At 34.0% G+C, this 144,179-nt stretch overlaps 1 protein-coding gene across 1 annotated transcript; it reads left to right on the top strand.

Moving 5' to 3' along the window:
- The first annotated feature begins 40,602 nt into the window (after nucleotides 1-40,602).
- LOC129809616 (uncharacterized) lies at nucleotides 40,603-97,354 on the top strand. The gene is made up of 5 exons (XM_055859574.1): nucleotides 40,603-41,291; nucleotides 70,694-70,847; nucleotides 82,416-82,627; nucleotides 93,686-93,819; nucleotides 94,037-97,354. Exons 1-5 carry the CDS (start codon nucleotides 41,225-41,227, stop codon nucleotides 94,373-94,375), a joined length of 906 nt encoding a protein of 301 aa, XP_055715549.1. The 5' UTR covers nucleotides 40,603-41,224; the 3' UTR covers nucleotides 94,376-97,354.
- Nucleotides 97,355-144,179: the final 46,825 nt, after the last annotated feature.

Here is a 144,179-nt window from a genome sequence, read left to right as displayed (position 1 = left end):
AGAATGGAAGCTCTACAGGGCTTTCGACAGAGCATGTCTTTAGCAAAAATCCTCTAGAGATAAGAAATAAATTTCTCGAGATTTAGAGCATAACTTCAACTCCATTACTGTGTGTCTTGATATTTTTCACTGGTTCTTGCTGGATGAAAACCACCATTGGCATATCTACACTAAAAGATAACACCATGAAAATTCTTTGTCTCACTTTGCCATAAACCATGAAAAATATCAAAATAATCTCAATCTAATTTTCCACAAATTTTCTTAATTATTGCAGCTTTTCTAAAAATAACACACCCTTTTCTAACTTGGCTCTCTATATGAAAATGTTACAAAGAATTTTACAATTTTTTTTTCCTCAAATTGCAAACAATACGATGGGTGTAATACTTCCATTGTTGATCTAAGCACATTACATATATTTTAGCAATAATAATTACTGTCGTCATCCACTTTAAGTATAACAACAGCGACTTCAAGCAATTAAAGAAACTTCCTCCTTTTCTTGTCCAAACACATTCTGCACGTAAGGTTGTTTAGAAAATCTGTAGACTTTTTACTGGAAAAAATACAGTGTAAAGGAAATTGATATAGATTTTTTCGTCAAGAAATAACTGGACTATCACGGAAATATAATACTTATTTTTCTTAATTCACATTATTAACAGGGAGGAAGTAAGCTACACATAAAAATAATTTTACATTACTACCTCTCTTTGAAGTATTATTTGTATATAAATGTTTTATTGAATAAAATAGAATTTCTATTAACTATTTCTCATTTCTATGTTTAATAAGCAAAGGGATATCGGCATGTTTGAGACTCTTTTCTATGTTTTAACTTTAAAACATTATTTCCAAAATTTCCAAACATCAAAAAAATTATATTAAAATTTTGTATAGCGCTTGGTATACCCGCCAGTATACACTTTGTTAATATAACTTCATTAGTATTTTTATCATATTTTTTTTTAAATGAATTTATTTATTTATTTCAATCAGGCTCTTCCCTACCGTTTACCAGTTCACAACCGATTTAAACCGATTTAAATCACTCAGGAGATCATTTATAGGAATTACTTAATTCAATTTCAGTTCGGAGAAACGTTGCTTATCTGCTCATAACCGATTCATTACCGACTAAAATATCGTTTCTTTTTTGTCAGAAATTACAAGATCTCTGTAACGAGCCCAAATATGATTCGGTTGAGAAATCTGCACTATTGGGAAATCCGAACGATTGAGTCACCGGTGACTCATATAGGGAAAATAATTTTTCCTGACTACCTAAAGTCATGTCTTTCTAATGTTTGTACGTAATTGTAAAGTAGAAGGTTCTAGAAATCCAGAATATTTTGTGTCAATCTGCAGCTATTTGCTGTATATAGTAAATATTTTGAAATACGAATTTTCACATTACCGCAATAAATGATTATTATTCATTTTTTTTTAAAGTAAAATCATTTAGAGAATAGAAAGTAAAATACTCATACAAGATACTTTTCATTGGGGTAGAATTTATCGTTCATTGGTATCGTCAGAAAAATAATTTAAATTTTTAAATCAATTTTTGTCCCTTATCATCTATAAAAGCAAAAAATACACCGAACTAGACTCTGTTTGGACTTCATAAAAAAAGGACGTTTAGGGTAAATGTGCCAAATTCCGGCCAGCTTGCAATTTCGGCCACCTTTTTTTTCCTCGAATTTCCATGAAATTTTAGATTTTACGTACTCTAGAGATTATACAATGCAAAAGAATAACAAAAAATGTAGCTTCGACAAACGAGATGACGTGAAAAAGATATTGGAAGAATTCCTGAAAGGGAAGGAACTATGTGAATGAAGGTGGCCGAAATAGGGCACTAAAGCTATGTCTATATTATTATTCATTTTAAAATGTATTAAGATTGATTTTACAGTAAATAAAGACGGTAATTTCTTTACAAAGTTCCAAGCAACACCCTTTCAGAAGAAAGAATAAAAATATCAATTTATATTCAAAAAAATTTCATTTCAAACTTGAGACTTTGACGCTTGTATGCAACTATGCCGAAATTTGGCACACTTACCCTAACTGATTTTGTTTATCGGCTCCATTTTTTTGTTTATTTCCGGTCAGTTAAAAGTGTAGCGTCCTTAAAGGGTTAACTTTTGCCATTGAAAAACCATTATTAGGAATTTATTAAACGGTTATTTTGTATACCGAAGAATTATTCACCTAGATAACTTCTAAAATATATTCAAAAATTAGAAAAAATCGTACGACCCTTTTTCGAGTAATCCAAGAAAAACTTGGATTTGGAGAGGAAGGTGAAAGGTTAGGACAAAATGATGGAGATGATGAAGATGTTAAAAATACATGCGTCAACTTATGGGGGTATCTTCCAAAGGACCTATGTCTCTGTCTCTAATCGTTTGGCCTGTAGACATGGTAATGGCCAGATGGACAGACAGACAAACAGCTTGTCATCATTTCATTTCTCAGAAATCATCTAAAACGCGAAGATGTGTTTAGAAAAGTGGTCAACGTGGGGTGGAAGGTAACAGTTTTGGGAAATGAAACAATCAAGTGATTATTATGTTCTGCTCTCTCTGTTCAAGCAGTAAAGTGTCAGTTGTTGTAGGCAAACCGTATAGAATTATTAGCGTTGATTCGACAACGAAGAGGGAACCAGAACGATTTATATCTTTCATCCAAAAGGAGAAAACTGGGAACTGTAGAGTTCATCAGGCACGAAGCTGCGCTATAAAATAACAAAGAACCATTGTCAGTAGGACCGATATTCCTCTATTCAAGTTCTAGCACAATCCAAAGGCTTTATTGATTGCAATAGCTGAGCCCATGTGACTTAGAATATGTGAGATTGACGAAGCTGATTAATCATCAATTTGGAACCTCAACTTACCAGAGAGGAAGGGTGCACAACTGAAAGCAATGGACAGTGTTGGCTACTGCCGCGCTTCAGAATGCTCTAATACCAATGGCTCAGGAAAGCGAATAATTAGTAACATGAGATCGAAATGCAATAAATCCCCATGGAGCTCGAGGAGATGAAATTGGGTATCAACACCAACGGTTCTTGTTCAATGAGCCGCCCAGGCAGACTCATTGATCATGAGCTGATTACTCCTCATTTTCTTGTTTCGCCTTCAATGAGCATCTTCGTCACTCATGGAAATATCGGTTGCTCGCATGAATTATATTCTTAAGCGTAAATAGCTCATTTTCTTACTCAAAAAATGATAGAAATAAATAGATAATAAATAAATATGATAGAAAAATATCGAAATATTTAAAGAGAAATTTCAATTTATTAGGGTTGGTATTAAATGAACCATAAAATTAAATGTATTCTATATCCTACTCAAACATAGGGTCAAGAAATTAAAAAGAAATTTCCTCCCTTAATAATATTTACAAACTTATAATAAGCTCTTTATATATTAAATAATAATAATAATTTCCAAGTAAACCGGATGTAAATTTAATTTTGAGTGGAGATTTTTTGGGACAACATGTACTTCATTCTTGTAAAATGTCATTATTAGAAACAATTTTGCTTTTTCGGAAAATTATTACTTCAGATAAAGCATGTTATAGGTGAGCTTTCCTGTTTCATTAAAAGTATTTTACAACATATATGAAAATTCGTTCTCGAATATTTTCACTGACCCTATCTGGAAGTGCTGTAAAGATGAATAGATGAGAGGGTGAAGGAATTGTCTGACGGAAAGCAAAAGGAAGGAAAATCTAACAAAAAGGGGATACAAAATTCATAACGAAGAAAATTTTAATCTGCGAAAATAGCGTGTTTTATGCCGAAATGTACTTGTTAACGTTCCTTTGCACCATGTCGCCGTAGAAATGTAAATACCCAAGAGACATTTATAATATCATGGAATAATTGCAGAAATGAAAAAGATAACAAATAATGTGTACCTTTAGGTAGAAATGACTCCATGGATGAAAATTATGAAATTGTGTAAAAACAGAACACTTGCACAATGCCACTCCCCATCATGTAATAAGACAACTTTAGTGTACTATTCACAATGTAAGTGAATTTGGTGGTATGTGGCGTAGAAACTGAGATATCAAATACATTTTGCATATAATATTGGAGAGAAATACATAAGATTTGCATTGCAAACGGTTGTGAGAAATTGGCAGAGAGTGTCCTCTTCTTGGTTATATCCCACCCTCAAGCAAATAAATACATTCTCGCCCACGGGGCCCATACAGAATGGAAATCACTACATTTCATAGTACACCAGGAAGATCAAATATTAAATTTGTGTCGTGTTATTGTATGGGGATGCCACATGTACAACTATAGGCGGATACTTATAGCCGTACTACACCATATGAAGTAGTAGTACAAACTGGGTTGTACAAAAGCAAATATAGCCAACATAAGCGGCAACTGTATAGTTGAAAACACAACTTTAGAGTGACAATATTTACAATTCGCATACAAACTTTGACCTAAATAGCGACAGTTTTCGAAGCTAAAAACTTTTTACACTCCTCGCCAACATATTCAAATTGCTTCCGACAGATGCTCGCGCGAAAGCTCCTGCATGCCGCACCTTTTGGCTTAAACACTCCACACGTCATGCCACTGCGAAAACACACGACAACAAAACCATCCCCTAACACAATCACCCCTTTTCCAAAACAATATCTAAACACCAAGCAGTTTTGTCTTGCTAGACACAAGCTCTCTCTAAATTACATTTATATAGAACATCGTCGTATCCAGTTTTAGGTGAACATGCCAAAATACTTTAGAGTCTATGGACTACCCATTCTCCCTTCTTCGAATTAATTCAAATTTCAGCATTATAATAAACTAGTTATATTCACACTTGAGATGATATTTAGATAGATCTTTGAGGGACATCTATAACGAACTCAGATAGTACTGCCTTAGTTTTCAATATGCAAACAGACCAAGGAACAGACTTAATTTAGTTCATGCACCCCTGCAATCCTTCTAGAGAAATGCTTCTTGAAATTGCAGAATTAAGACACGAATTTCGTGACTCTAATATTCTCAATATGACTGTTACAGAAGAGGACAATCTTGCAAGATTAATAAATTTCTCCGAGAGCAGAATGGAGAACCACAAACTTTGCATTCACATAGGTAGACTTTCATAATACGTGAGGTAGATAGAGAGATATGTTTTTGAAATTCTGAACAAAAATTCAAAAATACAAAGGGAACAGTGTAGCAGTCTATAAGGAAGGGACAATTTCAATTTTTTCATATTTTCTATTATTTCTTTGAATGAAATGGGATAAACCCTTTATGTTTCTAAAGCGGTGCTCAAGTCCCATGTTCACAAAAAATATTTATTTCTTAAGGCTTTTCGTTTAATCTCTGCAATTCAAAAGGGACAGGTAATCCTAACCGGCTTATGTAGGTGAGATTCTTAATGTGAGCTAACTCGGAATGCATGCAAATTCGATTTAGAGCTGAAGTTGGGAGACGCCATTCAGTTATGTTGAATCAAATTCGTGAAATTATACAAATTTTGTATTTAAACCAAAATATCAAAGATTTGGATAATGTTCTCTATAATTTTGCCGTAGAACTTGATCTCATCGATTAATCAGAAGCCGAGATAATCGAGGTTGTTTGTTTCCGAACTCGTTTTTTCGACCAGAGCGCCCCAAGTGTTCATTTAATGAACTTCAACTATATCAAAGAATTGTTGTATTTTGTGGGACTTTCCATTTAAAACCCTATTTTAAGTGTCTTGGTCGAGAAAAAGTAGTCAAATTGGCATCTGAGTGGTTTCAAAGCATTATCATGGGAAAAATCAATTTTTTCACACTTAAACGACAAAATCGGACAGATCGCATTATCTGATCGAAAAGTGATGTATGGACGAAATATAGAGACAAATGTTCTCTACAATTATGTCGAAGTAATCATCAAAATCGGTTCAGCGACAGTCGATATAATTGAGGTTATGTGATATTGAAATTGCTTTTTCGACTGTGGCGCCCCTGGTGTTGGTCACACGAAGTTCAAATGTTCTAGGAAGTTGTAGCATTTGGTGTGATCTTTCCTTTTTTAAGCCCTCACTTATTAACTGGTTTTATGTACTTGTGATATTAGAAGGGGAAGTGGCATTTCATGAGAGCTTTCCAAAAAGCCCTCACTTTTTAAATTCTGACAATTAGAACTGGAGTTACGGCCATATTAAGAAATTTTTTTTGGACCCTTATGGCTAGGGTCAGGGGGGTCGGGGGACCTTAAGTTTGATATTGATGGAAAGCCCTAAGGCCCAGCTATAACATACTAAAATTTGAGCCCGATCGCTGCCATAGGGGCTGAGCCATTGAGAAAACAAAAAAAGGGGGGTCTTCAAAATGGCGGAAGGAGGGGTGGGGGGTAGGGGGTCAATGCACTAAGTTGCAATTTTCACCCGATATATAACCTTTGCCGAAAACCGCAAGTCGATATCTCTTTTAGTTTAGGAGCTATTAAGCTCCAAAGAGCAGCCGGCCGGCCGGGAAAGTAAATTATCCACATATATATTCGTGATCAGGAAGTGCTGAAACACATTTTGGCCAAATTTGAGCTCGATCGGACGACATGAAATTTTGTTAGGATTATAGTAGGTGAGATTATTAAGAATCTCACCTAATACATCAAAATGAAGCGTTTTACACTGTTTTATTTTCTTCAATTTCTGAACCATTGCAACAATATGCAAATTATTTCTTAAAAATTTTAAAGTTTTCAATAATTTAATGAATTTTGACATGGTTCTGAAAATTTTGCTTCAAGTTGTGAAAGTACGAAAGAGGCAGTTTCACGCACGCTCATGTGAAAGTTATTCGTGGAAAATAAAGCGTGTCCACGATAAAATTTCATAAAACTAAAACACTTCCCATATAAAAACTAACTTTAAAGCACGTGTTATATATTTTTGAAAAGCTCATTTTATTAGTTTTTATTTGAACTCATTGCCTTTTTCAATCAAACTTTTATTTTCCAAATTCTCGGATTTTTTTTTCTTGAGACCCGCCATCATGGTTTGGACAAGGTAATTTCACGTGTCTTTCTTGACTATGCTTTTCCACTTCTGAGCAAAACTTTTAGTGTCATTGGCTGGTTTAGCATTCCTTCTCATGTAATCTCTTCAAAATATCCCAGTATTTCTCAATTGGTCGAACTTCTGAGCTATTTGGTGGGTTGCGGTCACGGGGCACATATTGGATGATGTTATTTTCGAAGCATCTTTTAGTGTCCTTGGCATGATGACAGGATGCTAGGTCTGGCCAGAACATTGGAGATATGTCTTGTTCACGATAGAGCGGCAGAAGAAGCTTTTGAAGACACTCCTTTATGTAAAGCACAAATATTTTGGAAATTTTGAGTAGTTATTTAATCTGTAGGTACTTCTTCGCTACACCCGTACGAGTTTTTTCAGTATAGAATTGCTGACCAAGAAGTTGCTTGAAGTCGGCTTTTACGATCGTTTCATCAGAATTCAGCTTTAAAGACCCTTTACAGTCATTCAACCTTCCGGGCCCTAGTTTTGGCAACTTGGCATTGCTCATCACTACGGGCTGCTCGTTGGGCTTAGTAAGTAATCAAAGCATTTTTGTTTTTGAGCTTTTGACAGGCTGGATGAGATACCCATTTTTGGCCACATCTCGTGTAGAAGCAGAGGGTGAATCTTGAAGTAAACAAGCACCTTTTTTTCATTTTGTTGTCAGAATTCCTCGATTTTTACCACATCTTGGTTTTCGAGAAATAATTTTGGTTTCCTTGAATCGTAAAATTACGTTCCGGACGGTCCCACATGAGTTCCTAGACCATCTTCCTATTTATGAATGCGTGAGATATATATTTTAAAAATATTTGTCAACTATATCTACACACCTTTTCTCCATTTCTGCTTAATTTCTTGAGTAATAAACATAATTAGATGATAATACCACTAAAGCAAAGCTAAATGCTTCAATGCGATCCAAATAATCATTCTGCACTGTCACCAACTTATGATATATTGATAAATAATTTGTTTAAATTTTATCGTGCACACGCTTTAATTAACTCTTTTAATTAAACATAATATGAAGAATTTATTGAGAAAAGGATTTGCTTATGTCTTAAATTTCCCTAAAAGGATTTGCCTTAAATATCCATACGGTCGAAAAACGGCTGAAGAAATAAATTGAAAAACAAAAAAATAGACCGAACTCCCACCTTGACTTGCCTTGAAAAGGATTTGCTTGCTATTTTACTCATTTAGGTTAGATTGTACTATTTCAAAATCATACTTCCTAAATATGCACATAAAAAAAATTTAAAAAAAAAACAAAAACGTGTTTTAAGGTTTGGTAACTGCTTTAAAATTGAGAATTTAATTGTATTAATAATATTTTGCAAAGTCTTCTATACTTTTGCTTGCATTAAGAGGAATCGTGATTTTAAAATTAATAAAAAATACTGTTATACTTAAAAGAGAAGGTTTAAAACATTGTAATGATCTTTCAATGTTGAAAAGTAGTATAATACTACGAAAGACTTCTTTATATATATTATATTCACAGGTAAAATTATCACAATTATTAGAAACAGAAATATGCTCATTTTAAAATTGAATTTTTGACCCCTTCCAGTTAGGGTCAAGGGGGTCGGGGGGGGGGGGGGCTTAAATTTTGTTTTAAATTGAAACCTCCTTGGGTCAGCTAAAGTAGCATACTAAAATTTAAGATCTATCAATGCCATAGGGGTTGAGGGGATTGAGTTATTGAGAAAACAAAATTTGGGTAAAGAACCGACGTAATAATTTTTGACAATAATCCGGTGATCGTCGGATGGAGAAGAGTTTTTTTATTCTGGGCTGAAATTTCCCATCCGACGATCACCGGATTATTGTCAAAATTTGGTGGTATTCAAAAATGGCGGTAGGGGGGGTGGTGGATCTGACATCACCAACTTCTACCGGCCCATCGACATTTAGCTTATGCTAAAAACCTCTTGTCGATATCTCTCTTCGTTCTCTCTCCAGAAGTGCGTATACGATTAAAGGAACGGGACGGAAGGTGAGGTCGGATTTCACCTCAGACCACAAAAGCTGACATTGCATTGTAAAGAATCTGAGCTAATTTAAATGGTATCGTCATGTTACAGGCAGGAAAAATTCTTCAGAGAAACTATACAAGCCAATGTGGTGGAGAGCCGATTTCAGACAGACCTTGGACAACGTGGCTGAAACAAATTCAGATTCTTGCTTTGGAACATTTTGAGATTGAGCCTCCTGTGGTGGTTATGAATAAAGAGTTGTGAAGGTATATACTTGGTGCTCTATCCCCGCGACCCCGTTAGGGATAAACTTTTGAAAATAAATTAATGAATGGACGACTAGGGGTCAATTCCCAATAACATGTGTTATGTGTTATCGTGTGTTATCTCGAGATAACACATAAATTGGTATTCCCGATAACACATGTTATAATCAAAATGGCGGATGTGTTAAAAAAAAGGTCTTCAAACATCTCGTCAGTTAAATCAGCATTGATCGTAACTTCATTTTTTTCGATTTTGAGATATATACATATTTGGAATTAGCGTAATTTTGTTTAAACGCACTTGAGAAAAGAAACTTTTATAAGCCTATTAAAAATTATTTTAAACAAAAATTATCGTATGTGCCCTTAATTAATAAAAATTTATCAGAATTTGTCGTAACTTCCATTTTTAGAATAATTACGACAAATTTCCATACAAAATTTTCAATAATCAGTATTTGCCGTAACTTCTTTTGGTCGTTTACGTGGCTTGTAATTTGCAGCAAAAATGTAATATTTTTCAATAAAATGTTCACAAACTCTTCCAAATATCCAAAGACAGTGTGAATAAAGCTGAACTGAAAATTTCGTCTCGATGAAAGTTGTCAAAAGGATGTTACGACAAATGCTCATTTAACTGCCGATCTGTTATGAAATATTGGTATTCTCCATAACACACATAACACATCAATTTGTTCTGCGGCATGTGTTATCTATAACACAACCTCTCGAGGAGCATTTATGATGAGTTAAGAAGTGATTCAAGGAAAAAAAAAACTGTTGAAATAATGCAAATCATCACGATTGTTGATGATTTTTTTCTGTTATTTAATAATAAGTCACATTTTTTTACTCCCAAAATTTCCACTTTCCAGTCCCTGAGAACTATTTTTTCAATATATCGTTGTGTTTCATTTTTAAAATGATGACTATTTTTCTAATTTAAAAATTATTGTTAATTTGTTATTTACAAAAATATTTCATATTTTTATGAAATATGCAGATTTATTGATTAAAGATTTTTTTTCAATATTTTATTTGAAAGTGTTTGTCAATATTTATTCAAATCCTAGATTTTTTTTTGTTTAAATACAAAATTTGAATGTGTCTCAGAAATTTTATAACAATATCATTGTATGATATCTCCCAACATCAGTTGCATATCAAATTAGAATGCAATCGAGTTTGCTCATGTTAAAAATCTCATCTATAATAAGCTGATATAGATTTATCTGTCAATTTTTCTCTTATACTCCAATACTGATTTTCTTTTGTATATGTATATTTTTTACTTGCTGATTTTCTAATAATTGGGCAACTAAATGCCACACCAATTCATCCCCAGTACAACATAGAGCATCTTGAGACAAATCTCGCTCCTAAACAGATCTCTTTTAATTAAAAATTACCATATTTTGGAAAAAATAAACAAAAAATAATTTCCAAATTGGGCTGTCAGAGGTCAAAACTTAGAATGGATGATGCTGATCGCGGGAAATGCTGTACATTAGATGGCACAGTCATCAAGTCTCCATGTGTTATCATAACACTCCATAAAATTCTCCAAAATCATTTATTGGGAATTGCTCGGATGTGTTATGAGCTTAACATATCGTCGGTTGTGTCTACTTCTGTCGTATCTGCATTTGTTTTGTATCTGCATTTGGTGCAAGCTACAATACAGACGTCCCCTCTTGCGTAAAATGCTGACACAAAAGAAATGCAGATACGACAGAGGTAGGCGCAACCGACGATATGTTAAGTGTTATAATAACATATGTTACCGTAACACATAACACATTTTATTGGGAATTGACCCCTAAATTTCGATAGTTTTAAAATAAATACGAAATGTTTGATATTTACAAACACACTAAAAATGTTCTATATAAATTATTTGAGTTTGGATTCGTTGTATACATCTGCCAGCCTTGCACCGAAAACCTATCGAAAGTTTTGCTTTTTCATTAATAGAGCTTATGAGGTAAAAGTGAACTAATTAACTGAGTTTATCGCTTTTGGATTTAATTTGTTGAAACTAAACACAATAATTTGCAGGAGTTTGCCTTTGAAATTCTAGTAAATTGTTGAGAATAAAGTTTTCAAGGATATTCGTCAAGGGGAAATGAAAAAAAAAAGTTTATACTTCAGCACACAGAATACTCATGAATGCTAATTATATCCTTAGTTTTATAAATCAAATAGAGGGTGATTCTTCACACTTGAAGTGGGTGAAAAAATACTGGGAAGTGAGAGAAAGGGTAAGTGAGATGAGGAAAACTTTTGAGCAAGATACGAGGATGGTCGAAGGAAGAAAAAAAGCAAAGTCTTTTGTGCAAATTTTCAGCACATTGAAAGAAGAGGTGTGTGCAGAATGTTCCTTGGAAGGATATGGAAACTTTTCCCTCTGGGATGCACATATAGCAAAGTCGAAAAAGTGGCTGTGAGCAAATTTCAACCCATTTTCGCTAGCAAGTTGGGTATTACATCAATTTCTCTTGGCACCCAGCCACTCTCTTACCCCTATTACATCTAACTCCATACCCTACCTCGCGGGCTATTCTCATTTTCACACGAAACATCTTTCGTCAATGCCACAAGATCCACCTCGTTTCCAAGCATCATCGCACCTTTTAGTACACATAATAATGTGGGGGGCTCTCTTAGATAGCGGAGTATAATTCTGTTTTATTTCGATACACATTGTATCTCTCCCTCCGAAAATTCTTTGGTGGAATCGCTAAAAATACCAAAAACGTGCCAAGAATGCTAAAGACCATGGCTGCCATGGTGCTTGCCATAATGATTCAGAAGTGGGATGCTGAAGAAAACTCTTCACCTTGTTACAACTAAGCATACACAAATACAAGAAGAAAGGCAGAGACAGGGTTCCAGGGAGAGTAAATATATATATTTCTTCTACTTAATTACATTTATAGCAGCAGGTTTTCTCTCCACACAGTTATATAGTCACTTAAGCCGTATTAATCACGCACAGTTGTATTAAATGTCTTCATATTTGTTATACCTGCAACTTACAGGTATATTTACGGGGTGAAGGATGGTCTAGTGAAGGATGATTCGTGTGTGACACAGGGCCGGAAATTAAAACTATCTTATGGCTTTACTTGAAATAAGCTTCAAGCTGAAAGATTAGTTTGGTGTCTCTGTGAGCTGAATTTTATGCCATTTGCCACAATATAAGAATGAGGTGTAGGAGGAAAAAAAAACTTTTCCTTTGCCACTTGCCCATTCCCATTCCCATTTCCACAGTTACTACTTCTTTGTTGTTTCTGTCTCTGTCTGAAAAAGTACTTTTAGTAGACAATTTAATTTCTGCACGAGTTTTCGTTATAACATGTTTTTCTCTTATTGCATAGCTGAGGTTAATTCTGATTGATACTGCTGAGTTTTCACCAACAATACATGTTATATTTCACGATTATACCACCAACTGAAACAGAGAAGCGATGAGAATAAATACAGAGGCAAAGAACTAACTATTAGGATGATTTACGCAAAACCAGCGATAAGCTAGATAAGCTTATGTTAGCTGAGATTCTTTACAGGCGACCTTGCAGTGTTTGCAATTTGGAATGCGTCCAAATTAGATTACGCGTGTATTTTAGGGGTCTATCACAATAGACGGGGGTGAATGTCCCTGGGAGATCGGGTCCCGGTCAAAATTCCGAAAGCCAAAATCCCGAAAGCCAAAATTCCGAATGGTCCAAAATTCCGTAAGCCAAAACTTCCGAATTCTTAAAAGTGTCATAACTACTCCCACGATTGCAACCGCGCTTGCTGGAGGCAAAGGGAAATCTTCTGTGTCTTGGGATATTATTCTAAACATTTTTCTCCATAAAATTTCATCCCTTTCAGAATTTTGAACATTCGGGATTTTGGCCTTCGGGATTTTGGCGTTCGGAATATTGGCCTTTTCGGGATTTTGGTTGCCACCGATTACTTATTGCAGCAAGTGTTTTCACGAAACAGTGTTAAGCATTTTACTACTATTTGATATTTCATGAGTTTTGCCAAATAAAAATCACCGTGACCGAAGTATATTTTTAAATTGAAAATATTTAAGTATGTAGTCTACACTTCAGTCGAGATGTCGAGATGAAATTTTACATGAAAAAAGAATATTAGGTACAAATATCCGTCAATTAATACTACAGTGCTGTCTCGCTATATGCACAGTTTGGGTATTTTTTTTGACAGTTCTCTCACTGAATATGCACAACTTTTTTTGAAATTCTCAACGGTTTTTTTCTTTCTTTTAATAAATTATCATTTTTTTATTGTTCTAGAATTTCCCGTGTTATTTTAAATATAATATGAGACAGAAAAAATAAAATTAAGAAAATTAAAAACAAGAAAAATTAGTTACGAAGAAAATAATTTTCTTTATTACTATGTCAAAATGTAAACAAATTGATTTTGAATGCAACCGACACAAAAGCTGTGCATATAGAGAGTGTGCATATAGAGAGACAGCACTGTACTCGCATGTAAAATTCTTTCCACTTTACAGATTTTTTCTTAGGGTAGGTTCAGTATTGGCAGTGGACCATGAAGTTAGGTTAGAGATAAGTGCGAGCCAGATAGTGAGAAGCAGATTAGGGGAATGTTGGTATGGTTCGCACAGAGTGAACCTTTAAACAACGCAAATTTTCTTTTTGGCTACAAAGAGCTAGTTCGTCATTTCTTAGCCATAGGATAGATAATTACTAAGCACATGAGACGAGATGAGAAATGGTAAGTCAGCTCTTTGCAAACGAAGAGAAAATTAACATCGTTTGAAGGTGCACTCTGTGCGAAGCAGGCCTACATTCCCCTATATTCCGCACATTCATAACATCAGTGCTTCTCTCTCGGAAGTTTTTTAACCATCGGAAACTTAAACTATAGCAGCAATGATCTACACAGAAGAGAAGGCGGTACAAATTATCGAAAGACGAATCCTACGTAGGATTTTCGGACCCATAAAAGATCTTTGAACGAGGGAATTCAGGATCAGAATTGACTTCGAATTGGAGCAATTGTTCGGTGAATCTAATAATTCGATCTCTATTCAGCTCGTCTCAGGGCTGAATCGGTCATGTATACCGAAAGCCGGACGAAAAAATGCCAAGAAAGCAACGGAATCTTGAAGCAGAGACGCAAAGATCAATTGGCCACCCCAGAAGGATTTAAAAAAGGCATAGTGGATGATCACCCCTCATACCCCAGATCATCCCTCATACAACTAAAGTAAAATTAAACGGATATGCAGATCTTTAATATTACCACTTGCTAACCTCTTGAAGGGTGTAGAATAACGAATTGAAGAAACGAAAGAAAAAGGGTGTGATTGTATTTGGTACGGAACGTGAAGAACACATGAAATTTATTAAATAATTATTTGGAATAATTGTGTACTCAGTGTGAAATTTCTGGGCAAATGATAAATCAGCCACGTTGCAATTGTTAAAACATCCGCCCAGCTATACTATCATTCCGGGTGTTTTTGGGGTGGCAAAGAAAGCTTGAGTAGCTAAATGGGGTCGCTTGGGTGTAAATATTGAAAGCTCACACTGTGTGTGGAGTTGTCTGGAGAAATTCAATTATTTCGTCGGTGTATAGCATTTATAGAATGTATTATGTATATATAGTAGGGTGTTGTCTACTATATATAGAGATGTATCGGGGACAGTTGGAAAGGATGAATTTTGAGCACAGCATGCAGCATCTACGCTACTTATTTGCGTATTTCCGAGAACCTAATTTGAACAATATGATGAAACCAACGCCCCATTTACTTTATACGAATGACTATGTGCTTTAATACTATCATCGTTGTACCCCCTGCGATCCCTCACTCGCCAATCTTTCCCATATATGAGTATTACATTTTCATCTACATTATGCGCATCATGGCCCACAAGCACCCCCGCACATATTGTGACTATGCTTGGATATGATGAAACATTTACGCTGAGCCCATGCTACTCTCTTTCACAATTCAATCCACTCGTGTATGAATACCGGGGAGTACGTCGCCCTGCGAAAAACATGTCCCTAGCAGCAAAGGCGAGCATGCAACAACATAAAACTGGCAATTATCACGAAATTCATAGTGGGAAGAATCGTTAATTCGCTTCAACGAAACCCTGCTTCATGTATATCCCATGGAGCCCACCGCACGAAAAATGGACTCGATGTAGACACACCGGGTTCCATTAGTTGTGGCTATGATTCGTTATCACCTGGAACTAAAATATGGTCTATTTGAGGAAACTACTCATAAGTTGATAAATTTAGAAAATTCCAGTATGTAGGGTGAGTTGATTTGAACATAGATTAGAGATCAGGGAATTAGTGATGATTTCGTCAGTTGTAACTGAATAACACCACCTAAATAAAACTTCTGATGGCGAAAAGTAATTTCGAGGTTATGGTCAGCTTCGTCTGATTTGAGTCAACCAATACAACTGATACCACCTTAACAGAGATTCATACGCGGTTACTAAAAGCCAAATCAGACCTATTTCAGGTCCTGAAGTATTAAACTAAAATCCAAGGTAAAATCTACTGCTTGACTTGCCCGTTCATTCATTCATTTTCAACCGCTTATCCCTATTAGGGTCGCGGGCCTATGACATCCAAATTAGCAGCCCATGCTTGTCGATCTTCCGCCACTTCATGAAGATGTTCGGGTTCGATCCCAAGGCGTTCCAAGGCAAGATTCTGAATTTGACTCAGCCACCTTGTCCTAGGTCTGCCTCGAGATCGACGCCTTCTCACAATGGCTTGCATAGCTTTTCTGGGGAATCTTTTTCTATCCATGAGCTGAACATGTCCATACCATCGAAGTTGTGATCTCTCAACCCGAAGAAGCAGCTCCTCGACTCTTAGTTCCTCTTGTCCGTAAATCTTTCATATCATGGCTATATGTCCTTCAAGAGCATGACGTTTATCTCGAAAAGAGATACTCTGTAATGGTTCGGCATATGATGAGCAACCGACAAGGTACGGTACGATATGAAAGTTCTGCAACCTTGATAGAATTTCCTCAAGGATAAAATCAATTCTTAATTTCTAGTTTTTCTTTTTTGATGACCTGTGCTTTTGTCATTATAATAACAGTGGCACAGCCGTTACATAGAGGAACTTAGGTATTCCTGCAAGGGGAGTTTGGATGATCCATTATTATTTTCCTTATACAGAGATAGGGTTTTCAGTTTCATGTCCCATGGAATCAAGTGCAGGGAAACTCACTGGATGCAGTTGTACACCTTTAACGCCAGAAAAATTCCCGGTGACCTAAAGGGGATTCAAACCCGCGACACTTGCATTATAGATCGTGTTCCCAATAAGTTATGTTTTTTCTGCTTAATATTAAGGACTCGCACTCAATACTTTAAGGGTGAGAACCTAACTTAACCCGAGAAATAAACTAATGATATACCGCCGTTGCGGGTAACTTTGACCTCGTGGTGTGACTACACTCTGCTGTCCGTAAGACTTTCATAAATTCTAGCACTTATTGATGGTCCTCGCTGATCCGGTCTACCATGTCAAAGAATATAGGAAACTTAAGATAAAATGACCGAGATCTACAAGATGGTATGGTCGCCATCTTGATTTGATGTTTCTGTCCGCAATTTTGAATAACTGTCAAAACAAAAACTCTCATAAGATTAAGCTAAAATTTTAGTATGTTCTAGCTGATGTCAAGGCCTTTTCAGAACATATATAAAATCCGACCTAGGTCAAGCGATTGTCTGGATATAGGGGCTCCAAGTTCAAAATTTTGACATTTTCATGAATACTGAACTACAGGTACAGGGAGCTTCTTTTATCGAAACTATCACAAAAAAAGACAGCGCTATCGTTAGAAGATGAGATCTAACAAACAAACAAAAAGAAAATAATATTTTTGTTTATAACAGCGTATTATTTGAGAATCTGAAAAACTGTTTTCGCAAAGATGAAAAATAAAAAAAAATAAATAAATGCACTTTTCGTTTATTTTTTTATTATTTTAGAATAAATAAATATATAAAATAAAAGTCTCAACCAGTTTTAATGGTTACTGAGGCATTTCGTTTATGTTTCAAATATTGAATATTAAAAAATAAAGACCGCCAAAATATGAGTATTACAAAATTTTAAACTTTAAGGCTCTGTATCTAGGTAGAGGCTTGATGTAGACTAGAACATAGATACATTCTGAAAAGGTCTTGACATCACCTACAACGTACTAAAGTTTTAGCCCAATAGGACAAGTTTTAGGTTTTGACAGTTACTCAAAATGGCGGACAGAAACGTCTAATCAAGATGGCGACCACGTCATCTTGCAAATCTCGTGCATCTTACCCTTAGAACTGAAGATCTTCATTCTCGTTTATTATCAGAAATTGTTGATTTTTTAGTATTTATTAAAAAGTGCAAAGTCACCTGCACCTTGCAAACCTTTTTTCTTGATTTTTTAACATAGTAAAATTTTATAAAATTAATGCTAGTGGCACAAAATCCATTTCTTAACAACTGAATACAAATAATTTTACCCATTCACCCCCCTCCCTTAACTTTAACTATCCACTTTCAGAGGGTAAATTTGAAAAACAGCGAAAAAACGTGCAGTCACCCGTAACAACGGTACTACATTCTATTAGAAATTTGGACTGTCGTGATTATAGTATATGATTAAAGATTTTCAATCATGATATACGTACGAAACTGTATGGTAGCTAAGATCCTTTAGAGGCGATTTCTACTAGCACTCTACCACTTCACCCACTGAATGCTGTTGTACTCATAGTCTTCCGATAATTATACACTGATATTGATCACTTTACTCCCGGTATTATTCGATTCGGAGGTTGCCGTTGCTGGATTATCCATTACACCTCCATGGTTCTGTGTGTCCAGTTCCGAGCCTCTCTTTCTCTGCAACTTTTTTTTAAAGCTATTATTATTCCCTGAAATATTCTCTTTGAAGAGCAGAAAAAAGGCAAACTTCTCAGATTTATCTTTGACACGCACTCGTTGTATATTCCACTTCCGGCTAATACCTTGTGTTGGGATTCTTTAAAGGCCTTTATAAATCTGCTTATAAAAATTGCGTTGTGGAAAGAACTCGTCTTTAAAAATGCAATTTTTGACGATTTGCTCCCAATATGTAAATGTTTTTATTTTATTGTATATTGAATAGTTTCGTTTTAGTTAATAAATTGAAAATTAGTTTAAAATAAAGTCAATGCAATATTTTAACCTTTTCTGAGAAAGTAATTTTTGCGGATAAAACATTAGTCAAACATTTAACATTAAAAGAGGTCCTAGAGGTTCCAAAATATATTTTATGAGATATACTCTGATTGAAAAGAGCTATTTTTATTGAGAACAAGAAGACATCAAATGAGCGTGAATATTTCTATAATGCTTAAATTAAAATTCAGAGGAATTTATGACAACTCTGTGCTACTAGAAATAGGTATATAGGGTATAAGTAAATTTCCTACAGTGCGCACAGTCCATTAATAATGTCCACAGAAGTGAATGTTATGTTGAAGAATTGAGTTAGGAATGGCTCTTGCACCATAGAGACTTGAATAGTTGAATTCATAAAAACTTAATAAATTCTGAGAACCAGAGACATTGTTTGGCAAAGAAGGAAAGTAATGAAATCCCATCCTGAAACGAGTGGAAAGTTTATGAAAGCGTCAGAGAAAGTTTTCCGTCAATGTTGGGGAGTGAAAGGTGAGTGATTCTCACACCCATAGAAATAACAATTACCCTGCAATTTACAAGCAAAGGTCGATGTTTTCCATCTCAAAGAAATAATATAGAGGATGGAAAGTCTTGGGGTATAATGAGAAACGAAATTGGTGCGCCCCAAAATTGACTTTAGAATGCAAAAGCGCTTGTTTTTCACATTTAACATTCATAGAAAATTCAAATCAATTCACATTTTCCCAACTCTATCGTTAATCTCGTATGCACGATGGAAGGGATATTTGTAAGGTAACTAGGCAATTATAATGTTGGGAGAAATCGTCCTAAAATCCAATTAATCCCACACATTACATTCCTTCCAATTTAAATGATGATTCTCCATTACAATCCTGAGTGCTTTCTCCAGAACGTTTCTCACAGAGTTAAAAGACATATAGAGATAGCACCACAGACAAGATCAGAAATGCAAGTTGGCAATTTTCATTTATACTATAGTCTTGAAACTCCTTCACGAACTACAATAAAACCTAAGACTTGTCTTGAGATTGCAACTTGCTGAAATCTCCACTTTCCACATCAAATTGTTTATACGGACACCACTGAAAATCCACTTTGAAAATTTGAAATAGCTTTTGCCGGATGGTGAACGATGCACAATTGAGCGCTCGCCACTTCATCATGCTCTTTTGAGATTCGCACTCTTGAGCATTAAATGCAAATTAAAGCACAACTGATGAAGAATTTCTCTGCCATATACAATTAATTACATTCTGCTGAATGTCACAAATGATGCAATTGCTGGATAATTTCACACTGCAACATGCCTAATAAATTAATATCACGTGTCACAATTACAACTATTTACCTCAAGCCTCAAAAGCATACTCATTGTAACTCAAAGCATAGTACTTTTGTTGGAAAATTTAATTTAATGAAAATTCAGAGGAATAGAATATTTTAATTAGGTACAGATTCCCTATTACAATGTACCTCAAACCATTTTATTTTACACGTGAATAAACAAAAGATCATAAATATTCAATCAATTTCTTGAAAATCATTAACCCGGACGATGTGCAAACATAATCTAATTTAACCCCTTAAGGACGTAATACATCTTGAGAGCCAATGAATTGCCTGAATCACAAAGGGGCAAATTAACGCTCCTCTCTTTCTCTATTTTCTGCATAGACATTGTTTTCATTGTCTTTCAAAGGCATATATGTTGTCCTCCCAAAGTATACGCTTAAGTGTAAAGATCTCACTTAAGGGAAAATCCTGGAATTTTTGCCCCAAAACATGTGTTTGGGGTTATGAGGGACTCAAGGGCGTATTGTGGAAATGGGAGTGGGGGCTGTCTTGATTACGTCACTACCTCTAGCGATTTAAGGGGCAAATAATCAAATAATAAATAATAAATCAAAAATCCAGAATTAAAATTTCATCACAGGTCCACTTCCACTGGTATGCACCAAAAAGAATAAAATTTTCAGAGTCGTCTCACCACTTAACGAGAGTTATTAGGTGAGATTCTTAATAATCTCACCTACTATAATCCTAAGAGAATTTCATGTCCTCCGATCGGCCCCGAACTTTGCCAAAATGTGTTTCATCACTTCCTGATCACGAATATATATGGGGGGCTAAGTTACGTTCCCGGCCGCTTTTTGAAATTTAATAGCTCCTAAACTAAAAGAGATATCCACTTGCGGTTTTCGGCAAAGGTTATATATCGGGTGAAAATTGCAACTTGGTGCATTGACCCCCCATCCCCCACCCCTCCTTCCGCCATTTTGAATACTCCACTTTTTTGTTTTCTCAATAGCTCAGCCCCTATGGCATCGATCAGGCTCAAGTTTTAGTATGTTATAGCTGGGCCTTAGGGCTTTCGATCAATACCAAACTTAAGGGCCCCCAACCCCCTGACCCGAGCTATAAGGGTCCAAAAAAAATTCTTAAAATTGCCATAACTCCGGTTCTAATTGTCAGAATTTAAAAAGTGAGGGCTTTTTGGAAATTTCTCGTGAAATGCCACTTCCCTTTCTAACATCACAAGTTCATAAAACCACCGCTAGGGGCGCTATTTTTAAAAAGAAGATTTTTCAATTTTCTAAGTTAAATAACTCAAAAATTCCTTTGTGCATCGGTCTGAAATTTTAGTATGTTGTAGCCGCTGATTATACCTATCAAACAAAAAAATACTTAAGTCGATCCATAACCCCTGATCCGAGCTATAAGGGGTCAAAGTTCGAATATTGACCGGCCTCTATCTCCGGTTCTTATTAACATAGCGGCCTAAATTTTACCTTTTTGGTTTCGTCTCGATGAGCACTTTCAGATGAAAGTTCAAAAATTCACCACAGGTGGCGCTGCGATAGCGTCAAAATTCATCGAAATTCAAACTCATTTTTCTCAAAAAATCCTTTGTGCAAGTTAATCAATGTATGTTGTATCAAAGTATGTTGTAGTCCAGCCTAAGACGTTTCCAAAATGGTGTGTAAGTGCGCTGTGGTTTCAATAGAACCGGAGATATGAGGGGTCAAAGTTCACGAAATTAAAAAAATCATATCTCCGGTTCTATGTGACCGATTTTAATAAGTGAGGGCTTAAAGGAAAGATCATACCAAATGCTACAACTTCCTAGAACATTTGAACTTCGTGGGACCAACACCAGGGGCGCCACAGTCGAAAAACTAATTTCAATATCACATAACTTCAATTATCTCGACTGTCGCTGAACCGATTTTGATGATTACTTCGACATAATTGTAGAGGGCATTTGTCTCTATATTTCGTCCATACATCATTTTCCGCTCAGATTACGCTATCACTCCGATTTTGCCGTTTAAGTGTGAAAAAATTGATTTTTCCCATAATAACGCTTTGAAATCACTCAGATGCCAAGTTGACTGCTTCTACTCCACCAAGATACTTAAAATATGGTTTTAAATGGAAAGTCTCACAAAATACAACAATTCTTTCATATAGTTGAAATTCACCAAGTGAACACTTGGGGCGATCTGGTCGAAAAAACGAGTTAAGAAACAAAAAACCTCGATTATCTTGGCTTCTGAGTAATCGATGAGATCATGTTCTATGGAAAAATTATAGAGAACATTCTGGTCTACATTTCACCCATATAACACTTTTCTGTCAGTTCATCCAAATCCTTGATATTTTGGTTTAAATACAAAATTTGTATAATTTCACGAATTTTATTCAAGATAACTGAATGGCGTCTCCCTACTTCAGCATCAAATCGAATTTGCATGCACTCCGAGTTAGCTCACGTTAAGAATCTCACCTACATAAGCCGGTTAGGATTATCTGTCCTTTTAATATAATAGGGTAAGTGTGCCAAATTCCGGACAGCTTGAAATTTCGGCCACACTTTTTGTCCCTCGAATTTCCATGAATTTTTAGTTTTTGCATATCCTAGAGATTAAACCGATTATACAATGCAAAAAATAACAAAAAAATGTCGCTTCCACGAACAAGATGATCTGAAAAAGACATTGGAGAATTCCGGAAGGGTAAGGAACTATGGGAATGAAAGTAGCCGGAATAGGCCAGCAAAGCTATGTCTACGTTTTTACTGATTTTAAAATGTTTTAAGAAAGAATTAGAGAAAATAAAGACGATAGAATGTCTACAAGGTTCCAAGTAACATTCCTTATAAAAATGTAGCAAAAAAATCAATTTGTGTTAAAAATATTATATTTCAAAGTCGAGACTTTGGCGCTTGCATGCAACTATGCCGAAATTTGGCACACTTACCTTATGTAAAAAGAAGTTTTTTTTTAATCATCGTCAATTCAAATATCCTTATACGGTTAGAAGTAATTGAATTTAAGATTCCATAATATTGATGAACAAAATTAATTTTGTCCAATGTGTATAAAAAAATTTTGATTATAAATCCTAATCTTTAGCAAGAATGTTAATATCATCCATTCAACTGTTACAATTATATTTTTGTTTGATTTAGTGATAGTGCGATGCACGGAACTTTTAATCTATCTGATACTAAATATCTTAAATATCCAATGTGAAATTCACAAAATGTGAGTTTTTAGAGAGAGCAACAGATTTCTGTTTCATTAATGCAGCAAATTACTCTAAAAGAACTCACATTTTGTGAATTTCACATTGGATATTTAAGATATTTAGTATTAGATGGATTAAAAGTTCCGTGCATAGCACTATCACTAAATCGAACAAAAATATAATTATAAAATATATTTTGTGCAAGAATGAGCTTTTCTTCACTGCATTGTTTCTATTTTTGAGTCGTCACTATACCCTAAGAAATTCCTCCAAGTAAACTTTTCACACTAATCCTTTTCTATATAGAACACTTTCTTCCCCATTCCAGCACAATAGCATCCTACAAGAGAAATTGTATTATATCATCAAGATAAGCAATAAATAGTCCAATAATAAAATACAATGATATAGTGAGTGTGCAAAGAGTAAAAGCACATCCTAATGATTTAACACGAAATACCATTAATTCTGATTTTGATTTACAAACTTACTGCATAAGCTCTCGCATGAGAAAGCTCATGAGAAAGCTCTATTGCAAACTTAATGTGTGAACAGCCTCGTCAAGAGTATAATATAAGCAGATTATTATCTACATTAGGAAATGAAATCCAGCGCTATTTCAATTATGAAGACCTCTGTTGTGCGACTAAAGATTAAATATGGATATTATTGTACAGATCCTCTTACCTAGATTGTTAAGTAAGTCAGGATTACAAAATATAATACCGGAAAGATATCTTCAAAAATATGCCCGCGTGTAAGTAAAAGTCTTTCCTTTCATTCTTTGATGAATTTTATGAGAAACTTTTCAATTCACAATAAAAAGTTCTATTCTCACGTAAGACCTCTCAATATTTCTCTTGACATCTTTTGATGCAATGAAAAACTTTGCAGAGTAATATAAATGCATTTTACTTAGCAGAAAGTAGATTTTAATACAAAAACATTTAAAATAGATTTCCAAAGTTTAGCGATGTAATACGTGCTTCTGAAGAATTTAATAACAACCATTTCACATTTTCTTGAACATTTTGTATAATTTGTTAAAATATCACTGTCGATTTCTTCACATGCACAGATAGAAAAGTTCAGAAGAGAGAAGTTTCAAAATAAGTACTTTTGAAACACTCGTGGATGTTAATAAATTCAAATATGCATTTCAAAAACTCAATTTTGAATATCGATGCTTCGACTCAAATTATAAAGAAATTGATTCTCACGTCTCCTGCAAACTGTATTTACACTGCAAGTATCAAAAAATAGTTTTTTTTAATAAAAGATAACAACAGTAATAAGCCTATGTCAGTTTAGACAATCAAGGTACTTGATACGAGTCACCTCAGAATTCCAGCAAACTTTATTTTGAAAAGTACAAGTTCAAAAAATTGCATATAATGGTCTTTCTAAAGCGTTATTATAGAAGTATTGGGCTAAAAATTCTAGAATTTTATGGGAACTTAAGATAAAATGACCGAGATCTACAAGATGATATGGTCGCCATCTTGATTTGATGTTTCTGTCCGCCATTTTGAATAACTGTCAAAACAAAAATCTCATCTGATTGAGCTGAAATTTTAGTATGCTCTAGCTGATGTCAAGGCCTTTTCAGAACATATATAAAATCCGACCTAGGTCAAGCGATTGTCTGGATACAGGGGCTCCAAGTTTAAAATTTTGACATTTTCATGAATACGGGGAGCTTCTCTTATCGAAACCATTACAAAAAAGACAGCGCTATCGTTAGGCGATGAAATCTAACAAACAAACAAAAAGAAAAGCAATGTTTTTGTTTATAACAGCGTATTATGTGAGAATCTGAAAAACTGTTTTCGCAAAGATGAAAAATAAAAAATTAATTAAATGCACTTTTCGTTTATTTAATGCACTTTTCGATTATTTTTTTTAATTATGTAAGAGTAAATAAATATATAAAAAAAAGTCTCAACCATTTTTAATGGTAACTGAGGCATTTCGTTTATGTTTTAAATATTGCATATTAAAAAATAAAGACCGCCAAAACATGAGTATTACAAAATTTTAAACTTTGAGGCTCTGTATCTAGGTAGAGGCTTTATGTAGACTAGAACATAGATACATTCTGAAAACGTTTTGACATCAGCTACAACATACTAAAATTTCATCCCAATAGGACAAGTTTTAAGTTTTGACAGTAACCCAAAATGGCGGACAGAAACGTCAAATCAAGATGGCGACCACGTCATCTTGTAGATCTCGTGCATCTTACCCTTAGAACTGAAGATCTTCATTGTCGTTTATTATCAGAAATTGTTGATTTTTTAGTATTTATTAAATAGTACAAAGTCATTCGCACCTTATCTCAAGTGCAAGCCTTTTTTCTTGATTTTTTTAACATACTAAAATTTTATAAAATTAAGCTAAAGGAACAAAATCCATTTCTTAACAACTAAATACAAATAATTTTATCCATGAACCCCCCTTCCTTCACTTTAACTATCCACTTTTAGAGGGTAAAGTTGAAAAACAGCGAAAAAACGTGCAAAACCACCCGCAACGACGGTATTTTAAAAATTAGTTTTTTACAACTAGAACCCCCGTAATCAACATTTTAAGGCATAAAAATATTACAGTTGTTCTAAATTCTGGAGAGTTTGCAACTTCGAACACTTCTTTAGACAGTCTTCTTAGTCACTTCTTTAGACGAAGACTCTTCTAAGCCATGTTAGTTCTAGCCGGTAGTTCTAATTTTTCAAATGTAAAAGTTAGCCAGACGTTCTCAAACTTTCGCAAACTTTTTCAACGAGCTCAAAAATGATCCCATTCAGTTGTTAAATGCTTTAAAGGGCTTTTTATCATTTGAAAACCCGTTATTATAGACTTGATTGAACGATATTTTCGTACATGTACGAAATGTTTGCCTAGGTAGAATCTAAACCATATTCAAAAGTGAAAATGAATCACACATATCCCAAAAACACGTAGTCTTAAAAACATGGTTTCAGAGGAAAAGATATGGGATGAGGGGAAATGTGGAACATGTTAATGGTTCCAGTGACAACTTTTGAGGGTAAAGGTTAATCGGAGATTTCTAAGTACAAACAACCGGATCTGACAGACAAAACAGCGTGGCATCAAAAATTTGAAAATTTGAAATTTGGGTGAGGGAGGAGTCCAAATATATATCAAAGGATCTTCAAGGGATTATATCGATTATATACATTGCAGTAAAAAATTTAAGCCAATAGATTAGAGAACAAAGATTTGAGAAAAAATATTTTAGCACAGTTTGAGCCTGATCGGAGGACAGAAAATTTACTGAGATTACAATACGCAATATCTATATTCAACCATGTTGTCCAGCAAATTGGACATCAGGGTTTCTATCTCTATTGTATTGAAAAATAAACATCAATATAATAATGTTTGTAAATTTAGTAAAAGGACAAGACAAAGCTTCCATTTATTTACATTATTTTATACATAACATATCAAGCTTAAATTGTTCACTTGCTATTGTTTTGTGTACAATTTTGATGCATGGACAATGTTGCATTATTATTACCCATCATTTACTGACTTTCCTAGAGGCAAGAGAAGATAATGTGTATTTGATGTGGATCACCCGGAGGGATAACCCCAATTTTCGAGTTAACACACTAAATTGCTTTTCGCAGCTTTCATATACTGTGTTGTTGTATACCAAGCGTATAAATAACCTGAAAATTTCCCGCCATTGAGTCAAATCATTCCTATATAGAGAGCGATTGAGAAAAGCCAGAAAAAAAACTCTCAACCCATTCAATTTCACATAAGGCTTCTTCTTCATCCCGTCATGCTTTCGTCTTCGATTTCTGTGCCCAGCTTTCCACCAGCAAGACAGAATTTTTCCATGTCGCCGGAATATACGCTGTCATGTTCCCTTTCATGTCGTTCAATGCGGATTACGATTGATAGCAAAATTTTCTTGTTGTATGAAGTGTTTGAGTAAGGGAAGGAAGAAATTGTTGGGTTTGTGCTACATCCACCCTCAATGCATTGAGTCAGAAATTGGCTTTCAACGAGCCACCACACAGTGAGAAACAATTCCACGACGATGTGGCATGATGATAAGATTTTGTTTCTTTTTTGTCACCCATTCCCGGAGTCATGTGATTGAGAAATAGTATAATGGAAAATTCATGGAAATTTTTTTTTCAACGAAAAACCCTTCGTAGACTCAAATACGAGCTTTCCCAAAGTATTTTCCGGCACAAAGCTCCCAGAGAGAAGTATACAAGGAAGATATGCTAGGATCTAAATGAGAGGATGAGAGGGTGGTATGCGCTACGAGAACGACTCTTCATCTTTAGGACTTTTGATCTGATTCCAAGAAATAAATTTTGAATTACTATTGAATTTTTATTTTATGCAAAGCTCCTATTCTTGCCACCAATAAAAAGCTCATTAAAAACTTTTCATAAATTTTGCCGCTACGACCACCCTCTATTCAACAAATTGACCTCAATACGGACTTTTTGTTCTTCCCTCTGTTCATTTTGGTGGCAACCAGAATGAAAAACAAACATTTGGTGTTTTTCTATGTGTTGATATTCTCAAATGGAGTAAGCGGACATAGCGAATCCCAAATCTAAAGGATATAATACAACTGACGATTTAAACGAGCAAAATGCGGTGAAATGGTCAATATTTTTGTACACTCCTGGTTCAATATTTGAGGAAAGTTATGGGCTGAGAGAGAAATAGTTTAGGGTGTCGTTCGATATTACAATCAGCTACTGTGATATGTAGGCCATCAGTGTTATCACCCAGTAATCACTATTTAATCAGACTACCCTACTGAATTTAGTGACATCAAATAAATCTAAACATCCACTGGATCCTCATCCAAAATTAATTGAATTCAGGACGCTATGGGACAAATTTGAATATTGATAAGCGCTTTTCAAATTACAATCTCTTGATAAGCTGTAAAAGCTTGGGGCTGTACCTATTCAGAGAAATTTTCTATGATTCAAATTCAAAATGATTGGCCACGCTACTAATGCCACGTATTGTTAAAATATAAACTGGAATTTATCAAACGAGATCTTCAATTGGTATTGTTGGGAGTTTTGTCAACATTAATTGTTTATGTTATTCGAGGTTTTTGGTTTAAATTTGGTAATATTTCAAAATCCACCTATTTTACATGAGTTTCTCAATAATCTCACCTATTGTGGTCGAACTATTTATTACATGTTCTCAGATCGAGCTCAAATTTTACTAAAGTATTTCCAGTGCCTCCAAAAAACAAATACTGTTTGGTAAGTTCCTATAGGTATCAAATACTGTAATACTCCTGAGAATTTGCTATTAACGTTCAAAGTTAAGGTGAAAGCTAAAATTCAAGATTTAAATAATTTTCTAAACAGACTGGGAAAAGCTTGAATCTGCTATTTAAATCAGTTTTTTTTTTTATTTTTGAATCGGCTACAAAGGTCTTTGTATCCCTAACAGTATGAACCAGTCCCGAGTCAGTTAAAAAGGATATGAAATTGATAATGAGCACGTTACACCAACTTATTAAAAACAAAATGGTATAGAGTAGAATAACCTTATCCAGAAAATGATTGAAATGGAAATTATCCTCAACTCCACGGAATATAGAATTTATCCTCAATTTTTCGTAAATTAGAAAGCCAAAACTCCTGAAAGTCCTGAATTAGGTTACATTACCCTAAGTGTTGCACTATTTTGGATAACTTCATATGTGATCTCTGAAACGTCTTAAAAATTAATCAATATGTACTGCTTAAAATTCACATTCAAAAGACCGTGTAAAAAGCCAAAAACAAGTTATTGATCTTAATATCGATTTTAAGCTGAAGATGAAAGGAAATGTATTTGACACTCATTGATGACATTTTACTTAAACAAGGTTATAAGGGGTTATGAGGGTCTCGTAGACAAAAAAAAGAAATATATTTACTTACATTTTATATTTAGGTATTTAAAAAAATCAGCTAGGAAAAATACACAAAAAATTTACTGAAAATGCTGCATTTTTCAGTTAACTGTGCTCGCTGGGGTGGAGTTAGAACAATCCAACTTAAATTAAGGGGTTACATGGGTCTATCAGGTCAAAAAAATATTTTTTTTAAATTTTGTTTATTTTATAGTACAACATTTGAAAAATATTTTCTGAGTCAATCGGAGTAAAACTCTCGGAGGTAGAGCAGTTTTAGTTATGCATTCCACCCGCGCGCGCATATTCTTGTAAAACTTTAAACGCGTTTTTCTTAAAACATCGTCTTACAGTAGTCAATTCAGTCAGTTCGTTTAGTCAGAACCATTTTTACAATACAAAATGTGTTGAAAAATAGGATAAAATTGATACTTTTTTACAAAAACTTTTGCCAAAATTCCAAATTTTGTTTTTTTGTCAAAAATCCTTCGTTCATCCAGGGGTTCAACTAATCCTCCAACAGAGTATATTTGGTTTTTTGATTTCAGATGAACCTACTGGGAGAAATCCTGCCTACCGCCAAGGTCTGTTTTTTGAAGAATGGTTCCGAAAATCAGCTACCAACGATCGAATTTTCAAAAATTTTCAATTTTTTTTTAATGTTCTAAAGTTACTCTTTCATACCCCAAAATTTGGAATTTCTAAAATATTTTTGACACAATAAATTGATATCAGAAAAAAGGCCTGTTTTTTGACCTGAGAGAACCATGTAACCCCTTCGATACTAACAATTATTTCTATTAAAACTACGATAAGCGATCACTTGGGAAATTCTCAGATCTGTAGTTTCTGTTAATAAAAATCTCATCTGTCGTAACTGTTATTACGTAACATTGTCTTATGGAATTAATTATAGGACATTTTCGGATATAACTATAGATGGAAAGGGGTTTAAAAGTTATTAGTATGCAAAAACAGCAATAATGAAAAGAAAATATTTGACTGCAAGTAATGTAGTTTGTCGGAGAAATACTAAACCTGATTTCTGAAACTTTAAAGAACTATTAATGGGACTTTTAAGTTTTCTATATCAGTGATTGAGTATTAAAACGGAAACTCTGAAATCGGATGACCCATTTACTTTCATATAATCTTTGATATCTATTGAAAAGTCATTCCGTGGACCAAAAAGTAGTTTTATTGGTCATGAAAGAAACTGGGTCAGGAGAAGATACCACGGATGTCATTCGATGCACCAACTTGGTGTGCAATTAAATGGAGCTGTAATTAAATTCGAAGGTGTCGCGGAGCTCTGGCTCAAGATTCAATGAATCTGCCCGTAAATTCAGCTTGACCTAGTAGTGGATTCTTTTCAATTCGAAACATCCGCTGAAAGAGGAATAAGCGGTGGGAGGATAAGGACTAGAGACAGAGTAACATAAATTTTACACATATTGTGAATAATTGGATAATTAAAGAGCCGTTATAAATTCCTTCGTGAGCATGGAGTTTTTTTTCTGCTGCTCTTTGCGACTCATCTCGGCTGTTACCCAGTGCATTTACAACCGTGAGTAGACGAACCAGAAAGTTTTTGGTGGAGTTCACAGCGCAATAAATTTTGATAAAATAAGCTTTGTCATCGAGTCGAAAGTTGGGAGCGACTATTAATGAGCTACCCTCACCATCAACACACCATCACCATTAGGATACTCACCATATACATGCTTTCCAGATATAATTTAGTGTGTATTACTCGTGTAAGTGGATATATTCTTTATTGAAGTGAGGGACCCGTTCTACGTAGCGTATCTGGGTATAGCGCGATGGTGGGCTCTTATTCCTCATACCATCCCCCAACTGGCATCCTCATGCAGAATTAACGACCATCTATTTGCCTCACCACCGAGTGTGATATGTTATTCATCTCATGGTTCCTTCTTCAAGTATAAGTAGTAAAGTATATGGATGCTCGTCTGATATTCCTCTTGTGTATGCTTTCTCCACTTTAGTAGTCGGCCTTAGCCACCCACTTTTCTTCATGGTGGCTCCATATAGAGCTCATGACTTGAGAGGATTTTTTCTCTCTTTTTCTCACTCTCTGTTACTTATCCATCTAAAAGTTTTTGGGTGAGAGGACGAAGGAGGATAGGATATAATGTTATCCACTTGTAAATGTGGATTCTAGAAAGTCTTAAGTTTTGATCGTTTTCCCCTAAAGAAGACGCTTTCTCCCATGAAGCATCAAACCAAAGGAAAACATGCACTATAGACAACATGCTTTTTTTTCGTATACAAAGTCCAAACTCTCAGAGAGATCAAAAGGTTTCACTTTACTTAACACTCAACGTCAGAGTCTTATTAAAAATTTCATTACTCTTGGGGAATTTTTTATTTGGTTTTTATTTTTACTTTTCTATATGTATTCTCAACAACCGGTCTGTGCAATAACTTTCATCACAGTTGGAAAGACATTTGAGTTTAACATTTCATCCTTTTGTCCTCTCGATTCCAGTCCTGCTGGGTGGTTCCTTGCACCCCTCGAATATCCTGTCAAGTTCAATTCTCATCAAATAGTTGTACATTTCTTCTGCCACTTTGTCTTGTGGACTTGGTCGTCAGCCTTACCCTAAACTTTCCCCATACACCCCAACGGTTCTTCCTATACTTTCATATCAACCCCCCTGGGTCCCATGGCACAATGCCAGAAAAGTTTCCCTTAATTTCTGCACACGAAAATGGTGGTAACCTGCCCAAAAACGAGAAAAGGTGATGACAGTCCTCTCCATTGACATCCCGCACAGTATAAATTTCCCGTTTGTCTCGGTGGTTTTTATGTCTATTTCGCCGTTGTCACACCTAACACCCCCTCATACCTGCCAAATTATGCTTCGCATAGAAAATTCTTGATGCTGAAAGCTATTTTACAGCACGAGACGACGCCTTTCCAACCCAAATACGCCACACATTTTCATTAGACGATGATGGTAGAAACTTTCACATTGCCAATTGTCTCGTGATTTCTTCCCTCCAAAAGCTTTGAGATTGCCTTCCCCGCTGACATTCCCATTTTACTGATCAAATTAGGATTCTGAATGTGTGGTTAGGACTTCTTGAGTGATTACATAAAGATTTTCTCATGCAAGATTTGGTTAATTACTTTGCGATCATTCTGTGATTAAAGTTTTACCAAGTGCTACTTAGCTCATCGATAGATGTTAGTATATATTTCAGTATTTTCATGTTTGTAATTACATTGTTATCGAATATAAGATTTAGTATAACTGCGACTTGAAATCGTAATGGGCATCGCACAATTAGTTTTTGTTATAACGGAAGTAATACATGGTAATGACCTTTCCATTTTTTTCCCTTTATTTCTCTCAGACAACATTTCACGTGAAACTTTTTCTCCTTTTCCAGGTATAGAAAATTTGGCCAAAAACTTATCAGCGGAAGAAGGAAAAATCACCTCCAAAACGTATGACAGAAAAAGGGAGAACGACGTACAAAAGACATTACAGTGGAATACTTCTGTTACAACCATTTCACTCGAAAGATAGTGATCCTTTTGTCCTGCTGGAGGAATAATAATTTGTGGTCAGTATTTTGGCAAGAATTGATCAGTAAATTAGAAATTTTCATAGCAAAAAAAATCGTGGTTGCACTGTAAAAAGCAGCCCAGGTTATATTAGAAGACTTCAGTAAGTAGTAGAACATTAAATTTTAGTCACAAAAAAAAACTAAATCTGAAAAAATAAGTAGGTAATGTCTATAATTTTACAATTAGTATAGGAAAAAAATTAAATTCGGTCAGTAAAAACCAAATTTTTTATTAAAAAAAATAGCTGTAATTTGTAACATGAACCTCAATTGCCCTAAAGAAGCTTAGGGGAAAGTACTCTCCCTTCGAACGTTCATGTCTTCGAATAATGTGATTTTTTTTTACTTTTCTTAAGAGACTTGCACATAATTATCAATAAATTGATAATAAGCTAACTAATATTTAATAGAAATGTGTAATTCTCTTAGAAAAACTAAAAGAAAATTCACATTATTCGAAGGCATGACCGTTCGAAGGGAGAGTACTTTCCCCTACGGCTTCAGCGAAGAGACAACATAGTGGGAAACTGATGGAAAGGGGCTTCAGTAGGTCAGTGGATAGAGTAGTGGCTCAATGACTGTGAGGTCTCGGGTTCCAGGCTGGGCAGCTGCAGATTTTTCAACTGTTGTATTAGTCTCGAATTCGTCCAGTGAATGAATGGAAAAGTAATGCCAATACATTGACAATAAACCGACTAAAAACAGAGGTTAGTATAGGAAATAAGTTTCGACATACAGAGTTCAGTCGAATACAAATACTCATTCACTGCCCAGATCCACAAACCGAGACTGGTCTACCGTGATATAAAGCGGTACTGTATGTATCAGCAGAACGCACACAGAGAACTGTGATATAGAGCAGGTTTACCCGCCTTGGGGGTTAAGATAGAACAGGGGAATGGGAAGTGCGGGCCCAAGTGGCCTGGGTGCAGCGGTTCCGAAAGGCATATAACCGACCCATGGACAAATCTTAAATCAAATCTTAACTGATCAAATTTTTCCTCTGATTAAAATTGCTTTATTTAGGCTGTAACAGATTGGACAGTATTTATGTAAAAATTGCCACTAAAAATGAAAATTGGTAAGTATAGTTAAAATTTATTATCAAAGGAAAAATTAAGGTCACAAACTATTTTTTTAACAATTTAAAATGGATTTTTATCTATGGAATTCGGTAATTCATTGACCAAAAATCTTTTCCCTTATGTCGCCTACACACTAAAAGCAATTTTCATCAAAAATTGCCTTTTAAAAAAATTACATTTCCAACATTACGATGGTGGGGGAAATTTTCTTTAAAAGCATTCTTTTTAAATTGCTCATAGTGTGTAGAGCCCTTTATTGGCTAGCAAAGTCAAAATCCCGATTCATTATTTTTTTTCTTTGGCAAAGCCCAAAAACCGTGTTTGATTTTATCCTCAGAAAATAATCCTCAGAAATTGCTTAATCTTCTAGCTGTAAAATATATTCGGCAAACCAATATTGCTACACTTCAAATTACATTTGATTTCTTAATATTTAGAGAAATTAGTAAAAACAAAAAATGATAAAATTGAAACCATGCACTGTGTATATTGCTTCGGCCACGTGAAAGCAGATGAAGAACATATCGGCCGGGAGTGGAGCAGGTATCGGTCGAAAAATAAAACCCTTTACAAATATTACAAATTTGAACATTTTTCTAATTGATTACGTGGTACTCGAAGAACCACTCTCTGTCATCCACCCCTTATCAGAATCCAACCATCAGGACCAGTTTTCATCACTTTCCAGAGAGATTTTTGATGAAGGGTGTCTGTATCTTCTCATTTTTCACCTTATTTTTGATCCAATCCTAGAACTCGGACTTATGGACAAGAAATCCAGTTTCGGCTTGACTCACGATTCACCACAAGCTTAAATTATTCTTTTTCCAACTTAGTAGGGTAAGTGTGCCAAATTCCGGCCAGCTTGTAATTTCGTCCACCTTTTTTGTTCCTCGAATTTCCATGAACTTTTAGATTTCACGTAGTCTAGAGATTATACAATACAAAAGAATAACAAAAAATGTAGCTTCGACAAACGAGATGACGTGAAAAAGATATGGGAAGAATTCCTGAAAGGGAAGGAACTATGAGAATGAAGGTGGCCAAAATAGGGCACCAAAGCTATGTCTATATTTTTATTCATTTTAAAATGTATTTAGAATGATTTTAGAGTAAATAAAGACGGTAAACTCTTTACAAGGTTCCAAGCAACACTCTTACAAAAGAAAGAATAAAATATTCAATTTGTATTTAAAAGATTGCATTTCAAACTTGAGACTTTGACGCTTGCATGCAACTATGCCGAAATTTGGCACACTTACCCTAGACAGATTCGTAAATCATTTAAATAATTTATAATTCATTATTTTGTGTCACTGAAATTCTAGTGTAAAATCATAAGAATTTGAGAAATGGCTGATTTTTATTAAGACTTTGATACAGTGATTCAATAAATTAGATGAATAATTATATGTTCTTAAAAAGTCGACGAGAAACTATTCAGAAGATTTCATATGAACAAACGTAATATAGTTTGCAATAGATGATTGTTAAAACGTAGTTAGTAATTTTTAAATATTCATTTTATCTTGGTGGTCGATATCGTCTGCAAGCCGGACGATACAAGGTGTATGGTCGATATATACTTCGCCTACCTTATCAACCAGGAAGGGCCACAAGCGCTTAAACAAAAATGGCCAAAAATTAATTCAAATGGGAAAAAATAATTTTTTCCAAGATTTTTCATTCTAATATCCGGCTAGTACCCACTTTCCGGCTATCCATTTGGCTAGTAAAATCTACTATCCGGATATTAGAATTTACCATCCGATTATTAAAATTTACTCTCCATAGGATACTAAATTCTAAAGGCGAGCACGTAATATTCTACATTTTTTAACAGTTCGATCTAATATCGCGTTTGCTGGGTGACCTTTTTACTATCCGGCTATTAAAATTTTACATGAAGGATGGTAAATTTTCCCATCCAAGTTTTCTTAGTTTTCTCAGTGGTCCTAACAGACACCGGATTAACTTTAGATTGAAAACCCATAATTTAAAATGTTATTTTGTTGCAATTTAATTTCATTGTAGTTTCTTAAACTCAATCTACATCAATATGTAGAGTGAAAGCATAGAAACTCTTCTTACAGATTTTATCTTTCTATCACCGAAACTGCTTTGAAATTCAATATTGATTGGCGCTCTATAGGCTGAACTATCTCAAAGCAAAAGCATATAAATGGCCAAACCCTTGACCGTAAGCATCTTGACAAACTCTGACAAATGGATCGAATTTGATTGCCTTAAATGCAGAGAGTCCAAATCATCAGAATCTCCACCTGATGCCGAAATTTACTTAAACGAATCAATTTTTTCTTGTCCCTCTCTTCCATTGATACAACATATATAAGAGGATATGAACTAAGATTGGTCGGCGCGTGTAAGGGGGACTTCAGAATGGTCTGAAATTGGTGATTGTTCCGGAAAAATTATGCGATTTACTTAGTTATCTTGTCAAAAAAATCAAGCCAAAAGCAAATCAGAGTCATATACAGTCAAATAAAAGCTTTCTTATCTCGAGCTTTTAATCTCTCAAAGTTATTTTGTTTTCTGTTTGTGTTTCTGTTTGTTTTCCGCTGTAAACAAATACGGAAACAGTTTGATATGGCGCCTTGTTTAAATAACCAACTCACGATCCTCAATTTTTAGGGTACGGTGCCATAGGCCCACCCACTCTGAAATTCTATGCTGCAGAAGATGAACAGACGGAGAAAGGATACTCCATCCGAAACTCTTTTACTGTGCCGAAAAAATATGTATTGTGAATTGTGTGCACAAGATATCTTATGAGTTGTACTGGCATTATGTTGTTAACCGAAAGAGAAAGATATGTTGAGGAGGATGGGATTCTCATAATCGTGTCCCACATTTTTCTTCTCGGACCAGAATGGTGGGAGAGCAGACCCTCCTGCGGAGGGTGTAAGTATCATCATAATCGAGGTAAGGACATTCAAACTACGGTCCCATCCTGCAGTCATCCCTTTACGCTATTTTTCCACACCCATATAATGTGCCTAGTTAATATAAACTTCACAGGGGTATCTTCATCTAATAATTTAATATATTCTCACATATTTATGTTATGTGGTCATTTTATTGTTGAAAAGGGAATTTGCCGCTGGTGTGTTCATGTTCAACTACAAAGTTTCCTCTGTGACGATGGAAATGCGCCTGCAAAAGGCCACCATAGAGAAATCACTAACGCTCCCCACGACCATTTTCATTTATCTACGGTTAACCGAGAGACATTTTCCAACAAAACCTGGGCCTATGGAAAAATCGTATAAGGGGATTCTCTTGGCCATTGTCACTTTTCACGGATGGCCTTTTGGGATCACTGAGGAATTTTCTATAGAGGTGAATTGGGCTGGGTAAGCCGAGTGTCCTCCAAGTAAAGGACTAAAAAAAAACGATCAAAATCTCCCCACACAGATTCCAGAGGGTTTTACACAAAACTTTTACAAACATTCCTGTATAGAATTTACCAAACCCATATTTTCCATGTCCACAAATAATTGCGGAGCTACATCTCGATATGTACATTCATACGAGTGTATATGTATATCCTATCTCACCATTGCATTATCTTTTATTTAATTAAAAATTCATCTCTTCGCGTATCCAACACATTTTCTGCATTTGTTTAACAAACTTGCACTCAATATCATAATCTTATTAATCGGATTTATCAATTTAGCACAATTGCCTATCAAAACGAATCTCCCTAATTGATATCTGCCAGATAATAATTAAAATTCTCGCGTAAAAATTAATGGATTATATCATATAATAAAAACGTAAAAAAACTCACATGTATTTCGACCAGATTATCACAATTATGCCATATTGGTTTATCATTTTGGACGAGAGTTTGCTGAAAAACGTGGGATTATATCAATTTGTAATCATTTCTATTGGAAAGCTCTGCCACAAAAATATTCATTATACTAAACTTTCAGCCAATGACGAGTGGATATAAAAAAAACAATTTTCCGGCCATTTTTTTTAGTTATACTAAAGTCATAAAAAATTAATTACCGAACTTACTACAAAGTTGATTTTTATGTCGCACGTAATGGACTAAATATTTTTATACATTGTTGCAGTATAACTTCACTAGTAGACAATTTTTTGGATGAAAAATGAAAGTAAAAAATAATTTTAAAACTTGGCAGACTAACTTATATATCAATATATTTAATTGTTTAATCAACGTTTTTAATTGTTTAAGTTTATGAAGTTTCAGTTTATTTCTTTTAACTAAAATTGGCACATCATGAACAATTGGGAAGGCTTTAACGCTTGACACACACTCTGGCTTAGAACACTTTATATATTTGTCATATTGTTTTTTAAATAAATCTGGCCTATCTCTATTCTTAAGTTGTGCATTTCCGAATAAAATTAAGCCAGATTCAGTAAAGGAATAAGGGAAAAATATGAAGTGTTCGAAGCCAGAGTCCCTATATATGTGTTCATCTTAGAAAATCTTTAGTCTATTGGAAAGGTGATTAGAACTCTGCATCAAAAGATAGTTTTATTGGATGTAGAAATCTACATCCAATTTACATACGAAATCTACATCCTTATTACTAGGAAATCTACTTAAATCTACATCCGAAAAATGTTTTATTTTGATTGAGTTATTCTTGCAAAAGTTATGAGAAATAAAACTGAAAATCGTACGACGCAATAATCGAAATTCTTGCCCACAATTTTACTGTAAATAGTTTATAAATAAAGTTAACCAGTTGATATTTAATACTTGAAAATACGGTAAAATAGTTTTAAAAGTTGAAAGTAAACTAATTGCAGTAAAATTATAAAAAAAATAATAATAGCTGTCAAACTTTAAATCTCTCCTGAGAAGTTGCATTTTAAACTTGCAATACTTTAGTTTGGAACCGACGATATTCAACGTTTATAAAATGCACAAAAGGCTTTTACATGTCATTATTAAAATAAACATTATAAAAATTGGACTTAACTAGAGTAAAAGAACTAAGACTGCGACAAACGTTCTGTTGCTTGTTCTTGTAAAGGAAAATAGAGTTTTCGATATGTAAAAGCGCGCCTCTTTTGATTCTACCTAATTTATGTTCGAGGCGAAGATAAATGCCAATTTAGATCTCATTCCTTAAATAATCCCGATCTGGATAAGACTGGACATCTGGACAAGAGGGACGCAAAACACTCTCCACAGCCTCCTACCCCCCCTCCTCATCAAAACGACTTGTTTCACAATTATATAAGGGATATTAGGCGATTTCATTCGTTTTCGTATATGGCTTGGTTGCAAACCAACTGAAAATTTCAACGAAAAGAAATGAAAGAGATCTACATATGTCTAGATCTTGAAGATCAATTTCTCTAGAGTTCTATTTCTGATCCGATCTGGTCAAATTTCGATTAATTTGAAAGATCTTGAAATTTCAAATACAACTGTATCGGTCCCAATCAATAAATGAACCAATGACATATCAAAAATGCAAACGAAAAGATATATCCATTTCCGGTTTTGCAATGAGCCTTCCTAAAATGACCTTATCTTATAACAATAGTCTCTTTCTTTTATGCCCTATACCATAATTTTTAGTTAACTGTTCCCTTCAAATCCATCAATATCAAGATCATCCTAGTTTTTTTTTTTTTCAAAACTGAATTCTTCGACTTCTTTCGTACTTGAATACATTTTGTTGTTGAGATGAAGAATTCGTTCATAAAGACATTTGATAGTAAATGACACGAACAAAAGTTATCCAAAGCTCAAATATATTGAAATTACTCTCTTTTTGATAATTTTTTAATTTCAAAACAGTTTTCTGACAAGTTTTCTGATGATCAATGGACAAATTGTAATCGGTATTATACTGAAACGCCCCCAAAAATCCTAAAGAAACGAATATTTATGCCAAGTTTTTCTCATGAGTTCAAGTATTTGGCAAGGGATAGGACACTTTGACACCACGTTTTTTAAAGATTATTTAAAGGTCCCATTTTTTTAATGACCTAAAAATTATAAATCATCAAACTTCAGCCGACAAATAAAATTTAAGGCACATGTTGATTTACATGTAGAGCGTGTAGAATTCGTCGGTTGAATTAGCAACTGCGCTAACTGCATTTGCTTATTGTTCACTGCAAACGCCACCCAGTTATGAGTTGTTTACAACGAATACAAATACAAAGCAAATGTAGTTAGCACAATTGCTGATAAAACCTACGATTTGTATTAAGAATTCCATTGTTTATCAATGTCAAAGGAAAACTTAAATGAAACTTAATTTAATCAATGCACTACATTTGATAATTTGATAGTTTGGTAATTTAATTTCAATAAGGATTTTCAGGTAAAAAAAAGAAAAAAAACTCTCACAAACTCAATGTTAAATATTCTCAAATTCTTTAAAATTAATCTCAAAATAAATCTTCAATGACAGAAATAATTTATGAAGCACCGAGAGAGATTCATGTAAAAACATATTCTTGGAATACTCATCCGTTAAATTATGGCTCTTTGCGTAAAAAAAATCTTCAAAAGCTCAATCACAGCTCTCTCACAACGATGGGCGAGTTTCCGGTTGGGGGTTGAATATACATATTAAAAAAAAAACGAGGCGTCGATGGGGCAAAAACTCTGCAAGGGAATAATTTTACGGTCCGGATGGATCATGCGGGAGTGCTCTCAAAAATTGCTGCAGACTATGGTGGGAAGTGTCAGGGAAAAGCTCATGGATTTTGGGGAGTGAATATCGTCGTTGTGGCAAGTGGACGAAGGGAGTGTGAAGCTGAAGAAATCCACTTCACCAGCTGATCTTTCGCTTCTGCGCCATGGACCAACTTCTCCGCCAGAGATGAGTTCTCTAGAGTCTGTGGTACACAGATGCTGGATACCTCTTCAGTCGTATCGTGACCGTCAGTTAAACACGCGGGGTACTCTTGTCAGCATCCACAAAACTTCAGTGGCGGGTTTTTGAACAGAAATCACCACCACCCCAAAAGTTGTATCAGAAAGGGATTTTCCCGCAAAATTCCAGTGTGCTCCGTGTATGCCACCACCACGCCCTTACGCCCCGGAAAATTGCTCTATATAGAAGTGTTGCTCTTGGGGTCGGGGGTGGCTTTTTTTGCTTCCTAAACTATCAACCATATCCGAAGATTTAAATAGCATTTCCCACAGTGTGAATTATGGACTTTGCGATACTATTGACCATTTCGTGTATGTAACGTGTCAAAATTGAGGATATCAGTGTGATTTATATGTAGCAATTGTGTTGGCTCGGGGGAGTACCAACGATTTTTTCACACTCGCCAACCCATTCAAGTGTCGATTCTTGGTGGTTGCGACATCACCAGCAACTCGTTGGATTACCCAGAGCCGAGTGTGTGAAGACCATTCTCACCCCCAAGTGAGGTGGTGAGACCAAAAGACGTGAATCCCAATGAGAGGGTTTCAGTTGGGGTGAATTTAAATGCTTTCTTCTCAGCGATAAATCAATTGAAATCTGTGAATCTATCAATAATGTGGCGGACAACGAACCTCAATCGGATATCGTTTATCTTCTCGCTGACACTGATCTCCTTACTCGGTAATTTTCTTGAGAGGGATTGGCAAGTGGGCTTTTTCCAGTGTGTTTTGTGTGGCTGGGTTGTGCATGCTGTGTGAGCTTTTTTTCCATCCCTTAAGGACATACCGCACTATCATCACTTACGGTGATGATATCTCGGCATTCCCATCAACCATTCCACTTAACACGGGGCTTCTGGTACCAAATCCAGCGAGAGACGTAACATAACATTTAGCTGGAATAATCATCATATTTTATCTGGAATTAAATTTAATGCAAATATCGTCATAAATATTCATGATTGCTTTAAATAAAATCAGTTTAGATGTTGAGACACATCTCTCACGGCATATTATATCAACGAATTTGATCACTCACTGTTAAACACTCGACTACCACCCAATCCCCTTACCACTTCTTAGAATGAAGCTTTAAGGAGTTATTCATTGCAAATCAATCTATACACAATCTATACCACATAAGTATACACTAAGGATTTATTGTCATTGCTTCTCATTCAAATTATCAATAAGCATTCTTAAATGTTTTAGCAGAGTTACTATTCTGTGAGTCCTGTAAGAATATGAATTTCCGGTCTAATTCTAAAAACTAATTTTGCAAACAACAAATTTTTCTTGGAATTCAATTTACAATTTCGAAAGTACTGGAATTGTCCTGTAAATTTTTAGAAAGAAAGATTATTTCACTTGATATCCAACTAAACTGTTTTGAATTAAATTAATTTTTGTAAGTATTTTTTTTACGATTTTTACCGTGGAAAATTTTATATTTCACTGATCAAATACATTTTGTTAATTCTTTAATATTTTTAAACGCCTTTCTCATATTATTTCATTAGGGGAATGTTGGCATGGTTCGCACAGAGTGAACCTTCAAACGATGCGAATTTCCTCTTAGTTTGCAAAGAGCTAGTTCGTCATTTCTTAGCCATAAAATAGATAATTATTAAGCTCATGAAACGAGATGAGAAATGGTAAGTCAGCTCTTACCAAACAAAGAGAAAACTCGTATCGTTTGAAGTTTCACTCTGTGCGAACCATGCCAACATTCCCTACTTTAGACTTTTGGATGATTGCGGTTGAAAGTAAATTTAGTGACTAAAAGCTGAAACTGCACTGAATCCTGGTCAATACACAATATTTCATATCTCTTAGATCTCCAGTTTTATCTGTGAGCCTTTACTATCTCAGCGACTGTGCTTCGGGATGAAGTCTGCCCTCATATTGGGTTTAAAATTTGATGAGTAGGGGAGACTGGGGCAGAATTTGTCAAAACGCATATTTAATTCTTTCACGAGCTCTGAGAAATCTTAAACATTTTTTTATGAGCATATTCTTATAGGAAATTTACTGCTCTACAACATTGCAGAAGACTATTTTCCTCTATCTCGAAAGAAATGTGATTTTCGAATTAATTTCTAAAAGTCGATTTTGTGGAGATTCTCAAAATTACTGGGGCAAATTATGTCAGTCTTCGAATAATTTGTGACGTTTTACTCTCGAAAACGTTAAAAATATTAAATAGACATATTTTTATAGGAAAACTTTGTTGAAGAAAAGTTTTCTCTATCTTAACGAGAAATGTGCTTAAATTGAGCTAATCAGTATTGATATTTTCTGTAAGCCAAATATTCCAAAAATAGGGTTAAAAATTTCACTATTTTTTATTTGTTATATTATATTTTTTATCCCTTGAAGCTTTGTAAGTTTAAGAAGGTTCATGAAGGCTATCTATAATAAAAATTTCTAGCCTCCAGTCTGTTTTATTCTAGAAAATAGTGCGAATATTGAAATTTTCGTTTAGACAAATTTTGCCCCAGTCTCCCCTACGTTCTCTCGAATTCGGGATTTTCGAATCGAAAGTGAAACTGTTTGAAATTTAACGATTTTTCGTTATTGTACATTCATATATTGATTTTACAAACTAATAATTATTACAAATTCCATGAAAACCCACCATATTGAAAACTCATAACACAATTAAAAAAACACAGCAAATTAGAGCTTATTTGCTTTATTGCCAATCATGACCAAACGTGTGTAATCCAAATAATTTTTAAAATAATGTACATGTTGTGACAATTTATGAATCATGAATATGACACCTGCTAAAATTTGATTTTTATAACCGTCCGTCTCGTACAACGTTTCGTCCATTGTGTCATTGTTTCTTGGGAGAGAACGAAAAAAGATATTGATAAGCGAAAGATGAAATTGTTATCCATTGCTAGATGTTGATAATGCCCTCATTTCTGCTATTTAAGAGCACCTCCAAATTTTATTTTCTTAATAAGTCAGCGCTTAAAATGGTAGTTCAAAAAACTTGACCCCCTCAGATACTCGTAATCCGAATTATAAATTGGTCATAGAAATTATAAAAAATCGTCAAAGATGTCGTTTTAATTATCAGAATTTGATGATCTTGAACATCGAAACATCAAACGACGAATTCCACTACGAATGATTTAATCATAAAATCCATATTTAAATATGGATTGGAAATATCCAAGATTTGATATACAGTAGACTCTCTCAAATTCGGGCATTTTGGGACCAAAAATTTCACCCGAATTAGAGAGAAATTCGGGAGACAAATTTTTTGAAATGCAACGATTTTTTGTTCATCTGCATATTCATATTAGTTTTACATACTCATATTTACGGTAAATTTCACGAAAACCTCTTAATAATGCGAAATCACATCATAACTAAGACAAACCATGGCAAAATTGTGCATTATACTTCAGAAGAAAACTTAGAAAATATCGATGAACTATTTTCAAATTTAACTGCTGCCCGAATTAAAAAGTAGTCCGAACTTAAAAGAGCCGAATTAGAGAGAGTCTACTGTATCACAAAATCCCCATTTTCAATTACAATGAAATTTAGTATGTTGTAGTTGAGACCGAGAACTTTCCAACGATGGATAAGGTTGCACCTGCTGTAGTTGTTTACCGATTTGAATCAAATTCAGGTGTTTTATCTGAAGTAAGGACTTTTCCTAGTAGGGGAAAGTGGCCTGCCTTTCAATTTTTCTCTTATTTCCCAAAGCTAAAATTCCATTTTGTTAATCAAAGTTAATGGAAAATAGTAGTATAAACTATAGTTTACAAAACAGAATTTTTGCTTTGAGAAATAAGAGAAAAATTGAAACATTTAAAATCTGTCGCATTCAAAGGCAGACCATTTTCCCCTATTATTTCGGATATCTCACAATTGCACTTTACTGTACCCGAACCCTTACTCTATCCAAATTGACTGAATTCTATCTTTGGTTAAGGGGGTGGGGATTCCGGAAGTCGTCGGGAAAATACAACTCACTCAGGGAAAACTCATCAACTTTTTCCAGAGCTTTCGGCTCGGTCTCCAAGCCTTCATCAGTGATCAAGTCTTTTAAATGTTCTCTGAGATTCGTCTATTAATTGGGTCAGGATGTTTACAGGGCATCTAAAGGGAATGGGGGCACTTTTTACAATGTTCTAGAATTTCTCTAACACCGTTTTCATAATTTTCTTCACTTTTCTTTTTTCTTGGGCTATTTCGAGGTATCCAGCAGCTCTTCTTTGGTCATTAACCAAATTTCTATAATTTTTTTTATTTGTCCTCTGCACTCAAACTAGGGGAAAGTGTCCATGCTTCGTACGATTCCAAGCTTCGTAATGACTAATTTTTTTCTATGTTTTTCAATAAATATGACTCATTGTACCCATAATTTAAAACTAGAGGAAAGAACCCAGTTTCTAAAATATATTGCATAGTCACTTATATTCAGAAACATCGGAAAATTTCAGTCATTATGAAGCCTGGGATTGTACGAAACATGGGCATTTTCACCTATTTACAATTTACAATGGCCAATAATTAAGCTCAAATAAGCATTAGATTCCAGAAATTCTCTACATACGACCTCGAAGAGCTTGGAACTCAACCTGATTTCGATTCAAAATTCGCGCAAATTCTCATAGGAATGAAACACAGGGGGTAAAGAATCATATCAAGTGAACTTTATACATTTCGATCATCAAGATCAGTTTCCTCGTCGTGTTTTCTTATCATCAAAATTCAACTCCAAAGTGCATTTTTTAAAGTTAATCATAATGTTTGAAAGGTTTAAATAGTTTTTATCCTGAATCTGTTTTTTCCTCTACAATAATCATTGTTTTGCAATAAATAAGCATGAACAATTTGTGTGGAGCACAAATTAATCATTACAGTATTGGACAAAATTACAATAAAAACAATAGAATTGTATTAATAAATTAATTAGGTACAATAAAACTTTTCAATTCCACGAAAAATTGTTCTGTACGCTGAAAATTGTCTACACTGCAGATAAACTTAAACGATAAGCAATATCAGTTAAAACGTTTAAATATTGCTCATTCTCATGGAAAATAATTCAATTATGACATAAAATTTTATCGCTTTAGAATTTTTTTGAACTATTTAATAAATATCTAGTGAAGTTTTGACAATATTATTTAAAATTTTGAATTTTATCTCTAATTTTGAGAAGAGCTATTATTGAACTGAAAAATCGTCTGCTGCAGAATTTTTAAAATGCAGTTGAACAAGTTTATGATAGAAGCTAGAAATTTTTTATTAAAACTTATGAGAAAAAAAAACTAATAAATATTTCTGACTCGGATAAAATCAAATAGCGCTTGCACATCTCAAAATTTTTCAAACACAAATTGAAACGTTTTTTTTATTATTTTCTAAATAAAGCAAGGCATTAAATGTGCCGATATTATCCTAAAATTAAGGTACCGTCGTTGCGGGTGACTTTGCACGTTTTTTCGCTGTTTTTCAACTTTACCCTCTAAAAGTGGGTAGTTAAAGTAAAGGGAGCGGGGTTAATGGATAAAATTATTTGTATTTACTTGTTATGGAATGGATTTTGTGCCACTATCATTAATTTTATAAAATTTTACAATGGTAAAAAAATCAAGAAAAAAGGCTTGCACTTGGAATAAGGTGCGGGTGACTTTGCACTTTTTAACAAATACTAAAAAATTAACAATTCCTGATAAAAAAAACGACAATGAAGATCTTCACATCGAAGGGTAAGATGCACGAGATCTACAAGATGACCTGGTCGCCATCTTGATTTGACGTTTCTGTCCGCCATTTTGAATAACTGTCAAAATTTTAGACTTGCCCTATTAGGCTGAAATTTTAGTACGCTGTACCCGGCGGGACCAAAATACACAGTTCACATGACATACAATGTATTTACGACTTATTCTTGGAGGAAAAATACATAGTTACACATGTATTATGTATTTGATGAGGACTTGTCATTCAAAAATACAAGTTCACTCACATACACAGTATAAACTACGTATTTCTGTACTGAGAGTACATATTTGTTCGAAAACTCCCTATAAACTACGTACTTGTAACTGCAAAATAACTTTCAACACACACATACAGACGCACACGACCAAATGGCGACCAAACAAACTTGTCACATGCACCTGCCGTTTTTATTTCCAAATATTGACGAAATTATAGAAGTCACAAGGATTTTAATATATTTTATTCAACCAGAGATAACGAGTGAACAAATTAGATAATCACAAAGTATCATGTTAAAAAAATATTTTCCAAAAACACTCACAGAATGGAATAAAAACACGCGTATTTTAGGTTTGCAACTTCTTTAATATTATCACTTCACTGTTTTCTACAGATAACACAGCGTCGCATAATTATTATATTATTATAATCACTGAAATTACTAGTAATTGTAACACATAATTTGTAAACAGAATATTCCAAAGGAAAATATTTCCCGTTGTCAAAACAGCTGACAACACGCCTGCCAACAGCATTTTCTGTCATACGGGGTTTTTATTATATTTACGATGTATGTAATACTACGTATTTACTCTGTAAGAGATAATACTTCACACGGACACACTCACACCAAAGCACACTTCGGGTCTCATTTGGTGCAAATAGTACTGAGTAAAATGTATGGGCGTACATGATGATACTGAGTATTCGTACAACGTATATACACAGTTTATACGTAGTTTGGTCCCGCCGGGTAGCTCATATATTTACCTTTTCAAAAAGTATCTTTGTTCCGACTTAAGTCGAGCAATTACCTAAATACAGAGTTTAAAATTTTGAAATATTCATATTTTGGTGATCTTTATTTTATATTCCTGAATTTTGAAATCTATTCAAAATGTCTCAGTAACCATTAAAAATTGTTGAGGCTTTCATTTTATATATTTATTTACTCTTACTATAATTTTAAAAAAAAACGAAAAGTGCATTTATTTATCTTCTTATTTTTTCATCTTTGCAAAAACCGTTTTTCAGATCCTCAAATAAAGTGCTTTTATAAACAAAAGCATTACTTCTCTTTTTGTTTGTTTGTTAGATCTCATCGCCTAACGATAGCACTGTCTTTTTTGTGATGGATTCGATAAGAGAAGCTCCCCGTAGTTCTGTATTAATGAAAATGTCAAAATTTTAAACTTGGAGATCATAATCATAATCAGATGAGATTTTTGTTTTGACAATTATTCAAAATGGCGGACAGAAACGTCAAATCAAAATGGCGACCAAATCATCTTGTAGATCTCGGTCATTTTATCTTAAATTGCCAAAAAAATATATAATTTTTAGCCAAATACTTATAATGATAAAGCTTTCGAGAGACCATTATATGCAATTTTATAACATAGATCATGCGTTCTTAGGAAGATAATAGAGAAAAAAAGTATTTTATTAAAAATAATGAACAAAATCGAAGTGGATTATTCTAGCCAGATAAATTTAGAATAGATTTGGACAATTTACTATTCTGAAATCGATTTTGGAATTGCACCTTCAGATAACTTTTTCATGGAGTCGTTTTTTCCCAAAATACCTATATTAGCATTTCATTGACTATTACTGAAACTACAAGAATCCTTTTGAAGATCATTGTACCTTATTTGGTACATGACATATCCCTATATACTTTGACCGGATCGGCAAACACTATCAGTAAGTGGTAGAATTAATGAAAGTCTCACGAACAGCAGAGTGCAAAGTTACCCCCCGAGTGCAAAGTCATCAGCAACGACGGTAATCTAAAATTTTATATTTTCAAAATTATGTATGTCTCAATTGGCCCCAGCCTCCACTCGACAATTATATAATGTATTTTATTATTTGTTTCATTCTGTTTTTATTAAAATTTTGAAATATATAAAAATATTGTAATAAAGAGAGAAAGAGAAAAAAATATAAGGGATAAAAGGCATGTTGTGGACATAAACACTGAATTTTTCTCAATCCTAGTATTTTTCTAGCACAAATTTATTCAATAAAATAGCTTGAATATATGATGCATACGCTTTTTATTGGTATATACCCTCAAAGAGTGAAATATAGTGCATGCATGAAGTGTATTGCATCTTTTCTATTTTTAGATTCTTTATTGTTAATATAAAAACGGTAATATTATTTTATAAAGTAATAAAAAAATCCAAAAATCTTTCACAATAATAACTTAAGCGTTTATTTCAAAAAGTTTACAGATATTCTAAAAATCATACATATTTTATTGATTTCACAAACATAATTTCTAAAATTGAACCATATTATGCTAAATAAGGAAAATTTCTCACAGTAGCTTGAAAATTTAAACTACAAACCATTTCTTTACAATTTTAAGAGAGGGTAGAAGCGTAAAAAATTTTATATATATATATATATATATATATATATATATATATATATATATATATATATATATATATCAGTACAATTTTTGGTGTGAGAGGTCGAGCAGAGAAAAGTTTCACAGCCAGTTAAAAATTTCCGTTGCTGGCCAAAGAGAAAACTTTTCATGAGAGCAATTTTATAACTTGAATAAATTATCACACAATAATTCTTCAAGATTGGAAACGCGCTCTTCCTACATTATGCAGTGCCACGAATTGAGAAATGTTGCTCTATGAAAAGTTATCTGGCGGATGGGTGGCACTCTCAGTACCACCCCCTCATTCTTATATCATCCCAACAAGAGACAAAAAAGGGGAAGTAAAAGGAATATTGTTGGGATGAAGCGCACTCATGAGATTCTATTTTAAATATTTCATGTGGCCAAAATGAAAATTTAAGAAGCATTAAATGTTCAAACAAGGCTCTCATAATACCCTCCAGACTTTTGCCATAGGCCACAAACAGCATTCCTATATAGCACCATCTCTCCCGTGCTGTTCTGGTGAAAAATAGATTATTTTCTGTATCTCGACGAGCTGGGTTGGGCACCATGGCACAAATTCCACAATATAGGAATGTCTTGTAAATCATGGTATATATCTCCACTTTTTTTCCACCCCCTCACACAAACCACCCTCATCACGAAATTTTCCCAAGACTCGTCACAAAGAAGAACGAAATGACAAACACAAATCAGAATAAATGTTGCGACATTCCAACGCCAAATGAATGAGCGGAAAAAAAAGAAGTCAAGGGGCAATATGTAGGAGGATGGGGTGGTGAATGAGGACAGAAACCCAACCAAACAGTAGAAGGAAACGGCAACAAGATGATGGTATGTCACATGGCAAGATTGTGATCTTTAATTCAAATTAACCGGACGGGAAAATTCCCAATTTCAACCATCAATTTCCTCTGATTTGAGGTTAACATTAATTATATTCATATATGTAGGTTTTGGAAGGGGAAGGGTGATAAACCCATCTCCTATTACGTTCAACATATGTATGCTCAATTGTAAGCTTTTCCGTTCTATTGTGAGCTCCTTCAAGTATCTTTACATCAAACTATATTTGCATACATAATTGAGACCCTTCCATATACATGCTCCAGTCTTATCTCATTACAATGTTAGATGAAATGCCACTGGAGAAAATATTTTACGATGAAATATGTGGACTGTCTCTGCAGTATATTGGATGATACAGTAAAAACTCCCTCTTCCTACATTTTCCCAAAAATATTCTTCTCGGTTCACAATGTCTATCGCATGGAAATAAAAACGTCCCTTCAGCCAATATTTATGCACAGTTAGAAAAAGAATGAGACCCTCAATTGCACACAATGTTCCTTATCATATTGAATAGAATATTTTGATATTGGTTGAAAAGTCAATGATAAACCTAGCTCAACTTCAGATTGGTGAGATTTTTACTATAAATATGTCTAATAATCAGAATGCCTGGAAATTCAATTTAAAGACGAAGTTGAAGGCTGTATATAGAAATTTTTAATAATTAATAAACAAAAAATTCAAAATAATAATGTGATATGCTCGTTTGACTCAAAGCACAGCTCAAATTACAGGAAAAAGGGTAACTTTAACCCCTAATACACCTAAAAAGCATAATATTTACACCGATTTCGAATCAATACTGCAGGGTAAAAATAAACATTTCCGGAATGATATTTTAGCTTTATCGAACTTCTCTCACTCAGTGTATATTCTCTAAAGAATTTTATAAGATCATTAAGATTGATGCTGAAATATTTACGTTTGTTATAAACAAACAAATCGGATTTTTGGACCACAAATAACTTCTTCTTTTATTCAAGGTGCTTCCAAAATTGCAAGAAGCAGTATTTTTTAATACCCATATATATGTTTTTCTATAAGTATACTTATGTTATTATGAGAAAAATTTCATTGTTCCAGTTAGAATCCAGTTAGAATTAGTAAGTTTTACTTGGTTCTACTGCTGCTCGCAGAGCGCATAAAAAATCGACCCTCAGTCCGCGCATTACTGCGCCGCCATTTTATATTAGGTGAGATTCTTAACAATCTCACCTACTATAATCCTAACAAAATTTCATGTCGTCCGATCGCGCTCAAACTTGGCCAAAATGTGTTTCGCCACTTCCTGATCACGAATATATGGGGGGCTAAGTTACGTTCCCGGCCGGTCGGCCGTCCGGCCGCTCTTTGGAGCTTAATAGCTCCTAAACTAAAAAAGATATCGACTTGCGGTTTTCGGCAAAGGTTAAATATCGTATGAAAATTGCAACTTGGTGCATTGACCCCCCACCCCCCACCCCTCCTTCCGCCATTTTGAAGACCCCCCTTTTTTTGTTTTCTCAATAGCTCCGCCCCTATGGCATCGAGCGGGCTCAAATTTTAGTATGTTATAGCTGGGTCTTAGAGCTTTCCATCAGTATCAAACTTAAGGTCCCCCGACCCCCCTGACCCGAGCTATAAGGGTCCAAAAAAAATTTCTTAAAATCGCCATAACTCCGGTTCTAATTGTCAGAATTTAAAAAATGAGGGCTTTTTGGAAAGCTCTCATGAAATGCCACTTCCCCTTCTAACATCGCAAGTTCATAAAACCACCGCTAGGGGCGCTATTATTAAAAAGAAAATTTTTAAATCTTAAAAGTTAAATAACTCAAAAATTCCTTATGCAATCGGGCTGAAATTTTAGTATGTTGTAGTCGTTGATTATACCTATCAAACAAAAAAAACCTTAAGTCGATCCATAACCCCTGACCCGAGCTATAAGGGGTCAAAGTTCGAACATTGACCGGCCTCTATCTCCGGTTCTAATTAACATAGCGACATAAATTTTACCTTTTTGGTTTCGTCTCGATGAGCACTTTCAGATGGAAGTTCAAAAAGTCACCACAGGTGGCGCTGTGATAGCGTCAAAATTCATCGAAATTCAAAGACATTTTTCTCAAAAACGGCATTGTGCAAGTTAATGAAATTTTAGTATGTTGTAGTCCAGTCTAGGACGTTTCCAAAATGGTGCGTATGTGCACTGTGGTTTCAATAGAACCGGAGATATGAGGGGTCAAAGTTCACGAAATTCAAAAAATCATATCTCCGGTTTCATTAGACCGATTTTGATGAGTGAGGGCTTAAACGAAAGATCTCATCAAATGCTACAACTTTCTAGAATATTTGAACTTCGTGGGACCAACACCAGGGGCGCCACAGTCGAAAAACCAATTTCAATATCACATAACCTCAATTATCTCGACTGTCGCTGAACCGATTTTGATGATTACTTCGACATAATTGTAGAGGACATTTGTCTCTACATTTCGTCCATACATCATTTTCCACTCAGACTACGCTATCACTCCGATTTTGCCGTTTAAGTGTGAAAAAATTGATTTTTCCCATAATAACGCTTTGAAATCACTCAGATGCCAATTTGACTGCCTGTACACCACCAAGACACTTAAAATAGGGTTTTAAATGGAAAGTCCCACAAAATACAACAATTCCTTGATATAGTTGAAGTTCAACAAATGACTACTTGGGGAACTCTGGATGAAAAAACGAGTTAAGAAACAAAAAACCTCGCTTATCTTGGCTTCTGAGTAATCCATGAGATCATGTTCTATGGGAAAATTATAGAGAACATTCTGGTCTACATTTCACCCATATAACACTTTTCTGTCAGTTCATCCAAATCCTTGATATTTTGGTTTAAATACAAAATTTGTATAATTTCACGAATCTTATTCAAGATAACTGAATGGCGTCTCCCAACTTCAGCTCTAAATCGAATTTGCCTGCACTCCGAGTTAGCTCACGTTAAGAATCTCACCTACATAAGCCGGTTAGGATTATCTGTCCCTTTAAAATTAAATTTAAAATTTTTTCCTAAAGACATCAAAGCAAAATCTCAAAAATAATTTTAAAAAAAACACCGCTAAATTTTTTCATTCAAGTATAGATACATATACTTTCTTAACTACTGAAATGTTTGATTTATAGACACGGTCCGCGAGAGAAACTTATCGTACATATTATTGCCATATGAAATAGCAAAAAATTGGAATTTTCGAGGGGTAACTCATTTCAGGGAACTCGAGCCAATTTGGTTGGATGGGTTTTTTTTTTTCAGGAAACCCGGGGAACCCATATATTTTTTTGGGAAATCGAGCCAATCTGATTGATTATGAATTACCCCTTGGGAATTTTTGAATTTCATGTTGGAAATAATAGTTAAGATTTCTGTAATTTTATTTAATTTTAGCTTTTACTGTTAATTACTTTAAAATCAAACAACACATGTTGAGAATTCTTATAATTTGGAAAACTCGTGTTTTCTAGTTAATTTTATCAGGACTTAATAAAGATTTCTAACGACGTTTTCTGAATTTAAGATTTCTTAAGAAATAAATTTTACAAATCATGTAATTTCTGTGCAAAGCATCCATAAGATTTATAATAATAATCTTTATAAATTCCTTTAAGCACTATTACACCATGTTAATGCAATGCAAATTCTAAATGGCATCTCTACGTGCGATTACTAATCGCCTCATAGTAATAATATGTGGTATATTTAATAGAGTGGCAGAATTGATTAATCTTCAAAATATAATAATATGTCTGAATCTAAATCTTCTGTAATTAAGTAGAACAATTATCAGAGTCGACCCATCAGGATTCAAAATATTTTAGATTATATTCAATATGTATTTGGCGAGTTCTACGTGGTTGCAGCTCTTCCGGTGTTCGCCAGAGAATTCTGGCGAACACCGGAAGAGCTGCAACCATTTTAGATTTTAGTTATAAAGAATTAATTGAGAAACCTAAAGCAAAATATTCACAGATATGGTCCCGGTCAAAATCACGTAACTCAAAATCCCGACAGCTAAAATTCCGATGCTAAAATCTCGAAAGCCAAAATCCGGAATGGGCCATAGTCCCGAAGTTTTAAAAGTGCCATAGTTACTCCCACGATTGCACCAACGCTCCTTGGAGACAAAGGGAGATTTTCTGTATCATGGAAAGTTATTCTACATATTATCCTCCATATAATTTCATCCTTCTCAGGATTTTGAACATTCCGGATTTTGGCTTTCAGAATTTTGTCTGCCTCCGATTTCCATGCTGCGCAAAATGCTCAAACTCGTAACTTTCATAGCTTTTATGCCGTGCTCAAAAACAGAAACACTCAACATTTCTTGTACTGAAGCTTTTTACAAAGTTATGTGTCATTTCGTTATGTATTATGCTTATCGATTTACAAATGATTTAGTTAAAATGCTAATATTGCAATTATATTTCGAAAAAAATAACGATTCCTGGCCTAATGAAGACAGAATATCCAACCTTTTGTAGGAATGTGTTGAGAAATGCATATATTAGAATCTGATTAGAATCTAATTAGATTGGAATACTTTTAAGAGTTTTAATGCCTCTCTCATAACACGTCTCGATAACATTTCCGAAAATAAAAATTATATTACTTGAGAAAAAGTTAAATTTCCCTCTATTGTTCTAAATATAACGAAAATCTTTCAGGAATAATAGTGACAGGAAAAAAGTTTCCATATATATATATGTAGCTTTCTCAAAAAAAAGTCATAAGTAAATAATTCCATTGCATTTGATCTCAAAAATAAATAAATAAATAAATAAACAACAAAAATATCTAAGCAAAGTTATATTGAAGTTAAAGTGATATTGACGAAATATTCATTAATAAAAAACTTATGAACAGAAAAATTGGACAATTATACGAACAGTTACATATACATATACTTTTTTGCGTAAATAAGTTCAAAATCGCAAAATTTCAATTAAATTGAATTGGTTTTATGCAATTTCATGGATGGAACCGTACGTTATAAATTATTTCTGCAAAGTTCGCAGCATAAAAGGATGAAGTTGTTTAGAGCTTGAGTTAGACCACAAAACAACTTTCCTCATCAAATTGATTAATGTGAATGTGCAATTAATTTTAAAGGCATAATATCAAAATCTCAAATTCTAGTATTCCTCAAAGCTAGGAAGATTTGTCACTTTTAATACCTCGATGATGTAAAGGCGACTTTGAAAATTTACAAAACATTTTTTTATACTGTCGCCAAATTTTCTTTACTAAAATCACCCCATTGATTGAAGTAAAGCAAATTAATTTTATTCCCGTATGTTTGTTTATAGTTTAGCTTTAGAAATGGAACAAATAAATAACAAAAAATTAAATTTGGTCAACAAAATAATAAATTTGATTAGTGTTCAATTTAGTTAAGATCGAGAAAATTTTCATGAAAGTTTTGATAAACGGAAAATAAATAGGTTTTTATAACTTACACCTTTTTTCAAAAATGTAGGTGTTTTACTGACCAATTTTATATTCTGCTGTCCAAATTTCAGTTTTATTTTGTCATTTATTTTTATAAAAGTTCAGATTACATACTAACAAAAACTTAATATTATGCCTCCAGTACAGCTTTTAGATCATAAAAATATCATGAATTCAAAATTTCCATCCTCTTCTTTCTTAATTAAAATTATGCATATCTCAGTCAATCAAACTGCAGCATTCTTCTTAGTCTTCTTCTTCTCGTAATCATCACAACAAATCTAATTTAGATTGGAGTGCAAAAGACTTTCATGAAATTTTCCTAATCTTAAAACGTGTGTGTCTTAGACTTTCCAGACCAATTTAACTTAATAGCTACAGTAGACTCTCTCAAATTCGGGCATATGGGACCGAAATGTCAGCCGAATTAGACAGAAATTCGGGCGACAAACTTTTTGAAATGCAACGATTTTTTATCCATGTCCATATAGATATTGAGTTTACACACTCATATATAACGTAAATTGCATGAAAATCTCTCAATAATGCAAAATCAAATCAAAACTAAGACAAACCATGCCAAATTTGAGCATATTTGATTCATTTGATAATCACAATCAAACTTGAAAAATGACAACAAACTTTTTTCAAATGTAACCGCTGCCCGAATTAAAAAGTAGCCCGATCTTAAAAGAGCCGAATTTGCGAGAGTCTACTGTAAATCCTTTTTATTTCTTTTTGCTCTTTATTACTGCTCGAAATCCACGGAGAGAGCAGTATATATAATCCCTCGATTTTTTCACCCCCCCCCCCCCAATTTCCACCTTCCACCCACTGGAGAACACTTTTGTCAACAAATCTTAACATTTCAGTCGATTTCTGAGAAATGTCGTCGCGCTGTTTGTCCGTCTGTCCGGCTGTTGCCAGCTCTAGAGGCCAAACGGTAAGGGATAGCGACTTAGGACCTAAGGGTCCAAATAAATCCAGGCTGATCCTCCAAAATATTTAGGCTGTAAAATTTGACAGTTAAGATTTATCCCAAACTGTCATATACTGAGGGCTTTGGAACATCAATTAGAAGCCCTTTGCATTAATTTCCTTTACCTGATCCCTTACTATCGCATTTTATAGGCTAAATATTCTAGAGGATCAGCCTGAGTCTACTTAGGCCCTAAGGGGGACCCTCTATAAGTCGACCCAAGAATCGTTAACATGCCCCTAATTTTTCCCCAACCCCTCCCCTTTCCCTCCAAAACCATGTTTTTTATGATTGCTCGAAAACGCGTCGTGCGAAATTTTTCATTTTTGGATTTGTTTTAGAGATTACCTAGGTGGATATTTCGTCCTTAGACGACAATAGCGGTAAATCATTTCTAACAACGGTTTTTCAAGGTCAAAGGTTAAAAAGACACTAGAGAGCGCATTTATCAAGCGAATGGGGTCATGTTTGGGCTCGTTGGAAAGGTCTTGGAATTTCCTATAAAACTGAATCAGTTCCAATCGGTTCTGAACCGGTAATGAACCTGTTCATAGCCGATAACTATTTTTTATCGGAAAATCGATACTTTTAAAACAATTTTGGAGGATCTTTTGAATGACATATGAATCGGTTCAAATCGGTTGAGAACCGGTAAATGGTACATGACGCGAATGTAGTTCTGAGGTATATAGAATCGAAGTCACGAGTTCGAGCATTTCGCAAAGCCTGGGACGCTTTGCCACCCTTTAACATAAATAAGATGACTGCATAATTGAATTGAAATGTAATTGTGATATCTCAATCTCACCAAGTTATCAATTTTGTAGGAAAACAGATTAATTTGTCATGTATACACGAGTTCGATGACATACTGTAATATAAATGTAGCAAATTAATTAGTAATGATTTGAGCCCAATAGCTCAATATTTAATACAGCGCAACAAAATGATTGACTTCATCGGATGCAATCAAATCCTCTCTTGTCAATGGTTCATTTACATCCTATTTCGCAATGTGTAGCATAAAACTATTTTATGAGGATAAATGAGAAAATCACAATCAACAAATTTTGTGATTTTCTAGCAAATAATCTCCATTGCATTTATTTGTTTGTAAATGGGCAAGAAAGACAATTTTGTGACATAAACAAGCGTAATTTCATTTCATCAACTATTATTTTTCTTTTAAAGAGGAAATAATGTTTGTGCTTTCACTTGGAGTTTTATGAGAAAGAACAACTTTCACATTCACTGGTTCTACTGGGTTCCACTGTAATGTGTGTGCTTATATGTAAGCTCACTATATATCTAAAAAGCTGTCGGATAAATGGGAAGGAAAACAAAAACCCCGGGTACAGAGGGCGGCAGTGGGGCGGGGGGATAGGGCGGTAAACTTTGATAATAACCACATACGACGACGTCACGAAAAGCTTTTTCTCCTTTGCCAGTCCTTGCAAAATGGTTCTCTCAGGATCGACAAAGTGCACACCAAGTGACTTTAAAATTGAGATCGAATGGAATTTTATTTCATGTTTCACTCCACTGAAAGGATGCTTTTTTTCCTCTATCCAATTCACCCATTTTTGTTGTCTCTTCTTGATCACATTTGGAATAGTGCAGAGTTTTTTCATCTACCAAAGAGCAAAAACTATCAAACACATTAGTCTCTTGACCAAATGTACACATAGTTATTTAATGGAGAGAAACGATGTCATGGAGGAGGAAGCATCATTTCTATGGTGCTTCTATGAACATTAATTCTCCTTTTAAAATTATACTCGAACCTTTACACGCTAAAATAAAACCGTTCAAAGTCATAATTTTCGATGCTATTCCCAAATAATTAGTTTTCTATTAATTTTTGGAATGAATAGAATTATTTAGTGGGCTAACGTGCATGCGGTACTATATCATTATTCTAACGAGACCTAATATTTCACAAAGTGTCTTCTCTTTGAAAGCCCTTCCGACTTCCTGGGAGTGAACTGTCTAAGGCGACCAGTGTTCACCCACTGAAATACGGAGACGATTGACTCTAACAAAAGCTCCAGAATGGTTCAGCGTCCATATAAAAATGTGCATGTCATATATGACATGCGACATAGGAAAGACACATTTAGGATTGGTGACTTCAGCTGTCGACGGTATTAGAAATTGTCGAATTGACTATTCGATTTAAAAAAAAAATAAACGCCGCCCACTGGATAATTGACCACGCCTAGTGACATACGTTTCACTACAGGAAGATCAATTATTCAAAGGACAATGGGCAGAAATGTATGGAAGATGGTCCAACCCTTCGCCAGAGATGGGACCAGGCCCATTTTGTAGGTGTTGGTGTATGACTTAAAATTTACCGAGAGCTAAGTCAAAAAGGACTGTCAATCCTTGGGAAATTAACGATATCCTTCAAAAAATTCACAACTTTGACAATTTATTACTCGAAAATGGCTTAACCGATCTTAATGAAATTCGAGACAAAGTCGATATATGACTTAAGCCTTAAATAAATATTTTTAAATTTTCCCTCTGACTGCTCCATCTGGTAGCTCCCATACAAACTTGCCATGTTTTAAAGCCATTGCACATTACAGGGCAACAAAATGAAAACTTTTCGTTTAATGGCAAATCACAGATATTTTCGGAGTCCTTGGTGTATCTTGAACATATGACCCGAAGAAACTTATGGTTCATCACGATAACTTCTTCAGATGTCTTAAAGTAAGGGTTCTTAAGAAATTGGTAGAACTATTTTTACGAAACTTGCTTTTTTTTTTAAATAACGACATATCGTAAGTTGTTGGCGCCAAAGATTGTTTTCTAAAAGAGAACTGAACTCAAGGCATATTTTCCTAAAAGAAATCGTATCCTTATCCCTCCATTTTTCTTGTATCCAGATTTTCCTCAAATATCCTCGAATATTCTTTAATTCCGTTAAAAGTATTGCTTTGATTACATCCTTTGGTCGTCTTTAGAGAAATGTTCTCCTTAAAAAAGGAGCTAGGATTGCTGAAGTTCATAGGGTTGTAAAGGTACCGTTACTTAAGAATTTCAAGAAAAGTTTCTGAGTATAAATTAATTAAAACATTTTTTCTCCGAATTTATTACTCAAAGTATTTAAATAATGGTATCTTTTAGGATCTTGCGATCCTTAGAGTTTTTAACTCTTTTTTCAAGAAGAATATTACTGCATAAGAGACATTTCCCTAGATACATTTTTTTTATGAATCTGAAGGATGGTAAATGATTTATAAGGAAGGTCTGGAAAATTGCAGGGAAAGTGAAGAGATAAAGATATGGTTTGTTCCAGGAAAATTTTCTTTGAGTTTTTCTTTACAAATTATTCTTAGAAACGACCAATACGATTAACCGTTATTGTATAAAAGGAGTTTTGCAAAAAAAATCATTACAATTCTTATACATATGTTTTATGCTCTAGTGCTTTTCCTACAAATTTTTTGGGGTTGGTCCCGGAACAAAAGTTGTTACCTTAAGGCGTCTACACATTGGAAGCAATTTTCGTCAAAAATTGCGTTTTTGACAGAAATTTGACGTTTTCACCTACAACACTGCAGGGAATTTCCTTCAAAAAAGCAATTCTTAGCAAAAGATGTGCCCAATGTGTAGAGGCCATTAGCGAATACCTATTCAATGGTATAGGTCTCATTCGTGGCGAAAGGTTGGACCGTTTTGCCCAATGTCCTTTGTTCCCGTTCTATTGACTAAAATCTTTGCTATGATTCTTTTTTCAAGATAAAAATCTTGTAGCATTTCATGACCAGTAACCTAATATTAATATCCATTTTGTTATAAAGTTAAGTTAAGCTGGTGAGTTAAATTACACTGCAATTTATTAATATGATATTAAAGAGAATAAAGTGCATGATAACATGAGCTAGTATTTTCTGTTTGAATTCAAAAGAGAATTTTAAAAGAATCCCACAGTATTATGTAGAAAGATACTTAAGTAGTTCCCAACTATTTGAGTTCTTGTATAAGGAAGATGGTTTAAATGGATTGCTGGCATTTGTGTAAATTATACCCTTAAATATTTGTCTTAAACTTTCTCATGCTATGACCACATTGTAAAATCAATATTTTTCCATTTAATATCTTTTGAAATAAAATAATTTTTGCCAAATGGTAGTGAAATGCCGGTGAAAATGGCTGAGGAAACATTCAATTGAGTGAGTTTCAACACCTGGCACCTCCACTTGCAGGCACATCGCAAAACATTCGAAGAGAGCGAGTAATTCATTGACAAAATTCGGGAGTGAAAAGTGCTGAAAATGTGAAAGTTTTACAAGTTCCAGCAAGTCAACTCTTTGTGCCCAACATTACCAATGTCGATAGGGGGAAAATGTCATTTTATGGATTACGCCAAGGTTTTCCCGTCGAATTGCCAATAAAATCACCTCATATTGGATTTCACAAGCTTTACTTCCCCCCTTTTTTTTCTATCTGCTCTATTTCAATTCCACAAATTATACACCACAAAAGCTATTTCTCTTTGAAGCTTCAATGGTGCTCACAGCCAATTGCAGAGGCTAAAAAAAAGATTCTCTATATTGTGAAATCTGAGGATGCAAAAGACGGAAGCACATGAGAAGTTTCTCTATGTGTTTGGTTGAAAAGAAATATTCAGGGAAAGTTTTTAAATTTATGAGATTTGTGAGATTTATTTATGATGAACAGTGAATTCGCTTAGAAAAGACATGATTGCGATTAAGGATGATTCATCGGTGGACTTTTTCTATGCTCACCAGCATAAGCACATCTTCTCTACTCCCATGAAATGATCTCCTGAAGATGCTCCATTGATGACACCATACAAGTGCTCCTTTTTTTCTGTATCTTCTTCCCTTGAAAGTTTTCGTGTGAATTCCAATGAAAATATCTGCATGAAATATTTTGGCATTGTGCTCCAAACTCTTAAAGTTCCACGGATATATGGTATGGTAAAAAGTGTCGAAAAGGAGCTCCATAACAGAAAGCTATTTCCTCAACATTCTATTCTTTTATTTATGGGTTTTATGGATTTTTGCTCTCTGGGCTTTTCCCCAAAAAGACTATATTTATACAAAGAAATTGTGGAACTTTTTTTTATGAAAATTTATTCGACTTACGTGTTGATCTCTTCACCATAAAATAAAACGGAGTAACAAAGCTTCATAGCTTTGCGTAATGCTCGCTCTCGTGACTTGATAATATTGCAATTTAATTATTTTACAAAATAATCTTAGAATTGCCGTAGCATAAAATGAAATAAATTATCGCGAAAAAATAAATATGTAAGGAGCATTGAAAAAGATAAACTCTGTTTTTAACCAGCTTCTATTCTGCTGTTTCAGGACAAAATTGTCCTTCCGGTGAGCGTCGGTGAGGTAGTTTAATCCAAAATTAAAACACTCAAGGTTCCAGAGCTTTCGACACTATATCGTGTCTTCTTCAGTGGCTGTTTAAAGGAATTTTTATTTGAAATTTAACAAATTTTTTAATTTGAAATTTGTCTTCTACAATTGAAAAATTCGTCAAATTTCAAATAAAAATTCCTTCAAACAGCCACTGAAGAAGACACGACATAGTGTCGAAAGCTCTTTTGGATTAAACCACCTCACCGACGCGACGCTCACCGGAAGGACAATTTTGTTCTGAAACAGCAGAATAGAAGTCTCACCGTCTCATCAGAAATTTAACCAGCTTCAACTAAAGAAAATTAAATTAATATTTGCACTAACAAAATTTTTAAAGTAATAAGAAACGGAGGTAGCCAAAATTCCGAAAGCCAAAATCCCGAAAAAAACCAAAATCCCGAACGCCAAAATGCCGAAAGGCCCAAAATCCCGAAAGCCAAAAACCCGGATGTTCAAAATTCTGAAAGGGAAGATATTATATGAAGTAGAGTAGCTATGACCCTTTTATGAATTCAGGATTTTGGCTTTCGAGATTTTGGCCCATTCGGGATTTTAGTTTTATGGATTTTGACCGAGACCCATAAGAAAATTTCAAAGAACATATTAAGAAATCACTCAAGGAAAAGGAATTTATTGGATGCTTCAAGCCAGATAAATTACATCTATTCATATTCGTCTACGGATTATTAATTTAGAATAGATAATGTAATTTAAGAGCAGTTTTGCCAAATATCGTCGTGCGATTTTCTCGTTCAATAAGTCTAATAGACTCTACACTCTACACACTACAGAAATATATATCCACATTGCAGCAAATTTTATACATTATTGGTGTGGAAAAAATTGTCAAATACTGACATAAACTTCACCAATGTTTAGAAATAATTAGGAATTACCTAGGTGGACATTTCGTACATCTATGAAAATATCGTTGAAGCATTTCGAGTAACTGTTTTCAATGTCAGAGCTTAAATAGGCTCTAGAAAGCGTATCTTAAAAAGAATAGGCTCATGTTTTAGCTCGTTAGAAAGGTCTTTGAATTTTTTACAAATCTGAACCTTTTCCAATCGGTAATGAACTGTTTATGGAAACGATAAATAATTTTTGTCTGAAAATCAGTTCTAATATTTCCTATATGAAAATCTAAATAATTAGGTGAAAAAACGATTTATGAAAGAAGGTCTTCAAAGACTGTATTCCACTATCTTTGACCGTTTGGCCTCTGTATTACGACGGGGCAGTTGAACAGACACAGTACATTACAAAGTCACCATTACAAATTTGTATTTCCTAGAGATGCCTGTTCAAGCTCGAAATATGAAAGAATCATTCCAAAAATTTGAGTGGTTTAAAATAGAGGAATTGTAAATACTACTTTACACTCTCTGTTTAGTTAAAGCAATAAAAAGACACTACAATGAACGGAAAAAGCATTTATATCCAAAAAAAATTTATGCTCAGCATTAGCTTTCGACTTGTAATGCGGTGATCAATCAAAAATTATTTGTGAAACACTTTTTGAACTAGATCTTTTCCAAACAGAGTTTTTCTGAAGGGGAAATGAGTGAAAGTTCTGTCACGGTGGAACTGGAACTAAACTGGGATGGGGTAAGGTCCTTTTGAGACTGAAAAGAAAGGGACATTGTTGTCCAAGGAAATCCGGTGAGGCAATTTATTTCCCGGAACAAATAATATAGAGTTTCCTCATCATCCCCTCTGGGTCACCGGTGGGGATCTCCTTTGAGAAAGAAAAATATGTGTACTCCGTCAATTTGGTACCCTCTTATGGAGTGAAAGACAAGGGGAAATGAAAAAGTTGAAATGTGTCTATCACACATAATAATATTATTGTTGTATTATTCTTTTTTCTCGCCCTCCTAATCGAGTCACAACCACTGAGACATCCCCTGTATAGTATACATAATACCTTTCCTTTTGATGCTCTGTCCAAGCGTGAAAAGTTTTCCATTCGATCTCAACCCTAAAGAGGAGAAACTCTACTTCTCACGTACGAGAAATCCTTCAAGAAAACTTCAAGACATTACACACATAATCGGGGTTTGGGTTGACAACACAAATATAATGGGGTTTTGTTTGAGAGTGGTATGGGATGTGGAAAAAGCCCTAGCAAGAATCGTATACCAACAACAATGTTAAAGTTTGTTACCAATTTCCATTTTTTGCCACTAGTTTTTGCAATTTCATTATCCAGCTAAAGTACTAGGCGGCTCTATTGCCGTAAAAGACTCTCTGTGGAACATAATTACGTGTTTTTGGATAGGGGAGCAACACTAGCAACAAAAAATAACCCCACTGGAGTTACGCTACTTTTTCCATCCATTCTTTGCTTCCCTGTGGAAAGCACGCAAGGGTATTTAACTTCACTATCATCCTTTCAATATTTCCTCCTGTTTTACCGAATTTATGCCCTTCTCTGGGGTAAGAACAAAAATTAGAGCGTCACTAAGTAAGTAAAAGAGGTCACATGGACGACAAAAAATAAGCCAAACATAGTTGTTTCTTCGTGGAACTGAGATTCTTTACTCGTACCAAACTGTTACAAAAGAAGCAATAAAGAAAGAGTATTTCCTTCAGATGTTTGTTTGAAGTCGTTCGCTTTTTGTTAACAATAGTTTATTTTCTCAATAAGAAGGCTAAATCCACATTTACTTAATATTCTCTTTTGTAGGATTATGAAGTATCAAGAAATTAAAAAAAAAACGTATACATGATAAAAGTTTTTTCAAGTTCTTAATAAAAGGAGTTTAAAACTTTAAAAATTTTATTTTTTCATGGGATTTTAAAATTTAAGATGTTTCCACACTACTGGAGTCCCACTACATAAGTGTATAAAACGTAATCATAATATCGAATTAATTTAAAAAAAAAACTTGTGAAATTTTAATGGAAGTTCATTCCACATCATTTTTTTATTGGAGCTTTTAAGTTACTTACTTACACGTTGCGCAGTTTTATAAGAAAATAAATCTGTCTTACTCTTCAACTCAATTTCTAAAACTTTTCAACACACAAGAGAACTTCTTTCTTAAGAAATTGATAATAAAAATAGTTAAGGCAATTAGATAAACTCATTAAAGAGAACTGGAGCAGTAATAAATGTGAGGTCGCTGGGAATACTGATTTTTATTCTTACAATACTTGGACTTATGTCGACTGTTTTTTAACAATGATTCCTATGATATCTATGAGTCTTCATCCAGGAAGTCTATTAACTAAATTATTAAATTACAGTGTTTACAATTATCCCATATTTACTACTGCCCCACTCTTCCCTACATGCTGCAATTCAGAAGTATTATCGAGGACAACTGGCAACAACATAGAATTAATAACTCACATCAACAATGAAAATTTACTCGAAGTATCCAATCCTTCAAATGCAAGTAGGGGGAGTTGAGGCTACTTTGAACTGTAGGGCTACATTGTTTTACGATTTTTTTCGCATATTTGTGAAGGAAACTGGGTTTTAACATGATGTAATTAAGATGAACAAAATAATTGTGGATCTAAATAAAATAAATGTAAGGACCAATGTCATTTATAAATAGGCGAAAAAATCGTATAATAATCTAGCCCCACCTCTCCCTATCAAAAGATGAAAGTTGAAAATATCAATTAACGCTTTGAAATTTAAAATTATTTAACGAAAGTAAGCAATAGGGGAAAGTGCTCTCCCTTCGAACGTTCATGCCTTCGAATAATGTGAATTTCCTAAGAGACTTACATATTTTTCTATTAAATATTAGTTGGCTTATCATCAATTGTTGATAATTCCATGATAATTTAGTGAAAATATCTTACGAAAAACAAAAAAAATCACATTATTCGAAGGCATGGATGTTCGAAGGGAGAGCACTTTCCCCTATACTTTTAATTTCCATAAATAAAAATTGAAAAAACAATAATATTCTCCTATTCTTTCCTCTATGTTGTCGAGCAATAATATTCGAACAATTGTTATGTTCAACGTGCATGATAATTTTGAATCAGAAATACAACAATTAATTAAAGTTTCGTGTAAATTTGGATTAACCTCAAAATGATTATAGAAATGTGAGTCGGAATAAGTGTTATCTTTTCAGGATCTGAAATTTTTAATGAAGTGAAGTACACTCTTATGTATAATTAAATTCATATCAAAACCACTTGTTATTAATTAAGAGTCTCTTAACAATTTTGCTTATTAATGTCTACTTCTAAAGGTTTGAAGTAAACTTTATTCAAAGGAGCCACCCTTATATGTGGCGTGCGATGCTCATAGAAATTCGTAGATAAACAAATATGCTATCAACCATAAATGATCAGTCTGCGAAGAAGGAACTATGAGATACTGACCTTCAAATACGATTCTGGTTTGCGGTTTTTATTGTCGATTATCGTAAAATTATATCTAACTGCAGCCATAGGCGAATTATATCTTATCTCATATATTTATTTCATTATATCTAAATTTAAAAAAAAAACAACATTTCTTTTTTGAATTGGCACTGTAAATGTTTAATATTTTTAAAGATATCTCCTGCATTTATCCAATTATTATATTGATAATTGCGAATTCGAGTTCGAGGTTTTTTTCGATTCCAATAATGTTGCTAGTCTTACGACCCACACGACTCCCAAAAATCCCAAAATTGTGTGATATAAGAATTTTAAGACCTCCTAGAACTGAGCTAAACCTTTAATTTGAAACCCGTCTTGGGATCCAGATAGACTCTAGTTGATCCTCGAGAATAATTAGCCTGTAAAATTTGACAGTAAAAATTATTCCCGATGCTTGAGTCTATTTGAACCCTTAAATGGCAACCCAAAGTTTTAAAGTGATTCAAGCCCCAAAAAATCGGGACAGTATCGTTCACATGATCTCAATTTTCAAAACCGCTCTAGATGTCTAGAAATATTCTGAAATTCAAGGTATACAAATATCTTGAAGAGACCTTAAGTGCACTTACGTGTTGTCAGTTAAAAATTTCTCTTACCAAGGAGATAAAAACTAAAGGCCTCTACACATTGGGAGCAATTTTAGTCAAAAATTGCGTTTTTCCGGCTACAATACTGCAGGGAATTTCCTTCAAAAAAGCAATTTTTGAAGAAAATTTCTCCCAAAGTGTAGACGCCATAATACAAGACTTCAAAAATTATTTTGGTGATCGTCTTTGTTTCAGTGGAGTTAGTCCAATGACTCCATTTAATCCAGAAGATATTGTGCTCAATTCCTTTCGTTTACTTCCGATTATACTTCCCTTTACCGCACTTGGTTCATTTCGATACAATAAATTAACTCAACTTCAGAGCATGAATCACAAGTTCAAGTCATTATGCGAAGACAGTCTTATAGAAATAAGTTTAATTTGAAATACCTAAATGGTTTCAAATGTTAACGAATTCATTAAATTGGTGTGCAATTTTCACATTTCTAGTATTATCTCTGTTGGAATCATATAGAAGAAGAAACTGGCTTTTTGTATGTTCTTTAAGTATTTGATAGAGGCCAGAACCGGAGAAAATAATGAGATTCTGTGGGAATAGCTTCTGTGTATTCGGAGAGTTAAATGCCCCATGTGGCATCATCCCCAATAAACTAAGGCATTCACCGCTCATACTTCATATATAAAAGCATCTCCTTATATTTACTCAATTTTCCCTCCTTTCATTCTCGTACGTATACACATTTTACTATTAAACGCACATATAGTGGGTCTGGTGTTCTTTTTCCCTTCATATTTGGGGCTGGTGGTTCAGATACGAAGGGAGAAAGTGCGAAGCAGTTCTTTTGCCCAATAAGAGTCCCTGTAATGGAGTTACGAGGACTCTTACACATTTACTCAAACGACTTAAGCAGACATAAAAGGTTTTTCTTCCACGTCCAAGACACAATACATGAATCCATGCCACGCTCTTTTTCCTCCACGTCTTTCGTTCATCACAAGGGCCTCACGGGGGATGATGGGGGCGGGTGGATGGGTGTTTGAGTGGAAAGTGGAGGTATTTTCCACATACGACGATCATACAAAAGATTGGGTGATGTTTTTAAAGCCACCATCAGCCACCACCTTGGCATTCCGCAAGCATTTTATCCCAAGCATATACTTTTTCCATGCCCCTTGCATCCCCACATCATCGTCTCAAGCACCCTCCCATTCTTCCAGCCACACAAGGGTATAAGATAGAAAACACAGTCATTCCAGAAAATTGAGCAGCATATATTTTACTTGTGTCTCCTTGAGAGAACGGTACACACAAAAAAATAAAGTGTCTCAAATAAACATTCAAGAAAATTCCCTTCGCCTTTTTTGGAGGCACCCATGGGGAAGATTAAAGTATGGAGCATATCAAAAATGAGTGCTCCATACAAACTTTCATGTTCATGGACCAGTGTCGGTAACTTATACAGAAATTGGGAGTTTTTTTTTACAATCTCGTTGATGAAAAATTCAAAGATACACGTAGGATAAACAAAAGTTTGATAATCGTATGGTTTTAGAACACAATTCATAGCTTTATCACAAAATTGAGAACGTGATATTATGTTCCAGGGCATTATGGTATTAAATTTTTAAAATTAGACTGGTGTCATAGGTTATGGCCAATACAGTGCCTATAGTCATCCCGCAGATATCCCTAATTTTCAACTATACAGATTACAGAAACAATTTTGAACTTCATTGTACTGAATCCCACAGAGTATGTGACTTAGTCCTATACCCGTGTAAGAAAAAATAATAATGTATATCTAGATATCTTACTAGCGATGTAACCTAATACCTCCACAGCAGGTACTGTCAAAAATGTTAATAATTTTAGATACAGATGATCTAAAAAAAAAACGAAATACAGAAATTGATTACTGGTGTTAAATAAACTAAAATACTAAATCTTAAAAAATATATTTTGCTTATACGAATAAAAGTCAATACCAGTAACGATTAGCCATCATCATCATTTTCAACCGCTTATCACTATTGGGGTCGCGGCCCATGAAATCCAATTTATCAGCCCACGCTTGTCGATCCTCCGTCACTTCAGGAAGATGTTCTGGTTTGATCCCAAGGCGCTCCAAGGCTAGATTCTGAATTTGATTCAGCCACCTTGTCCTAGGTCTGCCTCGAGGTCGACGCCTTCTCACAATGGCTTGCATAGCTTTTCTGGGGAATCTTTTTCTATCTATGCGCTGAATATGTGTAACAATTAGTAATTAGTCTAATTACTCTTAAGCCATGTGGGGAAACGGTTATAGTTATTCATTTTTTTTTCATTCAGACGAGCTCGACCGAAACATTCTTTATTGAGTTTGTTGGAACTACCAGTTCTCAGAAAGTAAAATGCTCTCTTTCTCAGAAATAAATTGCCGTTGATGCAACAATGGGAGTGGGATTATTCGGAAAGAATCTTTGTCCGGATGCAGCAACACATCCTATGACACACGGTCCGGATGATCCGAACACACGGTCCGGATGATCCGAACACACGGTCCGGATGATTGAAGGTTGTGTGTTGTGTCCATCCAGGATTCCTTGTGGAAACACTGAATGCCTCCCACCAAACACAAAAATCACCAAAACCCAACGAAACCCAAAAATCACTGACACACTCGACCACTGAGGAAGACACGGAGCGTGTCGAAAGCTCTGGTAGAAGAGTTGAGTTTTTGATCCTGGGTTGAAAACTCCACCAGTTGTGTTGCCGCATCCGGGCGGAGATTCTCTCCGAATAATCCCACTAAAATGCTCTCGTTTTACATAGGGGTTACCGGTCGCGGGATGGGTGAACAAGGTGGTATGGCCAAAGGGACTTCCTCGAGCCTTGTTCCCATCTCAAAGTTAAGTTTTCAACCCCTTCTCAGAAAAGACTTATAAGAAAAAATGTGCTCATTCTGTATGGACGCTACCAGAAGGGAAGATGGGGAGAGGAGGTGATATTCATGGATAAAAACTTCAAGTCATAAACTAACCCTGTATCGAATGTCATCAAGATCGCTTTAGCCATTCTTCAGTAATTCGTTGTGAAAACAAAGATTTTCGGAAAGGATAAAGGTGCTTTTACAAGGACTCCCAACCTTTATTATCTTTTAGGGTCTCGACAATTTGTTAATCTTATATCTCCACCTAAAAAATTCACCTACTCTCGTTTTATACTCTCGTTAAGTCCCCGTATAGTTTTGACTACTGTCCATTTTGAAATTTTGAGATCTTTCAAATGAATCGAAGTTTCACCGTTTCACCGAATCGGTAGTGAAATAAATTTCGAGGTGGATAATTGGGGCGAAATTTTATCTCACTCAGAGTACTCCGTTTATGAACGCCCACAGTGCAATTAGTCATAACGAATTTGCATCAGAAACATTTCATAATTTGTGACTTTAGATTGGAATAAATTTGCCCTGTAACAAAATTCACAGAAGTAGTTCACAAACAAGTTGAAAATCATTTGCATGCCTGGGGTATATGCTATCAATCATAATTTTCATAGGAATTATTCGTAGAATATATGATAAACATATTCTCATCAGTGCAGTGTGATTAAAGCTGAGTGTTTGATGTGTAACATGAGAAGGTGTAACATAACACTTTGACTAACTAAATATTTTATTCAAGCTACATTACCTGCAATTTGTGTCAAAGTGTGTATATGGGTGAGATTGCATGGTAGAAATCACACATGAGATTCAGTGGCTGAAGAGGAACCGACTGAAACAATGAGGTTTGAGCAAGAGAGCTTTAGTAAAGAAAGCTCCCCAGAGGCAAAAAGCTATAACACAAAAGTGTCTATAGGAAATATGAGTAAATATAGGATTTCAGTTATTTCCTCCTCTACATGCCATTGAAGTGTGTTGCCTCTTTTTTTTATCTGCACATCCTTGCCAACTCTCACCTTTTGCATACCTTGGCACTCTCTTTGTGCACCTGGGCTGACTTGTATTTGATTATTCCGACAGGATGCCGTCAAATTGAGGCACTTCACCTGACAGATATTTCTGTGCCGAGGGTGGCCGATGTGCGAGACACGGTAACACTTTCATGCACGTACAACATGGGAAAACACAAGCTCAACTCTGTCAAATGGTACAAGGATGGGAGTGAATTCTTTCGGTGAGTTTCCATTTCTTTTATGCCTTTAGTTCCTTTAACACACACACTCTCCATGGACTTTATAAAGGTACCAGAGTGCAACAACGAAAATTAAACTATATTGAGTACACGGTGCGACAAAATTTACCTTTTTGTGGGTGTCTTTGACGAGAGTGCCAAAACTTGTTAGAGGGTCATTTAAGGACCTCAAATCTGCAATCCGTTTGTCCGGGTCACCTCTAGATTTTTTTGAAAAAGCATATTTAGTTTTTTGATGTTTTATAAAATTCAAAAATTCATATCTCCGGTTCTAATTATCCGGTGGTAGTCACATAAAGCTAAACTGACGCGTAATTTCATCCTCTATAACTCTTGTAAACATATCAAGCATCTACGATGAAAATGAAGTATATTTTTTAAAGATTTTTTGAAAAAGGGCACCTAAAATGGTGCATTTTTCTGTGTTTTTCCATCTTCTAGTAATTTTCCCACTTTAATAGAGCATTTTATATGTCAAATAACTATGCCTAAAAGTTAGAGAATTTAATATTCTTTCATCTCTTTTTGATTTAAATTTTCTATCCTAATTCGTTTATTCACAATAATTTATTGAAAATAAAATGCATTATTATAAAAATAAAATCTCTTATTATATATAATTATTTGGTATCTTTGTCTAACCTACTTAAGAGCATTCTCTTTTGCACTCTCACTTACACATTTCATATAAAAAGAGGCGAAATGAAAAAAAGAGACGTATTTAGAAATAGAGAGAGAAGAATAGCTGTTATGAGTGCCAAAAAACTATTCTTCTCTCTTTATTTCTATATACGTCTCTTTTTTTCATTTCGCCTCTTTTTATATGAAATGTGTAAGTGAGAGTGCAAAAGAGAATGCTCTTAAGTAGGTTAGACAAAGATACCAAATAATTATATATAATAAGAGATTTTATTTTTATAATAATGCATTTTATTTTCAATAAATTATTGTGAATAAACGAATTAGGATAGAAAATTTAAATCAAAAAGAGATGAAAGAATATTAAATTCTCTAACTTTTAGGCATAGTTATTTGACATATAAAATGCTCTATTAAAGTGGGAAAATTACTAGAAGATGGAAAAACACAGAAAAATGCACCATTTTAGGTGCCCTTTTTCAAAAAATCTTTAAAAAATATACTTCATTTTCATCGTAGATGCTTGATATGTTTACAAGAGTTATAGAGGATGAAATTACGCGTCAGTTTAGCTTTATGTGACTACCACCGGATAATTAGAACCGGAGATATGAATTTTTGAATTTTATAAAACATCAAAAAACTAAATATGCTTTTTCAAAAAAATCTAGAGGTGACCCGGACAAACGGATTGCAGATTTGAGGTCCTTAAATGACCCTCTAACAAGTTTTGGCACTCTCGTCAAAGACACCCACAACGTGTCGCACAGTGGTATTATTGCGCTCTATGTTTTAGTGTGCACAAAATACCCTTATAGTCCTCATAAGTTTCTCATTGAAACATAATGCCAATCAAAAAATATATCAAATTCCAAACTGGTAGAACTAAGTCTTACTTTAGATGTATAATTTAATATTTATTCTCATAAAATATTTCACTGTTCGAACACAAAGATTAAGCATTCATTTTCATGCTTTTTTAACTGTTTATCATTATCGAAGTCACGGGTTTAGACAACCCAGGTTAGCAGCCCACACCAGTGATCTTCCGTCAAATCAGAAATGGATTCAGAGAGGATTTCCCGGATTTCAACCGATTTTTATTGTTATGTAGTCCTCAAAATTTATTGCCGCATAGCTGTAAAAATTATTTGAGCGAAAGAGCGTACGCGCACTTTTAGCCCAATTTGCAATTTTAAAATGATTTTTTTGCTATTGGAATCCAACTCATAAATTGGTCTCAGACTTCGAGAGATGTATTTAAAGTGAAATTTAGTATATTTATCCCTACACACTGTATCTGATTTTATAATATGAAAAAATCTCTTACTTTTAAAATATTTCGCGTATGTAAGCCCAGATGAGGCTCACCTAAATAAAAATACAAACTTAGAGGGAAATTGGAGAACTGAAGGTGCTACCCATTTTTCACTTCATGAGAGTGAAGCGTCCACGGCGACTAATGCTCACTCACTGAAGACTGAGGACATTTACCTAACAATAAAAGCCCCAAAGCAACTTTTCAGCACCCATAAGAATGGTAGGGGTTGGGCGTGTCAAATTGGTGGGTTATGGCCGTCGACTGGGTTGACATGTGCCGAATAGGCCACACGCTCTACACGTAACGGTTGCAATTGCAGAGAAATTCCCATATGTATCTGTATGTAAACATAAGCTTTCGGCTTCAATTTTTAGGCAAATTGGCCGAGACTAAACCATCAGTAAACCGGTATGCACCCAAAAACCATTGAAATGATAATTTACAGAGTGTTATGTCTCCTGAGCTTAAACATTTCACAGGGCTGGGTACATTACCATCTCTTTATGACAAGTCGATCAAAATCTCTAAAGCCTTTTCCGAACGAAAATATCTCGAACGTTAAATACGTCAAAATCCCAGAATCCCTAGTGGCGAAAATCACGAATGCGTCAACATCCAAAATCTCGAACGGACCAAAATCCCGTGTCTTAAGTAAAAAAAAAAAACAATAAAATAAAATTTCAAAAATAAGAAGTTCTTTCACGAGTGCACGTGAGCTTGCTGGATGCGAAGGAAATTTCCGTATCTTGGGAAATAATTCCACACATTACCTTCTATATAATTTCGTCTCTTTCAAGATTTTCACCATTCGGGATTTGGCTTTAATTACTTTGCCCCTATCGAAATTTTGCCGTTTAGTTCTAGCCAATGAGAGGACGAAATGGAACAGAATCCAACATTTGATACTCCCTACTACTTATGCATAAAATTTTTGATCCAAAAAAGTCGCGTGTTTGAGAAAAATTAAATTTAGGATCGGTTAAATTTAAGGATATTTTGTGTACTACAAATACCTCTTGTATGAACTATTGCTAATACTCAGTCCTAATATTACGGTGCAGCCGCGATGGTAGGTTTTGAGGATCAAGTTTTAGAAATTACTTATTTTCCGTGTTTTATTTTCCATCTCATTTAGGTTCTAGACGGTGAACGTTAGCAACTTGTAATGTTCGAAGGATCCCCCCATATGTCCAGGATCATTATAATGGCTCCGTTCAGTAATAACCTTTCGAATAGACAAAGCTACCGTGGTTGCGGGTGACTTTGCACTCGGGGGGTGACTTTGCACTCTGCTGTCCGTAAGACTTTCATAAATTCTAGCACTTACTGATGGTCTTCGTCGATCCGGTCTACCATGTCAAAGTATATAGGGATATGTTATGTACCAAGTAAGGTACAATGATCCTCAAAAGGATTCTTATAGATTCAGTAATAGTCAATGAAGTGTTAATATAGGTATTTTGTCAAAAAACGGCTCCGTGAAAAAGTTATCTGAAGGTGCAATTCCAAAATCGATTTCAGAGTAATAAATTACCCAAATCTATTCTAAAATTATCTGGCTAGAATAATCCACTTCAATTTTGTTGATTATTTTTTTTCAAATATTTTTTTTTCGCTATTATGTTCCTAAGAACGCATGATTTATGTTATAAAATTGCATATAATGGTCTTTCTAAAACTTTATTATAGAAGTATTTGGCTAAAAATTATCCAATTTTGTGGGAACTTAAGATAAAATGACCGAGATCTACAAGATGGTATGGTCGCCATCTTGATTTGACATTTCTGTCCGCCATTTTGAATAACTGTCAAAACAAAAATCTCATCCGATTGAGCTGAAATTTTAGTATGTTCTAGCTGATGTCAAGGCCTTTTCAGAACATATATAAAATCCGACATAGGTCAAATGAGTGTCTGGATATGGGGGGTCCAAGTTCAAAATTTTGACACTTTCATGAATACAGAACAACGAGGACCTCCTTTTATCAAAACCATCACAAAAAGACAGCGCTATCGTTAGGCGATGAGATTTAACAAATAAACAAAAAAAAAGTAATGTTTTTGTTTATAACAGCGCATTATTTAAGAATCTTATAAACTGTTTTCACAAAGATGAAAAATAAAAAATTAATTAAATGTGCTTTTCGTTTATTTTTCTTAAAGTTATGTTAGAGTAAATAAATATATAAAATAAAAGTCTCTACCATTTTTAATGATTACTGAGGCATTTCGTTTAGGTTTCAAATATTGAAGATTAAAAAATAAAGACCGCCAAAATATGAGTATTACAAAATTTTAAACTTTGAGTCTCTGTATCTAGGTAAATACTTGACGTAGACTGGAACATAGATTCGTTTTGAAAAGGTCTTGATATCAGCTACAACATACTAAAATTTCAACCCAATCGGACCAGTTTTAGGGTTTGACAGTTATTCAAAATGGCCGACAGAAACGTCAAATCAAGATGGCGATCATGTCATCTTGTAGATCTCGTGCATCTTACCCTTAGAACTGAAGATCTTCATTGTCGTTTATTATTAGAAATTGTTGATTTTTTAGTATTTATTAAAAAGTGCAAAGTCACCCGCACCTTAACCCCAGTGCAAGCCTTTTTTCTTGATTTTTTTTAAACATAGTAAAATTTTATAAAATTAATGTTAGTGGCACAAAATCCATTCATTAACAACTGAATACAAATAATTTTACCCATTCACCCCCCTCCCTTCATTTTAACTATCCACTTTTAGAGGGTAAAGTTGAAAAACAGCGAAAAAACGTGCAAAGTCACCCGCAACGACGGTACTCCAAAGCCAAACCAAACCTATTCGAAAATCTACAGAATAACATAAATAACATAAAGATCTCTTTTAAAGGTTTGAACCTTAAAGGGTTATTTTGAATCTTCAAAATTTTTGTGCAATGTCTTCCAACGTCTTAAAACTATATTTATCGCACTAACACTTATCTATTTTATGAAGGATGTAATCAGCCTATTTTAAGAAAGACTTGCACCAATAGTGGCTCAAAGCTGCAGAAAAAATTGAGTTCTTGGTACAACCAAGGGAAATTTGACATTTGAGGAACAAGACGTTAAAAAAAAACAATCATACAATAAAAGTCAAAAAATGTATTACGAAATATTACAAATTTTTCCGAACTTGCAAAATTTAGTGAAATATCCATCACTATGTTGTAGAATTTGATAATTATAACTAAAACATCTTTTAAATGGCTAACATCCATTTGAATAATAAAAAATATTTATTCGAAATTTCTTTAGGAGTTACCGAAATCAATTTATTAGCCGGGAAAAAATGTTTCTCTCCTAAAATTTACGCTTTTTTGTGTATTAGAATTTTTACCGCATTTTTCCGTTAAACTTATCCCCGAAAGGTATTCTACACAACTGTGTGATGTATGTACAATATCCAGATCTAACATCAAAATAGAATAGACATGTATAAAATACAAATATAATTGCATGTTGAATTAAGTTCATAAATTTTAAATGGACAAGAAGTGCAGTTGAAATGTACAAAACGATAGCCGTACTCACTATGGCGTTGTTATCTCGTAATCTCCGTAATCTGTTATCTTGTTATAATTTTTCATTTATAAAATACATTACGAGAACATAACGAGATAACGAGATAACGATATTACAAGATAACAGCGCCATAGTGAGTACGGCTGATATTTCAATTCAAAATATTAAGTCAGGATACTCTGTTATATTTATCGTTCAAACGTAAATTCAATTCCAATTATGATTTCAATGCATTGGGCTGCACTGAGGAAAATCGGATGATAGATACTACCACAGGCCGTAGTATATTTTACTAGCCGGATAGTAAAATTATTACATTACAGTGCATCTTTGAATTGCAGTCAGACATTGTAGAATATACGTAATCGTTGCTATATTTACCTGCTTGTAAATTTAGTTGTTCTGGTCCCTAGACTAATTTATCCACTTCGAAATCCTATCAGAACACGAAATTTATATAATTAAATTTACTTTTTACATAATTTTGTCTGAAAATTTGAAAACCCATTTAAAAAATATATTTGTTTAGCAAAGTATAGTAATTTTTTGTTAAGTAGTTATAAGTAAAACCAGAGAAATATCTTGCATTTTCAACGAAATTGCCAAACAATATTTGACAAACACTCGCTCAGTGAAACAATTTTGTTCAACTGAAAATGTTGTTGAAGGAAAGTTTCCTAGCAATCGATAATGTGATGGTCAAGCTTTACAAAACTTAAGTGTATACACACTACATACCATCTAGAAGTTTAAGACTTGACAAATTAAAGTGAAGAAAAAGTTCATGTGCTTTTGGACCATTACCAGTGCATTTGAATCATCACTTCAAATGGAAATAGAATCCTCTTTGCATAATTTAGAGACGGTAATGCTTAACATTCGTGAGGAGTTTGCTTATATTTACACTTCACTGAATTATAAAAGTCTTTTGTAAAGAAAATAGATGTACTTTTAAACTTTTTTTCGTTTTGCTTGAGCTGAATTACTATTTTTTTTAAATTTATAATAATATGTAGGGTCGAATGAACACCTCTTCGACAGGGAACCCCTATTGACACTTATCAAAATGTTGAAAATTATTTAATGTATTTAATAAAATGTAAGTAGCTTGGCGGTTTTCCATTAATCTACGTTTTTTTTTGATAAGGGTATATGTTCAAATTTCGTATTCCAAGTGGTACATAGTAGGGTGTCAATAGGTCCTAACACGAGTTCTTAAAGTGTCAATAGGTGTTCCTTTCACTCTATATTTGAATTGCGATGAATGGCGAGGTCCGGTTCAAGAGGCCTTGTCCCTCAATGACACGTAACGCCACCTAAGTTAGTATGTAAGTAAGTAATATATTTGGACTAAAATTCGGTAAATATCGAAACACAACTGCACATAGATTAATCAACTAACTATTCTAATAACCTTAAAATTAGAAATTTATTGCATTTGTACTGACATTTCTTTATCTTACTGCTCGAACTCAAAGAGAGAGCAGTTATATAATCGACTTTTTTTTCAACTTGTCACTGTTCTGGAGCTTAAACGTTAAGAGATCGACTTCCAGTCTTCGATGACCCCCAATAAAAAAAAACAAAATCTTTCGACGTTTTTTTTCTCCCCCCTCTCCAAAACCATATTTTTTGGTTTTTCTCAAAATAGGCCCAAGCTTTTTCAGTGATTTTCGGATATGTTTTAGAGCTAGTCCAGGCCAATATTTATTAGCCCAAACATACCTATGACCGGAAAATTCGCCATTTTGAATTATTGAGGGTCAAAGGTCAACCACTTTGGAAGGCTCATTTTTAAACCGTTTTGGTTAAATTTAAATTTTTTGGAAAGGTATTGCAATTTCTAATGCGGCTGCGTCGGTTTTCATCCGTAATGAACCAATTAAGTTTCGATTTTTTTATTTTCAAATGCTTTTGTGAATTATGAATCAATTTGATCTCTAGTTGATAAGTGATACCAAAAGATTATGCAAAAAAACTAATACACGTTGAGCTCTATCTCATGATTTCGAGCATTCTACAAAGCTGGAACGCTTTGCCATCTCTTTTTCATGATGCATTTTTGCAAGTGAAGTTAAAAAAAATTATTTATTATATTTTTCCAATAATGCAATGCTTATGATCCAAAACTATTACAGGGGGTAAAATTAACTTGTTTTCACTTATAAATTTTGAGGTTCTATGCCAAGATGCCGTGACAAACTTCATGATTAAGTTCCGCCTAAAAAAATGATTTTAAACTATGCCAATTGAAGGAAGCTGAAGAAACCATAATCTGCCTAAATTGAAATTATTAATTTTTTTATATTTATAATTAACATGAATGAATTTATATCTTTGCAGAACATTAATACATAATCATGTATAGGTAAAGTTTACTTCGAAAGGTTGTAAGCTAAATGTGTTTATGCGAAGTTTATTCTAAACCTCCAAAGTAAATATTTTAATAAAATTACTTAACTCAAAGAAAATCTCATTACATCATCTTGTTATCTTAAGAAACCTCTTGCACAATTCCTGACCGACTTTTACTATCCAGGAAATGTTTATTCATTGCAAACGGTGAAAAATAATTTGTGTGAAGAGAGATAAGTTGTGCTGTAGTATTTTTTGTTTCCTCTCAACGAAATTTCTTGCAATTACTCTGTGCCAAATTACACATTATCGCTTTCAAACTCTGAACGTGTCTTGTATGTTCAATCAAGCAAATGTTTCAGTAGACCTCTGGTAGTTTTATTTCTCGGACTCTCACATAGAGAGAACAATATTATCCCACGACTATTCAACGTCCATATGGAATCCAACTCATCTAATTCTTCTCCACTTAAGTTCCAAAAACTTATAAAATAAAATTCGTAACTTTTGTCACAATTTTGCTAATATAAAAATTATGTTGAGTACAACAGGATTATTTGGAATCGAACTTACATTGGAATTTTAAGATTTCCTTATACTATATGAAGTGGGCAAGACCATGAAAGTAGAAGCCTTAACTTACTACGGGCTTTTGCCTATCTACAACAGTGAGGAAATCGTAAAGTTCCAACTGAGGTCCGATTTCAAATTACATAGTGACAGTGGACCAATTTTGTTTACCCTATCTAAAGGTGCAGCGCTTAGCTGTATATAGTCTTAGGGCCTTGACAGACTTAAGGATTAGTCGAGAGACGGCTTAGCGTAATTATATTCGAAATAATGATTAAACCATATTTCTATAATACGTCTCTTGGCTTAAGTCCTAAGTGTGTCAAGGACCTTAGGGGTCTCGAGTTGTCCCTCTTATAATTGGCACTAAAAACCGAAATAAAACGAAATATCCCAGCGTACACCAATTGCTAACCGATTCAATTGATCTGGAAACATACATATTAGGTGAGATTCTTAATAATCTCACCTACTATAATTCTAACAAAATTTCATGTCGTCCGATCGAGCTCAAACTTGGCTAAAACGTGTTTCAGCACTTCCTGATCACGAATATATATGTGGCTAATTTACGTTCCCGGCCGGCCCGCCGACCCCCCTGACCCGAGCTATAAGGGTCCAAATAAAATTTCTTAAAATGGCCATAACTCCGGTTCTAATTGTCATAATTTAAAAAGTGAGGGCTTTTTGGAAAGCTCTCGTGAAATGCCACTTCCCTTTCTAACATCGGAAGTTCATAAAACCACCGCTAGGGGCGCTATTATTAAAAAGACAATTTTTAAATCTTATAAGTTAAATAACTCAAAAATTCCATTGTGCATCGGGCTGAAATTTTAGTATGTTGTAGCCGTTGATTATACCTATCAAACAAAAAAACCTTAAGTCGATCTAAAACCCCTGACCCGAGCTATAAGGGGTCAAAGTTCGAATATTGACCGGCCTCTATCTCCGGTTCTAACTAACATAGCGACATAAATTTTACCTTTTTGGTTTCGTCTCGATGAGCACTTTCAGATGTCAAAATTCATCGAAATTCAAAGTCACTTTTCTGAAAAACGGCATTGTGCAAGTTAATGAAATTTTAGTATGTTGTAGTCCAGTCTAGGACGTTTCCAAAATGGTGCGTAAGTGCGCTGTGGTTAAAACAGAACCGGAGATATGAGGGGTCAAAGTTCACAAAATTCAAAAAATCATATCTCCGGTTCTATGTGACAGATTTTGATGAGTGAGGGTTTAAACGAAAGATCTCACCAAATGCTACAACTTTCTAGAATATTTGAACTTCGTGGGACCAACACCAGGGGCGCCACAGTCGAAAAACCATTTTCAATATCACATAACCTCAATTATCTCGACTGTCGCTGAACCGATTTTGATGATCACTTCGACATAATTGTAGAACACATTTGTCTCTACATTTCGTCCATACATCATTTTCCGCTCAGACTACGCTATCACTCCGATTTTGCCGTTTAAGTGTGAAAAATTGATTTTTCCCATAATAACGCTTTGAAATCACTCAGATGCCAATTTGATTGCCTCTACTCCACCAAGACACTTAAAATATGGTTTTAAATGGAAAGTCCCACAAAATACAACAATTCTTTGATATAGTTGAAGTTCATCAAATGAACACTTGAGGCGCTCTGGATGAAAAAACGAGTTCAGAAACAAACAACCTCGATTATCTCGGCTTCTAATTAATCGATGAGATCAAGTTCTTCTACGGCAAAATTATAGAGTACATTCTGGTCTACATTTCACCCATATTACTTTTGTGCCAGTTCATCCAAATCCTTGATATTTTGGTTTAAATACAAAATTTGTATAATTTCACGAATTTGATTCAAGATAACTGAATGGCGTCTCCCAACTTCAGCTCTAAATCGAATTTGCATGCACTCCGAGTTAGCTCACGTTAAGAATCTCACCTACATAAGCCGGTTAGGATTATCTGTCCCTTTTCAGCTGAATTCTGCTAACTTTAAAACGACACCCGCGAAGGCGGTAATTTCCATATTTGTGTTTAGGTTTTTTGTTCGAGAACTGCTGACCGCTCAGCCTTATTTTGCTGATCGACTCAGCTAGAATATGCTGAAAATGCTGCTTGTTAAGTTAACTGTGCTCGCTGGGATCTGTAATTCAAACCATTTTCTATAAATATTGATTCAGAAATAGCGCTATCGACAATTCCTTAATGACCCTTTAAGGACGATTGGGTTACGCGTAACCTCTCACGCTTAACCTTTTCGAACTGATTGACAAATTACTCGAAATATCCCACAAAATAGTTTTAAGAATAATAAAATTGATTTTCGGACAAAAAAAATAGTTATCGGTTCATAACCGGTTTGAATAGATTTTTAATCGTATCGGGATATTTTGTTACAATGTAATCATATTATGTTATAAGGTTGTTGATCCCGTGTTGGAAGAATCTGCGAAGTCCATTGTAGACCGCCCAGGATCACTTTCCCGTGATGTGAGTGCTTCTTCCTTGCTCCCGAAGTATTGGGCGAAGGCGGTGCATTATATCACGTTATTGTTACATGTGAAATTTGTCTAAATCAGACATTCAGATCTTTGCACCAGGCGGGACTCGAACTCACAACAATAAGTCGAGCCAGGGAATCTTTCCGCCCAAGAACCAACGGTCCTGCCTATTGCGCCACTGTTTATCCGAAACATTATCCAAAATACCTTAGGATTAAAAACAGCCTTATAATTAATTTTTAAATTAAAGTTATTTGTCAGTATTGAATCGGTTTATTATCGGGTTATATCCTATTTGAATCCGTTTATACTTTTCAAGTATTCAAAACCCTTCCAACGAGCCCACATATGTTACCATTCAGTTGAGGAAAACGTTCTATAAAGTACCTTCGTTAAAATGTATTCAACCGGTAAATAACTTTATTCATTTCTGTTAAACTAATTTTTGACGCATATAGTCGACCTCACGAATGTATGAGCATTTCGTAAATTGGCACATGTTCATCTCTTTTTTTAGTCGAACCGATTCAACCAGCCTTCCATTGGCAAATAGTCGTAAATGGATGGCAGGCAGAAGGCTGAAAAATAAATACTAAACTCCTTTTCCTCTCTTGCAATTCTGCAGATATGCACCAATGATGAGTCCAAAAATTATGACATTCCCCGTGGTTGGCGTCACTCTACCGAAAGATCAACCATTTGACTGCTCCAAAACCACATGTAGTGTGATTCTGGATCAACTAGAGCCTAGGACTAGTGGCTCGTACCGTTGTGAAATCTCTGGAGATGCACCAGAATTCAAATTGATCAGTGAAACAGGAAATATGACCATTGCAGGTAAAATAAATTCTCATATATGAGTTACTGTTTTTCCGTGCATTTATATTTCAAATTAAAATGCATTAATCAAAATTTATGATTATGGATTTAAAACATTCAAATTATCTGAACTCTATATGTCAGGAGCATTATAAACAAAATAGAAAAACTTTGCATAATTTTCATGCATTAAACTACTGATTTATTATAATAAAAGTTTTATTTTTTTTCTCAAGTTTTACTTTATTATAGAATTTCTATCTTCTCTATAGATAGATGTAAATAATTCTTAATGATTCTACTACGTTTATCGTGACGACAGATTTTCATCTTTGAAAGGAAACTTTAAATTGAGCTTTGGCCCATTACTGAACCATATATAAAATCATTCATAGTGTTAAATTATGCGATATTACAAGATGTTCAACAGCATTCGTTATGGTCCTTTTCGACCCATTCAGAGTCAATCTGATGAAATTTCAGGAGAATGGGGTTGACCTAAACTATCCACTTCTTCACCTTCATTTCCATCCCCACCAGTGTGCTTATTCCACATTCATGGTTCATTCACCCGTTGGTTATTTTCCAACGATGCATTCGTCCAATTTTGCATGAATCCAGTATGTAATTTGTGCTACATTGTGATGCATTTCCTTGCTCCGTCTGCAAAAGAATTTCCTCGCATGATGGAGCTTTTTCTGCGTCACGGTGAGATGTGAAGGAAAAATATTTACAAAACATACATCCGAGCTCCACTAACGAAGTTCTCTCTTGGAAACCCAAACCCTATGATGCCAAAAGTATACCCAGTGAATTCAAATTCACAAGAAAAATATCCATTTTGCCAACGGAAAGGGAAAAATACTAAAGACAATATATCACAACTTGTCGTAAGATCTTTTTGCACCACTTTCATCCCTATCTTGTCATTTTTTTCTTCTTTACCATCACCCTTGTCCACCGCTGGACAGGAGAGAATGAGACCAGTGGAAAAAAAAACAAGAAGTTTGGAGCCACAGTAAAAAAAACATCTAAGGAAAACATTAAATTCAATGTGATGAAAAATTTTATAAATGACTCTCAACGTCCCGAGAAATCGTGATTAATGAGATACACAAGGTTTAATTTTAATCGGAATAATTTTTTTCCTATGTGGATATGTGTTTTTGCGCGAGAAAAATCGCGAGGGTGGAAAAAAGCACCTTATGGATGTTTTGTGTATTTAAAATTAATTAAAAGCGGAAAATTAATGAGAAAAAATGCTCACAGACTGTGTATCCTATAAAACTGAGGTCCAGGATGTTTACCATCTAAAGTTACCAAGAGAGAATTAAGGGGAAAACATAAGACCAAAATTGTACACCAAAGTAAAATGCTACTATATTTTGCATGAAACCTAAAATATATTTAGTAATATTAGGGCTTTTACACAAGGCTTTTGCGTAGAGGAGAACAAGGAGCAGTTTAAAAAAACTCCCGTTGCCTAAAACTGCTCTACCACCCTTCACTACATACCTTTTTTTATAATAATTTTAATTAGTCTTGATATTAAATATGAGGAGCTGAGAGCAAAAAAACGCCATTTTAATAGGGAAATGCATACGACTTAGAGTTTTTTTGCTCTGAGCGCCTCATATATATCTTGTTACGAAATTATAGCAATCTTATTGATGTTCTCTTAAAAATGAAGAAAATATAACTAATTTCTTCGAAGGAAACACAGAGGAATGCCAATTTTTACGTCCTTAAAATTAATTACGTAAGATTTACGTGTTTCTTACTTTAGGTTTACCATTTTTAGACAACGAAATGGAAAACCTTTTGAATGGCAAACCTCATGGAAATGGAAATCTTATGAAAAACCTCCGTTTGGTTTGAAAACGGTATATAGGGGAAGTGCCTATACAGAGTGCATTATAAGCACCACTTTTCTGAGTTTGAAATGCACTATTTTCAATATAAATTTAAGTTTTTTGTTACTTCCTTTTTTTTCAGAAGCTCTTATTTTAAAACAGAATGTCCTTCCAGTGAGCGTCAATATATTCAGTACAATCAAAAAATGAAACGCACAATTCACCAGGTATACTGAAGTAACAAGCCATTTACTGTGCAGAAAAGAAAGAAAATAATTTGCTCCTAACTAATTTAAAGTTTCTGATTTCAAGTAACGATTAATCACGATGTGGCAGAAACTAGACAACAACTTGACTAAAAATCCAAACAAAAGATTAACCAAGAACCAATTAAGAAGACACGATAGGTGTCGAAAGCTCTGGTAAATTGTGTTTCATTCTTGAATTCTTGAACTTAATACAGCGGCGCTCACCCGAAGGACACTCTATCCTAAAATAAGGGTACCATCCACCATCGGCCATTCCTTATTTCCTTTTCAGAAGTGTTTTTAAACCTTGAAAAAAAAGTTTATCCTCTTTGTTTTATTATATTATTATAATTAATCTTAATACGTTTGAAAATGAAGAAATATGTTGAGATAAATTTTACTGTAATTATGGACACTTTGCTTGTAATTTTGGACAGTTAATTCGCTTTAATATAGTATGCCCATTGTTCCCCATTTCAAGAACCTATCTTACCAAGTACTCTTCCTGTTTATGAGATGTAAGCGTAGAGTGTCACAAGGAATCCATAAACTTTCCATATTATTCATGAAAGTGAGGTGGCTTAGGCTCTCCTACGCTTGAATTCGCACATTCCCCGACCTTTCCGGGACCCTTATAAGGCTTTTCCCACTACATCTCGTTCATAGAGATGATGATCCTTGGTTTCTGCAGGCATTTTTACAACCTAGTCATTACAAAAACTAAAAATTTACAAAATTTGGAGGAAAAAGACATCTTCCTAAAATAGCAAACATCATCTCATTGGTGAATCTCTGACAAAGTTGTTTATTTTTCACACGAAAAACGTAATTCACAAGCCAAACCTCACTTAATTTCATTTATTTTTTTACTATTTCACTTAGAAGTATCAAAAAATTATGAGTACTTTACCACAACTACGTAAGACTTCTATCACATTTCTCGTAAGCAACTGCTCACACTGAAATTTCAACAAAGCAATTTTAACTCAAATCATATCCAAAATGTGACGAATTTTGCATTAATATGCGTTCTAAAAAGAGTAAATATTTAGTTAGAATACATTATTCATTAAATATTGAAAAAAAAATCCATAATTTTAATCAATTTATCAGTGGTGTCCAAAATTACCCTTAAAGTGTCCAAAATTACAAGCTGCCCCAAATTATAAGCCCTACCCCTATCTGAATTTGTGTGTAAAAAATAAAATTAAACGTTCCATCATACATGAAATGTTAGCTATGGCATTTAGATAGTATATTTTGACCAAAAAAAAACTAATAAGTGGTATAAGTGTCTCTTCATAAAAGGCTTGAAACATGTTAAGTACGATGCTCATCTTGTCAGTGAAGAAAATATTTATAGAAAATTCTCGGATCTTCCTGAAATTATCGGTGTCTAGGCTCCGACTGTAGCAGAGCTTAGCTTAAAGGAAGAATCCTTTCCGAATAGCTCAGAAAGGCTCTTTGCTCTTTTTCATATCTCAGTGAGCTGTAATTAAGATTGTTCGCACGGATAAGTAGTTCTCCTGGCGTCCACAATTGGGAGGCCTCTAGTATCAAGTATAAGGTTATTAGTGCCATTTGAATGATAGCAATCTAGATGGTGCCTCTCCGGGGAATCTGGAGAGTCTCTGGCCCTTCTGATTTCACTATGGCGCGACTGGTTCGTCAACTATTTAATCCAGCTTTACGAGAGCATCTCTGCACTTGCTGCTTGTTAGGCAAGTTTTACTGGGGTCATTGTAGTTTGACACTCGGGTATTTGAGTTTTATCTAAAAAATTATAACGACAATATCAAACTTGAAGGCAAACTATAAGGAGTGCCATGGTTTAAGTGCATTTTAAGGAAGATCGGGGTTCATCGAACAGCTGAGATTTTTGTTAAGTCTCATTTAGAATATTCAAATCAAAGTGCATAATCAAAACTATTCTAGCTATTTTTTCTTAGAGATGGTCTATATAAATATACAACACGCTTTCCACATTATTAACTAATTTTCTCAAAATTTTATATTTTCAAAAACCGTGTATATGTAAAACTGTCCCATTCTCCCCTAAAGGTATTTGAAAATCCATTTTTCACTTTTATAAATAATAATACATAATTAATTCGAGAATCTGAAAGTTTTAGTTAACATCACGTCTACCTAAAATCTGTCCCTTGGTTGAATTCAACTTTTAGCGAAAGGTGGCTTTCGAGGGGGTGAGATATAATAAATTGCTGGCGGAGATCTATCAGCTCACAATCTAATGGATTATTGAGCAAAGGAACGCGTGTAAGAGGGAATTGTGCTAATTTTATTCTGATGGCCAATAGCCGATATCTGACTTGCCTTCATTTGTTCACGCCCGAAGATTAGCAGTTAACTCAACTCTCCCTGTCATGCACTTGGGGTTCTTTATTGCTCCGAGGCCCGTACCTAATTTATTAAGGGATGATTAATGTAATATCATTTGTTCGTATTGAAAAGTTTTCCCAAGAAGCACACCAATTATGCAACTACGTGGCTCCCAAGAGCTTCTTGCCGAGAAGTATTCATTCGATAGCATATTTTTCATTGCAAATTAAAGTCAATTGAGACAATATTCTATAGTCATCCATTCGCTTCAGGGGGCGGAAGAGACTGATGGGTGAAGTTTCATTTGAATGCTTGAAGTATCAGGCCTACGATAAATTTTCTTATTTGATTGCAAAATTTCAAAACTCAAATTAGCTGCCTCTCTCACGCTTCATCTGGTTCTCAATTTCATGAAAACTTTAGTAAAATTTTCTCGCCCGATGATGGCCAATTTATCGGCAAAAGTTTTATATCGATACCATGAAATAAAATTAATGTAATTAGAATACGTTGCGGTACATAAAATTTGACTTTGCACACAATCACGAACTCATGTTTTTGGAAAATGAATATTGCAATAAATCGTGGGTGGAAATTAACCAAAAATGTGACATTATGGTCAAAATATCAGGCAATTGAGCCTCACGAAATACTCCGATAGAGCCAATGATTCTATTTTATCACACTTGGATAGCGTAAATGTCACTGGGTGGTAATTAACACCTCTGGCACGCGTAATGACCAAAGGATAGACGATAAATTTCGGATTTTTCTCACCTCAATTTATTTCTGCAATACCTCAATCCAGGCTAAATCCTTAACCACAATCACAGGCCAAATCTCTAGCGATTGGGGTGGTTTTCTCGCAAAAGGCTCGCTCGATACACAATTTATTAGCCATTTGGGAATATCTTTAAGAGAATATTCGCTTAATTTCGAATTCATTCGGAAAAGAAATCAATATATTAAAGCAATAGAAAGCCTTTTTAATTAAAAGATAAAAATTTTATCAGAGTTCATGAGACAAGCGAACTATTCTTTACAATATTTCAATTAACTTAACTAATTAATTAATAGTTACTGTCTCTTCAACATATTCAATTCGGTTTTACTAAAAGAATTTTCAATAAACTATAAAATTTGTTAAAATTCCATTTAAATGAGATATTATCCTTAATTCTAAGATGAAGAGACAATTTAAAGTTTAAGTTAATTATTTAATGTTAACATTATTTATTATTTTATAATTTAAGTTTTTCTTTAAAGCTCACAAGAGAATTTTCAGTAAATTAAAGGTTAAAAAAACCTCATGATCAGATTTAAAATTAAAGGAAACCTAAGAATTTTCACACTTCTATTTTAGCTAAGTTACTGTAAAGATTCTTTTACTGATCAAACCCACTTGGACACGTATGTTCGAAAAGTATTTCGATATCGAATTTTCAAATACCAAAGTTTAACTATACCTTCGAGGGCCTATTTTTCAACCGATTTGCTTAAATTTTTATTTTTTGAAAGATTTTGAAATTTCCAACCCGACTGCATCGAACTTAGTGGGTTGTGAGTCGGTATAGTACCCGTAACTTATGTATATCTTTCTCAAAAATTTTTCAAAAATATTTCATATTTGTTTCAAAGCTTGTGGTACGGCTAGAGGCTAAACAATAAGAGATATCGACTTCCGGTTTTCGACTTCACCACATTAGTCAACATTATCTAGGACAGTATTTTTTCCTTTTCCCCCACCCCCCCTGGTACCCCACCAAACCCATGTTTTTTTTTATTCATTTCGAAAACGGTTGCAAGATTTTTTTTATTTTCGAATATGTTTTGGAAGTATATTTGAATGTAGTTTTATATTTGAATATATTTGAATGTGAATATTTTTGTCTTTAGACACCTACATTCGAAAACCATTTTGATATCGAATTTTCGAAGATCAAAGTTTAACCACTTTGGAGGGCCTATTTTTCAATCGATTTGATTAAAATTGGATTTTTTTTTTGCAAGATTTTAAGTTGTAACACGACTGCATCTGACTTAATCGGTAGTGAATCGGTAATATATCTATAAATGATTTACCTTTCTCAGATTTACTTTTCATTAGTTCGTATGCTTATTACTCATGCAAAATTATTCTAGACTAGAACCTACTTTTCTTACGCAATATCTTATTTCGGAATGACTTTTTAAATTTATTAATCGTTTTAATTGGTAGTAAAGCGGTATGTACCTAAAAAGCATGCGAAAAGATAATACACGCATAGCTCTTTCTCGTGAGTTCGAGCACTCCGCAGAGCTGGGAGGCTCTGCCATCTCTTTTTTTTTAAGATTTTACATTTAAAGATATATCTAAGAATTGAGCTTACTGATAAAGTATTCTTAAAATATAGGAGAAGGAACACCTCTTCGACAGTCAACTTTTATTAACACTCCCCTTCCCTTTTCATTCAGTTGCAATACCCCTAAAATACGTCAAAAATTAGATTTTTCAAGATTTGCACTACTGGCGATTTCGTTCATTTTTGGATATGTTTTGGAGGTAATTCAGCTGAACATTTGGACGTCGACACATTTCACCGGAAAAATCGCTATCTTGAATTATTCAAAGTTAAAGGTCAATCACACTAGAGGGCCCAATTTAGAAACGGATTTGGCCAAATTTGGATTTTTTGAAAGGCCTTGTGATTAGTAACAATCTAATCCGACTGCATTAGTTACAATCCAGTGGTAGATGGGTAAAGTAACGGTAATTAGCTCTATTTTAAGAATTACTGTGTTCGCGTTTTTCCAATCTTCTGACTCACTAAAAACTCAAACGGTAAAAGATATCGACTCACGGTCTTGGATGACCCTCTTAAAGTGACAATATCTCGAAACTAATTGCGTTTTTTTTCACGTCTCACTTCATTAGTTTGTTTTATATCTATATTAATCTTATATGCATCTAAAAAAAATTCCGATATCGAATATAAGGCTGAGCTCCTTCTCTGGAGTTCGAATAGCTCGCACAGCCTCGGATGCTTTGCCACTCCTCTTTCTTTCAAAACAACCTTTGCATTATTAAGCAAAATAAATAAACTTTATCTGCATAATACCTATGGTTTTCTATAAAAGGAAAAACACAAAGTTCACCTTATCTGCAAACGCAATGAACCCTGACCATTTCATTCTTCAAGCATCTACAATTTTTTTTTTAAATTTCCTTTCATTCTCGAGTTATTATCTCGCCTAATTAAGGAGCTGCGGATGATTGAGAGTACAATGAGGAATCTTCATTGAAGATTCTTTTGAATTGCAGCATATCTGCATGTTTTCAATCTATAGCCCCCTGCAGGATAAATATTCTCCAGTCTCTTTGTCTTTAAATAAAAGTTGCACGTTTGAATAGGTTGATAGAAGTTTCGTCGTTTTGTGGTAATCTCTGCCCGTGCTTGGCGTTGGAAAAGTATGAAGACTCTTGCAGGTGAATATTATTCAAAAGCTCAAGATGTATTAGGTCGGGCGTTTGGGGGTTTTAGCATTGTGGAGTTCGCTAGAATTCTGATTGAGTATCCATCTTCACCCATTCCCTATGAAAGCCGGTGAGGTGTGATGTGAATATCTGTTGTCTGTCCAAAATTTGTTTGGGGTGCGGTTTTGGGTGGGTTCTGTCCTATACAACAAAGAACGGTGTTGACACAAATTTACGATTTCGTTATAGGGGAGTGTGGGGGAGAGCGAAAGATATTTATTGGTTTTCGATTACCCTACATAGATTTCTGCTTGGTTGATATATTGCGTTCGTTCATCCCTCTTGTCGACCAAATCACCACAAGGCACTTCCAACAAGAGAGAATTCCTCTGTCACGAACACAAATTACAACCTCTATGCACTTCTCTAATGGTGTTTCATTGACTGTTTTTATCACACTGTCACCTCACATCAGCCCCTCACCCCAATCCAACTTTTCGACAATCATGAGCTTCTATTTTGATTATGAGGACCGTCCATTGCAAAACCTCCCATTCTGGTTGCGACAGAATTAATTGAGGGTGATTCTGAGAGAAATAAAGAGTCGGAGGTAATCATGTGAATTATCTAATTGCCGAATTTACCACCCTAAAGAACACTTGTGCAGAAATCCATCCCCCCATTTTTACACTTCCCCAAATAAAAGATACTTCCCACAGAACGGATTTAATCCTCAACCATCAGTTGCTTTTCAGCTGCACCATGCTTTTATTGTGCTCTCAATGGGTGGAATATATAGCATATTTGCTACATTAATTTATCTTCACTGTTACGAGTTCAAGAGAATAATTTATCATGACTAGTTTATTTTAATTGCTACTACTATACGAATTATTACTTCTCCCTGTTTTTCAATGAAATTTACTTTATCCATCCCTTAAACGTGGCTATCAAAATTAACCGTTGAAATTTTAAGTGTTGAAAACATTGTACAAATTTACTGCAGTAGAATAGACGAAATTATATTAAAGGTCTTATATCTTAGATTTTATTCTTAGAATCAACCCGAATCTAAAAAAAAAGAAACATGTTAATCTGTAAATTCTGTTTATTTAAGTGAAAGTTAAAAAGTATCGTAAAATATAGCATAGGAAGATAATACTAGTCGAACTACAACTTTACATAAAAATGATTAAATAAATATGTAGATATAGTAATAAAGGGCACTCAATGGGTTAAGTGGTAGAGCACTCGCTTTAAGATGCAAGTGTCCCGGGTTCGAATCCCCTTTAGGTCACCAGGATTTTTTCTGGCGTTAAAGGTGTTCAGATTGCATCCAGTGAGCTTTACTGCACTTGATTACACGGGCATGAGACTGACAACTTCATCCCGTACAAGAAAAAATGATAATGCATGTCTAGAAATCCCCTTGCGGGAAGGCCTTGTTCCTTCATGGAATGTTGTGCCAGCATTATTATTTATTATTAGGGGAAGTGTGCCAAATTTCGACCACTTTGGGTTTAATTTCGGCCATGGAAATAAATTAATTAAAATTATGTATGTTATCTTCGAATAGTTAATGAATTCATTTTGCTTTTAAATATTTATTCATTCTAGGATGTATTAACACAAAGACCGTTAAATTTTAGGTATAATTTGAATTTAAATTGCGTTGTAAAAACTTAGTGTGGGAAGAGTCTTACAAAAAATTAGACAGATCGATTGTGTGGTGAAGTGCAAGAGGTTTTCCTTCGGTGTTTTTTCATGAAAATTGATTAGTTTTTATTAAAGATTGTTTTTGTTTATGTTAATAGTGAATCAAACTTTGAATTTCAGGTGAAATTTCCCATCTGGATCCTGTATTTCGCGTAAAAAAGTATACACTTTGTGAGCGTCTCTTCTGTGAGGTAGTGTTGCCTATTCCGGTAACATTTTTTGCTTTCCTAAATTTCTTATTCATTTTGTGTTTTTTTTTTCAATGTTCTACAATGTCTACAATGTTCTACAAAGTGTTTTTTTTTTTCAAAGTTCTACAATGTCCAGAGATAAAAACCATCGCTTCTATGAAAAATATGATGTGGAAAAGGCCTTGGAAGAGTTCAGGAAGAGCAAATTGCTACGGGAATCTGCGCGTAAATTTGAGATGCTACTCTTCAGGTCTTTAGATAATATATTACACGGAAGATCTCAGGGTTTGTGAGTCATATAAACGTATTAAACTGAACATTAAACTCGTTCCGCTTGACGTTTTGAAATTTTCTATCTGTTGCATCACATAAGGTGGTCAGAAAAAAGGTGGCCGGTATTTCACTCAAAGTGGTCGGAATACTACCCAAAGCAATGTCCAGATTATTATTAATTTTTCAATATTTTAAAAGTGATTTAAAGAAAATAAAGCTAATAAACTAGTTTTCAAGGTTCCACAAAACCTTCCTGAAAAGGAAGTAACAAAAAATATCAATATGAATTAAAAATATTGCATTTCAAAGTTAGAACTTCGGTGCCTATATGCAACTATGCCAAAATTTGGCACACTTACCCTAGATATAGTGGTAGATGGTCTTTAGGCCATCCTTAAATGCTATAGAGATACGGAAAACGGGGGTACCAGTGAACACTGCGATTTTTAATTAGATATTAGACCTCAAAAGACGAGACCTGTTTGTATTCATAGACAATAAGGATGTTTATGATCACTGAAGAAATGATCGTCATGGTCTAAATAGTTTAGACATAAAAAACAGTATTCGGTGCTACCCCATATTTGGCGGTACCCCAGTTTTCCCTGAAGAAAAGCTTACGAAAAGAAGGGTGAAAAGTCAACCCTGGAGTGCAAAGTCACCCACATCTACGGTATTGTACGAAATGATTGCAGAGTTTCTGATTTAAATAGGGTCTTTGTGAAGTTTTGATGTTGGAAATATTCTTATTGAAACTTGTATTGATATTACCAAAGAAAGTCGACAAGTTTTGAGTAAATTGAATCTCTTTGAATTGATTGAATGATATATGATTTACATTACATTATTTTACATTTTAGTTCAAATTTGCATCCATTTTAGTTATGCAACTGAATGGTATGAAATGTATGAAAAAATGAGAATTGGGAAGCCAAATGTATGGCGGTTTGGATGAGTTTTGGCCAAGTTTAATTGAATTCTCGGTTGAAATTTGATTACAGCTCTACCACGGCACGATCCAATCATCACTGGCATAAACCAGAGATACGAAGATGGTGACTTTCTGCTGGGCAATTGCACATCGGATATGTCAAGTCCACCAGCAATGCTGTCGTGGTACATCAACGATGAGAAAGTAATCACCATTTTTCTTTTTCAATGTCTGTCTCAGGGGACATACCCTACATCTCCCCCATCTCCTGTCACTTGTGTCAAATATTGCATTTTGATTAAAAACTTTTATGTCCCCATCACCTCACACCCCTGGGTATGCCTGTCAGACTGAGGAATAAGCATATACACCCATTGAGAATTCAAGCCCACCCCTGAGATCCATATAATTTCTCCCGCAGGCACCGCCAGAATATCTCCAACCACTCCATGAGACAACCATCGAGTCAGACGGTTTTCAATTACGCTTCCGCAGTTTAGAGCTACGGTTTCATATAGATAAGGCACGACACGAAAATGTGCGAAACACCATGCGACTCAAGTGTCTTGCCAGAGTTGAACAGATCCCAACGGCAACGCGAGAATCAAGCATCGCTGTATACATCGCGTCACCGGATGACTTAACCAATCAAAAGTTAATTAACTATTGGACTAATTCTAATTCGGGTCACCGCAAATTTACGGCCATGCTCTTCGTCACTCTCACCACCCTTGTATGTCTCATGTTAGCAACAAGATAGTGTATTAAATATTAAAAAGCCGAAACACCCACACCACCCACAAGGTGCGGCGACCCTCAAGACGGCGCAACCCAACCAGCGTTAGGCAGAAAATCAAAAGCGCGCCCTGAGTGGGATGAAAGTCATGTATTTGTAATAAAGATTTAATGAAAATGTTGGTTAGCTGATTTAATATTACACAGACATATTTATTAAAATAACAATGTATTGTGTATTAAATTTTGTATATTTCTTATTTAGTTCTTAATATAAGTGGCCTTATTATTTTCATGTAAATGCTCAAAGTGACGCTCATTTGGGATATTCAAAAAGCTAATATTTCAAGACGTTTTCAGGCATTCAAAATATTAAAATAAAAACCGTACTTTTTATTAGTTATGGAGAAATATTCTCAAATTCAGTCACTTATCATGACACTATAGCAAGATCTGCCTCCACATTCCTCTGTCCTTTGATACTGTGGAACAACATTTCTGTCGCATTTATACGTCTCACAAATAAGTATTTCATTTCAGTATTCTGCACAATTTATTTTAGATTCTTAACTTTCCAAAAGCTTTAAAGAAAGGAATTTATATTTAAGAATTTATTAGAAATATTTTAGACATTAGGTCATGAAAACGTTATTTGCACGTCATTTAAATGACTTGAGGTAGCCTTCAGCTATAGAGACATTCTTGTCCGAATATTACGTTATTTTTACCTGAAATAATAATATAACTGACGAAAAAGATGCCGTTATTCTTTTGGAAGTTTTTGTCAGAGAAACTTAAGTAATTTTCAAGCGGTATAATTTATCTCACAATGAAAAATAAGCTTCTGACTGAAATTGTGATTACCACCCCGTTTCTCTCAATTGCATGATATTTTCCTACGAGTAAATTACATTCTGAAATTAAGTAAATATCTTTCTTTATCTTCAGCATCCTCCTATTTATTTTGATGAGTATTTAAATTAAAGCGTGGTTTAGTATTATTTTATAAATATTTAAAAGTATTGCAATGTATTTAACTCTAAAAAATAGTCAAGTTTTTATGTTTATTTTTGTAATGGAGCTTTTTTGAAGAAATTATCTATGGCATGAAAAAAATTTCAAAATACGGTTATATCTCATGATAACTATTGGAAAATAATCATTATTCGAGTGGAAGACTTTATACGATAATTTTATAGCCATATGACATTCTACTTCACACCTCTTGTTCTTATTTTATCACTCACCTGCCAAAAAGTTAGTTGAAGAAAAACAGGAAAATGGAATGAAGTGAAACTTGTAGTAGTTTTATTGTAATGATTATCGCATTTTTACGTAGAGATTATTTTCCATTTTAAAAGGCATTCAACAGATTGAGCAGGATTATAGTAATAATGGTTAGTAAAAATGAAAATTGATAAGCAATGAAATATTATTGGCAAAGGACTTATTAAGACGTTATGAACCATTTTAATTCTTACTGAGCAAAATTGAAATTTTTACTAACTATTTTGAATTACCAACTGACCAATTGTGGTGATTGTGAGAAGTTATGAAATTAGGTTAAAATTAAATTGCCATACACCTGATTAGATTAGCTTGGCAATCTTGCTCTCTCTTTTTGACTGGCCTAGCCCCAATGAAATGTTAAACACATTGTAAAACCGAAACATACAACCAGAGAAAGGACGTTTCCACCGTTTAGTCCTGGAGGTTGCAATCAACGCTGAGATGGCGATGGACGCATGGGGAGTGGGAAAGGTCAAGAATGAGATGAAATACAGTAGACTCTCTCAAATTTGGGCATTTTGGGACCGAAGTGTCACCCGTATTAGAGAGAAATTCTGGCATCAAATTGTTTGAAATACAACAATTTTTTTTTCTTTTGCATACACATATTGAATTTACATACTCATATTTATGGTAAATTTCATGAAAACCCCTTAATAATGCAACATCACATGATAACTGAGACAAACATAGTAAATTTGAGCATATTTGCTTCATTCGAAAACTTGAAAAATATTTATATACTTTTTTCAAATTTAACTGCTGCCCGAATTAAAAAGTAGTCCGATCTTAAAAGAGCCTAATTAAGGAGAGTCTACTATAAATTCAAATTCAAATTCAATTTGAATTTTAACTTATCAAATCCCCTATTTTTTTATCAAAAGCGTTTTTTCCCATTGAAAGTATGAGGTTTGGGTGCCCGAATAATTACAATGACTACACAGTAATAATAACGTTATGCCGACTACATTTTACTACTTGGGAAGCAACAGTATATGTCATTAATCTATAATTTATCTTTGGATATCAATATTTTCGAATTTATGAAATCCAAACAGATATAACAAAATTCTGGAATTTCAACACAAACACGCCACATTGATTTTTTTCTGTCAATATAAAAATGAGAAGTATTTATACGGAAAAAATACTATTCATTAAATATTCGGAAATATAATTTATTCAATTTATTCGCAGTGCTGATATTTTACTGAAAATGAACGATATTTCAAAGTATCTGAAATATTGCTTCGTTCCCCTAATTTATTTTAGCTCAATTATAGTCTTTTCTATTTTTTATGTTGTTTAAAATAAAGTAAATCGGAAACACTGATTAACTTTACACTGTAACTGGACGATGCAAGTAAATTTAATAAAAATTAAATTGACAATATTTTAACGGAAATGTACCCACAGCTTTGTTACACTAAATTTATAAGGCGTTGCTGATGGAAATTCTGTACAATACAAAAGCGGTGTTTGAACAAACAATGCAAACTACGAAGTTATTGAAGCTCTATTCCGGCTCATTTAATTTCAATCTAATGCTTTTAGTTAAATGAACCGATTACATTTGCATTATTATCCACGAATTCAAATATAAGGACCCATATTAAATTGTAAATTGTCCACCGGCAGTGTTCACTTTAACCACAATCAATCGGCATTTTAATTAAATTTCAGTCTATGCATAAAATTCTTTGGGATATTTTTTTAATAAACAACTTTTTTTTGAAAAATATTGAAATTACAAACTAAATTTACTCAATAGATTTTTTTTTCATATTTGTATAGCTTTTACAAGATTATTTAATGAACTTTTGTAAAATTCTCCTCAAGTGTCTGAAAAAATATTGTCTTTTGGCAAATCTTTTGATATCCCCAAAAGACGTCATCACAGTCTCCAATTGACGTGAATAGTATATTATTGAATTTTCCTATGAAGAATGGAATATGAGCGCTCAGAAAATTAAAAAAAAATGTGAGAATTGCTGGGAGAGAAATTTAAAAAAATACAAATAAGGAGTTGTAATATTTAATGTATAACATAACGCATATCATCGTTAAATCCTTATTGAAAATTTTCTTTTCCTAACTAGTAAAAGAAGTAGTATTGAAAAATTTATAGTCAAGTATTATAAAAAAAAGACACTCCATATGAATTGTTCTTTATCCGGCCGAATTGTTAAATTTAGTGAAACAATTTTTTAATTATGCATTAATTGTAATAAGTAATAAATGTTTGCAAAACACAACTCACTCTATTTTTTTGTGTATAAAGAACTCTTAAAAACGATAATTAATAAATATATATATATATACATATAAATATGAACTGTCATCCTTTAGGTAACAGAAGAACTAGTGGACAAAACCTTAATTTTACAATTAAATAATCCCTGAAAGAAAAGATTGATAATGTTGGAGATGTTGTGTAAATATAGATAAAGAAAGAAATGGACGAAATATGCAGTCCTCGTGAGATAAATCAAAGTGTATGTAAAAGGTAGTTGAATTTCATGGTAATACAAATAAGAAAGAATATTTAGAATAATATATAAATAATACGAAAGTATAAAATTAAAAATCAACTCACTAAAATGCCCCAAAAGAAAAAAACAACTTTTGAACAACATAAACAAAATACTACACATATTTGATGTACATAGAGGAAGTCAAAGATCAAAATTAAATTTCAAAATGTAATTTAATATTGATAGTGCATACACAATTATATTGACATTGAATATTTATTAACAACAAAAATGAATTTATTAATAAAACAGAAAGTCAGAAACATACACAAATTTTGCACTAATTACATGATAAAACATTTACATAGTTGTATAAATGTGGAATGGTGAAGTTTATGGTGTTAGGGCCTGAAAAAGGATCAAACTGAGTCAGACCTAAATCAAAAAAAACAAAAAAATACCCACTCAGAGCAGTGAAGGAACTTTTACAAGGCATAAGATCCCTCATGACATGAAAGATGATGAAGTGGAGGATATTCCAAGTCAATAAATTATTCAAAAAAAATCATGAAAAATTTAATCTCACTCACATACACACCTCAAAAAATACCATGGAGAAAACCTCAAGTAACTAAGTAAAAAAAAACATGACTAGTTAAATTAACAATGAATGTACTAATGTATAATCTTAAAAAAAAGTCTATGATGAATTATCTTCAAAACACACCTATAATAGAATTGATATTTTTATGTTAAATAAATTGAACCTTTAAATAAATCATTTTAACAGATCTTACCTTTATTTCACTCACTCTCCTTCATCTTAAGATGTACTGTGACACTTTTCGACTAAGAAGAGAAATAAAGTCAATGAGAAAAATATATCGAAATTATCAATCATTTGTCAATAAATGAAATGTAACAATTTGTTTCCAATTTTCTTCACCATTAACCTTGTCCCGCCCTTTTGGTGACCAGACCAAACAGTATGGGGTCCCATTTTTTGTCACTCTTTTGGATTAAGGGTGAGTGCGTTCAATGTGCAAAGAAGGAATCAAATTGGGAGAAAGGCGTCCTGGTAAGTAGAATTTCATTGCCTTAGAGAATGAATTATAAGTTAACCAATGAAAAAGTTAGCAAAGATTCAACCCTAATTAATACTTGTTATAAATTTCGGAAATTTTTGTTTTCCTTTACAGCCTAATAAAACTATACGATTTTTACACCACGAATAGGACTATACCAATGAGAAGAAAATTTGTTGGTATTCATCAAATATCATGCGATACCCAAGTGGCACCGCATAACTGAAAGTACTATGTTAGGTCATAAAAAAGTCATTTATGCGTTTGTAATAACGTTAATAGTAGAAGTACCACATTTTACTTATTTGGCTTAAGTTCCAATTTTTAATTTTAGTGTCAAAGTCCCGACATCATAGCTACCATTAATGGTTAGGCTCGTTGGAAAGGCCTTTGAATTTCTCACAATTTTGAACGGGTTTAAATCGTCGTATGTCATCTTAAAAATTCTAAGGTTGCAGTCATATGGCTTTAAAGAGCTGCAAAGTCACTACGTCAGAATTACTAATATTATGTTTATGCCGCAACTAGTAATTTTTGATCCTATAATTATGATTTCCGAGCGGGGAAACCAGAATTTGGAAATAAAGAAGACGTCTTTCTTCTTTCGATGTCCACTTTATTCTCTCCTCTTTCTATTGATACATGGATATTTATATGATTGCTCCCTCATTTTATGATCTTATGCCGATTTGAATTTCGCAAGAAGTACATTCCTTTTCAAGGTAATATAAACATTGTGATTCTTTGTCAATTAAACATCAAAGAGTAATCCATATATGCCGAAACTTTGAAAGATAATTCTCAGAAAAATTAATATAAACATTTCCACATTCTTATGTCGCGTCGATTTAAAAATGAGGACACTTAATATATGATTTATGATCGTGAGATTTAACTCTATGTTTTGAAATTAAACAGTAGGGAGACTGGGGCAAAAAGTCACAAATTTTATTTTTTTACAAACTACTCGAGCGCCTCAGAAATTTCTTATTAGCACAGTTTTATAAGAAATTTACCGCTCTACAACTTTGTGAAAGTCATTTTTCTCTACTTTGTAAGGAAATATGTTTACAGAGCCGTTTTCTAAAAGGTAATTTTGTGACTATTCTCAAAAATGCTGGAGCAAATAGTACCAGGCATGGGGTATTATAACATTTTGATTCGCTACATTATGAGCTTCCGCAAATTTGAAAAAAATACCTAGAGGACATATTTTCATAGAAAATTTATTCATCTATACATCTTTGTAAAACACCGTTTTCTCTATCTGAACGAGAAAAGCGCTTTTAAATCTATTTTGGAAAAACCACACAAAACTGCAAATGGTTTGACCAATGTAAACAACAAGCGGCGAAGCATGGCAATGTCGTTTCTTTTCGCCGTGAGACATCAAAAATTACTTCGCTTTTTGTTACTTTTTGCTCCATATACCTTTTGTTACTTTTTACCCCAAGTAGTCATTTTTAATAAAACGATTTCTGGAGAAAAGAATTTTTGTAGAATTCTAAAATAGATAGCGGATAATTATTCAAAGAATCCAAATGATTTAGGAAATATTCACCACTGCATCAATTTTGAAAAATAATTAGATAATAATTGGCATCTTCTGCAAGCAAAATATTTCAATAAGGCTAAAAATTTCGATATTTTTTTTATTTTCTAAATTCCTTGTTCGAATTCCAAGAAACTTACGACATTGAAAAAGGTATATGGAGGCTATATATGGAAGAAATTTTAAGCCGCTTTCTTTTTTTTATCTTGGAAGATATTGAATTTTAAATTTTTCGATTTGTGAATATTTGCCCCAGTCTCCTCTACATATCCAAAAGAATTTCACTTAAAATTAATTGACAAAATATCTTGAATATCAGAATTTCAGAATGTCAGAATTTCCGTTTGTAATTCTTAATTATGTACAATTTTTGTACATAATTTTTCTTATAATTTTATTTGTTACTTACAAATGTTAATCCTTGATCATAGAGTGAATTGTGCGTAAATTAAATTATTACATGACAAAGTTTTTTTTTCAAAATTTTGCTAATAATAAAAAGATTATAAAGAGATAGCAATGCGTGCCACATTTACAAAATACTCTAACTCACGAGAAAGAGTTCTCCGTGAATTATTCTTTTGCATAGTTTTTGGGTATTTTAGTTGGGGTAATTAGTTAGAAAAAGCGCATTTCTGTATGATTTATTCTTTTAATTTGAAATAATCATAATACATGTTGTCTAAGAAAATTACCATTTCACACTTAAAAATATTGTAATTAAAATATGTTTTAACTTTAAATCTAAAATAAATCTAAAAGAATAATTCAATGTAATAATATGAATTGTTTATGAGGTGAAAATTGTATTTATAAGTTGCCAGATGTCTAGTTATTTTCCAAAAAATTCCTTTTTCTATTTATTCACTTCGATGACTCATGATTGGGTTGAAAGTAATGCTTTTCTTGTAAATTTTTTTTATACCTAATTTCATTACAAAAATTTCACTGTGTACAGATAATTTCTATAAAAAAAGCTACTATTTTTTATGCAAATTGCTTCCAATCTGTAAAGACCTTCACATCCAATCAAAATTATTGAAAAAATATTGCAAAAAATAACATCCTTCTTACAGATATGTAAGTGTTAAACTATAGCTGTGAATTTTCCTATAAAGGCAAACCTCCAATAGAATTGTGTGATAAATAATTCTATACGTTCACATGGTTTATCAAAAGCTCTCAAAAACCCTCTGTTGTATCTCACATACATATGTATTTTTGATTTTATTCTGAACCTGAGGTTACAGGCCAGAGTAATACAATGAGGGTTGGTAACAGAGAGTATGAGATATTTATGAAAATGTGTCACAATATCATAAAATTCAATGATGCTTCTGGTCACACTCAATTTGTTTTATTATAAAATTATATTCCCTGCTACATTTTTTGTTTCTCTCAGATATCACTCAATTTCACCATTTTTTTTTGTGCTTCATCCTCAGAGATACCCTCCATTGCCTTCCTATCGCTGGTGACTGAATTGAATAACGCATAATTCAAATTTTCGTCTATTCCAAACCAACCAGAGGACAATGGAATAGGGTGCCAAAGTCAACGGTGTGGGGATGGTGTAGGAAGTGAGTCAGAGACGGTAGGATGGTTGGGGTATTAATTCCGCCGAAGAGAAAGTCGCACTGCAGTTTATCATCCGGAATGTGGCTCCCGATGGTGTTTCATTGAGTAGAGTTGCAGCGGTTCACAGTTGGGAGTTCTCTATACTGCTAAAACTGTCACTGTTTCAGCATTTTCCACCCTTTCAGTTGCACACGATCGTTCTTGACAGAGGAAAGCAGCAATTTCGGAGTTTCACTTCTCGCATTTGCCTCAATGAGTTCTTCAAAGAAAATTAGTAGCTAATGCTAAATAGGAATTGAAATAATCCAGATTGATTTTGCTTATTGAGAATGCTCCATTAATTTTAAATATAGACCGAGGAGACTGAGTGTATTTCTAGTAGATTGAAATAATAAATTTAGTTAAATTCCAGCGGACATTTTATTGTAGTTTGTTGTGAAATCATAAAAAATTTTACTTAGAAAGTTATACAAAATCAGTAAGAAAAGCGCAGGTGAAATAAAGAAGATTTCACTAAACACTTGAAAGTTCTCTAAAAGCTCTGCCCTGGAAGTTGGTTTCATATTATTAGTTTGTTTGTGTAAAGTGATTCTTGGAAAACAATTTATTGAGAAAGGCTTTTCAAAGTTGAAGCATTTCTTGAAATCTTTCCGAATTCTACGACCCTAATGTTACTAAATTTAGTAAACGAATTAGTTTTTATACACTATAATTGTAATAAAATCATATAAAGATTATGGTGAATGAGAAACTTTATGTGAGCCAACTGGTAGTGTTTGTAACAATAAGATTTTTTAATGAAATTAGTGAATAAATCCGTGTTTATAAGGAGGTATTATAAAATTAACACCACAAATATCTAAATATCAATTGAAGTACATCTTTTCTTAAATTATATTTCAATATTCGAAACTAATATCAGTTTACCCTCTTTATTTGAATATTAAAACCAAGTCAGTGAATTCAATATCACGGGTATTAAAACCTGATCATTTCAAAATATTTCTTTATGTTAGATTTCACATATTTTTAGAGAAAGGCCAGAGCAACAAATTCTTAGTTTCCTAAATCTTATCAATCACCCAATTTTTTACTACAAAGTTTTAAGGTAAAAAAAAATCTCAAAATGTATACCTACCCATAATTTCTTCGGATACTTTTTGTGAAACGAGTACTAATGTTTCCATGGTGTTTAATATAATGTCAAGTTTTATTTATATTCAAGTTTTAGCTAAAGAACAAAATTACAGGACTTTAGGAAGAAACTCCCGAGCGTTTCTTCAATTTCTTCACGAACAATATAAAAAAACATTTCCATTGATAGCTTAATACCAACTCGATCAAAGTAGAAATATAATCGCCAAAAAGATTTCTCAGAAGACGTTTTTATGGAATATGGGAAGAAAACGAGAAGAGAAACAAAATCAATTTAGAAGAGAGTTCAATTGTTGATATGTGGAAGTCTTTACATGGCCTTTCCGGAATGCTGAGAATCAATTTCAAGAAGGACTTAGGAGACAAAACAATAACACTATAAACAGATGCAATCGACTGAAACCAAAACAAGAGGCTAAGCACGGACTTCATCTCCAAAGTCCTTGTAACTCCTTACAGAAAGAGATCTCTTGACTCAATCTCTTCGGAAAAGGTATTAGAGAACACTTGGATTTTATGACAATTGTGCCTTAAGATAAAAAGGAAGGACAGACTCAATCGGTGGATTTATTTTCAATTTTTTCCGTCTTACATATGACACGCAAACTTGGAAAAACCTCCCAGGTAAGCTTTATATCTAATAAGTATACTAAAATAAAATTTCCGAGAATAGTTAGTTGCTCAATAGAATATTTTTAGTTGTTGTAAGCATTTTCAAAGTAGCATGATACAGTGGAAATTCATGTTTAGAGATTTTCAGGTAATTACATACAAAATGGATGGAAAAAACGTCCCAGACTTTGCGAAGTGCTCGAACTCGTGACTTTGATATAAGTACTTTCGCATCATTTGCTGTTTACTGCTTATTAATCGATTTCAAACATTGTTCAAAATACAGCTTAGATGTAATTGAATTTCGATTAAAAATAAGTTATCGATTATGAACCGGATCATTGCCGATTCCCGGGTTAGAACCGATTGAAACTGGTTCAGTTTTATCGAAAACTCCAAGACCCTTCCAATGAACACAAACATGATACCATTCGGATGAGAAATACTCTCTCTCTGTCATCAGACCTATAGATTAAACAGGTAGAGACAGCAATTTGGGACCTTCGGAAAATCCCCGCAAGGCGACCTAAGGATCATTAAACACGACCTTCATTTCTCTCACCCCGTTGTTTTTGGAGTTGCTCGAAAACGTATTTTGCGCTTTGCTTAGACGGATATTATATTTAGTCCGTGATGTAGTTTTAATTTCAAACTATTAATTTGTTTTATGCATTTAATTTAATTTAATTTAATTATGTTTTAGTACACTGAGAAAAAAACGGGGGTGCGATTAACTTTTTTTCCACATAACTTTAACACTTTTTAGGTGTATGTACACTAACGGCCAAAACATTAAATACACCCTTCGTAAGCTTAAATACACGTGATTTGGACCGGGAAAACGCTGTAATATCCAGTTCTATTGACTGAAATAGTTTCATATATAAACCTAAGAACAGTTTTAAACAAGATTTGAGAAAATACATGAGCTACAAAATTTATAATTTGAGGATCAGTCAAAAATTAGCTTTTTGGAAAAAAAATGCAAAAGTAGCCCCACATTCTAAAACTGATCTAATCTTTTAATAATCATTTAATATAAGCTAAATACTATTAGTAAATATTACTAAGAATCAGATAAACTGAAAATAATACCGAGGGAATATTTTTGGTACGGATTGTGGTCGGTTTCCGGTGTGATGTGTTCTGAAAGGGGTTTCTTCTTTGAATATTGAAATTTTCAGCCCAAATTCTACTTTTTAATATATTTTTTTATTATTTTTCAAATTACTATTTATTATTGTTGCAATTTCATTTCTTTTACTTCATTATTTTATTTAAAAAACATGAATAAAATCATCAAATTCAGTTTTCCTCGAAGAATTTTCCTTTAGCTTTGATAAGCGCCTCACAAATTCGGGCCATCCTGTTGATCAATTTCTCCAAAATGTTAGAAGGAACTTTGCCCACATATCCTGAAGTGTTTCCACCAAGATTGGAACTGATGTCGGCGCCTAATCTCGAACCTTGTGGTCGAGAAAATCCAAGAGAATTGCAATGAGGCTACAATCGGGTGACTGGCGTGGCTAATGCATTCGGTTTATTGGGCGTGGGTTTTTTTTCAATAGGATAACGATCCCAAGCATTCCTCAAAGCATTATAGAGGTAACCTTCTTGAGAAAGAGAAACGCAGGGTCCTAAACTACATGCATTAGCTACCCCAATCACCCAATTGTAACCACATCGAAATTTTCTGGAATTTTCTAAAGGAAAATTCTTCGAGGAAAACTGAATTTGATGATTTTATTAATGTTTTTTAAATAAAATAATGAAGTAAAAGAAATGAAATTGCAACAATAATAAATAGTAATTTGAAAAATAATAAAAAAATATATTAAAAAGTAGAATTTGGGCTGAAAATTTCAATATTCAAAGAAGAAACCCCTTTCAGAACACATCACACCGGACACCGACCACAATCCGTACCAAAAATATTCCCTCGGTATTATTTTCAGTTTATCTGATTCTTAATAATATTTACTAATAGTATTTAGCTTATATTAAATGATTATTAAAAGATTAGATCAGTTTTAGAATGTGGGGCTACTTTTGCATTTTTTTTCCAAAAGGCTAATTTTTGACTGATCCTCAAATTATAAATTTTGTAGCTCATGTATTTTCTCAAATCTTGTTTAAATATTGTTCTTAGGTTTATATATGAAACTATTTCAGTCAATAGAACTGGATATTACAGCGTTTTCCCGGTCCAAATCACGTGTATTTAAGCTTACGAAGGGTGTATTTAATGTTTTGGCCGTTAGTGTATGTTTGTATGTATGTTTATTTACAAGTTAATGAGCAAAAATATAAAATATATCAACATTTTTTGATGTTAATTTTACATCCTTTTAATGGTAAAATTAACATGAAAAAGGGTAACTTTAACCCCTAATACACTTAAAAAGCATAATATTTACACAGATTTCGGATCAATACTGCAGAGTAAAATAAACATTTCCGGAATGTTATTTTATCTTTTTCGGATTTCTCTCAGTCAGTGTAAAGACATACAATTGCACTATTCATTAATTAGCGAATGTTCTGTATTGAAAGCTTGAAATGATAAGATATATTTTTAATCAAATCTGCAAAAATGTTCACTATGCATTTTTATATTTTCACTTTATGTGGAATTCATTTTAAAAATTTTATTAGACCTTTTATCCTTAGCCGCCTAGAGCTTATACTTCGCAGTAAAATTCGGAAGTAGTCGAGCAAGATAAAGAAAGAAAAAGAACTAAGGACAGAAATAACTTTAAAGAACACATTCCTCAAATATTCAGTTCTGGATTTGAATTTTTCCTATCATATCTTCAGTCACCCTGTCCCACACTACATACAAAAGGCAAAAATGTACATATTTCTTCATTTCTTTATTTATTTATCTCCTCGAGCTTTTTTTTTCTTCAAACCATGTCCCGCTTTTATACTGGTGAGGAGTGTGAGAATTGAGAGGCAAGAGAATATGTTTGTATATCTTTTTCCAGGGTTGGTTCCATATACCCATATCACCCTATGTCTCATCCCGGTGAGCAAAAATATAGATGCTGTCTCGGAAAAGTTGCATGTGTAATAGAGAAAATCATATACATATTTTCTATCCCACCCACACCCTTTGCTGCATTACCCAGGAAATGCCTGTGCAGACTTCTTCTACCCTGGTTCCAGGAGGTACTTTGGAATTCTGGAAACGTGTAACCCCTACCCTTCACATCATCCCGTTTATACCATCCATATTACACAACAAACCAATAGTATAAGAAGGCACTACGGATAGCACCAAAGGGGATGGTTCTGGTCATGGCAAAAGGGTTCAAAAGATTTGTAATGTCTCAATGGGAAAAGTATTTCTGGGGTGACTCTTCTCTGCCTCTGTGGTTCTGGTGAGTTGCAAAGACTATTTTGAATTACAAAAAAGGTGGGTGGTGAATCACTATTCCACCACACATCGAAATCATCCCCATACCAACGGATTCAGCAAAAGAAAAAAAAATACCATGTTTATATTTATCTCTTCATGTATTTTCGGCAAGAAAATTTATATACATGCCATGTGTATGAAGTAGAATAAAAATGAGATGTCCTCTTCATACGATGCGTCTTTGGATGATGTCTCGGTCTTGATGTAAGGTGGGCGTTAACTGTTGGTGGCTGTGAATATGAAAACAGAAATGCCTCAAGGAAGAATATTATAACACACGTTCCAACAATAGCAGTTTTGGGATTGTTAGGTATGGCGAGGGGGAAACATAGCACCAGTGAGATTTTCTACAGAGTTGAAAATTTGGAATACCGTGGGAAATATCTAGATTTACCACTTTTGACTTTTTTGTGCTTCTCCTGCAGAAATTGCTTAGAGGGTGGATTGAGTTTTGTGGTGCGAGAATGTTCCAAAGTTTCGCCACTTGGATCACAACAAAGGATCTAGGAAAGTTAAGCCATTGTCGCAGTTTATCAACATGAAAATGTTGTTTGCTATTCATGTTTCAAGGAAACACTTATAAGACACACACCCTTTACAAAACGAAGAAGTTCATCCACAACCTAAGGCCTTACAGGAAGTCTTTAGCTGCGTTTATAAGCAAAATAATCTGGGTCAAATTTTTTCTGGATTTTATAATATAGTCTGATACGTTTATAATCAAATTAAAACAAAAATCCAATATAGACTATAAGTGTAATATAAACTAAGATTAGATCAACCAATAGACCAGGTGATAGTGCACTCTCATTAATTACCAAATATCCCAGGTTCAAATTTATTTTAGGTCATCCCTGGTCAATAAAATGTGCCTTGCATCAAGGTGTTTAATCGTGCTATTCCAATGAGAAATTAAATTGGGAAATCTTTCTTCTGAACATTTTTAGCACATGACTATGTTTCTACATAATCGAATTTTCTTTATAATGGTTGCTGTAACTACTGTTTGACTGATGGGGGCTGGGAAAAACAGTCGTGACAGGAACCAACGCAAAGACAAAATCGATAATGCAGAAGAATTGAAAATAGTAATGTGCTAAACTGAAATGTCTTCAATGAATGACCATCAAGCATCGAACATTCTAACGAAGTGAAAAATTACACTTAATTCTCCATTTCCTCTTTAAAAAACTTTAATTACAGTGATGGAAGTAAGTATAATACCACCCAATAATCCTTAAGGAGTTACGTGGGTCAAGAAGACTAGAAAACATGATATTTTTTCTAATTTTGTTTTTTTTTTGTCATATAAAAGAGCAACATTTAAAAGAGCACGGTGGCAGCCAAAATCCCGAAAGCCAAAATCCCGAAAGCCAAAATCCCGAACGCCAAAATCCCGAAAGCCAAAATCTCGAATTTTAAAAATCCTGAAATTGATGAAATTATATGGAGGAAAATGTTTATAATAATTTCCTAAGACTCAGAAGATTTCCCTTTGCCTCCAACAAGCGTGGGTACAATCGTGAGGGTAGCTGTGACACTTTTAAGAATTCGAGATTTTGGCTTTCGGGATTTTTGCCCATTCGGGATTTTGGCTTTCGGGATTTTGGCGTTCGGGATTTTGACCGGAACCCAAAAGAGCAACATGTAAACTATATTGTCTAACATTTTCGTTTAAAAATTTTATAAATTCGGCCACTGACCTGATTTTTGGAGACCGTTTTTGAAAAAAATCATACTTTTCGGTGGACATGATTTCTCGGAATTGGTTCATCTGAAATCCAGAAACGATATATTTCCTTTTACCTGATGAGTCCTTAAGATTTTATGTTTACTTAATTACAACTTATTCCAACAAGACGAATCGTAATATAAAATACGTCAAAAATGCCTTTCTTTTTGTATAAAATTCAGCCAAAAATCCAAATTTCATTTTTTTCAAAAATTCTTCATCCAAGGATTAGTTTAACTCATCAAATTACAAGAAATATTTAGGTTTTTGGAACTGAAATGGACCAATTTTGAGAAATCTGGTCCACCGAAAAAAGCTTTTTTTAAAGGTCTATGAAAATAAAGTCACACAGAATAAATTAAAAAAAATTGAATATAAAATCTTAGAAAAAAAGTTTAAATATTATACTTTTATACGACTAAGAGCTTGAATTAAATTAGCTTTTTATTATGTTGCAAAAAAATCAGAGAAAAATATGCTGCTTTTTGGTATATTTTGACCCACGTAACTCCTTGAAAAAGAAGTTTCGAAAAAAAGTTATACGTAGAACATTATGTCTTTTCAGACAAACATAAAAAATCGACAATTTGATTTTTTAGTCTCATTTAAATATAATTCTATTGAATAAATTTAGCGCTATTTAATAATTAACTATAATCATTAGTTTTACATGCCTTTTGCTAAAATACCGTGGGAAAACGTTTATGAAAAAAAAAATATTTAAGACAATAAGTATTAAAACCAAAAAAAAATGACTATGTCTTATCAGATAATTATCAAATTTGATAAAATATTCATCACGATGCATAGCAAGCGACTTCAAGAGTTGAAAGTCTTCTGTTGTTAGAAGCCAAAAGATTTTTGTGCCTCTAACAATGTTGCTGTTCAGTAAAAAAAAAACAATTCCTCCGAAATTTGATTGTAAAACAATGCCTCCTCTTTAGCCTGGTTATGTCTTATTGGTTTCATCCCACCATCGGGTTTAAAAGTCATTGAGGATCATCCTGGTCTGAAAAATTAAAAATTATCACAAACAAGGATTTTTAGAGTTTGATTAACATAGCATGTTTTCTCTATTTTAGTAGCTCAAAATTATTTTGTTCAGGCAAAAAAAAAACAAGCAAATGCAAGATCTATTATTCGTATTTATTAAAAAAAAAATAACTGTAACCTTTTAAGTGGCGCAAAGTATGTTAAGTTTATTTATGTTTGCTGATCAAGGAGTGCAAAAACGTGAAATTCCAAAATTTGGACCCAATCTGACGATGTCGGATTTTATTTCGGACCACAAAAGGTGAGATTGTATAGAACTTAAGCTAACAATCTGAGTTATAAATGGTTTTTGATGGGTTTTAAGAGTGTGGGGAATGATGGAGTGGGATGAGAAAAAATGAAAAACATCTGTTCTATATTATGTCCATTGAAGATCATTAACCTTTTAACGACGAGACACTTTTTGCGAACTGAAAATCAACAATAAAAATTAAACTGAGAAACATAATCAATGATAAGTCTTACCAACCTTGGAAAGTCCAACAGAGTCTGATTCGGTGTATTTTGTGCTTCTATGAACGATAGGGACAAAAATAGCCCAAAAATTGAGGTAATTTTTCTGACAATACCAATGAATAATATTTTTCGCTTCAATGAAAAATATTACGTATTTATTGCCAAAAGGGTTTTGCTTAAAAAAAAATAGAAGTATAAAAAATAAATAAAATCAATTATGAATTTGAGAATTTAAAAATTCGCCATTTTTTAGCTTAAATATTTACTACATAGCAAATAACTGGAGACTTGCAAAAAAATTCTAGATTCCTTCAACCTTCTACTTTACAATTATGTACAGACATAAGAAAAAAATAACTTTAGGTGGTCAGGAAAAATTGTTTTCTTTATGGGTCACCGGTCTTCCAATCGTCCTTAAAGTGTTAAAGACCCGAATTGATATCTCTCACCGTTTGATATCTAGAACAGTAACAAGCCCAAAAGGTACTTTAACTTCATTAAATTTAATTTAATTTTATTTAATTTCGAATAAGACCGGTATTTTCAAATTGAAAATTTCAAAATCTTCAAAAATCAAAACTTTCTGAGCTTCATTTTCCCGTTGCTCTCCTGACTATAATACTGAAATTATTCACTTACTTGAACGTAATCGGTTTGGTTAAAGGAAAACTTTTTCCACAATTACCAGAAGTGATTTTTGTTGTTAGAATCTTAATCTGTATAGTTACCCGACACTGTATTGTCGGTCACACTTTGCTATTTTGAAGTAAACCACGTTATTTAACACTTATAAAAACGAGTGGAACACCGGTGTTCCAAAAACAAGAAACATTTTTTCTAACCATTTAATAAAAAAAAATGGAAAACCTCTTGGGTTATTCTTATCGAATAGAATAAGAGTTTGGTAATCTTATAATAAAATTGTTTATAGTAGTGTTTTGTCCAGTTTACCATTTAATTATTTAAACGAAATTGTCCACCTGTATCAGCCACCAGTATGTAATTCCAGTATCCTCTGTATTCAATCCCACCTTTAGCAAAGGCTCAACTCTGTGACATTGTCTAACACGAAATGGGAATTGAAGCTCATTCTTCCTTCATCATCGCGCACTTTACCAAAAAGGTATGGTGAGGAAAGTGAGCCAAAAGATGGTATGGGTGATAAACCCGTAAATTTGGTAAAGACTGCCGAAATGAATTCCCAATGAATTGTTTTAAGATGAGGGGGAGAGAAAATTAATGAACGATAGAAGGTCTTTTTTTTTCATCCCCCAAAATCGTTTTGCCTGCAACTTTCTTCCAGGCCCCAATTTCCCGTGATCGTCAGCAATTTTTTTTCGTTTTCCCTTAGCACAGGTTTTCCGGCAGAGAAGGATGGGGGATTGGGGTAGGGGAAAGGGAACGGTAGATAATCATGAAAATGTCGATATCAAAATTCGATACTGTCACATCTCTACATATTACATTACATTTCTGATGAATTATGTTCACAGGTCGAGTATTACACAGGAGCCAATTTCCTTTTATCTATAATGTATAACATTACATATCTTTTGCGTCGATTGTATGCTCCAAATGTTAAGGGTAAATTCCGAGAGGGGGTTCGATGGCATGAAAAGCGAAAGATGCCGGATATGGTGTAAGAAAATTTGACAATCATTCAATAGCACAGCTACATTGTCATTTTTCACTTCACATACAACATCATACCACGTTTCAACCCAATCATCCCACCCACTAACCCGATCAAATGTGAAATTCCACACGGGGTGACGTTAGGGTATGAGCACCAACCCCTCAGAGAGAACCCAATGACGAATAATGGTACCATTGAGAGGAAGAGGCAGTCATGTGTATTACAATTTTAATTTAATTATTTAAATGGATGAGTACGGAGCAAGTTTCCCACGGATGAAACGAATTTATTAAATGTCATAGTAATATGAGAGGAAATCGCTTTTCCAGACTCTGTCCCAACCAATCGATTTGCCAAACTCATTTGTTTTACTTTAATTAGTCAAATACAAAATGCATTCATTGGATAGAATAATGCCTTTTGATCTTTTCCCCACCATTTATTCCGTGTAAATATTTTCTAGCCATAGGACTTTTCCGAAACCCAATTTTCCCATTCGATATTCTATTCAATGGCTCACCTAATCAATAGCCATTATATATGATCTTTGGTAAGAAGCACAAGAAAATCTTTCGCTTTCATTCCTAAAAGTATATAGAATCATTACAAGAGTGTTCTTCCCTGTGTCAAAAAGAGAAAAAATCTCATTAATTTTAAGGGAATAATTTGGGTATTAGGAAAACATAGCAAAGTCAAAACATTCATAAGAGATGGTGTCCATATTAAAGTATTTGCAAAAAATATATACGTCAAACAACTCTATGTATTGAATCTTAATACAGTAGTAACTTAGTATTAACACTAAGCCTACCAAAACCCTGTCAAATTAACCAGTTTAAAATTAACACACATTTAAACGGTACAATGTCACTATCAAACTTTCTAAATTTCTTAAAATATCCATGTAATATATTTTTCAGTGTTTAAATTTTGATTTTTTGCTCTTTTCCGAGACAAATTTTTTGAGTATCTTACCCTACCGCGGTTTGTTATTTGACCGAAAAACGAGCAAAAACGTTCGGTAGATTTAGTGTTGAGATTCGTGTTTGCTATTTCAGTGTCATGGGCTCAAACCTCCGTTCGGATCCTCATTATTGTAAACTCTCATTTAGCTCATTTCGACATAAATATCCTAGAATGTATTATTATACTGAGGTAAAATAAGTTTAATAAAATAATTCCACCTTATAATTCCATTCTATAGTTTTTTTAAAGAATTATTTTTTGTGATAAGTTTCTTAGGTTTCGAGGTTCAGAAACACAAATGAACAAATAAATATCAGGGTAAATGTCCTAATTTAAGACCATTTCCAGACGCTTTAACTTTGACAGAAGATTCAACACATTTTAAGTTCATATTTTTTCTGAAGAGAATTGCATAAATTTGCTCCTAGACTCTTCTAGAATGTTACTGTTTAGTGAAAATTCTATGGATATAATTTGAAAACTTCTTAAATTCAAAAAAAAAAAAAAAATACGCGAGCGTAAAATGCTTCTATTGGAAACAAATTAATCCAAACGGAGACAAGGGAAAGTTTCTAATTGGAAACATACAGTGTAAGTGAAACCGCAACGAAAGGCTTCCAAAACCTTGTTGAGTTGCTCCTAAGTGCAGGATTTGTTCTTATTCCTCGTCTTTTCTGCTTTCCCATATAAAACAATAAGAAAATCTCTCCAATAAAATCATATTTCCGGAGTTTCCTATTGAAGAATTTACAGACACTTCAGAAAAACCCTTTTTGTTCACGATTATTTCATTTGAAAACTTCACGTACCTAACAATAAAGATTAGCACTTAATTTAACTAAAATTAGCCAAAAATATAACATAAATGTTAAACAAAACGAATAAACAACAGTCACCTCATTGTGTTTTTCATTGGAAAACATGGTTGAACGATGAAAAATTCGATGGTGAAAAGGTACACTTTTAATTTTTCTGAGAAATTAACAAATTAAAATTTGTGAATATGAATGGATTTTCGCTTTATTTAGAGCAAAATTAACTAAATAATGAAACTGTGGTATAGAAAATATATAAATATAATAATTTAGTACTGTATTTTTCATGAAAACAATGACGTTTCCATTTGAAGCAAGTTTTGAATAAGCTTAATTTACCCTTATCATTTTCCACCTGAAAAAGTTTTTATTTTGTTGAACTATCTTATCAAAAAATAGAAAAAAAAATACTGAACACGGATTTGAGCTTCATGGCCTTTTTTTAATTTTTGGTCGAAAATCATATAATAAAAAATACTTTCCACATCCCAAAGTTTTTAAAGTTTGAATTAGTTCCCTGTAAATTTCCAAAAGGCAAAATGAAACTTTAGAAAATTTTGAAAAGCTCTACCACAATTTTTGTAAAGTCGAACACACCACGAATTTTTCTTAATGATAAATCGTCCTCTTTAAGCACAAAAATAATGGGTATGGAGGTGTACTTTCCTCAGAAAATGCTCTACCCTTGGAACAACATGAAAATTTAGCTTCTGAAAGTCCCATAAAAATTAAAATTTATGCTTTTCTGAGAGAAAGTCAGGTGGAGGTGCCGAGTGAAAGCTTTCACGGATGAAACATTTTCCATCACACTCTCTCTTTTACTCTCTCTTCTACTCTAAAGGAATACTTAATTTAAGAGAGGAAATATTCCGTAATTTTGCTAATGGGATCGCAATCAAAGCATATCGTGGTGAAGTCATGAAAATAATCTGTCTCTTTGACTAAGCTTGCAGAATAATTCAATATTAATTTAAAATCAATATGTCATCAAAAGGAGTGTCAAATCGATTTATGAAATGTTTCTTAATCTCAACTTTAAGCAATAATTCTTCTCACTACTTAAAAGTATAATAAAATTTCTGATTAGCGTACTGATGGCAGGAATTTTAATTAAGTCATTTTAATTTTGAAAAATATACATTAATTTGCATGGAAAAATTCTCTAAATATTTAAAACTACTTTCAGTAGCTGAAAGTGCTTGTATAAATTTTACTTTCGATAATATAATGATGACTTAACATCGTAAATGGAGTGCAACAGAAGGTAACAAGAGTAAACTTTGGAAGAGCTTTTGCAAAGTGCACGAAAGGCATTAAAGCTACCGAAATGTGTACACTATATGGAAGAGCTTAATTATGAATCTTTCAGAATTTGCTTAGTCAGGACTTGTAAGACATTCATGGACTCTTTCGCATACGGAGATCATGAAAATCTTAAGAGTACTTCATAAAAGCCTAAAACTCTCTGAATTTCAGAATGAAAATCCCTATTTGAGAATCTCAACAGGATTATCGTCTTTCGTGAGTTTTGCTGTAACGCAAATTTATGGAAATGTAACAAAAGTATTTTTCAAAATACTTATTTAAACGTTACAATATTTTATTTCTAAAATTCTGAATGATATTTTAACTAATTTTAAATAATAAACAGGGGTAATATGAAAATTTATTTCCAATAGTATCGACTGTCGATTCTGAAAAATTTAAATAAAACTGTACTTTTTGTTTCTAATGGCCAAGAATACTAGAGAAATTTATGTCTATGTTGAAGAGTTTTTCCTACACAAGCGTAGGGAATATGCTTTCATATGGACATAAATTTCTCTAGTGTGTAGAGGCCTTAAGACATCTATTTATCAACAGTTACATTCTTTTAAGAATATTACAATAAATGATCCAACAATACGCAAAAAGTCGACATTAACTTAATCTAATAGACATAGATTTATCGATACTATCGATGCGATAGTATCGAAAAGTTATCATTGCATCTCATTCATTCTCTACTTATTACAATGATTACGATAAAAAATTGTCATAAATTTATTCAAGTGAGTGAGTGAAGTTCTCAGATCGGAGTTCGTAGTTTTCCTGACAAATTCATTTTTTTTTATGTTAGCTAAGTATATTGCAGTGGCTCAATTTCGCGGAATGCTCGAATTCACGAGATGGAACTCTCTATTAATATTTATGTTTTTTTTTGTACTTATTTTGATGGTCTTGGCTATCTTTTGTCCACTTTTGAACATTATTCTGTTTACAAAGTTATTATTTAGCTTACAATATTTCGTGAAAAAATGAAAAATGACCATTCAGACGCTTCAATGATTTGCACTGGGCGAGACTTGAACTCACAACACTACGACAGCCTAGTCGGAGGTCTCATCGCCCAAAAACCAAGAACACTTACCAATTGCACCACGAATCCCCTCCTATGAAGTCCTTTTTGTCACACTTTTTGCGTCCATACCGATTTATTTTCAATTTAAACTGATCCGTTAGTTATCAAAAAATAATCATCTCAAAATTTAAATTTGGCCAAGAAATACGAATTTTTAAATAATTTGGATTTTTTAACCATTCTGGCTGTGAAATTACCGTAAGTATGGGTAATTTTGTCCCCTGCGGATGACTTTGACCGCCTCCTCTTCGTAAGCTTTTCTTTAATTCTAATGTTTAAGAACGGTTCTCACCGATTAGACATGGTAGATTGGATCAGTAACAAGCGCCTGGCAAGTTGGCCTTTTTATATCGAGCTATTTGAAGCCAATTCACTGAGAGAAGGTTGAGTGTTACTAGGACACGAAATGAGTGTTGTCACAACTAAAATCCAACACTCGAATCAACCAACCCTCATCTGAGGCTTGGTATTACGCTTGAGGCTTCTTCTAACACTCATGAATGAGAAATTCAAGCCTCATCGAGTGTGAGAACTTTCCAGCGGCTTCCAATCAGTGTTGCTTTTTCACTCACTCACAATTGTCAAATGGCATACAAAATATTAATTCACAGTGCAATTATTTTGCAAAGTGGTGATAGTTTTCGCGTGTTTTTCAATAATTATAATTGTGGAAATTGGGAGGAAAAGGTCCTCCGGTAGAGAGTTGTGTTGTGATTCGGAAAAAGACAGTGCCGACAGAAATTAAATTAAATTTGAGCAGTGTTTTGCAGGAAAATTGCTCAAATTATTTATTTGGAAAATTAAATTTTGTGGTTCAGAGGGCTTGCTCAAGTCCCTGGAGTGTTGTGTGACAAATATTTTGTGTGGAAAAGTTTTGAATATTGAAATTTTTAAAAGATTTGTTTACGATGTTGCATCCCAATAAAAAAATTTTTGACATGTCGGACGTTTCACTCAACAATAGTCGGACGGCTAAAATTCTTGAAAAAGTATGTGTTGAGTTCGGTAAAAATCGACAAAATTTGCTAAGAAATAAGAAAATAATAGCAAGTGAAAAGAATTTATTGTGAAAAAAACTTGTACGGTGGTAGTGACGTTAAAATTATTAAGTGAAATTGACTTCTTTATTAGAATTCGAGTACGTCGATTTTGTGTCTATACGGCAGACACTCACGAGTGTTCATGAAACACTCGATGAACACTTATTTGAGCGTTGGCATTAGTCTCATCATAGAAATATAAGGTTTGTACCAACACTCATACGCTCAAGCATGATGAGAGTTTAACCAAGCCTTAGTGCGACTTGTTACAACACTCATTTAAAAAAAATTACTTTTAATTCAACACTCAATGTAGGGAATGTGTGTATTATCAAGTCTCATTTCGGGCGGAGTTATATCAACACTCATTTCCACACTTATTTATTTGAAGACCTTCTCTCAGTGTTCATAAATTGATCTCGGACTCAGCTCACAGTGCTCCAAGTAAAAAATTTATTTAAACAAAAATTTAGTATATTTATCCCTCCATACGGAAAGGTAATTTATAATACGGAAAAACTTCTCACTTTTTAAATATTTAGCATAACAATCATGAGTGCAGAAAAATTCCCATACGCATTTGTATGAGAAAGTAAGAAATTGGCTTCAACTTTGAAGGCCACTCGCCGGAGACTAGATCAGTAAAGACCATCCTTAAGTTCTAGAAGTAAAAAAAAGCTTATGAACAAGAAGGTGTCAAAGTCACCCGCAGGGGACAGTCATCCGCATTTATGGTACTTAATAATATGACATAATCATTGATCGTGAAAATCAGCGGAATATATGGACAACATTTTTGCTCGGGGAAGAAAACGTGATGGGGTAAAAAGTAAAAAAGTTCTAGGGGAGACCGGGGCCGAATTAGCCACCAAATGAAATTTTTCATTGCGTGTAATTTGTACAACAAAAAAATCTTTGTATATGAGGCTGATAAATATTTCAATGAATAGTAAGGGAAGTAAATATTTGGAATAAAGAGTGGTTTCCTCAATATTCCTTCGAAGGCAAACTATGAGATACCATTGTCTAATGCTATACGTGGCTAATTCTACCCCGGTCTCTCACGGAAAATAAGTCGAAAAACCGAATTATTTATGTTTTTTGTCTCTCTTGGAGTTGGAGCATTAATAATGTACGACATAAGCGAAAAATAACGAATTTAAAGTATTCAGTAAGTAAAGTTGGTGACTCAACTAAATAATTAAACAATTTTTACTTGCCATATTTAGAATTTTTTTTATTTTTGTAATTATTTAAAATTACATCCCAAAATTTATGTAGTATGTTCATGTATAGTCATAAAATATCCTCCCCAAACTCGTGAAAACCGGTGATGGACATGGGTGGCAATAAGGATTTGACGATCAATGCGGTGCTATTCAAGTCAGACACTTAGTTTCAACATTTCAACAGAATCTATTGCGAAACCTGAGATGGATTGAAATGATTAGTGAAAACACATAAATCTGTCTTATTAATGTTACGTCATTAGTTAATGATAATGATATAGATGCTACCTTATCTCGCTTGGCCTCAGATGCTCTATTATTTGCTGAGAATAGCCTCTTGCAAACCATAATTTACGACTAAATTCGCCCAGAGGAAATTTTCAAGTCACTGGAAATTATTGAAATTTTGCCAACTGACCCATCGACAAAAAGTTCCCTTCCCCTTTGCCAGGAAATTACTTCGACTTTCTTCCTCATTTTAAAGTTTTTGATCCTTTCGTAACGCAAGTTTGCCACTGAGGGAAATTCAAAGTTGTAAAAAAAAAGAGTAAATTATTCATTATCGTGTCTTACACCAATTTCACCTGCCTCATTGACTTTCACGGTGAATCGCGAGGAAAAGAAGTGCAAAAATTGACACGCCCAAGGGAAAATGTGGTTTGAGAAGAAAACATGAGAAAACTGAGGAGATATTCTTGCCGAAAAAAAAGCCAAAGGTGAAAGTAAATCTATAGCTATTCGAGATATTGGGGAAAATCAAATATTGCCTCTGCGGTGTACAAGTTTCTCAGTGTGTTTTAATGAATATTGTGTGAATTGTTTGATGGAGCTGAGGAAGTGTAAAATGATTGCTTGAAAATTGAATAGCATCTCATCCCCAATGGTGTCCTATTCGCAAAGAACAATAGTCTGAAATTGAGCGAAAATCAATATGAGTTTCTGGTTTCCATCCCTGGGATACTTGGGGTGTCTGTGGGGCAATAATGTGTTGTGTGCACATCTCAAGACGTCTTGCGAGATTATGATCATCACAATTGGACTTCCACTACACGTCCCACATCCCCAGCAATCCCCTTATCAAACATATTTCAGTCGTCGCCCTTGGGCACTCCTGCCCCAACCTCATCCTCACATTTCATCTGGTATCGTCATCTCCACCCTCAACACCCTCAACAATTGAGAGATTTTTCTACGGCATCACATGGTTTAACGTGTTTACTCACTACTAGAGAGCTTTTCCTCCTATTCGTCTATTTTTCTTATTTCCTTCGCTTCTTTTTTTTTTACTTTGGAGCCATATTCCCCTAACCCCCAGTTCACCACCCTCGGACAGGCTGAACAATATCTTAGGGAGATATTGAAGAAGCACCAAATCAATAAGTTCATAATAATCTTCCTGGGGAAATCTCACAAAAATATTTATGCCATGATGTATTTGTCATACAATGTTGGAGGGATTCTGGCTGTTCATCACATCCATTGGACTTTCATTCTCGCCCATTGTGATTGCCGGGGCTGATCCCTCACCCACACCATACCTAGGGGTAAACAAATCGCCTGGAAAAGGACTCTGTTGATCCTTTGCTTTTTTTAAACTCAATGCTTGAGATTGTATCTGCTCTCGGGAATCTCTTGAAGAATCATCTGATAAAGAAGAGAACATCATATACAAAGATAATCCATGTATCACAATTTTACATTTAACAAAAACGTCTAAAATATTGACTTGGTTTTCTTGGCTAATAAGAAACACTAAATTAAAAGAGCGATTTAACTTCGACAGTTGATATTATTGAAAATAAAGTATCATATCGTCTCTGCTCTCCAAAGATAATATCGCTAAGCATATAAAAGCATCAAACTCTTATACCAAATTACATTTGACGAATATTCCAATAAGAAAATGGTCTTCAATTATCCATAATAATGGCTTCAATTCTGAGACCAATTTTGACGCTATCGCAACGCCACCTGTGTTGACTTTTTGAACTTCCATCTGAAAGTGCTCATCGAGACGAGACCAAAAACCCAAAATTTAATTTAAAATGTTAATTAGAACCGGAGATAGAGGCCGGTCAATATTCGAAATTTGACCCCTTATAGCTCGGGTCAGGGGTTATGGATCGACTTAAGTATTTTTTTTTGTTTGATAGATATAATCAGCGACTGCAACATACTAAAATTTCAGCCCGATGCAAAAAGGAATTTTTGAGTTATTTAACTTAGGAAATTGAAAAATCTTCTTTTTAAAAATAGCGCCCCTAGTGATAGTTTTATGAACTTACGATGTTAGAAAGGGAAGTGGAATTTCACGAGAGCTTTCCAAAATGCCCTTACTTTTTAAATGTTGACAATTAGAACCGGAGTTATGGCCATTTAAAAAAATTTTTGGGCCCTTATAGCTCGGGTCAAGGGGTTAGGAGTACTTAAGTTTAGTGCTGATCGAAAGCTCTAAGGCCCAGCTATAACATACTAAAATTTGAGCCCGATCGATGCCATAGGGGCGGAGCTATTGAGAAAACAAAAAAAGGGGGGTCTTCAAAATGGCGGAAGGAGGGGTGGGGGGTGGGGGGTCAATGCACCAAGTTGCAATTTTCACCCGATATTAGTCTCATATTTATGGAAGCCTTAGGGCCTTGACAGACATGAGGATTAGCCGAAAGACGGGTTAGCGTAATAGAAATAATTGTTAAAGTGCATTTCCATCATTTTCCACTGAGTCGTCTCTCGGCTTAAGTCGTAAGTGTGTCTAGGGCATAAGACTCCATCAGTTGAAGATTGATTTAGATTCTTCATCTGATACATCCTGTATCAATTATAGGTCAGTACCCTCAATAAGGGAGCACTTGTGACTCCATCATTTGGTTTTTTCTCTAACTTTAGATACCTGATATAATTACAGGTAACACTTAGTGAGTAAAGTTTGCCCAGAATAGAGCATAATGAAGTAAATCACTTTCGCATATACAAGTAAATTACATCAAAATTCTCCATTTAAACAAAAACTTTCCTCAATGTATAATCGTCAAAAGATTGATACTAACCATCCTTGTCGAATAGTTTTAAATATATAGGTATGTGTAGCTTATAAGAATTTTTACATTAATAATATGATTTTTCTAAAATTAGCAGTCAAACCATTTTTTTATTTTCAATATTCAGAACTTTAAAGAGGAAGTATTTGTTCCTTTGCATATGCTATTTTGATTAAAGTGAGAACACCATGAAAGCGCAGGATGTAAAAGACCATTGGAGAATATGGTCAAAATATTCCTTTTGACTTTCCATTCGTATGAGATTTTTTCGAAGTATCCCCAGTCAGGAGCATTGCTAGAAAAGTATGAGTGTGATTAATTGGTTGGATGAAAGCGCTTTTAATTGAGAAGTTAAAAGCCCGTTCCAAAAGTGTGAAGATAGTCCATATAGAGGACATTGATGGAAAGTGGTATCTTTGCTTTTTTCCTGGGGTTGCCCATCTTTTTCTCACCCATTTGGCGCAAAAAAAGCAGAGGTTTTCAACCGAGAAGTGCGAGAAATGGTATTTGGAGTGTATGTGAAAAAGGATGGCCTGCACAGACTCAAAAGCTTTCGCATAATGTAGTATCCATCATACAGAACTCAATTTTCTCCGCAACATAGTGACGGGGACAGAGTTCTGGAGAAGGATTTATGGATGGCAAGGCCGCATAGCAGTTTGTCATCGTTCGCATACAAACCACCATCCACAATATTTGGAAAAATTTTTATCTCTCGACAGTTTTACGTTTTTACCATTCGCAATTTCACCCCCAGCACTCGCCTATCCATCGAGCTTACACAATTCACTCTCCTGTCTGAGAGATAGTTGCTGGTTGGACTGGAGTTGCACCATGAAAGGTTAGAGGATTCGCCTTTTTATTCTATTTTATTGCAGCGATTTATATACAGCCACCGAAGCTCCTTGTAAGATGAATTTTATATCATGTGGCAAGTTTTCTTCGTGCTCTTCTTCACGCCCACACCCATTCCCAACTCAACCCAATTCCATCTCCCTAAAGCCGAGAGGGTGGTCGTCTCTTTGTGCACAGACACGGAAATTTCTATGGATCGTGACATTATATTTTTGCACCCACAATTTCCCAAACCGTCCCCACCTTGAGAAAGAGATTTTGCACATAGAGCACCTAGAAAATGGTGTAATGCAAAGAAAAGCTCAGTCTGATGGCGTCTCTCACAACCTCAATCCACGTGGAAAGTAAGTTCTAGAAATCGTGATTGCTGCAACATAGTCATCTCAGCGAATTCATTTCACACTCCACACCAATAAAAATAATATGATTTCATACTTATTTGTATTCCAACTATGGCAGGATTTATCCCATATAAGAATTCTTTAGGGGTATGAGATACTTCTCTTTTTAAATATCCGTTTGAATAATTTTTCGACTGTTTGTCTATTTCAAATACCTTGTGAATCTTCCCGGTATTCCCCATCCTAAAATGTTCACTCATGCACGAAACATAGCGCGTCTGTATACACATTTATCATCTCTATAAAATATTAGTGTCAATAAGTAATTTACTCACAGAAAGAATATAGAAGCAGATTCTGGTGAATAAATACAGAGGGATGTCGTTTCTTTTTCAATATTGAGTCACGCTTTCTTTCACTGTTTTTTTTTTGTAGGTGAATTCAGATCTTTGTCGCGCAGAATTAGCTCAAACAGAGTTTGAGGTACCTCAAGTAGCAAATTCAATACGAAGAAAGTTGACGTGCTTTTGAAGAAAATTGTATTTTTAAATATCAAGAGCTTCTTTCTTCTCTCTTATGGTGCTATACACAGATAAAAAGGTATGAGCGATACTACGCAGTTCTTCACAGAATGTCTCGATAACATTTCAAACATGCTTCAATAACTGTCTGTGAGAATATCCAAGAAGTTAAAGTAAAGGTTATGCACCCCATCTAAAAACAAATGTTATAAAAGATGCGAATTTTAGAAAATTGCAATAAAAACCTTCGGTGAGCATTCATATGCAAAGATCTTCTTGTTTACTCCCTAAACTCAATAGAGAAATAATTAGGTTAAATTTCTATCGACTGAAGGATTTCCTTTTAAGCAATAAGCTCCCTAAGGTAATATTGAAGGACTTTGGGAATTCGTTTGTGGCGTGAAGGTCTACCGAGCAATCTTCAACATATCACAGCAAGTAAACACGGGAATCTCTCTTGACTACACGAAAGGTCAGACTCATGGGCGTAACTATGCACTGCAGAAAAAATATTAGTATTTAAAATCCACCTAAAAGGCGTCTTCTATACGGGGGGATTTCGAAATACACTCCACTGTACTATGCACCGGTGAGTCTCGGGAAATCTCCTCTAGTGGTTCATTCCTGAGATAAATATATAAATAGATATATATATATAAATAGATATATATAAATAGAGATAAAATGTGCTCTAACTAAAATAGATAGTGTGGAAGACTTTCTATTTTCTTTCGAAACGTTTCAAACGTCAATCGCACAGTGTTTTACAATCAAAGAATTTGTTAAAGTTAAAGTTAATATTTATGCTTGGTGACGAACACTTCATAAGAAAGAGGAGATGAGGTACCCATCCTCTATATCAAAACCGTCTTACCGCAGGATTTTATGCCAATATTGTTGCTAAATGAAGAAAATATGCTAAGTTTTCATTTTTCTATAAATCAACTTTATTCTATTTAACTATTTCGACTATTTCTTTATTTCTATTTAAGGATGTCTATTTAACAACTCGACCATATTCTAATAAAGATTAAACGATACATTCAGAAGAGTGATCCCTATTTCACCTGTTTTCATCATCAACATCTCTTGAAAAACAAAAAAAAAATTAAAATCGCTTTTAGATAGATTTTAAGCGCCAAAAGATAGGCAAAAATGCACCGGTCTAAAGCTCAATGGGGGACTTTTGTGTCAAAATGGCGGTTTCGAAATAAAATCCCCCCGTTTAGATGCTCCCAAAGTGGATATTTCGAAATGCACTTGAATGAGCTTTTCACCAATGTGTCTAGGGAAATTCTATTCAGCCATGGTGTGTTTCTTAGATAAAACTAATAATAAATTTTATAGGAAAATCCAAGAAAATGAGGGGCATGTCAACGATCCTTGGGTCGACTTATGGGGTGGTCCCCCGAAGGTCCCAAGTCGCTATATTGACAAAAGTGGTCTCCGGAGGATTGAAGGTGCAAATTTTGAGGGGGGCGGGGGGTAGGGAGTGAAAAAATCGAGGTATTATATCGCTTCTTGGAAATTACAAGGGGCCAAAGTAATTTGCGGCCGTTTTTCAGGAGACAGCATGAAATATTCAACTCTGTGTAAATAAGTATCTCAATTTAATGACTGAACAAAAACAATTTATTTCTTTTCTATTTGTATGAGCACTAATATAAACATAGAAACTTTTATATTTTTACCTTTCAAAATATGTTTTTTAACGAGTTAGCTCCTTGTAGTTCTAAATGATGTGCAAATTTTGCTGAAATTAGAATGACAAGGGATCAACTTGCTTAAGTTAGTCCCATGTTTCACAAAAATTTGAACGATGAATATATTTTGTGCCCCTTTACTTCAAACACAATTATGCAGGTAATAAAAAAAATTAAAATTTTGAAAAACTTTTCTAATAACGAAATTTAATGACCTATATCTCGCTACCTTCGGTCGGACGATTTCTGTTTCGAACAATTAATTTTTTTCGATTTGTTATAAATGCACTTGGTCCATTATAATATTATATTTTAATAGCTAGTCCAATGCCTCAAATTTTCAGAAAAGAACCATGAGTCAAATCCATTAAGAACATTGAAAAAAATTGAGTTGTCCGAAGCTTGAGTCGTCCGAAGGTAGCGCGCTTTCCCCTACTGCTCTCTCCGTGGAGTTTGAGCAGTAAAATATACATAAGCCTACACTAAGTAAAAATCCTGCAAAATTGAAACAATTCTATCAAAGAGTTGAATTAACCCGACGGATATCGATGTAGGGGAAATGCTTCTAATTTTGTCCAGTTTCTTATTTTGGACACTTTGAGGATAACATTGGACACTAAAAATAAATTGATTAAAATGATGGATTTTTATTCCAATATTTGATGAATAATGAATTATATCTAAATATTTGTTCCTTTTGGAATATTTTAACACTAAATACGTTAAAATTTGAATATGATTTGAGTTGAAATTGCTTTGTTGAAAATTCAGTGTGAGCAATTGCTTACGAGAAATATGACAGAACTTCGTGTTTACTTCAGTCTTATTTAGCTGTGGTGAAGTACTAACAATGTTTCTTCGCTTTTTTGAGTGATATTATTGAATATTCATTGAATATTGTGTTGATTCACGTTACTGATGATTTGTACATTTGACCTGAAGTGAGATTTGCCTTGTGAATTATATTTTTCGTGTGAAAAATGGGAAATTTTTTAAGACATTCACCAGTGAGGTGAGGATTCTTATTTTGGACAGGTGTTTTTCTCACGAAATTTCGTGAAGTTTTAGCTTTTGTGATGACTAGGTTGGACAAATGCCTGGAGAAATGAAGTAGCATCATCTCTACGAAAGAGATGCAGTGAGAAATGCCTTGAAAGGCTCCCGGAAAGGGCAGGGAATGAGCGAATCCGCACGTACTTGGAGTACCGAAGTCAACTCACTTTAATGAATGATATGGAAAGTTTCTGGGCTTCTTGTGACATTCCACGTTTCCCTTACATGACCAGGAAGAGGACTTGGTAAGATTGGTTCATGAAATGAAGAACAATGGGCATCCTGTTGAGGCGGATTATCTGTCCAAATTTACAGACAAGTTGTAAAAATTAATAACCAAGTTGTCCAAAATAAGAGTCAAATTCACCTCTACATATCAATTCATTTTTAAACGTATTAAAACTAATTTTATTAAAAATGAGATGATAAATAGCTTGCCAAGTTTCTAAACAATCCTTCTGAAAAGAGAGTAACAAGAAAAGTCAATTAGTATTGAAAATATGGCACTTCAAACTTAGGATATCGATGCTTATATGCAGACTGTCCAAAATTATAAGCACTTCCCCTACTTATTACTCTGTTTCAATGTAAAATTTCATCTCAACTGAATTATGCTTCCATCCACAATATATCCTGTGTGAATTTCAAACTGAGGAACTTATTTTTCCAGCTTTTTATTGTGATATTTCTTAAATTTTCCCCACTGAATTTGAATTCTTCGAAAATCATTAACTTTTTGTGTAAATAGAGTTTCATTTACCTTTTAGCCAAGACACTATTGGAGAATCAAACTCTACTTGTGTTTGCACCTAATGTCTATAAAAAAGATATTTTCTCTGTGATAAAACGTAATAAAATGCAGCGCTACTGTCCAAAAAATAACTGGGCTTTCACTGAAATAGTGAAAAAGACTTAATTTAACGTCAAACATTTCTGATAAGATAGTTCTTTAAAGAAATTCTGACTCTTTCGGATTCTCAAACAGACTATACAGGAATGTGAAGCCGGTGAAGCAGATCGGAATTATTCTGAAAACACAATGCTTATTTTGGAAAATTAAGGGAGTAAAATTTACGATCTTCCTTACTTGTTTCCTTCTATTTTTTTAAACCTTATTTTAAAACCTTCTTTTAACCTGTTTAAACTTTTAGAAGATATCGAATGTAGAGAATTTGGCTTGTCTCATTTTCCTCACGTTTCTATACAATATTTCATAATACTTTTATCACTTTTTTCATACAATTTAAGGATTTGAAATAAAAACCAAAACGACATTGATTTAATGGAGTTTTCATGAAAAATATATTAGGAAAAATCTGGCATAAGAAATCTGTTCGCAATTTGACTCTTCTATTGAGAGCGATTATTCTAGCAGCAATTCGTGTGAAAGGTCACGTGGAAAACAACTTCAAGTTAATTATCTTCTTTCTTGGTAGCGAACTTCTACACATAGCATTTCCTGAAAAGCTTTCCAACAAAAAAAAAACCCTCGTAAATGCATTAAAAATGTATATTTTTTCAGACTGATGAAACGTCGCAATTATCTTTTAATAGAATGAGTAATTTATTTATTTTACCGGTAAAGTCATTTCTAAAAAAAAAGGAAGACCATCTTCTGTACGAAGAATTGTGCAATTGAATTTACCCCCTCGCTCTGTCATCACAGAGACGTTAATATCCATAATTATTATTACATGGCAGAAGGCATCTTTGGTACTCATCCTGGTGTGAAAATATTCTTATGTCGGTGATGTGTTGGGAATGGTGCTAGTTAAGAGTCTTCGATGTGGAAAAGTTGTGCGGAAAAGTGTCAAGGGATTTGTCGATTTTCTTTATTAATTGAAAAAGCCCTCTGATTGACATTTTCGTGAGCGTAAGTAAATTAAAAGACTTTAAATTAGTTTTCGTCGCCTGTAATTTCTTTGAAAATTCACAGTGCCGCTTGGAATTATTGTCGTCACACTGTGGGGTGCTTTCTGGTGTGGAAGACGCTGAAGGAGGACGCTGGGCGTCGTTCTCTGGTGTCGTCATCGTACCGTCACCACCTGCGCACACCTCTCGCGCCATCGACATCGAAAGACAGAGTCGAGGACAATGGGACAAGGGAGGTAGAGTGACTTGGTGAAGATGAAGAGACGCTTTGTAGCAAACACACACCTTGCATGAACTTTTCAACATTATTAAAAATGAATTTTTCAATTCTGAAACACCACCCTAAATTATCTACCCATTGGGGGCGACCCAATTCATTTCCATCGTCGAAAATTGCTCTAATTTGTCCCCAAAAGCCCAACATCGTCTACCCGTCGCAGAAAGCTCCCTACGGGTGAATATAGTGAAGAAACTTACGTGTTGTATCCTATTGGGATGCTTAGCTAGCTTTCAGCAAGCTTTTAATTTAAAACATCCAACAGAATAGATAATGTACTTTTTGCTATTCTTGTTTAAAGTTATATGTGCACCCTGTAGCTCCGAAATTCAATTATACTATTGCTGTTTGGCATTTTCAGTAACATTGTGTTATTTCGAAAGTCGTATTGCTCGAACTCAGAAAGAAGAGCAATAGTAATTTCTTTAATATCGATAAAACATTTTTGTGCGCTCCACGAACACACTTAACTTTTGTTACGATTATGCGAGTGTAAAGTTTTGAGAAAACCCCATTGTGAAAGATAGGCACAAAACAATTAGATTTAACTACAACATTGAGTTCATGAACACGACCTCTTTTTATCCGAATCCTCTCTTTCACAAAGAAAATAAATTCTTTACACCAATAACTTTGAATCAAGTTTCACTAAAATACTCTCGTAAAATTTAAAGGTTCATTGTTGACCTTAAGCGATCCCTTTTACTTTTAATGTTTTGAAGTTTTCTCTCTGGAATTTCTCGCTTAAATATAAATCTCTTTGAAGGAATCGAATGAAGAAAATTTTCAAAGTATCAATGCATGAGAACCTTTACCTGAATCATAGAGAAAAATGGAAATTGTCACAAAATGCTTTAAAAGTAGGGAGAGGTGGGGCTACTTTGAGCTATGGGGCTACTTTGTTATACTTTTTTTTTCATGTTTCTAAAAGATACTGGGTTTTAACATATTTGGATAGACAAAACAATTTTAGATCTAAATAAAATAATTGTAAGTATACAAGCTCCATTTATAAATAGGAAAAAAACAGATATAAATGTAGTCCCACAGCTCGAAGTAGCCCCACCTCTCCCTACATGATTCTTTTAAGGGATCTCCAGTGAACCTATTATTAGGTGAGATTCTTAATAATCTCACTTACTATAATCCTAACAAAATTTCATGTCGTCCGATCGAGCTCAAACTTGGCCAAAATGTGTTTCATCACTTCCTGATCACGAATATATGGCTTGTGCTGAAATTCTAGTATGTTGTAGCCGCTGATTATACCTATCAAACAAAAAAATACTTAAGTCGATCTATAACCTCTGACCTGAGCTACAAGGGGTCAAATTTCGAATATTGACCGGCCTTTATCTCCGGTTCTAATTAACATATCGACCTAAATTTTGGCTTTTTGGTTTCGTTTCGATGAGTACTTTCAGATAGAAGTGCAAAAAGTTACCACAGGTGGCGCTGTGATAGCGTCAAAATTCATCGAAATTCAAAGTCACTTTTCTCAAAAACGGCATTGTGCAAGTTAATCAAATTTTAGTATGTTGTAGTCCAGTCTAGGACGTTTCCAAAATGGGGCGTAAGTGCGCTGCGGTTACAATAGAACCGGAGATATGAGGGGTCAAAGTTCACGAAATTCAAAAAATCATATCTCCGGTTGTATTTGACCGATTTTGATGAGTGACGGCTTAAACAAAAGATCTCATCAAATGCTACAACTTTCTAAAATATTTGAACTTCGTGGGACCAACACCAGGGGCGCCACAGTCGAAAAACCACTTTCAATATCACATAACCTCAATTATATCGACTGTCGCTGAACCGATTTTGATGATTACTTCGACATAATTGTAGAGAACATTTGTCTCTATATTTCGTCCATACTTACTTTTCGATCAGATAATGCCATCTGTCCGATTTTGCTGTTTAAGTGTGAAAAAATTGATTTTTCCCATAATAACGCTTTGAAATCACTCAGATGCCAATTTGACTGCCTCTACTCCACCAAGACACTTAAAATAAAGTTTTAAATGGAAAGTCTCACAAAATACAACAATTCTTTCATATAGTTGAAATTCACCAAATGAACACTTGGGGCGCTCTGGTCGAAATAACGAGTTGAGAAACAAACAACCTCGATTTTCTCGGCTTTTGATTAATCGATGAGATCAAGTTCTACAGTAAAATTATAGAGATCATTCTCGTCTACATTTCACCCATATATCACTTTTCTGTCAGTCCATCCAAATCTTTGATATTTTGGTTTAAATACAAAATTTGTATAATTTCACGAATTTGATTCAAAATAACTGAATGGCGTCCCACAACTTCAACTCTAAATCGAATTTGCATGCATTCCAAGTTAGCTCATGTTAAGAATCTCACCCACATAAGCCGGTTAGGATTATCTGTCCCTTTGATTTTTTCTCATAGCCACACTGATCGTAATAAAATTTTCTTTTTCCAAAATAAAACTTGATGTAGACAATGTATTGCAGTCCAACAGTTTATTAGTAAAAGGTTTAATTGTTCTGATTGACCCAAAACTGAATAATTTTAGTCTAGAGAATGTTTTAACTTCCGCACAAAATTTATAACAACAGAAAGCAACTCAATAATTTAATTTGTAATTCAAAACTTTTGGTGGAAGTATAAATAACAAACCATTTGGACGAATAAATTAATTTGACTTTAGCAAAACAACTGTTAGATTGAGAGTAGGTAATTATCAAGAAAAATGTTAAATTTGAATTTCTGTAAAAATAATTACAAAATTATCTTTTGCTTTTCAGAACAATTGACCTAAAATAATAAATAACTTTTCCAAACTGTTTTAGGAAAATTTGCGAAATTCAAATCCAAGAGTTTGATATGGTTTGTTTGTGAATAGTCCCATGTACACGAAATAGCATCCCTAATTGGATATATAAACGTCCTATATCATTTGATGATGGGTGATTTTCCACTTTGGTGCACGCGCTACGACACTGCTGGACTACACCTTTTGGGAAAAGCGTGGAAGGAAGTTGGCATTTTGCAACGAACATGGTCAGTGTCCAGAATCAGATCCCCTGCCATTAGTTCTAGCGACCGATTAGCACCAGCAACCGTAGAAATGTCCTCGTCGGGGATTTTCTGCGAATGAGATACGTTTTGTGGTGTTCAGAATTCTGCCCGAAAGCGTTATATCCCCCATGAGGGATAGAGAATGGACTGGGGATGTGGTGGAAAATTCCCGAAAAGCGACACACAATTTAGAAGATTTTCATGTTCCACAGTGTCGAATGGATTACATTTATTGGATTTGTAATATTTCTCATCCGAAAATCTTCTTCTCATTCCCATGAAGTAAGAATTTTCTCACCCATTTTCACCAAACATGTTCAGGATTGGTCGTGTGGGTGGTTCTGGTAAAAAAAGATAAAATTGCGCTTCGTTGGTCAATAAAGTGCCTTCACAACTTAATCCACCCCATTGTCTAATGCTTCACCTTTTTTTCCTCAGTCACCCTTCATCACATCGGCCCCGGCATTTCTTTTGGGCGATGTGTAGAAGGGGTTGCCTGATCCTCTCATGGAAGAAATATCGCCGACAGAGTGAGTATTTAAAAAATCACGTAAAATTCATCTTTAATATGATAAGATTGTTTGTTTGACGTTTTTATTGTTATTCTTGGAGATTTAGAAAATATACCTTCAGTAAGCACTTGGCTGGGTTCACTTTGCTATTGCTTCCATTTTCTAAGCTTTTTCTCTACCATAAAAGACACGACAGAGTTGTCATACGACTGGATAAAAGCCTTCACTCAATAAAGTCGACGTATCACATATTCATTGAACGTTATTTTTAAATTTGCAATATGAATTTGACATCTGTTATTCCCATGCTCTGAAGAACCACATTGATTTGAACGATCAAATGTAAACTTCATGCTAAGAATCCTCTTATAGCTCGAACTTCACATTAAATATGCAATCAATCCTTAAAATATACAATTTGCCTATTTTTAACATATCAAAATTTTCTAAAAATGACGTGACTCTGTCCGTGTGTCCATCAGGCCGATATTAAAACTAAAGGTTAAATGAATGGAAATAAAGTTCTCCACCCCATAAGTCAACTTTATAGGATGAATGCCGTGACCCAAATTTTACCACTACCCAATTTTTCCAATAAAAATTTCATTTTTGCATAGAAGCTATTTAGGGGTAGGTTTTCAGGTTTTGCACACACTCTGGCTCCGAACACTTCGTATTTTTATCATATTTCTTTAATAAGTGTTCACGAAATGTTTGGTTTAAGACTAGTTTATCAAGCGATTAGGAAAATTTAGTTTTTGATTTTTTGATAGGTCTTCGTATACTCAATAAGTCAAAAACGGTCCACAGCTTATGAACTGTTAATAAATCAACTATGAATAATTTATGAACTAAACTTAATTGCATTAAAAAAATGCTCTTTACAAATTTAATAAAAATCAAAAACATCAACGCATTTAATATTGACAAAGACTATTATTTAAATTTAAAATTAAAAAAAAAAACTTTGAATTGCTTTCCCATTGATTGTAGTAGTCCAGACCTGATCCCGAGCTTTTAACCTGGATGATCAATGTAAGAGCAGTGTTCTTCCAGCTAAATCTAAAGTTTTTTTTTTAAGTGTATCCCCTAATAAAAGGGACAGATAATCCTAACCGGCTTATGTAGGTGAGATTCCTAATGTGAGCTAACTCGGAATGCATGCAAATTCAATATAGAGCTGAAGTTGGGGGACGCCATTCAGTTATCTTGAATCAAATTCATGAAATTATACAAATTTTGTATTTAAACCAAAATATCAAAGATTTGGATGGAGTGACAAAAAAGTGATATATGGGTGAAATGCAGACCAAAATGTTTTCTATAATTTTGCAGTAGAACATAATCTCATAGATTACTCAGAAGCCGAGATAAGCGCGGTTTTTTGTTTCTCAACTCGTTTTTTCGACCAGATCGCCCCAAGTGTTCATTTGGTGAACTTCAACTCTATAAAAAATTGTTGTATTTTGTGGGACTTTCCATTTAAAACCTTATTTTAAGTGTCTTCGTCGAGTAGAAGCAGTCAAATTGGCATCTGATTGTTTTCAAAGCGTTATTATGGGGAAAGTCGGTGACAGCCAAAATCCCGAAAGCCAAAATCCCGAATGCAAAAATCCCGAAAAGGCCAAAATCCCGAATTTTCAAAGTCCTGAAATTGATGAAATTATATGGAGGAAAATGTTTAGAATAATTTACTAAGACACAGAAGATTTCCGTTTGCCTCCAGCAAGCGCAGGTATCGTGAGAGTAGCTGTAACACTTTTAAGAATACGGGATTTTGGCTTTCGAGATTTTGGCCCATTCGGAATTTTGGCTTTCAGGATTTTGGCGTTCGGAATTTTGACCGGGACCCGGGAAAAGTCAATTTTTTCACACTTAAGTGGCAAAATCTGACAGATAGCGTAGTCTGAGCGGAAAATGATATGGACGAATTGTAGATACAAAGGGACAGATAATCCTAACCGGCTTATGTAGGTGAGATTCTTAACGTGAGCTAGCTCGGAGTGCATGCAAATTCGATTTAGAGCTGAAGTTGGGAGACGCCATTCAGTTATCTTGAATCAAATTCGTGAAATTATGCAAATTTTGTATTTAAACCAAAATATCAAGGATTTGGATGAACTGGCACAAAAGTGATATATGGGTGAAATGTAGACCAGAATGTTCTCTATAATTTTCCCATAGAACATGATCTCATCGATTACTCAGAAGCCAAGATAAGCGAGGTTTTTTGTTTCTTAACTCGTTTTTTCATCCAGAGTGCCCCAAGTAGTCATTTGTTGAACTTCAACTAAATCAAAGAATTGTTGTATTTTGTGGGACTTTCCATTTAAAACCCTATTTTAAGTGTCTTGGTGGAGTAGAGGCAGTCAAATTGGCATCTGAGTGATTTCAAAGCGTTATTATGGGAAAAATCAATTTTTTCACACTTAAACGGCAAAATCGGAGTGATAGCGTAGTCTGAGTGGAAAATAATGTATGGACGAAATGTAGAGACAAATGTGCTCTACAATTATGTTGAAGTAATCATCAAAATCGATTCAGCGACAGTCGAGATAATTGAGGTTATGTGATATTTAAATTGGTTTTTCAACTGTGACGCCCCTGGTGTTAGTCCCACGAAGTTCAAATGTTTTAGAAAGTTGTAGCATTTGGTGAGATCTTTCGTTTAAGCCCTCATTTATCAAAATCGGTCAAATAGAACCGGAGATATGAATTTTTGAATTTCGTGAAATTTGACCCCTCATATCTCCGGTTCTATTAACCACAGTGCACTTACGCCACTTTTTGGAAACGTCATAGACTAGACTACAAAACTATAGATTTTGATCATCTTATACAAAGGAATTTTTGAGAAAAATGAGTTTGAATTTCGATGAATTTTGACGCTATCGCAGCGCCACCTGTGGTGATTTTTTGCACTTCCATCTGAAAGTGCTCATCGAGACGAAACCAAAAACTCAAAATTGAGCACAAAATGTTAATTAGAACCGGAGATAGAGGCCGGTCAATTTTCGAACTTTGACCCCTTATAGCTCAGGTCAGAGGTTATGGATCGACTTAAGTATTTTTTTGTTTGATAAGTATAATCAGCGGCTACAACATACTAAAATTTCAGCCCGATGCACAAAGGAAGTTTTGAGTTATTTAACTTAGAAAATTGAAAAATATTCTTTTTAACAAAAGCGCCCCTAGCGGTAGTTTTGTGAACTTGTGATGTTAGAAGGGAAAGTGGCATTTCACGAGAGCTTTCCAAAACGCTCTCACTTTTTAAATTCAGACAATTAGAACCGGAGTTATTTCTATTTTAAGAAATTTATTTTGGACCCTTATAGCTCGGGTCAGGGGGGTCGGGGGACCTTAAGTTTGGTATTGATGGAAAGCTCTAAGGCCCAGCTATAACATACTAAAATTTGAGCCTGATCGATGCCATAGGGGCTGAGCTATTCAAAAAAAAAAAATGGGGGTCTTCAAAATGGCGGAAGGAGGGGTAGGGGGTGGGGGGTCAATGCACCAAGTTGCAATTTTCACCCGATATATAACCTTTGCTGAAAATCGCATGTCGATATCTTTCTTAGTTTAGGAGCTATTAAGCTCCAAAGAGCGACCGGACGGACGAACTGACGGACGGGAACGGTTTTTAGCCATCCATATTCGTGATTAAAAAGTGGCCAAACACATTCTGGCAAAGTTTGGGGCCAATCGGAGGACATGAGATTTTGTTAGGATTTTAGTAGGTGAAATTGTTAAGAATCTCACCTAATACAACCAAATGATGAGATTTTCTGTAATTTTTATATTCCGGAGTCGGGAATCACCATTGAGATAGCGATGGCCGCATGGAAAGAGGGAAAATGATTAAAATGACATGAAAATAAATTGAATAGAATTTGCATTATTAGGTAACTTCGAAATTCGGGACTTTTTTAAATGGTATGCTATATGGGATATAATAAGATAGTTTTGAGCAGAGTCTAATTTTGAAATTTTGTGCTTTACTAACTGTTTCAGATGGGCAAAGGGAAAAAGATCACGAAGAAGTACACATCCTGCACTCAATAGTACTTACTATCTGGCACTGCGTGAGAAATTCTCAATTCAAAAATTATACTCAATTATACCCTACCGCTCTAAAATTGATTTTACTGCAAATCTATAAAAATTTGTGTTCGAAAATTATTAAGTACTTCGGCACTGAAATGCTGCCCTTATCTAAATCTCTGAATTTTTGCCGATGCTTTATGCAACTCTACTTTATAGTGAAAAGCTCAACTTTGTCAGCCATTTATTCACCCTTTGCGCGTCCACGACTTACTCAGTAGGGGTTTATCGCCACATCCAATCCTGCTGCTGGGGATGCATTTAAGTAAGATACATTCATAGAATTTTTATTTTTTCCCTCAACTACTATTCTACCCTGATGTACGGTGTTTTGGCGCGGGGAGGATGGGAGTTTGCGAGATCACATGTGGATGTTTGTTATCACTGGGCACTGCTGTGTGATATAAATTTTCATCAAGTTGACAGGAAGCACTCTTTCTCGCTCACACGGTTCGCCGGCTGCCCAAAAAATACCATCATCATCATCCAGTCAGGCAGCTGGCCAATGAGTCGACCCAGAACATGGGTCTCCATGTCCACCCACCACACCTACCTGGCGTGTGAATGTGAGAGCAAAAACTATGTGAAAGGACCATAGTTGGGGTGGCCCCGCAGCATATAGTATAAAAATTTAACATCCATCTCACCCATCCACCGAGCACGAGGCTCAGCCAGAAACAAACACAGAGACTGGGTAAATCATGAAAACTGTGGGTTGATTTATGAAGCCCTCACCTCACCAGCTCTTGCTGATGAATATTTCAATTAAGCTCCTGGACGAGAAACAAATCACATCATTTACATTCCCACAGCCATTTTCTCCTCGCACCCGCTAAAAATTGAAGAGGGTCGGGATTCTAAGGATGGGCAACCAAAAGAAGAGACGATCTTTGGAGCCACCGGGAAAACAATGGTGAATGATAATTTCATATTCAATACATTAAATGCCGTGCACAGTGATTATTGTTACATCGGCCAAGATGGAAAAGTTCTCGCCTCCGGAAAAGACTCATCGCCCATTGAGAGTGAAATGGAGAATATTTATTAAGAGCCACTCAGCCTCAGGAATTTCTCATCCTCCCAAAAAAAAAAGAAAAGAAAAAAAACTCAACCCCCAAAAGATTTTCTGGCACTTTTTTTCTCTCAACTCGAGATGGATTTCCCGGAAAAAGATGAGACAATAAAATTTATTCATGTTCACATCAAAATTGCCTTGGTGATATTTTTCACTCAATTTAGCCACTTTTGGTTTTTTCTTTACGGAACATTTCTCTCTATGTGTCGTATTTCCAAAACTCTTTCCAACGTTAACATTATAGGGAATCTCAACCATTTTCACGTGAATGCATGTTAAATTTTCATTGATGTCAAGAGGAGTATAAATAATTAAATACCATGTGTAATTTCTGTCAAAAGGCACACTCTTGCAAATTGTAACCAAATAGAAAATGTTCGTTTAAATTTATCGAATTCCTGGAATATCTCCGAAAAGGTTATACATAGTTTATACAGACTTTTCAGAAAATTGCATCAAAGGGCATAATTGGAACTACCAACGCAGTCGCAATATTTAATATAAATTCCCTAATTTCTAAAATAAATTATAAGCTTAAAAACAATTAAAAATAGTTATGTTACTGGATTAGACATGATATGAGAATTAAAATACTACAAGATTTACCAGAAGATTTAGTAAATGAATTTAGTTTAGGATTTCTCACATTTTGGTCAGCTTAGACACCTCCTGCATGTATTTTCCCTAACCCCTATCCCAAAACCATATTTTTTGGTTTTTAACAAAAATGGCCGAAGCTTCTTCAATGATTTTCGGACATGTTTTAGGGGTAGTCGAGGTGAACATTTCGTCCAGATATACCTATGACCGGAAAATTCGCCATTTTGAATTATTGAAGGTCAAAGGTCAACTTTGAAGAGCCTCAGCAATTTTAAGAATGTCCACAAAATCGACTTATATAAAATGGTTCGAAAATCACATTTCTTTCGAGATAGAGGAAAATAGTCTTCTGCAATGTTGTAGAGCAGTAAATTTCCTATAAAAATATGTTCATTATAAAACGTTTAAGTTTTCTCTGAGCTCTTGAAAGAATTAAATATGCGTTTTGACAAGTTTTGCCCCAGTCTCCCCTAGACATCCAGTTTTCGATGACTCCTCCAAAAAATGAATATTATCTCGAACGGTCTTTTTCCCTTTTACCCTCACCACCTCCATCCATTCCAAAACCATGTGTTTTGGATTTTCTCAAAATTGGCCCAAACCTTTTTAATGATTTTCGGACATGTTTAATGTTCGTAACCGATGACTAATTTTTATCCGAAATTCAATTATATTACTCTTAAGTTATTTTGGGCAATGCTTTGAATGATTTATGAATCGGTTCAACTTGCTTGTGAACCAGTAAACTTAAGAAGAAATTGTCCACTAGAAAAATACTGCGGAATCCTTGAACTCGTGAACACTTTTTTCACATGAATTGATCAAATTGAAAAAAAAAACATTTCCATCGTTTGGCTCGGGAGGTTGATCACCAACGCTAAGACGGCGGTGGACGCAAGCATTTCTTTCTGACAAATCTTTATATCTTTTTTTTTTTGCTTTCAAGAGTACCAGCTCAAAAGCATTTGTTATATTAATAAATAAATAATATAATAATAAATAGTAAATACAGAACTTTAATAATATAGGCAAAAGATAACAAAGTACTTTTGAAGTATAACATCTAAATCACAAGTTCGAGCATTTCTCAAAGACTGGAACGCTTTGCCATCCTTTTTTCTTGGTTTATTTCTAAAACGGCACAAATAATTTTCTTAATTACGAATTTGATTTACAATGATTTTTTATTCATTCCTTCTATCGATTTATAAAAGTCAAATGTTAAAGTCTTCTAAAATTTATAAATCAAATTAAATGGTTAGTTGACCAGTTTTTACTATAGTGCGAAAAGATAATTCACGGAGAGCTCTATCTCGTGAATTCGAGCATTCCGTCAAGCTCGGATGATTTTCCATCTCTTTTTCAAACGTTTGCTCTTAATTTTGTATTGAATTTGCATTATAGTCTATTACAGGTATAATGTTTTCTTGAAAATGGAGAAAATTGGAATATCGTCACAAAGAAATGATTCCACTGTAGTCGTAAATGTTAATTCATCTCTTACAAATAACTTTAGATTATTTGTAATTCAAATTCTCCCAAATTAGATTGAATGTCGAATTATGGGGTAAATCATCGAATAAATTAAATTCTTGACGCTTTACAAGGATAAAAATAGCTTTACTTGGTTAAAACAATGGCAATAATTACGCATAGAATTCACATTATATTTTTAGCCTCTTTATTTAGTTTTATCAAATAAAATAGAGTAAATAGACAGAAATTCACAAAGCAAGTTTAGTTAAGTTTTAGTAGTAGTAGTAGTAGTATGTTAATTAATTATTAATATCTTAAACAATTACCAAAATATAGAATTACTAAACATAAAACAGGAAAATTAAACTTAATGAAAAACAAAGAAAGAACTATTTACGGTTGCATATTGTATTTCACGTAAAAAAAGAGGTCATGGATCGTCCTAGGTTTCCAATATATTCGAATTAGAATAAAAGTTGATTAAATGCATTAATTTTTGTACACAAAGCTAGGTCAAAATAAGCTAGAAGTAATGCTATTAAATTTCTTATTAAAATTAATTATTAGTTCTTGAATCATGGTCATCAAAGATTTCACGACCTTTGTAATGATTGGGGTACTAACCGTACCCAAATCGTTTGAAAAACACAATCTCTAAAAGCTTTCTTCAGGAATTATGCAAAGGAATTCTAGGTGCTACTGTATGAATGAGTAGTAAAAACTTAAATTTGAGCACAACTCCAAGCTTTAAAAATAGTGAAATTATTAAGAAGTTTATAACTAAATAAGAACAGATACTACACTTTGATCTTAGCCGTTAGGCCGTCAGTTTTTTTATTGACCAAAAACTGAGATTATACTGAGTAATTTTTTTGTAGATGAAACAGTTATTCTTGATATTAAATGGAGTAATATTACTTTTGCTAAGCCAACCTTTGTCCATTTCTTTCAAAATTGTTTTATGTATGTGCGTATATAATGCTAAAACGATAAACCAACAAAATCTTTAATCAAAAGATTTTAAATGAATATGCCTTGGCTTTGACTAAGAAATAAACAGACTTTAACTTTAACTTTAACTTTAAATAAGTAGACTTTAAAAATTATTATATTTAAGCTTTAAAATCTTAAAATTATCCAAAATATCCTTAAAGAAGAAAAGAATTAGAAACATGACATAAAATCGATACATTTTATTTTTTGTCTTTAATCTCCATAAATATAGCAATAGAAAACAAATTCTACTCTGAACGTCTGAACCTTGATAAATTGCATTAAATATCTTTAAAGTAAATATTGATAATTTAATATTGTGCTTTTATTGATATTGAAAAATAAAATAAATTGTAGATAAGTGAAATATGCGAGTGATCATCATTTTCTTTTTTTTTATTTATTTTCTTATGTCAGGAGTTCTACGGAAAATTGTCTGTAATAACATTCAATATATTTATTCCTCCCATTCTTCCCCATTAGCTATATTTTTAAAATTTTCTTTAGTGACACTTTCATACAGAATTTTCAACACTTAATAATACAGAAATGGTATACAGATTGTTATAATTAAAAGAAAAAAGAAAGACTTATATAAATTCTAAATATTATTCAAAATTATTCTTGGATAAATTGTCGGATATTTTCACGTGGGCAACTTCAAATTAATGTAAAATGTTACATTTAACAAGTTAAAATCTCAAAAAAGTCAGCCCTAATAATTATAAGTGGATCTTCCTCGTCACTGATCTCATGTGAATTTCAACAAAGATAAAAAGCTGTGCGAAATGTGGAGCTGTAAGGTGATGTCTTTCTTTTTTTGTATAAAATGCGCTATATTAGGGACGGAATGATAATTGAGATCCAGTGAATTAAGAACTGGAAAGTATAATTGAATAATTCACATTAACACGACACGAAACTGAAAACCCTGTTCAAAAATCCTTGGATTTCCTTTAATTACCTTTCATTATGCTGAAATGCGTGGCACGCAGCTCTTGATGGAAATTCCCTGTGTTTTCCATTTGTTTGCCCCGCTTTTTGTGCGTATGAATTTCAAATCTCTGCCAAGGGAAGCCTATGAGAGCGGTGAAAAAAGCCCCACGGCATTTTGAAGGAGCCTGGGTAGATAGGTAGGAGTAAAAGGGAGGATGTTGGACGTGGATGAGTATATGTGCTGAAGGAAATGAACTTGAAATGAAGAGCATCTCGTGAAAATGCGTGAAAGAAGCGTTCTCCCTCTGTGAGCTGAAGAGTAATAATTTGTTCAAAAGTGCGTGTTTTAATTCTCAATGTGTCTCATTCCATCGTCCACGATGGGTTCTTCCCAACCTCTGTGGTATACTTTTATATTCCTATTTAAATATGGAAAGAGAAAATCTCTTAAACAGATTCAAACCATCAGACTAGTCTTTCGTGCAGTTGGGAAAATGACAAAAACAGGTGGATGGATGATGGTGGTTCTCTCAAGCAGATGCCACTTGATGAGAGGTTGGGCGTGGATGCTCAAAAAGGATGAGTACATCCTGGTGAATCCCAATGAAAGTCTTTGTTGTGGCTCTCTGTGTGATTTCCAAATTTGTGGATAATTTATTGCCTTTCACGCTCTTGCTGGTTCATCCTCTTCAGGAATTTTCCCATTTGTAAGACTGGTATAAAAGTACAGTCATATAAAATCGTAAGTGATGTCGTACATTTTCATCTGCCCACAAACCATTCCAAGCGCACAAAAGGAGAATTTTCACCACGTCAAACACATAAAATTATTCAACACACTAAAAGGAACCAACTATTTCATCATATTAAATACGTAAATGTTTCTTAGACGAAGTATACACGTAAATTAAAAGTATCTATATCTAAGTAATTTTATTACAAACTTTTTATTAGTTTTGGTAGAGTACTTTAACCATTTCATCTTATGTGGTCTGAAGTTGATCCAATCAACTGATCGATCGACGTCTAGGGTAAATTCGCACAAGGGTAGTTCCAAGTAGGGGACAGCGCGCTACCTTTGGACGACTCAAGCTTTCGACAATTCAATTTTTTTCACTACGTTCCTAATGGATGTTATCCATAGCTCTCTTCTGAAAATTTGAGGCATTATTGGCTATTAAAATATAATACATTATTACGGGTCAAATTAATTTTAGTTAAGGTAGGGTAGGTAGGTACCTACCCGAAGGTAGGGCGTACGAAGGTACGAAGGTACGAAGGTAGGGCGTTTTCCCCTACTATGACTTTTTATTAAATAAAATACATCAGACGGTGAAACCTACTTGTACACACTACACCCATGTGTTTATACACACAATAAACAGAGAAAAATGGACAGTATTTTCTACAAATTGTGTTAAAATATTTCTGCATAACAATTTATCTGATAAGCCTAAATGGGCTTATGGTAGGTATGATTCTTTCATTGCAAATTCGGATTGGGGCAAATTCAAAGTCCAGATAAGCTTATGGTAGCTGAGATTCATTACAGGCAACTTCGAAATGCGTGCAATTCGAGGTTCCTGCAAATTGAAAAGCATGCAAAGTCGATTGTTATAAATGCATAAAAATACCCGTGAAACTTTAAAGCCGAATAGCTCGGAAACTATGAGAGATAGAGACCTCAAACTTGACGTCCATTTAGAGCCTTCTTTAGGCTTGAGATATGCCAAGTTTCACTTTAAAATGGAGAAAATTGTAAGAGATATTAACAAAAATATCTGAAAAACTTTAAAATCGAATATCTCGGAAACTATCGACTTCTCACCCCCCTAAAATTGGATATTTTGGTAGAAATCTGAAGTTACGCAAATTCAAAGTTTCCAGTTTTTCAATGCTATGAAGTTTATTCGTCTGATATATCCGGATGTCGTCTGCTCATGAAGGCAATTAATTAAATAAAGCGACTTGGAAAAGACTACGCCATAAGTCGACTAAAGGACCAATAATATGGTCATTGTTTTTGCCCAATTGATCCTCTTTCTCTCCTAAAAAATGTTTCTTTTTGGTATCCCAAGCCTTTAATATATTCCAAATACGATTTTCAAAATCGGGTCAAATAGGGTCATATTTGAGTTCCTTGGAAAAGTCTTCACAACTAATAAATAATAGTTAAGTAATAGTTAAATGATAACTAATAGCTAAGTTATCATAACTACATTGAGAAAAAAGGGGGTTCGATTAACTTTTCTTCCTCGTAACTTTAACACTTTCTAGGTGTAAAAATATATCAACATTTTTTAATGTTTATTTTATACCTAGAAAGTGTTAAATTAAAATGAAAAAGGGTAGCTTTAATCCATAATGCACCTAAAAAGCATAATATTTACACTGATTTCGGATCAATACTGCAGGGTAAAATTAATATTTCTGGAATGTTATTTTAACTTTTTCGGATTTCTCTCAGTGTAGGTTACTTATTTTTATCCTAAATCCAAATTTGTAACCCTTAAGTTATTTCCAACAGTCTTTTAGTGACATATAATTCGGTTCAAATCAGTTGTTAGCCAGTAAATTTGAAAACAAATTTCGTTGTCGAATAAAACTTTAGAGTATATTATTAAATACACGAGATCGGGATCAGGAATTGCATAAATCTGGAACACTTTAGAATTTAGATCAATTGTTGTTGATCGAAAATAATAAAATTTGTCAACTGGACTATGAGTTCGTTCGCATATTTACAATCTAATACCTATATTGTATAGCCGATTTATAAAATTTACATTGATTAAAATTTTGTTTGCGATTTGATTTGTATAGAATAGAAACAATTAAATCCATTGATTAATTCGAATTCAGACAAAATCGTGATTAGAGTCTAAAGAGATTGATTTGAAGAGTAAAAGGCTTTGATCAGGCTG

The sequence above is a fragment of the Phlebotomus papatasi genome, chromosome 1, assembly GCF_024763615.1.
Source record: "Phlebotomus papatasi isolate M1 chromosome 1, Ppap_2.1, whole genome shotgun sequence".
NCBI lineage: Eukaryota > Metazoa > Arthropoda > Insecta > Diptera > Psychodidae > Phlebotomus > Phlebotomus papatasi.
The sequence above is the reverse complement of the archived record's forward strand: the minus strand, read 5'-3'. Positions and strand labels throughout refer to the sequence as shown.

Bases quoted from the DNA above. Each gene is read 5' to 3' on its own strand.
- LOC129809616 (XM_055859574.1), top strand. From the start codon at position 41,225: ATGTGGCGGACAACGAACCTCAATCGGATATCGTTTATCTTCTCGCTG. The intron at 70,848-82,415 runs GTGAGTTTCCAT...GCAATTCTGCAG, and splicing joins GATGGGAGTGAATTCTTTCG to ATATGCACCAATGATGAGTC. The intron at 93,820-94,036 runs GTAATCACCATT...TTTCTCCCGCAG, and splicing joins GGTACATCAACGATGAGAAA to GCACCGCCAGAATATCTCCA.